The following is a 142,448-nucleotide window of genomic DNA, read 5'->3' on the forward strand; positions in this document are numbered from 1 at the left end:
GACTTTAAAAAGCGTCTGTTAGTTTAAAAATCACTCAACGGCTTTGAAGCACAACACATTAAAGAGCCGCTGTTGTCGTATCAACCTTCCAGACCTCTCAGATCTTCAAGCCTGGAGAAGCAGCATTCAGTTTTTTGTGCTCCTCTAATCTGGAACAAACTTCCAGAAAACTGCAAAACTGCTGAAACACTGAGTTCCTTTCAATCAGGGCTTAATACCCTCCTGTTTAGAGCTGCCTTTGATTCATCATAGATCAGCATATTTGATGTGTATTTGTTTGATGATTTGGACATTATGTCTGGATGTACCTACACTTTGAACTGTAACATTGCCTAAAGCACAGGTGTCAAACTCCAGTCCTGGAGGGTTGCTGTCCTGCAATGTTTAGATGTGCCTCTGCTGCACCACACCTGAATAAAATAATTAGGTCACTAAGGCTCTGAAGAACTGATCTACACAAGGAGGAGGTAATTAAGCCATTTGATTCCAGTGTTTTGTTCCTGTGGCACATCTAAAAACTGTAGGACAGCGGCCTGGAGTTTGACACCTCTGGTCTAAAGTAACAACAGTGTTGTTTTAAGATTCACAACACTGTTTTAAGTGTTGTCTTATCAAATTTACATATTTTATCAAATCATTGATAAGATATGTGAATTTGAACTTTGACCTGATGCTCAATTGCATATCCGACTTTAGATAACTGCACTGTATTTATTTTGAAATGTTGTCCTTGTTGTACAGCATCTTGTTCTTTATTCTGTTCTCTTGGTGTGAACCTACACACTCCTATTCCCACAGAAACCCTCCCCTCCCCCTGCTGTGGGACAATAAAGGTCATTTCTGTTCTATGAAGACACCTCTAGCATTTATGATTCAGATTTACATGTTAGAATTTGTTTTGCGGTTCAGCTACTCAAAGAACTTCATTATATGTTAAAAACGTCTACCCCACTTTACCGTTTGTAACACATAAAACTTTCTCTTAGTTTTATAATTTTCCACCCCCCACCCTAAAAGATCCCTTTTAAATAAAAAGTGCTGGAAAACACAGAGGTAAAACATCAGTCTGGTCATAAAACTGTTGATTCAAATAGTTAATTTAATGACTGGAGAATAGGTTCTATGTTTTTTCTATGATAGAGTATTACAGACGACTAGCACTTCGATGCGACTGTGAGCAGCTATCTTGGTGACTAACATGTTTATTGCATCAGCTCAGTAACACTCCTTTCCAAACTCCCTCCTGAAACCTCCACACCTTAGTTCACCTGATACAGGGCCTTCCACACATGCGAGAAGCGCCTGCAGTCAGATGTCATCATGCACCGCAAACACAGCAAAACCGGTTTGAGCCGGTAGCGGGACTATCAAGGCAAGCAGATTAGCAAGGCATCCACTTAGCTGATCTGTGCGTCTGCAGTTAAGCCACCCGACACACCGACTCGTTGGTAGGAAAACAGGAGCAGAAAAGGTTTTGTTTTCAGAAATGTGGGGTTGCTTTTGTGTCTGCCTTGGCTGTTGGCTGTGGAAGGGTAATTTCTGCTTTAGTGTGGGATGGTGAAGAACCAGATGGTGACAAAGCAAAGCCTCCACACGTCTAAGCCCTGTAATTCCCTCTTAACATGATCTTATCTGGAGAGCACTGATGATTATTGAAGAGACTCCAATGCAAACACGCTCCGCTCCCCCACCCCGCCCCGGCCAGCCTGAGCCAAACTGGTTTGCGCCAGTCTGGTGAGGCATACTGCATGAGGCGCTGTACGGGGGAAGCCCACTAAATATTAACCACTTCCTCATGAGTAACTCTGTCTCTTCGAGTGTTTTTGCCTGCGTCAGAGTAAAGACATGAACACACAGACGTTTTTTTTTTTTTCCTTTCTTCTCTTTTCTCAAGAAATCAGTTCATGGATTTCATGACTCAGCGCCGTATGAGTCTCAACATGTCGGCTATCCCCTTTGTTCCTAATATCAAACCCATTCGGTCAGCTTCTGGTTACCATGGCAATTTGGACTGTTTGGTGCAGGGCATTTCCCTGTTAGTGGTTTCCACACAGGTCATGCAGGGATTTGTTTTCCTTTTGTTTTTCTGAAATTCAACCAAGCATATAGCGATTTTCTAGTTTTTCTATAGTTTCTCACCATTTATTGACTTTTCAGCTTCATGTTTCCAACGGTTTTTAATGCAATTCTACAAATGTAATCTGATTGAAGAATCTAAAGCTGATGGTTGTGCAAAAGAGCTGCAGGGAAACCAGGAGAGAGGTGTTTAATGATGGCAGACAAGACTTCAGGCTTCAGTACAAAGCAAAGATTTATTTCTTTAGAAAAAGGACAGTCAGAGGAATGTCACATCAGTAAAAATCATTGTGTTGTCACAATGCAGTATCACATTTCTGTAGTGTTCATACAGCAAGATGAAGTTCAGAGAAAAGGCATGTGTTCAGGACAGGCATTCATGTATAGAGGCAGGTTCTTCGGCACCATAAAGTCTCCCGCTGCAGCTGTGCTGCACCATCACCAACACGGTGACGTGCACCTGCAGGGATGCTGCTCCCCAGCCAACGCATCCACGGGGGGAATGTATGCATGCGTGCATGAGTTCTAGTCTGAAGAAAGGCATGTATTCCCTTCAGATTCCCAGATACTTCGAGCTGCCCCGCCTGCTCCAGGCAGGGTCCCGCTGCTGGCGGATCCTCCGTCCGTAACGCCGCAGCTGCCGCGGCGCTGTCCCGGCGGCGCCTCCTCGGGCATCCGCCTACGGTGGAGACCCCCAGTCACATCGCGAATGTTTTCTCGCTTGGCTCAAATCCAGAGCCGAGAGATTGAGACACGGGCGTTGAAAGACGACTGCCGGGCGAGGGAGTCAACGCAGCTTGAGCAGCTGCCGGACCATCCCGGCGATCCGGAGGAACTTGTCCTTCTTCCGCTGCTTCAGAGCCATCAGCGCCCGGGCCGTCTCCTCCGGGTCCTGCGTGTAGGAGAAGATGCTCCGCACCCTCTCCTCCGCCTTCATGTCTCCCGTTTTCTGGAAGAGTCTCATCAGCGAGTCCTGGTTCACGTTCTCGAAGATGTTGGCCACGGCCTTCTTGCGGTGCGCCGTGTCGAACTTGTTGCCGTGGACAGTGGGGCTGACCCGGCGGGACTCGGAGGACATGTAGGAAGACATCGCGTCTCTTGCTTTTCTCCTGGCGCTTCGCGGCTCCGGACGTGGCGCTCCAACTCGGACGATGCTGAGCTGCTCGGTGCGCGCTGTTAGAGCAGGAGCGTCTGAGTGCGGAGGAGCTCAGCGCTCTGGGATTTATAGGCGGACAGTGGGCCGAGCTCCGGCAGGACGCGCTTCCAGCGGTGACATCAGCTGCCTGGGAGAGGGGCAGGCGCCGCCCACGGCCCCCATGGATGTCAGAGAAACAGCTGCACGATGAAACCTGGGTGGTAAAAACTAAAGCATGACTTCGACCACTACTTAAAAAAATATACACACAAAATAATAATAGTAAAAAAACCAAAACAAACAAACAAAAATAAAAATAAACAAATATATAAAGCCCCAGATATAACCCGTCTGCATAGGCGAGTTATATGGCAATGCAAATCATCTTTAGTATTTAAGCACTAAATATGAGCGTGTTTGTTTAAAAATATGTCTTACAACACAAATGCACAAAAAACAAAGCAGAGGATGTGCAGGCATTTAATCTCACTTTAGGCACTAGTGATGACTTTAATTTTCGATGTAAATATAACATAAAACAGCATTGCCAAGATACAGGATGTGAAAAAACAAATGAAAAAAAAGAAAACTAACTAATTAAACAGAATTGGAAATAAAATGTAAAATTACATCATATAGAATTATTACTGCTAAATGTGCAGTAATGTTTTTTCTTTTTCTTTGCTTTTGTTTTTTTTACACATTTGTTAAAACCGTCACAATATCCTGACAACATACCATCATTCAGACAGATAATCTGTTTAAATCTTACTCATCTGCCTCCTTCCTGTCATACAGCCATCTTCAGAGATAGATCAGAAACAACCAATCAGAGGCAGCAAGAGAGTTTTAGCGCTGTCAATCATGGTTGTGTAGGCGCCGCTTATGCTGTCCTTGTTGAGCTCCGCTACGCTACAGTTGCCATGAATGCTAAGACTAGTTAACATGGCCACCGATGAACAGTTTATTGTAATGGTGAATTGTTTCTCTGTCTTTAGCACAGCAGCAGTGGATACATGAGTGTGAGTGACATTGTAAAGGGGAGTGTGAAGGTATATTCCATTTGCTCCAATAAAATACAGCCCAGAAGAAGTTATCTAACTAAATGTTAACATGAGATGCTCTGTGAAACAAGTGGGTGTCAGCATCATGCTGTGGGGAAAGGGTACCTGGAGGTCAGAGCTGATGGGAGGTGAGCAGGGTGCATTAAAACCTCAGAGGACGCAAAAAATGTCCAACTGGGGTAGAAGTTCAACCTGCAGGCAGAAAAACTGCCTTAAACTTACAGTCAGAGAACTGTATTCATGTGTTAGAACGGCCTAGTTGAAGTCTAGACATGCAGTCACATTTCTAACCTAAAGGTGGGTTTACTTCGTGGGAGATCATTTCCTCCCACAGCGCCTGTGTTGCATGCAGACACAAATCCCCATAAATCAGACTGTTTGAAAACAACCTCTGCTTTCAGGACTTCATCTGAAAACCATTTTTAGTAGGCCATTTGCGCTCTGCTCTTCCCAATTTGGCCTCAGAAGATTTTGATCTTTCCCTTCCAGTCAGCAGAAGGCTAAAAATATTCGGCTTGGATTTTGGACTTTACAAGGAGGGCTTCTTGAACTTTGTTTACAACTGGAGGTGACCCATGGCCCGTGCAGCGAGGCTGAGTCGCACTGATAAGGCTGCGAGGCGTTCCCCCACTTCAGACTGCGCTCACAAACAACGGCTGGCTTTATGTTGGCTGGGCTGCAGTTGTTTTCCCCTTCATGTAAACGCATGTCCACTCCACAAGCCAGGTCCTTATAAGGAGAAACTTCAGAGGAAGTGTCTTTTTTTTTTTGGTATGTGTTGGGGAATTTTGTTTGCTGATATGAACAATAAACTCAATCCTATTAGAACAATAGCCAGACAGCTCTGTCTGAATAACATCACCTGCCATTTTTTCCAAGATGGCATGACAGGGGGTTTTATCGAGATGCGAAAAAATGCTGCTATCTTCCGCTTCACAAAGGGTAGAGGAGGGGGAATATCGCTGAACTGGCACATTTATGACCCGACTCTGTCTCTAGAGGGTTACAGAAATAAAAGCCTCACAATAAGGTTTCATTGGGAGGATGGAAACCGAAGCCTTGAGCTTCTGACCCTGTTCTTGTGGTCAACACCACCATTGAAGCATTCCAACCAATAACACATTACATTCAGCTGAGCTCATGCTGATCCGTCAGCTGTTCTTCCTGCAGAGAGGTTTCGCTGCCTCCTTCTATCTTCTGGCTAAGAGAGGATAAACATTGTTGTCCTTTAAACAGAGTCCAGGTCACTGATAAGACCCCACATGTTGAAAGTGTCAGAAGCTCGACGCCTCTCGATTAAGTAACAGGGTCAGTGGCTGGAGTTATCTCTCTGGAGAGAGTGGCAAAGTTTTCCTGCTCCTTATCTGTGTTTATGTGTGTGTGTGTGTGTGTGTGTGTGTGTGTGTGTGTGTACTGTACATGGAGGACTGTACTTGTCTTTTGAAGCAGTTAGAGAATAATTTGCTAGCTTGTTATCTTGGTTGTTAGAAATCCTAGAGGTTCGAGATGTTCCAATCTGCTGCCTATGTACTGACCGTCAGAGACGCTGCACTGAGTTATATAACAGGGTATTATTTTACAGATGCTATCCATATTAGCATCTTTTATTGCCTATAAATTTACATTTTGGTGGAAACTGTCGCTATTTTGTGACAGCTTGATAAGAGACAGATAATCTTTGTAGAAAAAGAAAAGAAATCCTTCTCCCAATGCTGACTAGAAATAACCAATCAGAGCCAGGAGGCGGGTCTTTTCACTGTCAATGTGTGGCGGCCTCCATTCTCCCCTCCACTCCTAGCTCTCTGCTACATACCGCTAGCGGGGCCTGTAGTGATTGCTCCGGCTAGTAAGCATGGCCACCGATGGCAGCAGATAAATGGTTTTTCTGCAACGGTAAGTTGTTTCTCTGCTATTAGCATATTTAGTAGCAAGTACATGAGGTTCATTGACAGTGCTAAGGCCTACCTCTTGGCTCTTATTGGTTGTTTTTGGTTGGGAGTGGTGGATGTTTCCAGACATCTCCAGATGTCTGGAGAATGTGGAGGAGATATATTTTTTTCCCACAGATTATCTATCTTATTTCATACCATCATGACTTTTTGACTTAAATATGTAAAACACAATTTTTATAAAAGTTTCATACTGGAAATTTAAACCGGGGATCATTGGGGTTATTGCACTTACATCTTTCTCTCTCGGCCCACTGCAGTATTTTATTTTTGGGGGGTTTTTATGTCATACACTGGCAGTTACAGTGCCACCAACTGGCCCGGCAGACGTACTACATCATATTCTATGGCCTGCAACGTGTCTTGTGGATGCATGTATTTTTCTTAATCAAAAATATGCCATAGTATCTAACGTAAGTGATTTATTTTTCAGTTATTTTAAATTTATAACTGCCATATCGAATCCGAAAGCTAAGTTTCCTCTGCATATAAAATAAGTCAAACCAAGCATACCTACTGATTTAAGGTGTTTGTTTTCTCTTAAACAGACGAGCAGGGATTTTTCAGAGCATCACTTCCTGTTTGCGTCTCTTCACATCTAATCTCTTCTAACAGACCCAAATGTTTCAGAAAGCTTCAGCATCCAAAACCCTTATGGAGACAGGGATGGAGTACTGTAAAAAAAAAAAAAAAAAAAAAAAAGCATTCCTGGAAACAAGCAGCTGTTTCCGTGATGGTAAGTTGAGTTAAGCAACCCACGCGGATTCTGTGCAGCAGAGTAGTGATGAGAAATAATGAGTCCCTGCAAGCTTTGTGGCAACAGTGGCAGAAAACAAGTCTTTATTCAGGCCAGTGTTTACATTTCACTCAAGGATTTTACTGGAAGCTGTTGCTGGCAGTGAATACATGGATTATGTAAGAAAAGCACAGAAAAGGATGGACATCCGGAGCAGGTGGGAGTCTCAAGACGGGCTGTGTGTCGGGGTGTGTGTGTTATAAGGACAAGCCTACTGTATGTCTCCAGAGGTAAACGGTAAGTTCTAGAAGATTTCAGAAAAGATGAAACAAATAGAGAGGTTTATCTGACAGAGTGCGAGACCTGTGCTAAGATAATAAAATATTATGACAGGTCTGGCAATATTACGACTATTCCCATATTATTTTGACTTTATTCCTGTCATTTTTATTTCTCAGTGTGGCCCCAGCAGTTCAACCTTTGTTTAACTAAAACCATACGGAAATCTTAAATGAATTCCTTCCATTTCAAAGTCTACTGCACAAACCATTAGATGGAACCAACAGGATAATAAATCTTTACACTGCTGTCCCAGAAAATACTTTATTATATTCAAAATATGAAACATAAATATGCTTGTTTAAATGAACTGAGACATATTTGCAGAAACTGTAGAAATACATCTCCTGGTCTGCTTTGTTTTAACATTTCCTGCAATGAGAATACGGACCACAGCAGACAATGTGATGAAACAGTTTAATGCAGAGCCCAGTTCAGATTTCCTTCCCTCCCTCCATGGGCCGCCTGCTGCTCCCAGCTCAGATTAAATGACTGAACACCGAGTCTCGGTGGACACACAGCCGCTGCAGAGCGCCGTCTCTTAACCGGATCAATCCAGCCAGCTCTCCTTCACGGTTGACTGCACTGCGAGGGCCGATAGGGCCAAGCCGAGTATTCATCTGTCAATACCATGCTCCCCTACCAGGACACTGAACTGTGCCCGTCCTTGCCGCCCCAACAGGATCGGTTGCATCACTCTGCAGGATGGCTGCTGAAAGACGGAACACTTCCATGACTTTTTAAATTGTCACAGAGTAATTTTTGTCCTACTCGTTCTTTTTCTAAATGTTTTTACTCGATTCCATTAACGCTTGCAGTTCATACAATCACCACAAATCTTAGGTTGATAAGTTTACTTAATTTATTGTGCATGGCCAGATTTGGGATGAGTTTCATCCTTTATAAATACATAAAATTGACTTTCTAGACCTTTATATAATGTTAAGGTTATTCCATCGTAAAAAACATAACTTAAGTGTTGCTTTGATTCTTTCCTGCATATTTGAGGAACCCCTAAAAACCATTCTGGAGTGCTACATGCTTTCTCGTACAAATCATCGCCTGGAGGATCCAAAGGTCCTCCTTGGAGCTGCAGTCTCCAGCTGAGCTTCTGCCTGACAGAAAACCCCTCCCACACTCAACTCCTGCAGACTAGCGGCAGCAGCTAGCAAACACCTCGTGGAACCTTGTGAGTCTGAAGAAGACGAGGTTTCCTCCTGGGAAACATTCCAAACAACCTACATGCCAGAAGAGTCCAACGTACAGTCAGTATCATTTTTATTATTTTATTTTTTACAATTTATTTAGGAACTTTTCCTACACAGAATGTTGTCATTTGTCTTTCTGTTTGTTCATCTTTCTAGCTACAGAATTCTGGACTCATTTTAAATCAGTCTTTTCTAAGGTAACTGCTCATATCTGTCGCTCTCTTTTCAGAGTTCCAAAACAATTTGAGTTCCAAGCTGACAACAAGCAAAAATACAAACCATCTATTTTCACAGACAGGTTCAGACTTGCTGGTGGACAAACAAGTTTGAATGGGAAAGGTGGACAAACTTTAAAAACGTTTGCTCTAACCATTTCAACACTTCCTTGTTGACATGATTATGCCATTTTGCTTTGAGAGTTTTTCTCCATTTTAAAACCCGATGACAAGTAACAGTTCATAATTACAAAGGTGAGGAACTGCTGTTGAATGTTTTCATGATATCTGTTCTGCTGTTTGATAAAATTATTATTTTTGACGATTCAAAGGTTTAGTCTCACTGACGAGACTAAAGCTACAAAATCCTCACACACTGAAATAATTCCTGTTTACTGAGAAGACTCAGCAGAGCAACGGGGTCGATGGTAAATTGCTCTTCACATCTGCATGTGGATAAAACTCTGTTGGCAGCTTAGCTGTCTCCATGGCGATACAGTAGAGGATAACAGCGTGAGTGGGAGCAACGGTGACACTCTGGCTGTGTCACCGTTGCTCCACCAAACAAGCAGGTGACTCAGGGCATTTCAGAAACTCCAGAGTTGGGATAAATTAGAGGCAGTAACTGCCTGAGAGGAAACTGGATGCGTTTCATGGTCCTCGCCTACAGTAAACCTGGAAATAGTAGGTGGATAGACATTTACACATTTTACATTTTGACTCCATTCCAAAGCACAGACGGATGTTGTAACAACTAGAGTAAAAACATCAGGTCATTGCCCTGTAATAAGAGAACTGAACTTCCTGCTATAACACCCGACTGTCTTATTTAGCCAAGAGTGACCAGAGGGAGCATCCCGGGTTCAAGTATCCACTGCTTTCTATGTCGGCCTCTTCTTCAGCGCTCAGAGCGGATAGCTGTGCTGACTCTGTGATATAAGTGAAGCAAACTGACCCCATGAACCTGGTCTGGTGCCAGGTAAAGGAAAGTGCTAGAACAGGTTGACAGTGGGACCCATTGTTCATTGTGGTGGGAGGCCAAGGTCATGACAGACTGCGGAAGGACGGACGCTTGGCCAAAGATCTGCCATGAGAGTAATGTGAGGAAACACACCCTTTGATATGAAGTGGCAGGATTGTGATTTAGTAATTCTGCTGAAAAAAAAAGAAGTAAGGATATCTTACCACTAAAGAATCCACTTTAACTTCCACATAATTTTCCTAATACTCTGTTGAATTAGGTCAGTAGCTTTAAAGAATGGGTGACAAGCTGCATTATATAACTTATTAAAAAAAAAAAAATGTTATTTATAAATTTGTAAAAACTGTCACGTCATGACAATATAATACGAGACAGATAATCAGTCTGAAGAAATGCATCGCTGCTAGTCTAAAACAACCAATCAGAGCCAGAGGGCGGGTCTTAGCGCTGTCAATCACAGTCATGTACGTACTGCTCTGCTACTGTAACATATTGAAGTTACAGGAAAACCGCTTATCCACCGTTATCAATGGTCATGCTACCTAGCCTTAGCATTCTCGTTCACAGCGCTAAGACTCCTGGCTCTGATTGGTTCTTTCTAGTTAGCACTAGATTTTTGATGATTATCTGTTTCTTACCAATGTTGTCACACCCACAAAAGATAAATAAAAAATATATTTATAAAAGTTACATACTATTACATATTATTTGACTGTGTGATAAGATTTGAGTAGTGTCGCTATTATTTTGTAGACTATAAAAATGAGTGGAAGAGGGTCAACTGTTTCTAGAGGATGTTTTCTATGACAAAGGCCAAGACACAAAAAGAAAGCAAGCAATATGTTCCAAAATCAGACTGACAGGAAATCAATCAGCTGGTTTTATAGGAAACGCTATGAGCTCAGAGAGGTTTAAAAGTGCTTAGCGAGTGAAGGCTGCATGTGGAACCGAGAGCCACGGCTAGTTTCAACTTCAGACTGGTCTGAACCGGTCTGTGGGAAGATTAGTCAGCCTTGTATTTGAGCTTCTGTCTCTACTGAAGAGTCTCCTGTATCTGAGGCAGATAACAGAAACAAGGGCATTGTTTGAGAGAAAACAAATACAAGATCTTTTATTGGTGTTAACTCTGAAAATCACCGAATAAATTCAAGAAACAGAAAAAAAGAGAAACGTAAAGAAAACTTAACAACAGAGGGAACAGTGAAGAAACTAGGTCGAGATTACTGCGGTTCTATGTGATATGTAGACTGACTTACTCAGGAATTAATGGAGTTATCAGGGATTCAACCAAATCGCTGTTCAGTGTGTTTTGCCGCAGAAAAACAGCTGGGAGGGGATCATCCCTCGGGCTTCTTGTTTTTTTTACGATGCAGCACGTGGCATCAATAAAAACCCATCCATGTGTGGAGCTGACGCCGCCCCACCTTCAGCCTGTCAGCCCAACGGCTCTGCAGAATACTGGAGGAGGAAAACCACACATAACATATGGAAGACAATAATGGTTATTGTAGAGATCTGAGAAAATACTGGAGGAGGTTTCATAAACACAGAAATTCTCAGATGTTTTAGATGTGAGAGAGACGTAATGGTTTACAGAGGAATATTTCAGAACAAGGTGAAAGAAAACAGGGTGAACCTGCATGCAGCGTTTAGTCCTGGAGAAGCAGTGGCTGTTCACCAGAGCCGGGTTTTCAGTTTTAAAGGAGTGTTGTTTTGAATATGGTTTGTTTATTTCAGACTGTTTTGCAGTGGTTAACTGCTCAAGAAATGTGACATATTGGTCATAATCATTATGTCATCATGTGCTGGTATCAAAATAAACATCTCTGAACAACATCTGCATCCAGTAATCCACAGGTAGATGTTACAAAACTTATTGGGTTCACCATGTAGGTTTCAAGGGTCAGTGATGAAACTTGGGTGATATGAATCAGCCCAAGGAAGAACACACACACATACATATATATATATATATATATATATATATATATATATATATAAATATAAATTAAAATAAATTCCCTTCTCACCCACCGCGGGTGGTGATTCTTCTTCCTCTTAGCTCGGGTCCTCTACCAGAGGCCTGGGAGCTTGAGGGTTCTGCGCAGTATCTTGGCTGTGCCTAGGACTGCACATTTCTGGACTGAGATGTCTGATGTTGTTCCTGGGATCTGTTGTAGCCACTGTTCCAGTTTGGGGGTGACTGCCCCGAGGGTCCCGATGACCACAGGCATATATATATGTATATGTATATGTGTGTGTGCTTATCAAAAATAGACTCTTTCCAAGTGAATAAATGATCTCTTATGTTATATGACTTTGTCATTTACTAATGCAAATTTTCTTGAGGTCCTTGAGAATGACAATAATAAAAAACAAAAAAGCATAATTTCTGGCGCTAGCTCTGCTCTTTTTCTAACAGGCATGTGTGTGAACAACCAGATTATCTGTCAGATCAGTGTATTATTTGAAACTTGTTCATGCCTCTCGGATGAGAAATGGATCTTGGCCTGGAGGGAAATGGGAAAATGTGATTGTTACATTCATCCTGGCAGCGGGGAAGAGAATGGCGTGTTCCTGGCAGGATCCAGACCCATCAGAACACACTGTTATCACAGTCTGGTCCATTGAGCCGCATGTGTGTTTCCACAAAGGCCTTCAATGCCGCTGAACCCTTAGAGTGCATCACTGCATGCACCTTTATGACAAGTAAAAGATGGGATGTTAAGAAGTGTAAAATCTTGTTGTCTGCTCTGCAAACAACATGATTTTACACTTTTTTCCCTGCATTCAGGAAACTTCCAGAATGCAGAACATCAATTTGTGTCATTGAGAGCGGTAGTCTAGAGCCCCCTGCTGGTAGATCTGACACAATCCAGTTCAGATGTTGAAATATGGCACAATGCAGAGGCTGCCCTCTGATGTTTAAGTAAGAAAGTGCAAACCACTAACTAAAAATGTCTATTTCATTTCAAACTGATGATTTGTAAGTATTTCATTTTCTGAGCAACTTCTTGTGTCACATTTTGTTTCTTTAGCTGATTAATCTTACTTTCTATTTTGATGGTTCTGTAAGCATCTCTGCTGCATAAATGCTGCCAGCTGTTGTACAGCAAACAGTGACAATTCTGTTTGGGTGTGTCCGATTTATTTTTCTTGTTACCAAATCTGATCCTTTCATAAGAGAAAGCTAAAGTCTTAAAGCGGCTTTACCAGTTCTCTGCAAAGACACGTCCTCACCAAGGGGGGACGGAGAGAACAACGAGAGAAAGTACTAATAGTTTAACATTGGCTGTTATCACCGGAAATATTCTGATTGAAGTTCAACACGTTATGCATTTCAGTCATAAGAATTTGAGCAGAAGACAACATTGATTCAACATCTTTTTTTTTTTTTTTTTTTTTAACAAGAAAGCTGAAATTCCAGTAACTCTAAAGGGTATATGTTAAGTAATAGATGACAAAATCAGCTGGAAACCTCATATTAAACATTTAAAAAATAAACTACATAGAAAAATATTAGTCCTGGCTAAAGCCAGACATATTCTGAATAATAAATCACTTCATATTCTATGCAACTCTCTGATTTTGTCATATTTAACATATTATTCAGAGGTGTGGGGAATTAATCAATCAAATAAAATTTTATGTGTATCACACATTTCAGCAGCAAGGCATTTCAAAGTGCTTTACATTACATCAAACACAGAAACACAAAGTCATCAAGTGGAGGGGTTTCGCTTTAGCATCCATAAAAGGTTTACCGGTTACACTCCTGCTGTGTTATATGGAATGAAATACCTATTGGTATTTTTATTCCCATTCACCCTCACAATCACGCAGTTTAAAACGATGTAAACAGCCTTAATTACAAAGGTTCTTTACAACCACAGAGTACCTTACAGAAATGAGCCGTTAGAATCATCCATAACCTCGGTTTTCATGAGCACACAAACCTGTTATTCTTAAAATACAGAAGTCCTAAATTTGAAAATCTGGTGGAATTTAAAATGGCTTAAATTATGTTTAAGGCATCTAATAAACTACTACCTGAGCTCATACAACACATGTTTTTTGAAGGAGATGGGGGATATAAATGAAGGGGCTACTCTAACTTAAGGATTCATAGTTTATGCACAACAAGAGCTTTTGCCTTTCAATTTATGGGGTAAAATTATGGAACAAGTTAAATGAGAAGTTAAAACAAAATCAACATTTAATACAAATTTAAAATAAATATAAGGGGGTCATTTTCACTAGATATAGAAATAAGGGAGAGAGGTAGCACTAAAGTGTATATTCAAATTGAGGCTAATGCATATAAGTGTGCGTGGGTATGGCTGTATGGATGCATACTGAGAAATTTAAACTTAGGTTAATTAATTTTCCATTTTATCTATGTCTATTTTTATTTTCTTGATTTAATAATGAGGACCCATCTGAAAATATGGTATGAGTTTATGGGGTAGGAGTTCACAAGTCTCTTACACCAGGAATCTTGGGCCCCATAACAAAAATTAAATGGGGCCCCTTTAAAACCATGTCTCTCCATAAACCAACAGAGACAGTGTAACCAACGGTAACTAGTAGTTTCTGATGAGGTTGCTATAAACAAGCCCACTTTGACTCACTAAACTGAATATTTGGTCTTCAGGATTCAATGATCAGATAAACATCACAGTTCCAAACAAGAACAATCATGATTGACAAATCACATTTCAAGATCTTTATGCTAAGCTAACATGGTCTGTGTAATATAATACGCTCCAAAAATCATAATTATTACTCTTGTTTGTAAGTTTTTCCTAAATCATGAGCTGCCATCACTTATTCTAAGTTGTTTATCAGTGTAAAATGATCTTTGGCCAAACACAAAGCAGAAAATTCTCATCAGCTTTTATCACATTATTTATGTTTTAATATCCACCAAGTATCTTCAAGGATCATCTCCAGTATCAATCATTCTTCTAGAGACAGTGTTGCTGTCATGACATGCTAACACTTAAACATCCCTATTGCAGACACAAAGTCCCACAATCACAAGTCTTGGATGATCATAAGTTGTTGTAATGAACTGCTAAATCAATCTCTTCTGCCTCTACTGCTGCTCCCTTGTAAATTTCTCTCTGGCTGTTTGGTTTAAAGCTGGGCAGAAAGAAAAAATAAACCTAAAGAAGTATTACCATGGATACGCATCATACCGACTGCCCAAAACTAAAAGAGAAAGAGCAAAAAACTTCCAACTGCATGTCGTCCAAAACCAGAGGGGACAACTGTCCTAAGATGCAAAGCCTCAACAAAAATAACCAGGAACAAAAGTCTACAGAAAGAATAAATCAGAGCCACCCTAACACTATATAACCATCCCAACTCCAATATGGGGGGTAGGAAGGTGAGGAGAAGGATGATGGGGGAGGTTGGTTGGTCAGTGTGGTAGATTTCTCAAACACTCACATCATCATTCCAGAGATGAAGGAAAACTCTGTGATGTCACGACTAGAGTCATGCTTCTGATGTCATCAGCACTGTATGTATGGAACAAACTTCTACATTCTTGTCATTGTTTGCTGCACTACTGACAAGTTCAGACGTTCTCAAAGCGCTTTCAAAGTTGAACATTGAGATTGTTTGCAGATCAAAACGGATTTTAACAAACATTGTTTTGTCCAAACATGTGGAACCAAAGGCCACATTCCTCCAACGGTGAGATGAGACCCCAGCATGGAGCATGGAGAGCTGGACAAAATCTGCAAGGCTGGACTGAGAACAGAACGCCTCCCATTGAGTTACAGAGAGAGATCCAGAGACTTGGCTCTCTTCTGGAAAAGGAGAGAGCAAGATGGTTTGAGGAGAACCAAAAGCTGGTCTACGTGCAAAGAGAACTGGAGAAAACAAAAGCCGAGTTACAAGGGCAGAAAAGACTCAAGGACATGAAGAGAGAACTACTGACAGGAGAAGAGTTTTCCGATTCAGAGTCTCTCAGACGAGCTATAATCGCTTCCAGGATGCACAGAGACATAAAACACAAGACGAAAAGGCTGCTGCAGAAGGAATTTGAGCAATTGAAGGTAGCTCATATTGTGGGTGAGGAAGCATTCAGGTCACAAATCCAGAAAGAAAAAGAGAAAAGTGACGCCCTCCAACAAGAGCTGGACCAAATCAAGACTCGCTACGAGGAGCTTCAATCGAAATATGAAGCTGCAGGTGAGGAGAACCTGCAGGTCGACATGCAGATGTTTTATGAAGAACAAATCAAGCATGAGCAAAAGATCCTTGAAAACCTGAGAGCTGAGAAGGACGATCTCCAAGAAAAAATGTCCAAGGAGATTGTCTGTCTGCAGGAAACAGAGAACCGTCTGCAGAGTGAGCTGGTGCTGTATAAGATTTCAAGATCAGTCACAGAAAATGATGAGGGACCAAAAGATCATCAGTGAACTTGGAGCCGAGAAGGACAGTCTCCAAAAGCAACTCACTGTCCTCCAACAACGGTACTGTAGCTGTGAGGTTAATTATGAAACAGAGCTGGAAAATGTGAAAATGGAGCTCCAAGACAGAGATGAACTAGGACCTCCAAGAAGAAAAGTGGCCAGGCATCAAGATTTACTACAGGGACATTTAAGATGAGTGACTGCAGGGATATGGGAGAGGATTAATTATGTGACATTTATTATGCGTCCCTACAGAACCAGGATCCCAGTATGATAACTAAAATGATAACCACAATAAATCAGAGTTCAAAGTATAGTGATCTGAATTCAAGTGTTTTTGACTTTTCTATACAGTTTGCTGAGATACGTTGTTAGTAATTGGTAGCTGATTTAATAAATTCTGTACTGGTTCAGGAAAATTGTCCAAAAAAACAAAAGAAATTAATTATGTTACGCAGAAAACAGTCAACAGAGGTCCCACATTCACATTCAGAGGAAAACACGCAAATTAAAATGTAAAATTAACCTGATCTTACAGGTTCAAGTTGTATATAAAATGATATATTAAAATATTATGAATTTGTGATTTATTTTTTTTTCAGAATTTTATGTGGTCCCATTATGATGAATAATTGGTGGAGAGGGGATTCAAACCAGCAACCCACCAGTTCCAGGATGGACTCCTATGCCTCCTGAGACACTTTTTCTTTTCTAAAACCCTTTTCTCCATCAGCCCAACTGGTTTTCTTGATGCTAATGTTGAGGGACCGGCAGCAAGTCAAGAACTGAGAAACGACGGCGGTTCCCAGAGTTTACCAACATTACGATGTTGGACCCTGTCAGAGTTACGGAGGTAAATTTTGCTTGGAATCAGTTGCTTCTATGGAAATAGAATAAAACCAAAGTTTTCTTTCAACTAATTTCAGTCTTTTTCCCCCCATGCAGCTAACATCACACCAGCAAGTCACACCATTGATTCAGCAGGTTTACAGTCAACATAATCTTCATATTAACAGATTGATAAATCCAACATTATGTCCATAAATACTACAGTTATGTTCAATCAGTTAGAATACATCCTGAGGCTGGTTTGTAAAAGTTGGAGCTTTTGAAAATCACATTTAGCAGGTATGAAATATATTTGTTTTTAAAAATATCTTACATATATATTTATATACACATACACAATATTCTATTTTTAAATATGTTTTCATCAGCTGCAAGTGGACAATTAGCACATTTAACAGAAGTAAATGTTTTCAAACATCCATCTACTAATGGATGTTTGAATTAATCTATATAATGTGTTTAAATTGGTGATACTGCGACAGACTGGCGACCTGTCCAGGGTGACCCCGCCTCTCGCCCGGGACGCAGCTGGAGATGGGCACCAGCAACCCTCCTGACCCCATTAGGGACGAAGGTTGTTCAGAAAATGGATGGATGGATGGAAATTGGTGATAGAGTTCCTGAAATAATTTGACTTCTTAATATTCTCATTTCTTTAAATGGGTCAGAACTTAGAAAGTCTTTTATCAAGAATAGAATCAGCTGCAGTAAAATGCATCTTTCCTGCTTATTGAGCAACATGGTGATTCTCAGCTGCTCCAGGAAATGACTAAGGCTTTAAAAAGGGAACAGAATGATTGTGATGTGTGTGAGAGTAAGGCGGAGGCGTGTGTGTGTGTGTGTGTGTGTGTGTATTGATATATTGAGCTTTTTAATGGCTTTCATGGCTTTTTAACAAAGCACATTAGCAGCACAACTGATAGGAAGATAATCAACCACAATGTCCTTAGTGCTATTGTTTCTCAGCAGCACTGAGGAACAACAGCGTAACGCAGGAGGAAGCTCTACATCAAGTTGAAGGTCATCTGGCTCTAAAAGATCTTCTGATTATTAAACAAAACTAACTTTCTGTTTATTTATTCAGATTGGTCGGAGAGCCGCTATGAACACGAGCTTCCAAGTCTTGAAATTATCCAAGTCTAGGCAGGACATTATCTTCCCATTACCATTTGTGCCGTCATCACCAGCTGTCCTCTACCTGCTGAAGAAAGAAGCCCACAGCATGATGCTTCCCCTGCCATGAGGACAATGTGTGGAGAAGGTTGTGCTGTATTAGTCATTTTTGCATGCAAGGTCAAAAAGTTCCGTTGTGGTTTCATCCGACCAGAGTTTGTTTCTCCACTTGCTGACTTCATGTTTCTCAGGTTTTTTTCTTAATATTTCTCCATAGACGGCCGGGTTTGTGGTGTGCAGAGCTAACAGTAGTCATGTCAAAGCGTCACCCCACCTGAGCTGCTCCGTCACAATTTGCTTCAAGGTGACTAATAAAAGCTTCTCAAGCACTTTGACAGGCTAGGAAGCATCAGCAAAGCAGCACAATACAACCACTTGGATCAGATCATGGATAAATTACTAATTATCAAGCAATATGATAGTTTCAACCTAATCAGATGACTTTATAATCAGTCTTTGAAAATATTTGATCAGAAATTTCTGCAACAACATTGAGCATACTAGTCAGTTTTTGGAATACAGTCTGCGTTTTGTTCAGGAACAAAGAACATTTCCTGATAGTTTGACAAACTGCTGCTTGTAAAGGTACACTGTAAAAAATAAAAATAGTAGCAGCAATATTTTTGGTTTATTTGGCCTTTTGTAAAGAACAAAATGTTGGTATCCATGTTTTCACCATGTTATTCATACATTTACAAATGTCAAAGATACAAACTAAATATCTACTTCACCTAAATAAATTAAATATTTAGTTAGGAAGCTAAATGTTTAGTCTTCAAACTTAATCTTTAGTTCCCAAATAAATATTTAAACACCTTTTTTTTCTCCGAAATGCTAAATAAACCAAATATTTTCTGTTAATTTCTGCGTAACGTTACAAACGGCACCACATAGAAAACATGCGAGGAGTTCCATATTTACTTCTACTTATAAAAAAAACATTTGTTTTTACAGTCTGACATTAAATCTAAGCAGTAGGTCAGTAAGGATCACTAAAGTTTCATTTATTAGCTAGCTGAATATCAAAATGATTAGATGAGAGATTTAGATTTTCTTTCATGCACTAGAACTATGAAGATGTCAGCATTGTCATTTCCTGATTAGCTCATTTACACAATCTCAGGTGACTGGAGCCACACCTTAAACACACGCTGGCTCTGTGAGGTAAATCAGCCTGAAATTCTTTTCAGGAAGAGAATCTCAGAGGTCAGCAAACTGGGTTCATTCTAGGCTGGAGTTTCCTGGTTCTGGTTCTGTGGGTTTTAAAATCGCGTGGATCCACTGATCACAAACGTTGCTCGACAACAGACAGTAAATCTAACAGGGATGAAGAACGATCGATAAAGTCCTCAGAGGCTGAAGTGGGTTTCTATGGATCAACATGAACAAAACCTTTCTGGTTTTTTTAATCACTTATTTTTTCCTCCCCTCCATGGGGTCTTTTGTGGGCTCTAGAGTCCCTTATATGAAAGTAGGTTAACAGGGAAGGGAGGAAGACATGTGGCAAATATCATTGGGTCCGGGAGTCGAACCCGCGACGAGGACTCAAGGCCTCCACACATGGGTCCCACCATCTCCTACGCCACGCCCTTTTTTGAATCACTTAACATTTTGAGTTTTTCGGAATCCAGTGCTGTTGATGTTTTTGAGAACTTTTGAGACAATAATAGGCAACTATATTATTGTGATGATTCTTCACAAAAAAATATTACTGAATCTTGAAACTGTTTTCAACTGTAAGTAATCATTGAGCAAATAGAAACAGATTTCATAAACTAGAATAAGACTGAAAAGTTTTGGGGGGGGTTTTGTGATTCCATCACCAAGTTAAATACATTCTAAACATCAATTAGATGTTTTAACATTGATTTTTCTTAATCTGTCTAATACCTGTTAAAAGATTGTTACTAGTAATCTGACAAGCCTTATAGACATAGACTTTATAGTTATTCAATTGTACATATTGCGCAAAATTTATGTGCAAGACTCCAATAATAATAGGATCAATATCCTAACTTATTTCTTAAGACTGGATGGGATTCACATTTAAGGTTTTGTCTTTCTTAGCACAAAATAGCATTATCCGTCTGTTCATCAGCGCCACCTTCCCTCTTCCTCAGTGTGTTCTCACCAACTTGCAACACAAAGTTAAACCCTTGCAGATTAATATCAGCTAATGGCTCGATTTAGTTGAGAATAGATTTTTGTTTGAGATTAGCAGGTTGAACGGAGAGCGTGAAAAAAATTTATGATCCCTAGGAGGCGATGACAGAAAATAATTGAATAACACCGAGTTGAACAAAAACATTTCATGATGATTTACTTGTCAGAATTTTAATAAGATTCTGTGTGAGCCAAGGAGCCTCAGAGCAGAAGAATGCAGACGTGTTTATACCAAACCTTTACAGCAACCTTTTCATTCCACATATTAAACGTGTTGCACAAAAGCGTAGTCTGGTTCCTACATAAAGTCACGACTTTTACTTCCTCTTGAGTAGTTTCCTGGATGGATTCTGTTTGATTAATAAAAAACTCCCAGCTCTGCTTGTGTTGGTGGGTTTATGTTAGTGCATTACACTCTGACTAATGCTGATAAATGGATTCCTCTGGATAAAAGTCTATCAGGAGTATAAAGGTGAAGACAGTGCAGACATTCTCTAGAGAGAGGAGAACATCTGGTAACACAGACACACAGAGCTCCGATACTGGAGTGACTTCAGAGGGGAGGATTCAGTCTTAACCACAGGGGAGAAAGGCTTTTAGAGGTAAACAACAGAGAGAACATGTTAAGGTGATAAAAGTTAAGCTAGCATAACTAACTTAGTCTCCACTTTCTTCATATATCTATTTTTAATTAAAGCTTTTCACTGAGCTGTGAAATGTGATCTTTGGACCTTGTTTTCTTGCCATCTTTGTGTTAACAATATCAAAACTTTGCGTCCCCTTCTCAGATTCTTTACTTGATTGTGTCATTTCCCCGACCACCGATATTCCTGACTCAATGTAAAGCAACAACGCATGTGGCGCACAGCCACAGCGCACACAGTAGGTCACGTGATGTTCAATCCACTAGATCACTGAGCGGTGATCTAGTGGATTGGACTAGAAAGCATTACCTGGCTGTTAATGCTTTGAATACAACGTGCAGCTGCTGCAGTTACATAGATGCAGGCACATAAAGAAAAAATGGTTCAGGAAATATTGGTGGCGACTGTCCCCTTCATGCCAGAGTTGGTGGGGACATGTCCTTCAGGAAGTTACATCTATGTACAAGCATTCAAAAGAGCACCGACTACAGAAACCATGGTGGTGGCAGCATCATGCTCCAGGTTGTTTCTCTTTGGACAGAACTGAAAAACAGCACATTAAAATAAATAAAAATTAAATCCTGAAAGAAAGACAACTTAAACTCAGTGTTTGGGCTGTTCTGCAGTTGTCTGGAAGTTTGTGGCACATAGAAGCTGAATGCTGCTTCTCCATGTTCAGTTCTGGTTTTGGGGATGCAGACTAGAACCAGAACCAGAAGACCTGGGAGGTTCTGGAAGGTTGATGCAATAGCAGATCTTTAACGGATCGTGCTGCTAAGCAACAGAAGCATTTTAAAGTGTTTGAATGATGTTGAACGACCAGCATTCATGACTTGCTTAACTTGAGTGTCAAAAGTCTCGTTTCCTGAACATTGCTAAAATTTACACAGCTAACATTAGGTCACCGAGCAGAAACGAGGAGGAGGAAGTTTGCTTCATATGACTCGATGAAGATCAAAAAGAAGGCTGACACTCTTCTGCTGTAGAGACCGTACAGTGCCGCACATAATGCATCCTGTGTCCTGAAACATCCCAGTCAGCGGCAGAGAGAGAGGACGCACATTAGCCGTATTGTCTTCAGACAATTTGTCTTTGCTGTGACTCCAGGCATGTGTTCAGTGGGTGAGGGTCCGACCCAGAAAGAAGGAAGAAGAGTCCAACTGCAGCAGACTGAGCCCACTCCAAGTATCTGCTGCATACATCACCGCTGTGCTGATGACATGGAGGAAAATAATGTGTGGAAATGACCATATTAAGTAAATAACACGGCCGAGTCACCGTCATAACATAAAGCGAGTCAGACTTCTTAGTTCTGACCTCAATAGAAACCAAAAATAGGAAGAAACAGAGAAGAAGAAAAAAAGGGGAAAAAAATCCTAACGTCTAAAAACCAAAGAGCTTTGGTGTGAAAGACAGCTGACTGGAGGTTTGAATCCGCCCACAACGCTCAAGTTGTTTCCGGAGTCAGAGGCGTGTTCAGGCCAGTCGCTTGGGGGTGTGGAGAGGTGGGGGGGTGGCATTCTTGTCAGTAAGGAGTCTGTGACAGGTCCCAGAGGTCCAGGAGGTGTGGCCTTGCCGGGGCAAGCAGCGCAACATGCAGGTAGACCACATAAAGCCTGATCAGAGCAAAGATCAGCAGCAGTTTGGACTGCAACAATGACACGAACTCTCCTGTTGTTGGTCGTCTTCCTGAACGCCTCGCTCAGGCCCTCAGGTAAGTGACTGGATACTGTTACCTCTATTCAGCAGCGAGGCTAATTAATAACTAAAGCCTTGGCTTTCAGAATGCAGCTTTCTGATCCTGACAAACAAGTTGTGCTGTCAAGGTCTTGAGGAGAGAAATGATCTGGGAAGAATCAAAGGCAGTGATAGCTATCGGAGTCGGTCCATACATTTGTACTTTTAGACAAGACCCAGAGGAGTCTCAGGGCATGAGATTAAGTAATAACTACTCAAGCAGACAGAGAGAAACTCTGTTCCCTAAGGTGAGATACTGCCTACCGCATATCGAAACTTAACAGCAGTTCTTGGGTTTTAGTGTGTATGTTGTTAGCCAATAACTAAGCCGAACGTAGTAAATACAGCAATGAAACGCTGCGGCGGCAGACAACAAAGCCTCTGCCCTCCCAGGTGCCAGCAGGTCCTCAGATAACCGTGACACAGAGGAAGTTGGTGACTAATTTTAAAGCTGCTCCGCTCTGGTAGGGAGTCCTGAATCTGGACCAGGAGTTTCCCTGGTTTCTGTGGCAGAGTGTGTTTCCATCGTTTGCTCTGGTCTCTTGTGAATTAACATCATTGATACGTCACAGGGACAAAACTCATTTCTTTTCAACATTTAGGAACTAGAAAGACAAAAGAGAAACATCTTGAAAAGAGGTTTTTGCACACACTACGCCTGATCAAATATGGTAAGCTCTTACCAGAACAGGCTTAGAGGTAAATTTGAATAGTAAATTTGATCCAAATATTATGCATATGTCTAAAACCAAAAGTATAAGATGTAGATTAAATTAGAAATTAAAAATTCAGTCAAAACTAGACCTATTGATAAAAGGAACAGCCAACACTCAGGTAGAGGAAATCAGACTTCTGGAAGGCGTCACTATGGACAGCAGACTGGAGCGATGCATGATATGTCCAGAAAATTAATCCCTCAAATCATTAAAGGGGAAGTATTATGTAATTTTCAAGCTAATAGTGCCATTTTATAGCATAATAAAGTAAGTATGTTACCATCAATTATTGTAAAAAAGGCTGCATATATCAAAGTAAAATTTCTTTTAAGAAATTGAACTTTGTAATTTTACGCCTTGAAATTGAACCTCTGTCCCTTTAAAAACTCCTGCTCTCTCAGAAACTCTGCCTTCAGAAAGTCATTACAACATGGCTCCTCTATTAGCCCTTTAACAACATTTTTAACAGCGTTGAACAGAGAAGTAGCTCTTTTAATGAGATCAGGTGATGCAAAGCTCCACCGGGTGTTTGCTAATTGCTGCTGGATAGTCTGAAGGAGCTGAGTGGGGGAGTCGCAGGGGAGGGGTTAAGTGAGGCAGCTTGGTAGCTTGGAAAGTGCACCTCGGTGGAGGAGCTGCTCCTGGAAAAAAGGAGGAGCATTCAGCTAGCTGGCTCGTTTTTATTTCTCATATTCTGTTCCATCCTTGTACGTGATCCCAATAGTACAAACTGCTGTGTGCGCTTGAAAAATGAGGAAAATGACAAGCGAAAATGAAAAGAGGAAGTGAATGCAAAGAGTTGTCTAGAGTAGATAAACAAAACGTGATTTAAATATTTAAAAATCAATGCAGCAAAGACCTGCCAGAAAACCAGAAACAAAAGGCTCCTTACTGCCGTTCATCTGTGTGCCAAGTTAAATCTACATTTCTTTGTGAATCACTGTCGCTGTTAGAAAACTGAAGTGGTTACAGCCAAACTCTGGGCTAGAGTCTCTACGTCAGCAAGACAACAAACCCTGCCAGATATATTTCCTGTTCAAGCTGTGCAACTTTAACAAACAGTTCACAAGAAATCCAGGACAGAGTTTGTCCTCATTCAAAACTGTCTTGAGAAAAATATTTACAACATAATACATTCAAACTGCTAGGAGAGGGATTGATTGTGCATTAAGCAGTCTGAATCTTTAGAGGCAAGAGGTTGTAGGGGCAGCTCTGTCGATGAAATGGTAGAAACTAGTGTATCTACTTTAAGTAGTATAAGCATTTCTAAATGAAGACTTCTGTTTACACTCCCAGCATGTTGGACGATGTGTATTGTTGGACGAGGAAAGATTAATCATTTACGATAGAGTGGGGTAGATCGGTATTGCAAACAAATGGGATTATGACTGCCACCACGGAGCTGCTACAACTAATTCAGGCTGTACACAAATGCAACTAATTCAGTGTTTTTCGCAAGAAAGCTTCCCTGACATTGGTCTGAATGAATTGGTGAGGTCACAATCGAACAGTAGCTACAGGACCATTTTGTGAAAATGCCAGTGCTGGACAAGGCATGTTTGGAAAATGGAAGAGAGAGAAAAACCTGTTTGGGAACTACAAACAACATCTACTGGATTTCTCCGTTAAAACTTCAACTGGGTCAATCGGCGAACAGAAGACGTTGAGAATAATGACGTCTCGTTTAGTGGCCTGTAGATTCAGTGATCGAATCCTTTTAGTCCGTGTTGGCAAATTCAAATACTGAATTAACATTACCAGCACTGTTCTTCGCAGTAGCAGACAGCTGTTTACGCCACAGGCAGCTTCAAAACGTTCTGGTGCATTACATGTAACATTAGCAACTGGGTAAAATTTTAAATCCACGCCTCCAGGAAATAATCCTGCCTTAAAAGCTGCGAACCCCAACCTTGTGGACAAAGCAAAGCGTTAATACAAGGGTCAGGTTTGTACCAGGTTAGCCAAGTAAAGACGTGGAGGGGATATCTTGGAAAAAAAAAAGAAATTGTTGTGTGTTTTGGCCTTTTATCCACACAAAAAATTTGATATCACTAAAATGACTGTAAAATCTCAAAACAAAGTGGTGATTTAGGAAAACTTTGTATTAGTGTTTGCCTGTGTACATGGGGAAAATGGAGATTTGGGGTCCTGTGAACTACAGTCAGATGAATATAATACAGCCACATACTTGCTTTGACATGATCTGCAATCAGTATCATCTGGTGTTTTAATAACTTTATATTCTCATATGTTATTTAAAAGTCGTTCAACCTATATATCTACTCACACAAAACAACATTCTGGCAACATGTTGAAATCCGAACAGAAAGTCATGGTTGTTTTGAAGCAAACTGACTGACAGTGGTCGTTGTTGTTTATGGGAGTGTTTGTGAAGGTTCATGTGGATGAAAACTTTTCTGAACTCAATCCTGTATGATATTTGAAACAGCACAGTGTTCAGCTGCCTTACGCTTCTGATGTTCTTTTACGAGGCTTAGAGTTCTTGATTTACTTTTGATGGCTTGAGGAGAACCTTATTTATGGTGGGAAGAGATTTGGATCTGTGTGTGTATCCATCTTCTTTTGTGTGTTCACAGAAAGCCACAATCCAACCTTTGAAGTGGGGAAAGACTATGAGGTGGTTCGACCTGTCAGACTTCACGCAGTAAGGAAAAGAAGCACAGAGGTAGATCTTCCTACTTTAATTGCATGTAGACTGATTCTTTGGTATACTTTTACAAGTTCTGAGTGTGGATTTCATAATGACAAAAATAAACAGAAAGCAATAATTTTCCATTCTCTACCCCCTTCAGTACCTCAGACCAGAGATGATTAAATATGCAATGACTGTTGGAGGAAGAGACATTCAGTTACAACTTGAGAAAAATAAGTATGTTCTCACTTCCCTGGCGTGGGTGTGTAAATCTTTAGTGTGTGATGGTGTGTGTGGGTGTGTGCGTGTGTTTGTAATGCCTTGTGGGGACCCACTGCTCCTTGTGGGGACCAGGCTTTGGTCCCCACAAGGGGAAACACTGTTTCTGGGTCAGGGGTCAGATTTAGGACTAAGGTGTGAATTGAGTTTTGGTAAGTGTTAGGATAAGGGTATGATTTAGGTTGAAATGAATGAAAGTCAAAGATAGCCACACAAACATGCATGTGTGTGTGTGTGTGTGTCTGTTTGTGGTATAAAAAAACCCAACAAAACCACACAGTTGTGCAAGTTTTCTTCATAAATTTCTTGTTATTAACATCACATTTTCTCAGAATCAAGGATGAATTTAAGAAACCATTTCTTAAATGTCATAAAAGGAACTATTTCAGTTCCTTAAATAGAACAAAGATGATGCATTTGATTTTATTTTTCTCATCATCAGTGAGTTACTAACTCGAGACTACACAGAAACTTACTACCAAGAAGACGGAACCCGAGTCACCAGAAGTCCACATGATGTTGTAAGTGTTTTTAAGCGGGTCTGAGCTCTGTGTGCATAATTTTAGATGTACATGTATTTGGAAAAATGAAATTAAAAAGAAATTGTCATTGATGATTTCCATTTATTCCTGTTAATATTCTGTCTTGGTCAGGATCACTGTTACTACCATGGAAAGATTATCAATGACAGTGAGTCGTCTGCTAGCATCAGTACATGTGAGGGACTAAGGTAAGGGCCCCACATATCTATTCATGTTATGTGTGTGAAATGCTGATTTAGTGTAAAGTGGACGCTTTCAGTTGAACAGCTACACTATTTCATGTTCAAATTTATAGCTGTGTCCATCAATATAAATCAATCTGGGTTAAATACAGCATAACAACACTCACACAAACAATATTAGAAATTATTTGGGTGTATTCTTTGACTTGGGGAATTTCATTTTGTGTGAAGCATATATCTGGTAGATTTGTATCTAAAATTAGTTTAATTCTAGGAAATGAGACCAACATCTCTCTAAGGATAAAACTGTGAAGGAGTTTATTCTTTGAAAAGACTGATTTACATTTTTTTTACTTGTCTTTTCATTTGAAGTTTATTTAAAAATGTCAAAGGTCTTTAAGTTCTTTCCTATTAATTGGTTTTTATTTCCATTTCTATTTATGCAAATAAAAACAAAAGGGTTGAGAATCTTGTTACCAACACCATGTTAATACAGTCACATATTTCTCCCTATTGACAACACAAACAGTTTCAGGTAGACAAGAACTAAAATGAAGAAAATCCAAACAGCAAAATTCTGCCCATTTAAGTGACAATTATATTTTCAAAATTGAGCTAACTTGACCTGACTTAGCCATCTTGAATGCTACCTACACACAAACTAATTGATGGCATGGGTTTAGGGGTTACTTCAGGACGTCTGCCCAGCGGTTCCTGATTGAGCCTCTCTCTGGAGGCGACGAGGGCGACCACGCTGTGACGACCGTAAACGATGGGAACATGGAGCCCGCGGTGTGTGGCGTTATAAACACCTCCTGGGAGGAAGACATGGAACCTCCAACAGGCCGGAGCCGCTCCAGATCTGGGGTCGGTACACGTTTATGTCTTGGTCTCGCTGTCAGAGGTTAAATGTGACTTTGGGTGGCAGTCAGAAAATGTCATAGAAATAACCACAGTGATGTCAAGCTCTACGGGAAAACTAAAATGTGTTTGACTGTTTCAGGGTGTTCCTGTTCTACAGCAGCAGAAATACATTGAACTCGTTCTTGTAGCCGATAATCGAGCGGTAAGAATTTTAATCTTACATTTTACTGTGATATTAAACATCTTGTAGGTTATTTGAAAATGATTAAACCATTCACTCATACAATACTTGGTGTACTAAATATAGATATATACACACACACAGTACAGACCAAAAGTTTGAGTTTGGACACACCTTCTCATTGAATTCAATTAGAACGTGTGTCCAAACGTTTGGTCTGTACTGTATATATGAAAAAGTACATGCAGTTGAAGATTCTAGCATACTTTCAGACAAAGTAGATAAAATACATTAAATATAAATGCATTTATGTATCATTAGCAAAACAAACAAAACTACACTATTACTAATTTGTACCTCTCCTTTTGTTTATACAAGTTTGCCCGTTTGAATTCTCTCAAAATTAAATGAAAGAGTTCCAAACTTATCTGCTGACTCTGCAAAATGGCTTCACTAATTCTCTTTCTGGACTTTATATCAGGTTTTGTTTTGGGTTTTTTTTTTTATCTTTGAGCTCTACAATCCTTCCTTCACTGTTTTAAATAGCAGCTCTGTTAATTAGCATCGTCATTCAATGTTTTCTGTCAGGCAGAGTGCTGAAACAGGTTTTAAAGTCACATACACACACAGTCTTAATTTGGTGGCCTAAACTATGGCTGCCTCTCATAATGTGTCTCATTATCAATCAGCTGCTGGGGAACGCGACGTAACTTTTTTTCTTATGCAACCAAATATTGTTTCAGTACATAAAGATGGACAAAGATCAGAACAAGCTGAGACAGAGGATGTTTGAAATCGTCAACTTTGTCAACATGGTGAGTCAGTGCTGCTGCTGTCTTTCCTGGGCAGATTCCACAGCACATCATTTTATGGCTCAGCAGACAGCTTACGTCATCCAGGCTACTGCTCTTAATTATTTGTCTTTCGTTGTATTGAAAAATCTCTGTAGGGCTTGTTGAATGGGAAACTGACTAGTTCACTTTTGTTGTTGTTGTTGTTGTGATGACCTGCAGGGATACAATCCCCTGAAGACGTTCATCGCTCTGGTGGGTCTGGAGATCTGGTCCAACAACGACCTGATCTCTGTGACCAACCCTGCTGGCGCCAACCTGGATGCTTTCAGGGCCTGGAGAAACTCTGATCTGGTGAAACGGATCAAACACGACAATGCTCACCTCATCAGGTCAGACTCCCCTCTATGAGAACAAGTCATTCTGTCTCTAGTCACCTTAAATGGAGCAACATCCCTTTCTAACTGCGGATGTGTTGTGCAACAGAAAGGACGTTGCATGAAGACGGGTGTATTATCCAATCAGAATGATCAAAATGTCCAGTTATTTCAGTAACTCAAACAGCTAAACTTGTGTATTTTATAGATTCACTACGCAAACATGGGCTGCAATTTTGCTGGAAACCCACCTCAACCCTAACGCAAAAGCTTTTTTTTTTTTTTAAACTTGAATTATTTTAAAATTGGTGTGCTTCCATTAAGTGAATTTATATTCATTATTCCACTTTGCTCAATGGTAAGGTCAATGGCAATGCAGCAGTAGTTTTTTTAGCTTTTATTCCCGTTCATTTAAAATGTTATGTTTATGGCCATGTTGAAGTCTACATAGTGCTGGGTGACACGGCAAAAAAATGCAGTTGATATCTATAAATTATATTGTTTTATTAAGATGCGCTTGAAGGTTCACCTTTAGAAAACCTCAATCTGAACAGATCGGAATGTGTTAGATGTTTTGAGTTTCCACACGACTCTTGTGCAACGTGTTTCTGCTGCAAAACAGCAGCAGCGTCATAATCTGGGCTCCTATGTTCACATCTGGGAATTTCTGAAAACATATTGAAGGGATGTCCAAGAAAAAAAAACAGAATCCATCATAACACATCTACTTCAGTGCAGTTATGTTAAAGAGACATGGATAAACCACGCAATAATATCAGAAACTGTAAGACAGCTGGCAGCCAAACAATGAGCATTAAATTTCATAACCAAATCATCCATTGGTGAAACTGACAAGTTTGTCTACATCCAAATGAGGACAGGAAGTACAAAACAGAATTATAATAATCATATTTCCTGTAGATGTTTACATTTATTCAAATGTAGAAGATGAAATGCAGCCGTGATGGAAAACCTCATTATGTCTTTCAGCGGGATCGACTTTGAAGGAGCCACTGTGGGTCTGGCTTACATCGGGACTGTGTGCTCTGACCACTCAGTGGGGGTGGTTCAGGTGAGCTGGAGCTAACTGCGCTAGCAGTCTGTTTTGCTGGGATGGTTTAAGGCAGTGGTCCCCAACCACCAGGCCGCGGACCGGTACCGGCCTGTGGACCAATTGGTACCGGGCCTCGCAAGAAATAATTAAATATGTCCATTCTACGTAGAGTCTGGAGGAGCTTTTATTTTGAAAATCCTAAACCGGATGCTGTCGGTTACGTCATGTGCAGCAGAATGAGTAAGAAACAACTGCCGTGCTGTGGTGGCGTAGGGGATAGCGCGACCCACATTTGGAGGCGTCGAGTCCTCGACGCGGCCGTCGCGGGCCGCCGACATTTGCCGCATGTCTTCCCCCTTTTCTGTCAGCCTACTGTCATATAAGGGAGACTAGAGCCCACAAAAGACCCCCTGGTGGGGAAAAAAAAACAACAAAAAAACGTAGAGTAAGAAACAATGGCACCGGTCTCGGCCCTTACAACGCGCACATCCCCCGGTCCGCAGAAAATTTAGGGAGGGTTGACCAGTCCGCTGTACTAAAGAGGTTGGGGACCACTGGTTTAAGGGACACAGCTCCAAGTCTTCCCTACGGATCATTTGGATCCAAATTGTTTCCAGATTATTGAGACTGAGCTGCTGCGACGGTTGGAAAAGAATGGAATATCATGACTCTGCAAAGATTTTGTATTTTGACATAAAAAGGCTTGCCAACCCAGTAATATGAATGCCCAAATAGTTTCCTCCAGCACTTTAGTCCTGACTAAATGATTCAATTGATGATTTGATGTGAAACCAAACTACTGTATTGTAGTTTAGTTAATATTTCTACTCTACTCTTTAGGATCACACCAACAGAGCCATTGCAGTGGGAGCGACTCTGGCCCACGAGCTGGGCCACAACCTGGGCATGAGTCACGACGACTCCAGTGCCTGCACTTGTTCTGGGGACAGCTGCATCATGGCTCCAGCTCTCAGGTAAGGAAAGGTGGCCAGCTGCCTCAAAGGGTGTGTTTGTTAAAGTAGGTCAGACACCGATTCTGTCAAAGATCGCCTTGTTTACGTACAGTTCTCTCACTGTGTGTGTGTGTGTGGGCGTGTGTGTGTATGCATGTCTGTGTTGTGAGGGAAAAACAAGCAACAGAAAGGAGAACAGAGGATTTACAAATGTGTAAACTATAATATAACTGGAGTTTGGAACATTTCTTTCCTGATTTGGCGACGAGGCTGTAAGGAAAAGCTCAGAGTGCTGCAGCTTTAACAAACTAATACTGCAGCACCAATTTAAAGTAGATGTGACTTTATACACATCTACTAAAGTCACAATAGATGTGTCTTGGTCGTAGCACTAGAGGGGAGACAACTTGTTTTAACAACTTGTGGCACATTATAATTACTAATGAAATAATCAGCAATGTAAAAGTAAACTAGTGGTAACGAAGCCAGACTTTGATAAGAGATGTTTATCATCATACGTCATCATGAAGCTCTGGGATCAGGAGACCAGGCCAAGCTGCCACTAGATCCTGAATGTTTTGACAGAGAAAACAAAAAGCTGTAAGGACTGGTCCACTGACTCACTCTGTAGCTCAGAACTGGGATCCCTCAGGGATGAGTGCTAGGCCCATTGTTTTGTAAACCCTGCACACAAAATATTTTTAGATTTTATTTAACAAACATTTTTAATTATTTCTGGGTTGTTGTTTTTTTAACCATGTTCAAATTTTTTCCGGGCAATCTTGAGGTCTGTGGTATATTACGTTGGAGCTAAAAAAAAACAAAAAAAAAAACAAAAAAACTTTGTTCTTGCCAGCTATGATATTCCACGCACGTTCAGTAGCTGCAGCTACGCCAACTATGAGAGGTACCTGACCAGCCGCAACCCCAGCTGCATATTCGACAAGCCAGACTTCACCAGGATCCAGGCTCCAGGAGTCTGTGGGAACGGATTTTTGGAAAAAGGAGAGCAGTGCGACTGTGGCTCTGTGCAGGTACATAAAAATAGCCCTTTATTTAAAAAAAAAACTATAAATATTAAAAATTAAAAATGGCTTGACTTAAAACTGCGATGCTGCTTTTCACAGTAAAGAGGACATTTCAGATTTTAGTTTAGCCATAATTTCCTTGAAAGGCTGATTTCCAAATAAATCGGGGGAATTTTTGAAAATAGATTTAAATTTCATCACTGAACTTCTTTTGAATGCATTAAGAAATATATTCAAATCCAAAACCTCTGCCAGCAGATACTCACTTAAACCGAACTAAAAATGTGTTAATGCAAATTAAATACAAATTTATTCAAAAACAGAAAGTGAAGCCTTTGTTTAATGTAGACATGACTCAATCATTAAAATATATATATATATAAATAAATCAGACTGTTATTGTTGCATTGCAAAAGGAAAGAACAACGTGGGTCTCCTGTAGGCGTGTGGTGATGCATTCATTGCTTAAGACACAACAGTTCAGGATATGAAGCTTAGAAATTATCCATATCCTGAGGCTACAGATAATTCCTGGAAGAAGACCAGCTAAATGGAGCAGCAGCAGTACAGACCTCAAATCAAACAAAAATATGTTACAAGACATGAACGGTGACGTTTAGGAACACGCTACACGTTCAGGCTCAGACAAGCTGCACAAAAACTGCACTTTTAATTGAAACAAATAAAATAATATTTAATTAATTGAAAATTAGGATGTGCAGTCTCCAGTGATTGACAGATTAAAGGAAAAACCTTGTGACAGAAAAATGACCAATTCCATTGTTGAGTTCATCATGGTTTTTTTTAATTTAATATATGTATTCCATGTGTATGTCAAAAACACAATGAAACTCATCACTTCTTTATAGATTTGATTCAGTATTTAAAAACAACGTTGGGGCATTTATCAATCTGACAGAAGTTCCTGTTGTTGTCGAAGTTTCGTGATCTGGAATCTTCCTGACAAACCAAGACATGTTTCTGTTTTAAAGCCGTTAACAAGCAGGTGATTCTAGGAAACAGACAGCGGCACTCCGCTGAGCGTCTGACTCTCAGACTGCTTGTTTTTCTCTTCATCACTGTTTAGTTTAGTCTTTATTTCTTCTAATTATCACTACTCACTAGACTCTTATTTACTGCTATATTTAATTCCTCAGAACTGCCCTTCAGTTATTTCAAGGCTGCTGAAAGCCTTTGACGCATCACATCAAGGTTTCCTGTAACGCCTCACAGTCGGTTTCGCAAAGCAGAACATTCCTTTCAGAGTTCTGCTTGGACCTGTTATTCGCTCTGATGGTATTCATTGGCTGCATGTGCAGCACACCTCAGAATTACACACGGCTGCGGTCGGTCGCCTGTTGGGGCAGCACTGATGGAGCAGCATGCAGAGCAGAAGCTAACACTGCTAACATGAAGCCAGGTTTTAAGCGACTGACTGGACTGAGAGATTTCAGCGAGATTCATTTCCAGCGTTACCTTTGTTCTATAAACGACTGGAGTGAAAAGATCAACTTCACCACAACTGAACGTTACCCTAATCGCTTAGAAAAAAAAAAAAAAGCTACAAACTTTGCAAAATACAACACTGATTGATACAGAATATGACGGGGTTTAATGCAACATTTCACATGTGAGAGACTCTCCATCGCTTCACGTTAGACATGTTGCTGTTCACAGGAGTGCACCAACCCATGCTGCAACGCCACCAGCTGCACCCTGACCGCAGGTTCACAATGCGCTGAAGGCGAGTGCTGCGACAACTGCAAGGTGAGTCGACGTCATTCATCACCTCTCAGCCTAACAGCAACTCTCCCACGGACATCAGCAACACAATTGTTCGGCTCACTGCCGCCCTCTTGTGGACTTTCTGAGTTATAACATTTTCTTTTATGAAAAAGTATTTTTCTTGGGGGGGGAATGTTGCTTTGTGTCACGCTTAAATGTTTCACATCACATGTCAAACTCAACCCATCTTGCCATAACCATGTATGTGGCCCTCAACCTTCAAAATAGCAGTTCTTTTATTAGTCAAATCAAGGCATTTTTATCTGTATACTGTCAAATGTAAGAAAAATATTCAATATTTCATTTTAAGTACTTATTGAAGGCAGAGACCGCTAATTACTGATATTTTAGCAGGTTATTGATGGATTTCACCAATAAACTCTGCCACAACCGATGTCAGCCATATCCAGATATTCATGATCTGGATATGGCTGAAAATAAGTTTGGCATTCCTGTTTTAGATCATAAAACAAATTCCAATATGAGATGAAGACAATCTCAGTAATGTAGAAATTTTGGCCACAACTTTTTCAAATCTATATAGAATAAATATTTCCCTGATTAGAAATGACCCATGCATTGGAGCCATCAGATCTGAAATATAGAAGGCATTTCAAGAAGCTTATTCTTCATTTTTGATAAGGCTTGCACCACAAAACATACAGCTCTGCGTCCAGCAAAAGCCTGGATGCTTTAAATCTACCATCAGCACCAGAGACGTTCGCGTCGTGTTTTGCGCTAACGGGGTTTGCTCCACGCAGATCCAGCCTCGCTCCACCGAGTGCCGCAGGAAGCAGGACGACTGCGACCTGGCGGAGTACTGCGACGGGACGAGCGCCACCTGTCCTGAGGACGTGTTCGCTGTGAACGGGCTCCCGTGCGATAAGGGTCAGGGCTACTGCTACAACGGTCAGTGTCCACAGAGGGCGGCGCAGTGCAAGAAGATCTACAGCAACGGTAAGCGGCTCTGCTTTCGGGCGACGTTCAAAAGTGAGAAGAACAACGACGAGATCGGCTGTGAAACGGTTTGATTCTTGTCTGTCCAGCCGCCGATGACGCTCCTTCATCCTGCTACAACTACAACACCAGAGCACTTTACTATGCTTTCTGCAGACGTCTCTCAAACACAGACTTTGTTCCCTGCCAACCACAGTAAGTCTCAGAACAGTCCTTATATTATTGTTATTATCCCCAACTCTAGTGATGCACCAAACAAACCACCAGTTACTGACAGACACAGTCGTTGGCTCAGACCGGTGACTGGCAGGCCTGAAATCACCTGCTGTTCAGTAAATGCAACTAAACCCATCGACATCGATTGTGATCCGTATTCCCAATATGAAATAATTGGATCTTATTAATGCTGTCCTAAAGTGCAGGTCAACTACAATCTCTATTTTTCAGCAAATGAATGAATAAGTAGCTTTAAAGGCTTGTTTGTTTATTTGAATCCCCATCAGCCATTATTGTAATATGATGCTTATGATGTGGACTCGTCCTGGAGTTCACATCATAAAACAAAAATTGCAAAAACAGTTAAATAAATACATAGTTTTGCCACTTAACAAAATCAAGCTTAAAGGTGACCTATTATACTACTAGAAAAAAACTCAAACTTTCCTGATAAACTAAGAAAATCCCAGAGCTCCAAACTTTGAATCTCCAAAATCTCCAGGTTTTTTCTAGAATATTTCTGAAATTAATCTCAAAATTTAGGGGTTATTTTGGCAGAAATCTACCCTAATTTTTTTCCCCATCTACCATGGCCCATTACAAAATCAAAATGAAACCTCAAAGCCATCTGAAAACTGGAGTCGACTACTAATTCTGATTGGTGCATCTCTAATTTGTTGAGATATTTCCCATTCTGGGACAGACGTAAACATGAGCCTCTTCTTTTCTGTGCAGAGATGTTTTGTGTGGGAAGCTCTTCTGCCAGGGCGGCAATGACAGCCCAATCTACGGCCAAATGGTCAGAATAGGTACCTGCAAGGCGGCGTTCTTTAGCGACTACACCAAAGACTACGGGCAGGTGGATGAAGGCACCGTGTGTGGAGAGGGAAAGGTACTCGTTTTTCATTCTTCTTCCGAGTTTTTAGGTTCATCATCCTGTGAGCGCAGCAGCTTCAAAGTGTGTGTCCGTGTGTCTCAAGGTGTGCAGCCAGAACCAGTGCATGGATCTGGAGAGTGCATTCAGAAACACAAACTGCTCGGCGAAATGCCCCGGCAACGCTGTGAGTACGCGCCAGCATGGCAGCTTTCACAAACAGCAACTGTGTTTAAACATTCTGCAACCTGCACCAAGCTGGAGCCGACAGCTTCTGTCTTCCCAGAGGTCCAGTTTAGAGCAGCTCCACTACTTACTTCAAATACAGCAATAGTTGTTTTTTTTTTTCTGTTCCATCATTTCAGAAATTATTTAAAAACAATACATCATTTCCCTCCCAAATCTCCAACATCCAAGATTTTGTGTTAGTCTATCATATGCAATTCTGATAAAATTACAGAAATGACAGATTTTTCTGTGGCTACAGAAAAATAAGAAAATGTTTAAATGTTCAATTAAACTGGAATCATTTTCTAACTAAATAGGTTGATGATTTAGGGTGGGGGTGTCCAAAGCAGGTCCTGAATCCTTCATGATTTAGTTCTCTACCTGGTTTAACGCATGTGGATCAAATGGTGGCTCATTAGAGGCTTTAGAAGAACATTGACCTGCTGAAAAGGTTGTTACCACCAGGGAGAGAACTAAAACATGCAGGATGCCGGCCCTCCAGGACCCACTTTGGGCACCCCTGGTTTAGAGACTTTGGAGTGAAACAGTATGGTGTGTGTGTTCATTGTCCAACGTGTGTGTGTTCTCTTCAGGTGTGCAATCACAGGAGTGAGTGTCAGTGTCTTCCCGGCTGGTTGCCTCCTAACTGCGATGGAAAGGATGATGTTTTCAGTTCTCTGTCCACCGGTCAGAACCGTCTCCAGGTGTTTCATCAGCAACAAATCCTGGATTCAGATAAGCTCATGTCTGATTCATTCATGCAGGGGCAAAAATCGCCATCTCCCTGGCTGTCATTCTGGTGGTCCTCGGCTTGGTTTTGGGGGTTGTGGGGTTCATGTGTAAGACGAAACGCCGCCCAACCCTGCCAGCGTAAGCGACATTCACCTCACAGATGGTTTTATTCTTGCTGTTGGTCGTGATGATGACCAAATTCCTTCCCCAACAGTTCACAGACGCAGAGAAAAGCCCCGGCAGTAAGCAGCTCTGCGCCTCACGTCACCCAGGAATATACCATCAGTCAGCCCAGGCCACTCAGACAGGTAACGCCACGGCTTCGTGACGCAGGACAGTACATCAGCTGCTCAATGTACTACTAACTGTATGGCTCGAATTATAGGCACCGAAGCCCAAAGGAGCTCCGCCTCCTCCACCTCCAGCAGGGAACCGACCCAAACCACCGGGTCAGAACTACATCGCTGCACGGCAGGTAAACACTGCCTCTGGAGCAGCTGCCATGGTGTATTAAGGCCATTGTATATAGAGAAGAAAAGTAGTGCATTTTTTTCAAAGAATCTGAAATTTAGTGAAATTTTTATTTTCTGAAAATTTCCAGAAAGAAAATAGTAGAATTTCTAAGTTTGAAAAGTCAAAAAATTTGCAGAGCTCAAGTTTTGAGATCAAAATTAAACTTGGAAAATGAGAACATTTTCAAAAATTTCTGAGATCAATCTAAACATTTCTGAATTTTTGGTTGATATTTGCTTCTTAATTTATTTATTTATTTCTTAAAAAGTACAAAATTAATCTACAATGGCCGAAGTACGCCACCATACACAGATTTTGCCCGATTGTGTAATGAATCAGTAATTGACAACACGCCACTGCAAGATCGCTCCGCCCACGCGGAAGTATACCTCAGGTAGAGCGAACCTCCAATAAACAAACAGTTATAATAGAGGAGATAGTGAAACTCACTGTTAGCTGAGTCATTTGATGAGACATTATTGCCTTGTCATCACTAAGGCAAAGATGGCAGGCAAAAAAATAAAATAAATAATAAAATATGTAGAACGAGCTATACATTAGGGTTGTTTGTGGAAAACTACGGAGACATAAGTCAAAAGCCCAAGAGGTCTGACCGTAAAGGATTACAGACAAGGAGCGCCAAAAAGCTTGTGCAATTACTGAATGTGAAGGGACGTTTTGAGTCGACACAGACATAATACTTAGGTCACGTATGTTTTACAAAGACACTCTACGTTTGTAGCCACAACACACGTTGTTTGGAATCGAGCTTTATGCATTAATCTTCGATTTAACCATTCAACATATATGAAAAAATGATTTTTTTTTAAAAAGAGGGTGATTTTTATGCAGTTACCTTCATACAGACGGACACGTGGCAGCGATGCCGTTGATCAGTACTGCTGTATTCAGTCGCTCAGGTGGTCGGCCTCTGGGTTTTAGAAATCAAATTAAATATTCTGTGAACTAAATTCTCTGGATAAAGCGTGTCCTAAATGCATATTCCCCACTGACTACTTTTAACCATTTTTTCCGAATTATTTTTCACCAAATCTTGATGACCGCAGCGCTCAACTTCGTCGGAGGTTCAGCTCCTCCAGGTGTTTCTCTTCAGAACAAATTGCGACCGCTGATTGGTCAGTTGCTGACAAACCCACTGGATTGATTGACAGGTGGTGTCATGTCAAAACGGAGAAAGAACTAACTAAAATGCCAATTATAGATGTCATATTCTCACCAGTAACAACACTAACAGCTTTGCTTAGAAATGGAAAACTGGTGAAAATCAAAACTGACCACAAGAAGGCAGCACAAACACAACAGTGGTTCTCATTAACAGCCCAGCTCCAGTCGTAGCTAGCAGGTGGTGTAAATCTCACATTTCTCGCTTCCCCCCCTCCCTGTCTGTGCTGTCAGTTGTCGGGCAACAAGTAACACATTGTAAATAAATAAATAATCAGCTAAAGCCAAAGAAATGTTTGTAATGCTGAAAACCAAAAAAGAAAAAAATCCAGCTAAAGTGTAAATTGAGAGAACTGGTAGTTGCTGAAGACGATGCCTCTTTAAAAGTTACTATTTTATTCATTAACTGAGATGGAAGTCATCCAAACTAGCCCAGCCCTACGTGAGTAACGATTTCTACCCATGTTGAATAATTTGTTAGCTTTATTTTAGTTCTTTGTCACCAAACCTCATTACTATCAGACTTGTGGAATCAATAAATCACTCAAATAACAGATGCCAGACAGAACAGGCTCAGAGTTAAAACAAAAAAGCCACACGTAAGGCCCATGTAACAGTGACCCAGCAGTGGCAACCACAAGGGGGGGTTACAGGGGTCTGCTGCCCATCCCCCAGGGAATCAGGTTCAGCTCATACAAGGGCATAAATGGTCGTTTTCTTCAATCAAAGCATACATATAAATATATTCACTATATATATATATATCTGTGTGTTTACATATTATGAATTAATCTTTTTTTTGTTTATCCCAGGCTCTGAGACCTGTACCTCCCCCAGAGGTCTGATGTGCAGCCTGGTGCCAAGTGTTAGTGCAGCAGGGAAGACCTTCCCTCTGGTCTTCAACTAGAGGCAGCTGGCAGGCCACAGAGACAGAGCCCTGTTTTCATTAACCACAACAGGAAGTACACTTGAACCCCAACAGGAAGTACAATCTGAATTTGTGTGGCACCCTCCTATGGATTTCACAGGGATTCACTTCTGTTTTCTTATGGCACATTTTTGTACTGTACATTAAACTGGCCCTGACTGTAGTTAATGTATATTATTTTATAACATTGGATGAGACAGAGCTGCTTTTAGCTGCAGTGTCTGTTTCTCTGTGACTCCCGTGGAAACGGCCCGTTTGAAAGTGATGCGTTGGACTGCAGTTACTGCATGTTTGCTTTTCATGTTCCGTATCAAGCCATGTCTTTGTTCATAAGAAACTGTGAAATATGCGTTTATATTTATATTTTATTTACATTGTTAATGTAATGTGCAAGCAGCGTCGTCGTAAAAAAGTTTCTTAGCTCGTGTTTACATCAGAGTTGACAAATCATCAAATGTCTGCTGGTGGTGTAACTTCATTTCCAGAATAAATCAGAACGTTGGCAGACTGAGCTCGGAATACTTAATGAAAGTTGTACATTTGTAATTATTTGACTTTTGTTTCATAATCAAACTGTGTTAAAATAGCAAGAATGATGACACAAGCAGCATTTCATGCAACTGTAAATGTTTAAACTCAACAAATGTAATGGAAAACAAACCGTCATGTGCTTTTTTTATGTTGTGGTCTTGTGCTCCATAGGAGGTCCTAACCCTGGTGGGGTGAACTAAAGAAGAGTGAGGCTGGAGTTAGGGAACTTTGTAGAAGGTACCTATGAGCTCAGAATACAGTTTTCAGCATTAAAATCTAAATAGACAGAAAAACTCCTTTCAAGACAACCATTTAACATACAGCTGACGGGTTTTTGTCTTTTCAACTCTGCCTGAGAGTCACTCCAAAGGAAGTGGAAATGTTGAAAAACTACACAGGTAGACCAAGGAAAATCGGAGCGTGAACACAAAAATTTGAGAGAGAATGGAGAACATATGAACGTTAGCAGAAGTTTTGAGTGCAGAGATGAATTGCTGCTTTCAAATTAAAAGCGTACAGTAAATATATACTAAAACCAATCCTGTGTATTAAATATTATATTTTTAAACAAAGTGGCGGAAATATTAGCATAACCTGCTGTGATGTTTGGTCAGGAAACAGTGGTACTGATACAAAGACAGGCGGAAGAGTTTAAAGATGTCAAGGTTTTTGTTGGGAGTGACCAAAATGAGAGAGGTTGTAAATCAGAGGGACGGTTCAGGTTTGGACATGTACTGAGGACGAATGAATGGATGATGAGGGAGAATGAATGTGATGCTACAACAAAAAGGGAAAACAGCTGTGACAACAATGGTCAAATCAATGTTTAGAATTTATTTTATTTCCCCCCCCAAAAGATACATGTACATAAATTCATGGCCTTGCATGACATATACCATACAGTTCTTGACCCTTTATTACAGCTAACATAAGATTTTTTTGATTTTTTTTTTTCCCCCAAAACATTCTTAAAGATATGTTTAATATCTGACAGGAGTCAGTACACTGTATGGCTCACCCCGGAAAGCCTTAAAAACAATTTCCAACATCACAGATATAAATGTAAACCGAAAAAAAAACAACTTCATTTCCTGGGAGAAGTCCAGAAATCTATCGAGCCGCACTGCAAAAGATAACATGTTCAACAAATAACTCAAGTTCGAAGTCTTGTGTGTCTACAAGCTTCCTCGCAGGAGTCCTACACACTTTATGTGTAGAAGAAGAAAAAATAAAAATACTTTTCTACATCCATTTCAGTTTTCTAGCTGAAATTAAAACATTCCCTGTGAATTTATGGCAAGTTTTTCAAAAATACTTTTTTTTTTTTTTTTATGAAACCTGCAAATACCAGAGACTAACTGACTGACAGACAGGTAGGAAGGAAGGACAGAAAAGAAGAAATTGAAGGGTTTAAAGAAGGAAGAAGGGATAGAATGAATGACAAAAGGCAGGAGGGTAGGAAGAACACAAGAATCGAAGAAAGGAAGGAAAGACAAAGAGAAAGAAAGCAAAAAAAAGGGACAAGGAAGAAAAGACACAAGCTCAGAATGGTGGAAGGTAACAAGGAGTAAAAAACAGGAAAAAATAGAGATAGAAGGGTGGAAGAAAAGAGCGTGAGAAACAAGGAAACAATGAAAAACATTGTTTCCTTGTTTCCAAGAACAAATGAATGACAAGACTGCAAGGAAGGAAGAGTTCAAGGATGAACAGAATGAGGGAGAGAAACAGGAAATAAAGGACGCAAAGACAAGGAAATGAAAAGGTAAGGACACAAAAAGGAAAGACAAAGAAGGGTCAAAGGTCTGAAATGAGGACACCAGAATGGATGGAGCAAAAGCTAGGTAGGAAACAAAAAGGACAGAAAGGGAAGAAAGAATGGAAGGAAACTAGGAACAAAGGACACCATGATGGACATCATTTACATTAAAATTACATTCAGATGACAGACTTTCAATACCGTATTCAAATTCTGTGGTCAGTTTCTGAAGCTTCGAGCCTTCTGATTGCCACAGACTCCATTTCTCCTAAAGAACCATCAGATGACTTCAACCCCCCACCCAACCTCCTTATGGCAGTCTTTAAGTATTTATGTTAGGAGCAGGTGTGATGTTAAGAGTAATATTCCTAATATTTTAAAACAATGTGGAGTTGTTGTACAAGGTTAAAGATTTGAAACATCTTTGACATCTAGCATTAGCATTAGTTCAGTTACTGCAGTGACTATGGAGTCTATCGTGTAGAATGTAGAGTCTTCTCACTACAGAGGTCGAAAGCCCAAACTGTGTACCATTCAGCCTTCCTGTTATCTGCTCCAAGTATTGCTCTCTCTCGCTCTCCTCCAGCCTGAATGAAGAACAGACTTGTCTCTAACTAAAACTGTCTCCTTTAAGACAGCTTCTGAAAACCTTGAGTGTTTTCACACCTGAGCAACCGAAGTCGCAACATTTGTTGCATTTTCATCGATTCGCTTTCACACTGCACCTTATCAAACCATCTAAACCTTTCAGTAAGCTTTTTACCACCTTGCCTGCGGTATTATTGCACCGAGAGCCTCTTAAACCACACAAAAATCTCTAAAGAACACACCGAGCGCAACTTCCTTCTTCACAAAATGTAAACAAAATAAAAGTGGTGTCAGATTGTAGCGGTTTTAGGATTTCTCTTTCGTCTTTGGCAAAAGACCACGAGCCTTTTCTCCGCCTCGCATGCTTGTTTTGGTTGTATTTTTCCAGAAAGCCCTGCATTTTACTTCCTACTTTTGGAACAGTCTTCTGTCCGCTTGATAGTCAGATATCAAGCGGACGAATGCAACTCCGGTGCATTCGAACCACGTCAGAGTTCACTCAATCCGAACCAAGGTCTGTAGGAGGACCAGAGTTCACTTTTCTGATCTACATATAAGTCCGTTTATGCGTCCACACCTCCCCAAATGAACTGGACTTTCTAAAAAGAAACAAGTTGGAGTTTGATTAAAGCAGACTAAAACTGTGCTGGTGTGAACTTAGTAACGACTTCCACTTTAAATAATAACATTACAACAACCTGGTGAGGATGGTGCATTCACTGATCGGATTAAAAATCTGAATTTTTGAATTTCTGACTTTATCAATAACTAGACAGAGAAAATCAAGTTGACCATCAATCAAGTGAATCACAAAAACAAAACACTGCTCAGTATGGACCAGAACCGGGAGTCCAAAGAGGCTGTTCAGGACGGTATTTGTACTTTTCCCTTATTAAAAACGCAGAACATTAATTAAAAAAGCTAACATGAAGTGGCTGAAACGCCTACATAACAAGAGCTCTGGAAATTTCTCCCTTTTTAAAAAAGCAAAAATAATTGTTTCACATGAATTCAGTGTCAGTTTACATTTACACCACTGTCTTCAACCATTATTCGCTGTTAAATTAATCTAATATATATATAAACTTCAATAAATAAGATCAGACTGCCCTGGCAGGCTCATCATTCAGTATGTCACGGTTTTTTTCTTCTTCTCCTTCTCTTTGTTCTTGGAAGTGTTTTCCCAGCACTATGGGCTCCATCAGATTTTATCCACTGAAGCAGCCGACTCTGTGCTCCACGTGAGCAAAAGGTGGACAGACAGTTTCAGCAGAGGAGACAGACTGACAGACAGAGACGCACACAGAGCTTGTTTTGGGAGTTGGGAGTGGGGCGTTATGGGGTTCTGTGAGGATACGGGAGGTTCTGCGCCTCCCTCTATCCGTCGGTGCCGTTCTTGCTGGGGGCGTTGGCGTTCACGGCCGTCCCGTCCGGCTGCTTGCCGTCTTTGCGTGGCGGCATCCTCTCGTTTATCCTGTCCAGGCCTCGGGCCTCTTCGAAGTTGCGAATCTTCCTCGTGGGAGAGAAACCTTGAATGGCTGGAGAACAGACAGGGGGGGAGAAAAAAATTAAAATGGAACGTGAAGAGAAGTTAGAAAGCCTTTAAGCGCGCCGTATCTTGTTTTGAGAGGCTCAACTAAAAGTGGATCTCAGGAAAACAAAGGACGAAACACGGCCTCTGCCTAGCACAGTACACAGGATCTGTGAACACAACACATGCACGGGTTGAAAAAAAAAAAAAAAAAGGACTACTAGAGTTCAAACACCAGTTGGGACAAACCACAACGACAAAACACTCCACGTATCGTAAACTTACGGTCGCGTCCCAAGACAGCCGAGGAAACCAGAGAACATGTGCAAATGGAAAGCAAACCAGAGAAGAAATCTTCAGACAAACTTTCCACATGTGAAGTTCTAAACTTAAGGAAACAAAAGCTCAACTAAGTCCTTCAAAATAGTCCTGATAATATCTGTGATGGCGACCTATTTGGTCTAAACTCATTCTTCAGAATAATATAATTCCAGTGTTAGCTGTCTTCCTTAATTTGAGTTAACTGGCAAGACTGCACCATACATAGTATTCTAGTTAACATTAATTAATATTACATAAATAAACACAACAGATTTATTCAAGAAATATGTTCCAATATTTTTCAATAATAGTCAGATAACATATAAAAGGTTTATTTCTATTGAAAATGTGGTGAAAGGTGAAAACAAAATATCACTGGACGAAACGCTAAATATATCAAAACACGTTTTTTGATGTAAAAGGAAACCCAATAAAATAACCGAGAGTTACAAAACAAATTAGGCAACAAAATGTTTTTGAGTACATGTCTCTGTTGATTTTAAGACTGGGGTCAAAACTGAACCCAAACACCATGGATAGGAATAGAAAGCTACATCTACAAGAAGGTTAACTCTGTGGTACGTGGCTAACCAGTTTGAAACGAGAAGCTGCATCTCCGTGCTGAAGGGTAGCGTTAGATTATGACCCCAGTGTGTTCTGATGCTACACAGAGCCATCCTAACAATGTGTGCAGCTGCCTCTGGTCTGTAATGTGAACCATCCCGAGCGGCAATTCCGTTGTGAATGGATTTGATCAAAGTGTTTCTCATGCACTGGCTCTCACTACGGAGCTAATGAGGCGGTCGGCGTAGCAACAGCCAAATGGTGTAACGGGATTAGTTTCTGAAAATATCCCAGGCGGGGATGTCCCTGATCTTATCTTAGCCCCGTCTAAGCAGGCTTTTCTCCGTGCGGGGAGCCAAACTTGACCAGAAAACATTATTCAAACACTAAGAAACTCCTCAGCAACAAGGGGCCAGGCAGGTCCCAAACTTCAATCTACAAACACGGACCCCTCAGTAACACAGATTGCTCTTTAGTCATGTGGAGGACCAGAAATTCCTTCAGTTCCAGGGTTTCCCTCAGAAAACTAGCAAAACCCGGTTGTACGGGCTTAGCTGGTCCACCAGTTGCCCCACTGTGTTTTTGTTTTAAAAAAATTTTAAGAATTAACAGAAAAAAACTGAAAATAAAACAACAAAGAAAATATAGCTGTGCACTAAATAAAACTAGCACTTCTGTAGCTTTTAATAATCTTTTTGTAAGTAGATAATTGTTTCATTATATATAAACCTAGCTTAGCCTGTCTTTGCCGTCACTGTTACTGGTGTATTAAAATAAACAAACAAACAATGCTTAGTCTGGTGGGGGTGTCAAGTGAAGCCTGGGGGCCCGCCAGGCTTATAATATACAGAGAGAAACCCTGAGCTCCGTTGGTGAAAATATTTAGAGATGCACCAATGGAGCCGAAAAAACCACAGATTTTAATTGGCTATCGTTCCACATGATTATATATTATAATTTGTGATTGTATTTGTATTGACAAAAATGCAGCAAAGCTTGAAAAGATTTAAATCTAGAAATAAGTCAACTATCAGCATGTACTGCAATGCATTTTGTTTGGATTAGAAAAATTAGACAATGATTAGGTGGATATAAAATGCTTCAACAGAGCAGTAGGAATGTACTTTCCAGCTACATAGGGCCATTTTATAGCAAAATCAAGTAACTATGTTCCTTTCAGCTGTTATAAAAAATGCTGTACATGTCAAACGTGACTTAAAATAAATTTGGCTTTGCAATTGGACACCTTAAAATTGGAGCTCTGTCACTTTAAGAAGCTCCTGCTCTTTCAGAGACTCCGCCTTCAGGAAGTCATTGCGACAACATTTCTCTGTTAAGCCGTTTACAAACGTTTTTCAGAGCACTTGGACTGAGAAACAGTCCCAACAAAATGTGACTTATTTTGTAGATATATAATTTGATGAAAATGTGATTAATTAATTACAGACTCAACAGAATTGTTTAATGCAGTCTCACTACTAGTTTTATCAAACCATATTGACATAGTTTTCAAATGCTGGAATCTACTAGTCTATTCACACCATGGTCTGGGTTATTTAACAGTGGAGGGGCTATAATCAGTAAAGTATTTCTTACAGCAATATGATAACTAGTAATTATATTACAAAAAAAGACACAAACAAGAAAGACAAGTCCACATTTTTGGGGTGTTTCTATCTTTAAAGGGTGAAAACCACAAACAAGACACAGACAAGGGATGCGAGTCCCATTGCATACCTTTTGCTTTAGCTGCTTCAATGGTAGCTTTGTTATTGGGAGTTTGGGAGGGAGGAGAAAAAAAGCGGAGTCATCAAAGGTGGCTAAAAACAACACATTCAACAGCAAAATCAAGTAACAAGCCTTTCTGAGACGAAGAGGAGGGACAAGATAGCGACGGGAGTCTTCTTCAAAACCTCTGAATAAAAAGGGTGGGAGATCAGAGTGAAGACAACTGGGACAGAGTTGGTGTTAAAGGGTCAGGAGGACTTTATGTGAGGAGAGCTGAGGGAGGGGATTTACCTCAGTCCTAATAGTCGGACTGGGAGGAGATGTGCCACAATGACCAAGCAGGGCGGCGCAGCGGGGCGCTCATACGTTAGCTCCTGTACAACAAATCTAATAATTTTCATGTTTTTCGGAAAAAAATTAAAATTGGAAAGAGACTGTGCAACCAGATGAAGCATGAAAGCTGTTCCCAAAACTACTGCAAGGCTGAGGTCTCACAGCAAGTTTTGATACTCAGTTCAGTTTTGTTTTTTTTGCATGGTCCTTCGTGAACCTAATAAAACTCCATCGCAATGAGACTTCTGTGCGAAAGGCTTATGACACCAGTAAAAAATGGACAATATTAAAGTTATTCTATCTAGAGCCGATAGTATCGTCACTAGATCATAACAAGATGAAGGAAACTAACAGAAAGAAAGCACAACTAATAGCAATAACATTTTGTTGACTGCAGCTTGAAGTCTGTCTGGACGTGCAGTCAGAGCCAAGAGTGGTGGGAGAGGGGCGGCTTGACTGACGCAGACATCTTCCATACATTCATAATTATAATTTTCCGTCATTTCACATGCATCACTTCTTCTGATGCAGAATTATGTCTTATGTCTATGATGTAAAAGCTGGATAAAATGTGACGTGGCCGTTCAGACTGCAGACGCTCATAGCTGGTGGCGTTTGCCTGCAGTCGGAACCTTCTTTATTCTAAAGTCTGCTTTTCTTTGGCTCACAATAAGCTGCGTTTCCATTAATCATAAAGTTGTGCAGATTGAAATTATGAAAATAAATGTGGTGAATGAAAAAACTGGAATTTAGAAAAAACATTTTTGATAAAAAGTTTTGCATCGGGTTGAGGTTTTAGGATTTCTGTTTTAATCCAAGTCGTATTTTGTATTTTGTAAAACTACGACAGAAACACTTTTTGACAAGACGAGTCACGTGATCACCAGCCGGATGTGTCTACCAAGAAGATAACAGGAAGTAGATGGAGGGTGATGGTTTGTCTTTGTTTTTTCTTTTTCAGACAATCTGCAGCTGGCTCCACCAGAGCTCTCACAGCATCACAGGTAATAAAAACTGTGTGTTATTCTACTGCGTAGAACCCATAACTCTTCTGTAAAACCCGGGCTACATTTTCCCCAAAACGTTGCATACGTAGCCGCTCCAAAGTAGGCGGGGCTTATTGCCCCAATGTCTGAATAAGACCCACTTCTCCTCTGATTGGCTGATAGATGATGAGCGATAGCATCATGGTTGAATAATGAATATATATCATCTAAGTGTTTACATCTGTTGCTGCCATGATTTCTAATGAGTTATCACATGAACAAGTTTAGAGAAATTGTGTTTTTTCGACATTAGAAGATCGACAAATACTTACGTACATTTGTAATGGTTAACGCTGCTAATGATTCCTTTAATTCAACTGTTCTTACTAAATGCACATTTTTAGCAGATTTAACATTTAACATGTATTTTTTATTTAAATATGGTATTAACTGTGGTCTGCAGGGTTGGAGATGGAAACAGGCTCCTTCGCTGAAGGAGAAAATCAGAGACGAGTAAAAGAAATTCTCCCTAGCATTTGACTTAAGTGCACTAAATGAGTATAAACTAAACATTTGAAACAAGAACCTGAGCATCAAGAGAAAACTGACAATAAATCGTGACGCTGAAGTGTCCTGGCTGATCTGAAAGCCATGGCGAGCCGAGCTGACACGGACCGTGGCATTCTGTAAAAGGTCACAACATGTGGTTTCTCCTTCGATCGCTGGGCAGCTTCTGTAAGCCTCCAACATGGCCGATCGTGGCTCCCAGCGTGTCCTCTGGCGGCCCGCGCCGGGCGCTGGCCTTTAGATCAAAGGGTCAGGAGCCACTTCCAGGTGACAGGCTGACCCGCCCACACACGCATAACTCCAAAAAAACCCTCCGCTGCATGGGGCTTGAAACAAAGTTTAGCCAGCCCTTCCTGTCATTGATCTAGAGTCGGTCAAAGAGGCGAGTGGGGGAAGGAAGCTGGCCTTCAACACACAGCATGTCAAAGTAAAACCCTTTATTTTGCTTTTAGCTTCTTTTGCAAACAGGTTGGTCTGGTGTAACTGAGAACCATACCTTTCCTGCCTTTAAGTCTAACTGGGATGGAAAACATTAAGGTGCATCAAAACGTTCTGAAGTCATTTTTAAGCAGGTCTAGAATTAATAACGTCAGAAAAGTTTGCCAAGTATTAACGCCTCTTTAGGTTTTTCCGCCTTCAATCATTTTACAACCACAAACCGGTGAAGAATACTTAAATGGCAGTTTGCTTCAAGTCTAGACTTTGACTGGACCATCCAAAAACGTGGATATACTTTCTGAACCCCCTGGTTGTTTGTTTAAATAATTCTCTCCTTGCTGGTCTACAGGTTCAGCTGGATGGCCATGTTTTCTGCCTCAGCCCCATTCGTTTTCCACCTCTAATTAGATCAGAGGTCTGCAACTCTAAAAAGCCATTTTTGCCTTCAGTCCAGCTAAATAAAACTTGCTTAGAGCCGCAAATGCTAAAAGTTCTCCATGAAGTCACTTTTCAATTCTGATAAATATTTACTATGTGTTATTTTTGAAAAGCCACAAGTCTAAAGTTGAGCTTAAATATGTTTAAAGTTGACAAGAAATTTGAAAATATCACTAGAAAATGATGCGTTATTGGAAGTCTTTAACAATATCTACGCACCAACTATGAAGTCTGAAAAAAGGCAAACATAAAAAACACTCAAATAAATAAACAAGGCACAAGTAAAGTCTGTTGGCTCGCCAGCCATATGATACATGCAAAAATTAGAATGCAATTTCCAATTCTTAATTATGCACTCAAATGTGTTTCTCTATCGCGAAAATACATGAAAGTATTTTAATACCTTTATGTATTAAAATACATGAAAGTTTGTGGTTGTACTGTGACAAAATGAGGAAGAGCAAAGTTCTTCTGCACTCAACAGTATAATGAACACTGATCCTTTCGGTAGGAATACTATTCACATTTTGGTATTTACACTTATTTACTAAGTGACACTGCGAGTCGCTGCCAAGAAATATTCTGCAACATCTAACAGCAAACGACACTTGCTATATTAGTACATATTACATAAACAGTATCACAGCTTGAGCCATGCTGGAAGTGGGCTTTGTTAAATCTGGACAAACGCAGGCTTTTCCATTTTCCCCTATCTTTTTGCTTACGAGGTTTAAAAAGTATTCACCCTCTTGGATGTTTAACTCTTTTTACTAATATCACAAATCAAACATAATCAATAAAATGTGTCTATTTGACAAAAAAAAACACAGTTAATGACCAAGCGTAAAACTTTTTACAGGTACTTGATATGAGATTTACCAATCTACCTTGAAGAGTACGTTTGAGTTAGAGTGAACTTACCGTGCTGTAAAGTCTGCTTCCCCCCTGACAGCACTCCCACTGGAAGAGTTCCAGTAGGGGTGAGGCCTTTCAGCGTTAGCACACTCTCACTCTCCTCCCTAAAACCAAGCAAACGGACACAAAACCACACAAAAACATCACTTTACAGCAAAGGAGGAAGAAAGACAGCAAAGACAGTCCTGAGGTCAAAAGGTTAATCATCAGAGGTTACTGACCCCCGCACCTCCTCGTAGAAAAGTCGAATTGCACTGAAACCAAAAATGCTAACGTGTGTCCAGGTGAACTTGTGAAGCTGAAGCAGTGTTTTCGAGGGCTGATTGCCAGTGTTTCACTTGTGTCGTCACAATGATTTTGATTCACATTTCTGCTCTTGCCTCAACCAATTTAAAAATATTACGCAGAAAATTTACGATTTGAATAAATTGTAAAAATTGACCAAAAGTAAAATTTGAGCAATCTTCTACCTGTGAGTTGGACCACTCTAACATATGGTCTATCAACAATTACTGCTGTTGTACATTTTTGGTTCACTTCTGCTAATGTGCTAAAGGTGGAGCTAACTTTTTTTAGTGCTGTAGCAATTTTGCTAACTTTGAAAACATTTAACCTTATCAACTTCCAATAAAACCATCAACTCAGCGCTGAATTAATTTTTCCAGATAAATCCTAAACCACACATTTACTTACTGTTCTGTAAGCTTTCAGTGTTGATTATTGACTGCTAAGACTGCAGTTCTGTTTTCTCTGATGAAGCTCTCTGTTTTTACCCGAATAACTTTACTTCAAATAAGAGACACAAAAACCAAAGGAACCAAAAAAAAGAAAAGAAAGTGAACACAGACTATATCTAAACATAAACACAAGATAGATGGAAATTAGGTTTTTGTTGCAGATGCTTGGAAGTAGGAATATATTTACAAAAAATAATAAAGAAGTATGATATATATATATATATATATATATATATATATATATATATATATATATATATATATATATATATATATACACTCCTGATCAAAATCTTAAGACCAGTCAAAAATTTGCAAGAATTTGCATTTTGCAACACTGAATCTTAAGAAGGTTCTAAGTAGAGCTTCACAATGTTAAAAGGACAAATCAGTGCAAGAGACAAGAACATTTGAGCAGGGAATTGTCTGAAAACTGCATTTACACTCAAACATGATTTTTTCAGCTGATCAAAAGTTTAAGACCATAGTCTTTAAAAGCCAAAAGCTGTGCAAACATCTGGATTCCATGTCATTTTCTGTGAAGTCTTTACACTGTCAAGACCTCCTGATGGCAAAAGCAAAAAAGCTCACTGACTTTGAACGTGGTAGGATTGTTGAGCTGCATAAGCAAGGCCTCTCACAACGTGCCATCGCTGTTGAGGTTGGACGCAGTAAGACAGTCATTTTGCATTTTTAAATGATCCTGAGGGTTATGGAACAAAAAGTCAAGTGGTAGACCCAAAAAATTTCACCAGCTCTGAGCCAGGATCCGATTGCCTGTCCGTCAAGACACGATCCTCTACCCTAGATTAAGGCCATTACTGGTGCTGACTGCAGCCCAATAACCATCAGACGGCATCTAGAGAAGGGCTTCAGAAACAAAAACGTCTTCAAAGGCCACGTCTTCTTCAACACCACAGAATTGCCCGTTTGGACTTTGCAAGGATGCACCAAACATGGGACATTGAAAGGTGGAAGAAAGTTGTCTTCTGATGAGAAAAATTTAACCTTGACCAACGTTACTGGCATGACAGGGAGATCCCACCTGAGATGTTTTCTACACGGCACAGTTGCCATCATGATTTGGGGTGCTTTTCCTTCAATGGAACAATGGAGCTTCAGGTTGTGCAGGGCGCCAAACAGCAGCTGGCTATGTGGAGATGTTGCAGCGGGCATCCTCATGACTGAGGGCCCTGCCTGTGTGGTAATGATTGTTTTCAACAGGACAATGCTGCAGTTCACATTGCCCGCCTGACAAAGGAGTTCTTCCAAGAGAATAACATCACTCTTTGGACCATCCTGCATGTTCCCGGATCTAAACCCAATTGAGAACATTTGGGGATGGATGGCAAGGAAGTTTACAAAATGGACATCAGTTCCAGACAATGGTGAAGCCAATCTTCAACACTTGCAACGTTCCACTAGCCTCCTGGAAACACTGGCATCGAGCATCCAAATGATTGTTTGAAGTCATCAACAAGAATGGTGGAGCTACTCATTACTGAGTCCTTTTTTTTGACATTTTGATTTCTGTTTTGGGGGGTTTTCGGGTTTTTTGGAGCTATGGTCTTAAACTTTTGATCAGCTGAAAAATCATGTTTGAGTGTAAATGCAGTTTCAGACAATTCCCTGCTCAAATGTTCTTGTCTCTTGCACTGATTTGTCCTTTTAACATTGTGAAGCTTCACTTAGAACCTTACAAGATCCAATAGTGCAAAATGCAAATTCTTGCAATTTTTGACTGGACATATATCTATATATATATATATATATATATATATATATATATATATATATATATATATATATATATATATATATATATATATATATATATATATTTTATATATATATTATATATATATATATATATATATATATATATATATATATATATATATATATATATATATATGTATATAAAAAAATCAACCTTGTGGAACCATGACTTAAAGGCCTGTTCCAATTACTTCCTGGTGTGCAATGACAAATATGGTCCCGTTGAGGGCAATATGCTGTTTTTATATATATATATATGTTTTTAACACATGTCCTGGCACATAATGGGCATCATCATGGTTGAACTTAGCACATTAGCACTAGCTTCTGCTAAATACCTCAGTGGTATAGCGCTTTAGCAATGGCGTGACAAATGTTCATGAATAGTGCTTCAAGGTTAGCGCAACTAACCTTTTAGGTAGCACTGTCCACCACTGTCTACAGTGTATTTTAAAGAAACCACAGCACTGATTATGATCCATATCTAGATGTAGCAGTGTAACATTTCAAACAAACAAAAGTAAAGCACTGATCAGAGAATCAGACCTGAGAACTGAGAAAACTCGTGCCATTTTTCCCACGGCACGAATCTTGTTCCGGATCACCTCCTTGCGCATCGCCGATGTGCCACCTGGAAACAGTTCAGACGGTGCAACGGTTATTTACTTCCCCCTCTAGAAATATTCTGCTTACATTTGTGAGATGAAAACATGGGATGAAGAGATGAGCGGTCTAAGAGCTGCAGAAGAGCTTTAAAAGATGTCAGGTAAGTCTTGTTTTTAATTTAATTACAAGAGACACTAAACAGTTTCTGTGGGGTTTTTTTAACCTCATCTAGTCCTGGTAGATGGTTATAATCAGGGAGGAATAGAATTCAGAATGGGACTCCTGAAAGAGTTTTCCAATAAAACCATCAACTCAGCGCTGACATTTCAAATTCAGCTTTAAAAAGGTCCAAACTGATTTGGCAATAATGACAGAATGACCATATCAGCAGAGCTATTAACAACTAAAAGTCTGACAGAATCCAAATAAGGGTCTAATAAGTTGCCTAAATGGCTTCTTTTGGGCAAATTTACTGAAGGTTAACAATTGAAATATTACCAGTTTGTTTCTATTCAGGCCAATAGGGAACAAGATGGCCAAATTCAGAGGAAATTTGTTCTGCTGAATGTCATTTTTTCATCAAGTTACCTTCATACAGGTCGTCTCCTTCTGACATGAGCTCATCATCGGAGCAAATGTTTAATACATTCACCAGCATCTCGGTCACTGCGTGAGAGAAAAGGCAAATTCAGATTTAAATTTAAATTTTTCAACTATAAAATGATTTTTTGCTATCAACGACTGAAGGGGTAACGCTGGAATATTTTGCAACAACTTTCAGGCAAAACAGAAAATTAATGTCGACATCCAGAAAGTAATAAAAGTCATAAAAACTGAAATGACTGTTTCAATATAAAAACTTTTTTTTTTTAAATGTAGTTTTTCACATTTACATGCATTTCTGTGTGTCGTGCTGTGGAATCACTAAAGCTGGGTCAGCGAAAACAAACATATATTGTTTTAACTTTTACTTCAACAAATGTAAACAAAAAAATTCAAAAAAGTTCTCTTCATGTGTTTATTAAAAAGAAAAAATATATTTTGTTGAAATTTGCCTCCTCGTTTACAAACTCACCTTTCTCTCCAACAAAAGGCAAACTCCATGTGAAGACATCCATGAAGTTGGGCAACCAGTAGGGGTGGGGGGAGCAGTTGAACTGTCGAATGTTCATCACATTGTTCTCATATTTTAATACAGCAGCTGAGATGAACATAAAATACAGCGGGAGTCAATGCAATGACTAGAATTGAAAAAAAAAAAACAATAAACACAACAGGAAAAAAGACAACAAAAAAAAATTTGAAACCTTTGTTGTTGTAGACGTCTAAATAATTTGGAGCTGAAAAGATTGTGATTAATGACGGGAAGCCCGTGGTCTGGCTTTTTCTGTACATCCTGTATCTGTTGGGGGGAAAAACAAGAAACTCAGATCATCCGTTTGCCAAGCCAGAACATTTCACATACTGCTGTAATCTTTTCACATGAAACACAAACAACTCAATGTTTCAATAGGATTTTATGTGGTAAGATAACAAATAAAGGTAGTGCATTTTTTTCTGTTTTATTGTAAAGCTTAGAGAGAAAGAAATAAAACAGCTTCTTTTTTAAAAAAAAAAAGACAAACGTCTTAAGATATTTATCAAAAACGGTGACTTCTCTTTTTTTTTTTAAAGGTCACATAACATTCGTGGCTCTAAACATTCAGGTGCTGGTGTGATGGAAATGGATTGTAAAGGCTGCAGATCTCTGCTGTAGAGTCTAAAACTGGGCTGTTTATGTTGATTAAGTCTCCTATACACAAATCTCCTCCCACCACAAGAGTAGAGCCCAGCATGTGATCAACAGCAGTGAAATCAGACCAAACAGGCATCAGTGTCAGACTGTTCCAAACAGGTTATGAAGTAAAAGCCACAGATTGGTAATCTAAACTGTGTGAAAATTGATTTTTCATGAACCGCAAACATACAAACTTTAGGAGAAAGGCAAATGGTGTGGAGAGGCTCCTTCAATCCAGTTAAAACTCGCTATTTAACACCGTCTAATCAGCACAACTATAGTAGCTATTGCTGCAGTTTAAACTTAAACTCGGTGAAAAATCAATAATCCTCAATTGTGATTTCTTTATTCTGTATCTTTATTAAAGAATTCATACAAATTTATTACTACGCTTGTCAGCGCAATACATTTTGCTGGACGAATTATCCCAGACGTTGTTACTGTAATGAACAATAATGTTGTTTTGAGATTATTTTTAAATTACGACAATTGTACAATAATACAAAAACACATTCTCAGATATAAACTTTGAATTCTGATGAACATTTATCACCGGAATTGGACAGCATTTTAAATATACAAAATAATAGAAATAAATCCAAATAAAACTAGACTATTTCTGTAGAAATTTAAAGTGGCCTACCGAAGCATGTGTGCTGGCTTTAACAATGCTAAGGTGAACTAAAATGTAGTCAATAACATGTGGAGTATCATTAGTATACTGACTAACATGGACTTACTCCATTTAGTATGCAGACAGTAGGGTGTAACCTAAAATTAGCCAAAATGCCAAGGTTAAAAAACAGCATATTCTACAGATCTTTCTTTTCATTTTTAATTAAAATGAATTAATAAAATGCCTGATATTGTCACACTTTTAAATTTTTGACTTGCAAACAAGCCTGAAGACCTGCTAATTTTTCTTTCATCTTACAATTAATGCAGCACTGTGCACTGCTCTACAACATATAATCCCTTGTAACCCTCTGAAGCTCGAGGTTGACTCGTGACTAAAGGTGAAACGGTGTGAGCGCTTTTCAAAGGCACAGCATAGTACTCACCCTGCATCCTGCGCTTCATGGGCTCTTATTACTGAGAGCAAGTTATTATTTACCAAAAAGTCACAAACTGCTGCGTAGCTGCAAAGGAAGAAAAAAAGAAAGAAAGAGGACAACAATGTTATAACATAAAAAAAAAAAGGTCAAAGCTTTTCACAAATTTGAAAGCATTGCAGGAAATAACATAAGACCGCTTGAGACCAATTACCTGACTGACTCTTTATAGCTGCTAGCTGGAAAACATTTCCGTATCTCTTGATTATTATATTATAAAAAGAACATAAACTGTTACTTTAGAGCTTCCGAGAAAACATAAACACATTTTATTAACTAATTTTTTTTTGTTCAAATTAGTGATTTATATCTCTGAAAGGGGCTGGTTATGTTTTCACCAAGAAAATGCCACATCTCCAGTCTGTGGCCGACTGATACTGACCCATTTTCACTAAATATACTGAACAAAGTGCATCTGTTGACCTATTTCTGAAGCCCTGCTGAATGTGCATACTTCCTCTGGAACCAACCTTCATAATAGGGGTGTGCAAAAAAAAAAAAAGAAAATCATTCACATAAGAATTGTACGGAGCTCCCAGAGGGACATTGAAGGAAAAAATGGATTGTAGTGCACACTAGATACCTTCTCTTGCTGGAGAATGTTTTTTTTTTCTTCAATGCCCCATAGAATCACAATTCTCACTTATTAATATCCCAAAATTGATTTTAAAACATAAAGAGATGAAACAAATTTGCCGTTTGTTGGCCTCCATTTTGTAACTATGTGGGAGCTTCTGATGTCGCCACACAGACGGTAGTGGAACGTACGCATTGCACTGAAAGCACCATAATAAACAGGAAACTACAAAAAATAATTTAAAAAAAGGCAAACATTTTGATTCATGTTATTTTTTACAGAATCTCCATGTGGAAGGCTCGTAAAATGAACATTAAGCACTTCAAGAACACAGCAAATACTACAGCTGAGTTGAGGTACGCCGTATTCTCAGTGGTGGGATGTAACGAAATAAGTACTTAGTTACTGTATTTTACTGTATGTTACTGAGTATGCAGGGAGTCCTTCTACCCAAGCGTGGATTAATATTTAAAACTTAATAAATTGAACAAAACATCTTAATGTCTGAATTTGTCAGTCTGCCTTGCAAAGCAGACATGGGTAGATCATGAGGAAACTTCACACTGCGATACATTAACCCAAAGATCTTTGTGATGATCGTTTTGAATCGAAAATCGATTTTGAATCAAATCATGAGACAACAAAAGATTTGTTTCTTTTAGATCAGTAAACCAGACTTCACAAAGCACCTTTTGAAAGTTCATCAGAAAATGTATCTATTACAACTTACACTTGGTCTTTTACTAGGTTTTATTTCTTAGGAAAAAGGGGTTGTTTATTTCACAAAAAAAGCTGTTTGTTGTGCAGGGAAAGAACCAAAATACCTGAAAAAGTACGAGCAGCCTCGGACAGAGTTGTGATTGAAATGTTCGGCTGTCTTTTCACTGCCATAGTCCTCACCGGGGTCAGCCCAGATCAGGTCACACATCGGCCCAAACGCCGGCGGCTCTTTAAATCTATCTAACTATTGAAGACACACACGGATAGATTTGATATATTGGTGGGCCTTAGACTGAACAACGAAGGATGCTACACCACTGACCTTTCTTATGTCGTCTAAGCAGTTGATTTCTGGCGAGAGTCCCCCGTGAACACACAGGAACTGCTGGTTGAGCAGGGCAGCGAGTGGCAGGCAGTCGAAGGCGTCCATGCAGGCGTCATATACCCGCTCAGAGTATTTGATTTTACCTGCCAATAAAAACACGACGACAAATCACAGATTACCGATTAGGTCAGGAGGAAGTCGGCCTTTTAGGAAGCAACAGTGCCGCAGCAATGTGATGTAGACGATTAATACTGGCGGTGAAAAAAACCTGAGTTTGGAAGTCTCACTTAGTAACTGATTGTACAACTTTAGGTGACTTTAGGACTGACCACAGCTTTAAATAGAGCTACTTTATCATTTAAATAAATTCTTCTTAAATGCAAGTGAAGTACTTGCCTGGCCCTGTCGCAGTGAGCAATAAATCAATCACAAGGTTTGTACCGGTCATGGAAAATCTGGAAAGTCACGGGATTTCATTTTTTTATTTTCAAGTCATGAAATTTAATTTCTCTGGCGTGCATACAGCAACACATCAGAGCTGGCTACGTATTCATGTCTATGGTGCAAACTAGCTGCTTCGTCCTGCGTGTCAGATGTTTGTAGCGTTTCTCAAAATGGCGGCTTTTCAAATGCTACTAAAGAGGAGCGTCTCTTTAACCACTGGTGTCCAAATTAAAATTTTGCACTCAGTTTAATTTATCATGCAATTAATTGCTTATTGTGACAGACTTACACAAAAGCTTTAAGTACACGCAGACAAAACACACACATTCACACACGCCCACAGAGCTGCTGCAGATTGAACTCAGTAGGTGTGCAGCTCTTTGAAAAACATCAGTGTCATGCTTCACTGCTTTTCGTTCTCCAGCTACATGAAAAGGAAAGTTGTCTATTCCGTTGGGACGCTCACGCTGATAATCTGTCAACACTTCAAAAATGTTTATTTATTTAGTCTTTATTTAACCAGGTGTGTTGCTTCAGAACAAATTCTCAGCTTCAACAACGACCCGTTCAGACGAAAATAAAAACGTCATACAGCAGAAAACAGAATTCAAACAGGCTAGTCCTAGTTAAAGCTTGTTAGCCAATAGGTCACCGGGCGCCACATCTCTTTGCCCGGACTGTCTGAAATCAGACTGACTAGCTAACTATCAAGTGGTACGAAGTCTGTAAGAGCATGTCAGGGCTAGACTGCCTAGCCCTGACATGGAGGAAAGTGGTGCACTTACATTCCTGTTTGAAGGTGAAGTACTCTGTGAGGTGCCGGCACTCGTGGTTTCCACGCAGGAGGAAGAGCGTAGTGGGGTGGTTGATCTTAAGCGACCAGAGGTAGAGAACACACTGCAGAGAGACGACAGTAGAGAGACGTGTTGGGAAAATGGAACAGGGGACTTTTGGGCAGCAGGTTCAAAGTTATGGTCTGTAGGCTAAATATTCAAGACATAGTTCTCTATTTGCCAAGCACCAGTGGTGAACAAAAATAAGTTGTACAATTTCTGCCACCAATATCTGCGATTCCACTAACCACAGAGCTGCGGAAATTGAAAATAAATTTGTTCAATGGAAACAATTTTGAAAAAGCTTACGTTTTTTGATTAAAAAAAAAAAAATTGCGCTAGGATGAGGTGGTTTTTCAGTCATACCACAACAGATGTGTTTCGCAAAACTGCATAGAAAACACTTTTTTCGCATCACACAAGTCACGTGATCTACAGCCGGATGTTAGTACTGGCAGAAACGACAAAGAAGGCGACGATAATGGTTTGTTCTGGTTTGGTTTTCTTTGGACCAATGTGTCTGAAAAGCTGGATCCACCAGAACACACAAAAGTAGTGTCATTCCAATGTGTTGTAATTATGAAATCCCCAAAATGCCACATATGTAGTTGCTATCAAGTATAAGGAGTGTGTCGCTCCAATTCCAAAGACTTCAACGTCTCCTCTGATTGGCTGATAGGATGATGAACAAGGAATTGTGAACTTATCTCATGTAACTGTTCACGTCCGTCAATGCCATGATTTGTAATGACTTATCGTGTGAAGAAGATTATTCACATGTGATTTTAATTTAATTTCTTATTTAATGGAAACACTGCAATTGCAAAATTGTTATTTTACAAAATGGCGAGAAAGAAATGTGGACATTGGTAATGGAAATGTAGCTACTGCCCTTAATATTTTGCCACTAGGACAACATTTTGTCCTCTACTATAACATTTCACAAGGTTGAGCACAGAAATTGGTTTTTGACCATTCAACCTTGGCCAACCAGAGTCCTGGGTTCCCGCTTATCTTTGCTTGTCTTCAGTTCAGCCCACGGGTTTTCTACAGGAATTAGGTCTGAGGACATAGAAGACGGTTTATTTTGAAAATCACCCAGTACTTCAAAAAGTTCCTGGAGCTTGTGGTAAGATACACAAGCCTACAGTCGTCATTTTAACAAAAGTAAAGTATAAATAAATCTATTCAATTTATTTTAAAAGGGTGACTGTTACTACCATAATTGTATGTTGTTCATAGAAATACACAATTCTTTTATCTGTAATCAAGTTAATTGCAGGGACTTAATTAATTCATCTCAAATAATCATATTTTAATCAAGAACTGCATACAAAAGTAAGCAACACTTTCCATTCCAAAACCATTTTTGCTGCTACATTATAGAACAAACATACATGAGCTCATCAACAAAGATATTTATTGTTTTGAATCTGTTTATTTCAGATATTCAAGCTTCAGATTGGTGCAAAGTGCTGTTATACAAACACAGCTTTTAAGTGTCACTGTGACTTCCTTGAAAAAAATCTATCTTTAGAAATGCCATTGGCATTGGGGACATCTGTACGGCTGCTACATATTTAACATTGAGATTCTATTTTAGTCTTGAATAACTCCTTTTAGCACAACTCGAACACAACAACAGTCTTTTCCAGTGTACCATCCGATCGTTTTTTGAAAGAAAAATCAACCCAATGTACCAAGAGAAGCAGCTTTATTATCCGTCGCTGTTTTTGGTGGATGTTGCTTGTGTGTCAGATTTACAGATGTAGCAGAAATGTGCGACTAGAAGGTTTCCGGCAGAAACCTTTGTACTAATTCTATAAAATAAAAAAAAATTAAAAAGTAGTGCGTTAAAAGCGACATAATTAGTTACTCGAAATTATCGCGTTAAAAATCCCATCCCTATCTTTATCAAATGGATTTTTTTTCCCACATAAGGTTGAGTTTTTTCTTAATTTTTCATGAGTTGCTTAAAAGGTGAATTTATCTTAAGCCTTCTTCAACTAGAGTGTGAGAACTGATTCTGTGTTGTAATACATAAAACCTATTTATCACGGAAGAAACCTAAATATAATAAAGTCCTGGCAGTCACTACAAAAATAACAAACGTAAATTACAAGCAGTTCGAACTACCAACAATTGGAGGCAGGTCTGACCATACGAGCAATGATTGGTTGATCTGTCAACAACTCATTTCATATTAGAAGCAATAATATGTTTCCTCTCAACACACAGGAGGTCCCAATTTAAAAAAAAAAAAGAAAGAAAGAAAGAGCAGAGCAACATTCACAATCCAAATGAGGCACCTTTCTACTCCGAGCTCAGACAAGGCGCTGTTCAATAGCTGCCACTTGTCACTCTCAGCCCACTCCTTTAACATGCACACCAACCAGAGCCTGCTATTAAAGTAGCTGGAACAAGATGCCAAGGAGCCAGCAGGTGTGTACTCATGTAACTGACAATGTCCATAAAAAGGAGAGAGGGGCCTGGGAGGGTGCTGGGTACAAGTAGCTTTTCTTTTCATGTCTGTCATAAAGAAGAGAATCAGGAGGGGAAGTTTCTGGAAACGTGTTAAGGGTGCTGTGGGCGTGGAGGTATGTCCTTTAATGTGAGATTCTCTGTGTGTGATGCACATCAGCGTTATGTGCAGAGGCAGAGCTTAAAGCAACAGACAAATCCTCAGAGGTTAAAGGGGAATTTCTTCAGTTAAGATAAGAAGAAAACGGAAAAAACCAAAGCTCTAACATGCTCTGAATGTGAGACTTTTGGAAAACTGCTGGCCTTCAGCGACAATGCAATGCTCGACGAGGCAAAACCGACTCCTTGTTACCAAGGTAACTGGGTCCTGTAATGCTTCCCACTATATCCATCTTATTAGTGTTCATGTGATGGTGAAGAATACAGCCTTACAGTAAGGATAACTTCCCTCCCTTCCTCCATGTGGAGACCTCTCTCTTCTCCCTCAGCAGATATCAATGTTACTGCAATGAGTCCCTAATTAGAAGTCAGCTGACCTCGTCTGATGGCAGCATTATGCTGCTATATGTAGACCCAAGCAACTCTGATCATAATGCCATGGCAACAAGCTTGACAGTGGGCAACTGATGACCTTATCATTGGTAAATGTGACCATTTCCATTTTCATTCCCATTTCTAAAATGTTTCAGGCAGTCCTTGTTGCTAGCTTTGGAAAAACAAAGTTGTTTTAAACAGCAAAAACTAAATTTACAGAAAAATTAGAGACACTACCTAATTTGAATTTCAATACCAATATCTCCTTTAACATAATGCATAGAGTCTATTCATGTAAAAAGCAGGGTGTAAGCGATTAATCGGTTAATTGTGATTAATCATGATTAATTGATTATTGAAATGATCATCAACTAATTTATTAATCCGTTTATTGTTAACTGGACAGTACAGACTCAAAAAAGTCCATTTGCTGAAGAGCTGTAATTCTGTCAACATTGTCCACAAATATATAAATATAGCATCTATATATATATATATTTATTTTTTTTTTAAAGCACCTTTGTGTGTAAATGCCATCTAGAGAAATCTCAGCAAGTGGCAGTTTTAGCTTCACCTGGTTCAAATTATGGAATAAAATCTCTTACTAAGCACATTTTGTATCCAATTTTCATTTATTCAAGTAATGAACAGATCAGCCCTACAATGTACTGATGTGAGATTGACTAAGAATCCATTTAAATTTCATGTCATTTGGCAGACAAAAACTTCTTTGAGCTGATTGATAAATAATATTAACGCACACAACAGTAACCTTGAAGGTTCAGAAAAACCTATGGAACTTATTGATGATGAGCTGATTGATAAATAATATTAACGCACACAACAGTAACCTTGAAGGTTCAGAAAAACCTATGGAACTTATTGATGTTCTTTGACCCCTGATGAATTGTAATATGATTCTAGCTTACCTCGATACTGAAGTAACCTCGATCCACATAGTCGCCAAGGAACAGGTACCGCGTGCTACTGGGAGAGCCTCCAACTTCAAACAACTTCATAAGGTCAAAGAACTGTCCGTGGACATCGCCGCACACTGGAAAGACAGAGCAAGCCTTCAGAACTGCGCTTTTTCTTTTTAGCATGTGAAGCAATCTGAGTTGTTGTCTGAGGGCCAAGGAGAAGCCCAACAGATTATCTTTCACAAGTGAAGCATTACAACTTCCACCATAATGATTCACCTGGCAGGTATATTTTTAAAAACTTAAAAAAAATAATAACAATGTCCTTTAAAAATATGCATTATGTTGCTTTTTATATATGCGAAACTCAATTTTTTTTAAATCTGCCTACTTTTTTTTTATAGATGTAAACACATTTATTCAACACGATATGGTGTGACATGTAGGTTTTTATCAATATATTACTTAAAAATGGTCTCAACGTAACAATATTATCGTTTATCGCAATAACTTCTGGAACAATTTACCGTCCAGTAAAAGTTTTTATTGTAACAGGTCTACTGCTAAACGAGCTTCACTAATAATTATGGATTTTATACACACAATTTCAGAAGCTATAAGGGAAGTACCTTTTTGTGTTTTCTTCAATTTCATAATGAGACAACAAATATTCACCGACATGATCTCAAAAGCAGAACCAAGTCTGCATTTAACTCTTTTATTAAACTTATTTAAATAGAGTGAATAAAGACAGTGACCCAAATCCTGTTGTTGTTACTGAGAATCGATAAAATAAAAATCAGTCGACTCCTCCCTCCCCATCAAAGGAAAGGGAAACTTTCTTTTCATTTGGCAAACTCTTAAAACCCTCTCTTTGTTTTAAATCTATGACAATTTGCAGCTTCCTTCAAAATATTTCATATGTAGTGTATTGCTGGTCATATAAGTAAAAATATCACAAAATTTTGGGGAAAATTAAAAAAGACAAATTAGATTTTTTTTTTTTTTTGGTGCCTTAAAAGCATTTGGGTCACATTGCCAAAAGTTTCAACTGCAGGTCAACCCATGTGTATATGCCAGAAGGGCCTAGTCAAAGTTCAGGACCAATTCTAGGGGAGGTTTGTGGCTGTGACTCTTTTCATCCATGCAAAACTGACAGAGACGTACCTCTAAAAATCTCATTACATGCCACACTTTTCAGATTTATATTGTTTATATTGTGCGTATATCAATTTCACGCAGTCCTTCCTTCCGTATATAAAATTCAAGAGAAAAACTTCAGAAGGTGTGAATACTTTTACGGCTTTGTGTAAAGTTTACATCAACCACATGCAGGCTCTGCTCACTGCGCCGCCGTACCCGTTATGGGCGCCTCGACCTCCAGCATGCACTTCTCCTGGCGCAGGATGTTGGCCCCGTCGTTGATGATCTTCAGGGCCACGTCCTCCTCCACTCGGCCCTCTTTCACCAGGTGATTGCGGAGCAGCTCGGCGTTGGGCTTTCCGTCTCCAAACAGTTCTTTCGTTGTTAGCTTATGCTGTGGAGGGTACGGCACAGCTGGAGGACAAACACAGAAAACGCGTGAACATGTACTAGGAGACTCTAAAACAATCCGCAAATGTACAGAGAAATAATGAATTAAGATCAACATGTGAAAAGCTTAGATCTTTCTCCTGGATTGAGTATCAGTATCACTGATTTCATGATTCATTTTGGATTAATTAATCAGTAATTGATGATTGTTAAAATAGTTCTATTCTACTTTTGGGCTGTATTAACTGTAGGGCTGCAACTAACAATTATTTTAGTAATAGATTATTCTATTAATCAATAGGTGATTAAGAAAAAGGCCCTTGCCACGAGGCAAAATTAGTTGAGAATTATTTTAATAATCGATTCATCACGATTAATCCGATTGTTTCAGCCCTAATTAACGCTACAAAATTCCAGCTAATCATAGATCGTAGTCTGAACTTGATTAAGTTCAAAACTTGAACAAACAATCCAATCCATCAAATTTGTAAAAAACATACAAAACAAAAATAAAACATGCACATTTCCATCATAACCGTCCAGAAGTGGAGAGGCAAACATCTTCATGTTCAGGCCAGGTGAGGGATGTGAAAAGCACACACGCACACACACACACACACACACACACACATTGACCTCCTCCCTCTGTAAGGTAAGCTGCTCTGCACCACCTACACAATCCTTTTACTGCCATCACAAAGGTCAGCGCCTTCGAAGCTCAGGCCCGAGTGTTTCATGATCAAAAAGCTGTTAAGTGCACAAATAAAACTGAACAGCCTGACGGAGAAAATTCCAGCTTTGGGATGGCGGTGCATTTACAGCGTGACCACATCTACCACAGCTCCCACAAAAACAGCAGCTCTCTGCTGCAGAGAGCCACTCGGTGCCTTCTGAAAAGAGCTTGTCGCCAATTAGAAGGACATCGATTATCTAATGCTCTCCCTCACATGGCAGCAAGATAGAGTAACAAATGCTAAGTGTGTCGTTGTTAGAAGAGCCCAACTCCTGGTTATAAAATAATAACCACTCTGTGCTTCAACAATGACAGCAGCTTTGTCTGTAGATTACTGTGGACTCGCCCAAACGAATCAGAGAGAGAGAGAGAGAGACAGTGTCAGAGAGGGATCCAGGCTCTCTCACTCCCACCACCAGAAACAGTTAGAAGGGATTATAGTGAGAGGCTAATAACAAACCAGGCAGCAAATGCATTATGCCACCGCCTCATGGCCTGAAGTGTGGATGTGGCACCGCCTTTAAAGCAGAGATGCAGTGATCAGAAATCCTAGAACTACAACAGCTTTCAAAAATCTTTCATTTCTCTCATTCCTGCCGAGCGCTCATCAAAACCTTGTTGCAAGCAAGGGCGATGTCACACTGTGTGCATAACGAATCTATTTAGAAACAAGCAAAAAAAATAATGATGCGTTTGATGTCTTAATGTGGAGGAGGGTTGGATTTTTCCTTCATTGACACATCGCAGCAGTTAAACTTATTTCAGTACGTATTTTAGCACAGGAAGCGAAAATCATTTTAAAAAGTTACATTTATATGTAGGATTCAAATTTTAACTACATTCTCCCCAGGTAATTATAATATGTAATAATACATATATGTTTGATTCAACAACAAATTATTGTCCCAGTAACTGATGCTGTAAACAATAATATTGTTGTTTTAAGACAATTTCTGAGTTGTATATTGATAACAGCATAAAAAAGCAAGTTTGCCCTCTCACGGAATAATACACTTTAATTTTGTACAGAACACTTTGCACTGGAACTGGCAGAAATTTAAATATCCAAAATAAAACAACCAAAATCAGACATTTAAAAAAATGAAAAGTAAAATGGATTGTAATGCCTCTATAAACAAACTTGTCACTAAAAACCATGAATGAGAAAAATTTGAATGATCAAGGATATTTTAAATTGTCATGTAATTAATTGATTAGTTGCTTAATGCCACAGGCTTAGATATTTCCAATTTAATTGAAACAATGCCGTTTCAACTGTACCAAGAGTATCATTTAGAACCTGCTCTAGCAGGACAGTTTAAAAATCCAAAGTATGGAGCAGATAGGAGGAGAGTGTACTCATGTTTTAAATGATAAATATTATTTCATTCCCTACTATTTACAGAATAGTAGGTGGCGGGGCCATCTAAGATCCCAAACCTGTGCAGAGCTGTCACTGTCTGTGTGTGTAACGGGCCACTTACCCTAACCTAACTCTAAGATTCTGAAAAGTCTGCCAACATTTCCAAACCCAGCGAGTTCCATGACACAGATTTATAAAGTTCAAAGGGATAAAACAGAGCGACGGTCCAGTGAAATTTTCATTCTTCCTGGGAACTGTTAAACTCAGAACCGGGCTAATTGGCCCCGATTCAACAGAGCCTGAAAATTTCACCATGTTGTGATAGTATGAGACAGATCATCTGTGGACAGATCCATTTCCTCCATCTCCTCTCTGTGCTGCTATTGCCATCTGAAGAAATGCAGCGTTCCCAACCAAAAGCAACCAATCGGAGCCAGGAAGAGGCTTTTGTGCTAAATTAGCATATTTGGCTAAAATGTAGCTAAATATTAGCCAACTCACCATTCCAGAAAAACTGTTTATCTGCCGTCATTGGTGGCTATGCTAACTTTGGTTATTTCTCAGCTAGCATTATGTGCAACAAAAGTGCTTCTTAGTTCAGTTCACCTAGAATATGCAGACGGCTATATTCTTATTCTGGTCTTTTTGTGGAAATTGTTTAAGGGTAGGATGCCTCAACTGTTTTTTTTTTATTATTTTATTTCACACATTGGACTGTCAACATTAACACGTTAGCGCACGTGATTAACCTGAACATTTTAAGGCGTTAATATTACATAACACAGATTAATGAACCACCTATTTTGACATCAGAGCCTCTCTCCCGCGGGGTGTTATCTAGTTCACAGCAACACATTAGATACGGGGAGCTACGGAAAGCGACATACTTTTTCTGCGACAGCAGACAGCAACGAGAGTTGAACAGTTTCAACTTTCTTCTCTTGGGTCTTTAGTCAATGTTGTGCACATCTAGTTTACTAGCACACAATTTCACGTGCACAAATTACACCGGTCTTCCCCGGCTGGATGAGGACAATATAGTGCCGCTTCAGCACAGGAAATTAATATAGGAGGAACATTTCTAAACCAACGTTTAAAACAAACTGAGTTGCTATAAACCTTCCTGAATATAAAAACTTGTAAAACTAAGAATCTTCAGACATGGTTGTTTTGAGACAACAAAGCATTTTTGACACATATTTCAATATCAGCCAGCGCAGATGAGGACTTCTCATGTGATGAAAGCTGTGCCAGAGAGGCCATGAACAAGAACTGGGAGGAGAGAAAGACACTAAGAATGTTATCACATCCTCACAGGGCAAATCAAAGTGCAACCTGAAAGCAGCAGTAATGATTTTTTAGTGTGGGTGTTTGTCCATAATAATAGGGTGTATACTTGGCTTGATTCAAAGTCTCTACTGTTTTCATAGTAAACAAAGTACATGACACATTGTCTTTACAGCTGATCTAATAGAGTCCAGGCACTAAACACAGGATTGGAGGCGGTGTTTGACAGAAAGTGAAGGATTACCGGTAACTGATGTTAGCTCGGCCACAGACAGCAGCAGCAGCATGGACTGGGCTTGACTCGCCCGGAGCTGAGGACAAGCTGTCATGTGTTGACCGGTGAGGTATAAATAAACAGTAAGTGCTCCCAGACCTACAAGGCACGGCCACGAAGAGAGCTGTAAGCTGAGGTACAAGCCTTAAGAACAGATTAGGTAAAGCCTCTATTAGCGAGGGCTTCCAGATCCAGGGCTGTTTACTTAAAAGCCTCGGCGAACATAAGGGGAAAGGACCTGAGCGCACACAAAGCAGGACCTGGAAGGACATGAAGAAAGAATGGGGGAACGCATCAGGACAGAAAAAAAAAAAGAAAAACTCAGGCAGACACACACACAACTAAAAGTCAGAAGCAGTCGCTGGAAGTCATTACGCTCACTGGACTGTAATAATGGGTCTCAATGGCGAAGAACTGAAAACTTAGTCCAACTAAGCAGACGTGGCCTTCCTCCTGTCCAATAGTAACATCCATCCATCCATCCATTTCCTAACACATTTACCCCAGTGGGGTTGCCATGGGAGCTGGCGTCTATCTCCAGCGGTCGACGGGCAAGACGGGGTCACCATGAACAGGTCGCCAGTCCATCACAGGGCATCTACTACTAATAATAATAATAAATAATAATGATATAAAAAATTCTGGGTTTTTTGCATGCAGGATCAAGACTTGAAGACATACCTGCAAAAGTATTAAGAAAAGTTTACATGATGGCCAAATAAACCTTTGTGTGATAGTTCACAACAAAGTAGTGAAGGGAAACGAGAAAAAAAATCCAATTTCTCGATATGATAAACGATTTAACATATGGTTTATCATTTATTGTAAAAATTTCTAGTCATAATAAGAATTTTGATATATTGTGACAGTAAATTTCAGTTATTTAAGGTAAACTAAAACAAAACCGACAGTATGATCGAAAATCTGTGGAAATCAGGTTGAGGTATTTCACAAAGCACTTGTAATTGCAGCACACAAAGTGTTGACTCAAAGCAAAAGTAAGTCTACGTATCTGTATTGCTATAATTTTGGCCACTCTGGGTCAGTGAATAGTTTTTTTATGGGGGGGAAAAAAAGAAAAATATGCAGACATGGTGAACTCAACCACAACTTTCCTCTCCAACACATAACCCAGAAAAAGCATAGTTAGCTAAAAACTAATGAGCTAACAATAAAATAATCAACTACCACCACCCTGACAATGGCTTCCTATTAAAGCCTGCCTGGCCTAATTAGCATGAATGTTGGATGAACTCTTGAGAAGTGCAGACGCGCGCGGTACTGCGCCGCGCGCCACGTCAACCAGCCCCCCTGTCTGGCATGACAACAAACGACACGAGGCACAAAGAAAAGACCATCCGCCGCGCGCTGTCCGTCCAGGATAATGTTTTTGACAGCGATATGAGCCAGCGTCTAGAATATGTTGGCTATTGTTTCAAAAATCGACACAATAGGGCGGGCTTGAATTACAAAGATGCGGGTGGGTGGAGATGAATGGAGCGGTACCGCCGCCAGATGAATCATGAAGTCCACTTCAGATTACTCTAATTATCGGTGAATGTATTAGCATTGAAAGCTAAATCAGCCAGCCCGGGGTGTATTTGCCACAGCAGGCTGTGATCTCTTGTGGTTGCATTTCACTTATTATTAATTATTATTATTATTAGTAGTAGTAGTATTTCAGATGGAAATAAACTTATTTTAAATTCATATTAGGATTGTTATGGTGTGCAAAATTGAAAACAGTTGCATGACATGGGGTTTCCCAACAGCAGCTTACAGTGCTATCTATTCTCTTCTCCTCTCCCCTCTCCCACTATGACTGGCCATGTTGGGAACATTGCTCGGGAGATTCTTTCCACAATTAACTCACTCTCTCCCCACTGGCTCAAGCAGCATTCCAGTCCTCTGGCAGGACATTCTTCCAGTGCCCTTGCAGACAGACCGGGATGTGGGCAGCGATGGTATCAAGTAGTCATACTGGTGAAGGAGGCAGCCTCCTTTCTTTCTCTCCCATTAGTTGCCCTTTACTTGCCTGACCCAAAAACAACAAACGATGGCATGTCTGTTCAAAGCACAACCACAAGCTCAGCAGGAAGGACCCAGATTTGTTTGTCCTAACTGTGATAAGATAGCAAAGATTGTTAAGTAGTTGATTTGTTTGCTGTTGTGTGTGTGTGTGTGTGTGTGTGTGTGTGCGTGTGTGTGTGTGTGTGTGGGATGGGGGGCGAGTGCGTGTTTAGAGAGAAAAAGTTTAACAAGGGCAGGGTGTGGTCATATGATGGCGTATTGGGGCCATTGCAGATAGAGAAAAATAACAAAACGAGTAAATTTCCGTTAAAAAAAAGAAAAACATGGAAATTTCTGTTTGAAAAATCAAAAAAATTGTTAGAAAAAACTCAGATTTTTGCAGAAACTAATTTGAGAAAAAAAAGGGAAATTGCTGAGTTTCAAAAGTAATAAATTAAAAAGATAAAATAAAATTTTTAGCCATTTATCTTTGACTCATTCTTGGTTCTGCTCAGGCCCCTCCTCTCAGCCCTCTCTGAATATCACAACAGCATCAGAAAACTCATCAGATTTTCTTCTGGCCCTTGATTTGGGCGTTTTCTGCCACAAGAGTTTTAGCGGGGCCCCTGGCGAGTGAATGAGTTTGCAGCTGCTATTTGTGCACCGATATGTCATTTACCATTGCACAATTTTGTTCCCAGGATTCCCGACAGTAAAATGAAAAAAGCAGAATGTGTTGCCAATTTTTTTCACTCCCACTAAAACAGGAACGTCGTAATATTGCTAACGTTTGATTACGACAAATTCACTTTTGGTTTTCCTGAAGATGAGATTTGTTGTTAATCAACCAAATAGTTGGTTGATAATTTATCCCTTCATTTGACACGCATGCTTAAATAGGTCTGGATTCCCTTAAGAATTTTAAGTGATTCATATCCTCATTTCAAAATTTTACAACTCATTTTGGAGGAAAAAAGTAATAAAGTATTTTTGTTTCATGGCAGAATGTCTCTGTCCCTGTTTCAATAATAAAAACATATTCTACAGACACAAATGTGACTCTTTGAATAAAAAGGTAATAGAAATAATTAACCATTTATTCTAATCACTGTATGGCAAAAACGTATATCAAAAAATAGTAAACATTCAATTTCAAATTACATATAAAATATGTTTTTTTATTATTTTAAGCAGCTTTTTTGTGTTTTAGGTCACAATTTCTAAGAAACTGAAATGAAAATTAAATGACATAAATTTCCTCTGAATGTAACCGTCTTATATCTACATCCACTTGAAAGTTGTTTTGATGCTCTAATGTGAAATTAATTTAAAAGCCTTGCCAAATATATTCTAACAACAACCTGCCCCTACTTCACCGACTGATAGACGCAGACCTCTGAGCCTTCACTTATTATGCATACAATTAATCAAATTCATGCCTCAGTGAAACATCATTCAGGGTGTATTTTAATATAGCCTACCACAGAAAGAAAAAAAAAGTGTATCCAAGCAACAGGAAGCAGGATACACTTTTTTTTCCCATACAAGAACAAAAATCTCTCTCGTTCTCATTCGAACAAAGAGTGCAAAGTTTGGCCCAAAGCTACAGGTGGTTTCGCTGTCCATGCACCAGTGACTCACCTTTGATAAGCCGTTCTGTGGTGGACTGTTTCTCCTTGTCTTTGTCTTTATCCTTCCCTGACATCTCTGCCTTCAGCGGGGGGAGAGCTTCAGTTCTGGATCCAGCTATCCAGCGGAGGCTAGCGCATAAGCCCGCCCGTCCAGACTTTCGGCTGGGTCTGCGGTACCGCTTTAATGCTCGCGGTTCCTCACGCGCTTCCCACCTCCAGCTCCCTTCGTCTGCTGCTGTAATTTACCAATAACCAGACTAGTTTACAATATTAAGGCTAGCGAATAATTAAAGCTTTAAGTAGTGGCTCTTGACACAATTCTGGAGATGGAATGAACTAAAAACAACAATGAATACGCACGAGGAACATTGGAGCTGCAGTAATTGACAAGCTCGAGTGAAAAAAGCAAAGTGACAGCAGGACCTAGAGATGCCTTTATTTAGTGTGCACACACACGCATAAAAGAAAAAAGAAAAAAACCTGGCGCGGCACGACTCCCTCCAAGATGCAGGCAGAGTCTTGATAGCGCGTCCTCCTCCTCCTCGGATTAAATTCTAATCTGACAGGGAGTGAGGAGCAGCCCAGGGGCGGATTTCCTCCAACATGGTGGAGGCCAGCCGATGTGACGGGACTATAGAAACGTAACACGTGGGGTTAGGGGTGGGTTCAACAAAACAAACTGTCTTTTTAGAAAAGAAAAGAAAAGAAAAGAAAAGAAAGAAAAGAAAGAAAGAAAAGAAAGAAAGAAAGAAAAGAAAAGAAAAGAAAGAAAAGAAAAGAAAGAAAGAAAAGAAAAGAAAAGAAAAGAAAAGAAAAGAAAAGAAAAGAAAAGAATAGAAAAGAAAAGAAAAGAAAAGAAAATAAAAGAAAATAAAAGAAAGAAAAGAAATAAAAGAAAAGAAAAGAAAAGAAAAGAAAAGAAAAGAAAAGAAAAGAAAAGAAAAGAAAAGAAAAGAAAAGAAAAGAAAAGAAAAGAAAAGAAAAGAAAAGAAAAGAAAAGAAAAGAAAAGAAAAGAAAAGAAAAGAAAAGAAAAGAAAAGAAATCTGAAGACATGAAAAAACGATTTAAGAGGTATAGCAAACATTTAAATTCTGCAACCTCAGTGTTTATGTTAGGGACTAAAGGGTGAGGTTATTTTCGGACATGTTGACTATATTTTAACATTCTCCACATAACCTAGACATGTTTACTTCTCAGAGATAGAATGGAATAGAATGTATGGGCAGCAAGTTAAAGCACATTTGTTGAAACTATAACTATCTGGTGACAGTATGAGACAGATAATCTGTGGAAAAAAAATCTTGCTCCCCTGCCTCCTCCTTGTGGTCCTACTGCCATCTGCAGAAATACCCTGCTAGATCAGACATAACCAATCAGAGTCAGGAGGAGGGTCTTAACACTGCCAATAATGCCTCTGAGTGCTGCTTATACCCTTCCCCTTTCTACAGCTATAGGTTGTTACAACAGGCTCTGTTGTGAATGCTAACACTAGTTGGCATAACCACCGATAATGACGAGTAAACATTTTTTATAACGGTAAATTGTTTCTCCTCTACACTGAGCAGCGTGTACAGGAGCATGATTGACAGCACTAATACATTCCTCCTGGCTCTGATTGGTTGTTTCTGAGCGTTCCTCCCAGTGAAATGGTCAGTTTCACATATCTTTTTATTCTGCACGAAACAGAACAATTTCGAACAAAGTACGCTTTGCTTCTCCTAATTGGTTGCAAAGTACCAGCAGCATTCATACTTTATTTTGTTTTTCACTACAATATTGCCTTGAATTTTATTTTACTTTTTCAGATTTGAATGTAGAAATTTTTTTTTTTACATATATTTGTATTTTCAGATGTTTACATCCTGAAAAAACTGAGGTAATAAGCCAAGAGATCAGGAAGAGAAACCTGGACCTCTACAAGTTCTGCTTCATCCTGTGGTTCATTTACTAGATGCGTGGAGGTGACCTGTTCATAAGCAAACTATCAAAAGTGGCTTAAGAACATCAAAGCTAAGCTCTGATTTCAGTCCCAGATAAAAACTGTGGGCAGAGATGAAAAGGTGTGTGTGAGCAAGGTGACCTAAAAGCCTGTCGTTGGCCTGGAGGCGTAATATTTGGTCCAAGTCGTTCATTTTAAAAAGCAAACCTACCAAATACCAGGAAAATGTACTTATATTCCTGTAAATACATTTTCTTAGAGCCTTCTAATGCAATATTACACAGACTTATATTTGTTGCTAAAGGTAGCAAAAGATTAAGTCACTAATATTCAAATATATCATTTGTACATTTAAATTGTTTTGCTTTTTTGTTTGTATGCACAAAAGAGTCTTTAATTTCCTTTCTTTTTAAGCCATCTACTGCTAAAGCATCAAACCTCCAGGGATTATTCCAAGTTGCTATAAAAAGAACATAAGTTTATATTTTATACGTTTTTCAGCTTCATTGAAAAGTGGCTTGTTTTTAAAATGAAATGTTGCTTAAAGGTCCCCTTTGTGCATGAAGGAGGCATATTTTGAACGGACGTGACAACCTTCCACACAACAACCCAGCCACCGTACTATTTCAAAGTGCGAGGCTGTTTTTTAATATAGGCCACTAGGGGGCTCCCGTTTCCTTTTTAGAAACCGCCACCTTTTACAGAAAACAGATGATGGAAAACGAGATTAGAGCCAACTGAGCAAAAGATGAACGAAGAGGTTCAATTGCAACCAGATTAAAATATATAAAATGAATCATTAACAGAAACTTTAAGTTTTTTTTATTTTATTTATACCGATGACTTGGAAAATGTTTGCAGATATATGAAAAAAGAGATGCTTCAAATTTTACTCTCGTCTTTCTCGCTTAATAATGAGTTTTGTTTGAATTTGTTTTCTAAACATTTTGTAATATTTTTAACGATGGTCTGATATGAACCATTTCTCCACATAAAAATTTTATCCTGCTGCAAACAGGCTGCAATGAACTCTTTGGATGTCTGAACAACAAATTGATAAAAAAATAAATAAAAAAGAAAACAAAAAAGCTGGGACAAAAGTCCACTCTGAACCATGACCTAATTTTGAGTAAGCAAGAAGAAGATGAGTTTACGTATACATGACATGGCGCACATTTAAAACAGATGATGTCACAAAAATGTTCGAAGACATCCGGACTGGACTGGCCTGTTCTAGTGTAAAATAATAAAATTGTGCCCATGATTCTGAAACCACATGGGTCCCATATAGCATTGCCTATTTCTGTCCCATTCCCAGTTAGCCCACATGAAAAAGGACAGTAAAGAGCCGGTCGAGTCTCATCAATGAAACTTATTTTGCTACATAGGAGCCTGATCTGCTGCACAGGTTGCAAAGGACTGGTGCTCCTGCCACTAAAAAAGTCACAAGTCATCCAGAATTGTTCAAATAAATAATAAAAAATAAAAAAAACACTCAGGGAAAAACTGATAGAAAAATGTTTTATGATTTATTGAACTCAAAAATAGCATTAAATTCCATTTAAACATTCATTAAAAGTAAATAACTACAACATTACACTGAAATTATCACCAAGCACATTTAAAACCACCCACTGTTCAAAGAAAAAGCAGCAAGTATTTAAAAGGAGTCGTCCAAACAAAAACATTCCATGCAGAAAAAAAAGTATATAAATTTTTAAATCCTGGTGGTCTCAAATTTCTTAAGTTTTACCTAATTCAAATTCTCAGACAAGAATCACTTTAAAGACCTGTTATTTTATCCATATTAGTTAAATAAACAACAACAACAAAAAAAATCCACATGCAAATAAATGTGGCTTCACTTCAGACAATGGAAGACAAGTACTAGCACCGCTTGGCACTTAGCCTGGGAAGCTGTCTCTTGTCTTTTTGGCATGTTTTAAAGGAATAGTTTGGAATTTTTTGAAGTTTAGTTGTGGTAGCAGTATAACTCTCATGGCATCTTCACTTACGGTAAATGAAAAAGAGGCATATTAACATCTTAAAACTCCCCCAGTCTAAGAAACACTGCAGCTGTTGGTCCTAACAGGGAAGGGGTGTCCCGATCTGATATTGATATCGGTTCCATATCAGCCAAAAAGTATCAGATTATATCAGCCTGCATCTAAGATCTCTGATATAAAACCTCTACTCCCGCACTGCACTCCAGCATTTAGTCTGGCTCTGCATTTCTATCCAGCAGCACTTCTATCCCTCACCCAGATCCATTGGTTAATAATAATTGGTCTTATACCGATTGTTTTTGACTCCTCTCCACCACACCCCCAAGTATTATCACTTGATCAAGCCTCTTCTAATATTTCAACAATGCTCTACAAAATAAGTATTAAAAGTATGTAGGATTAATGCCAATATTGTACTGGGTAAATATCGTATTGGCTAATACCTAAAGCCTCAATATCGGTATCGCATCAGGAAGTGAAAAAGTTGCATCTATCCAAAAGAAAGGAGTGTAAAAATGAATAAGCAAGAGTTCACTTAAGCCACTACTATGTTTTGACTAACCAAAAGAGTTGACTACTACCAGTAAGATATTAGATGCTAATAACCTTTAAACTAAAACTCGCTTCCAAAATCTCAAACCATTCCTTTAAGTGCTGTTTTTCTGCTACTGGGGGAGTTTCTCAGACGGTAGATGGAGAAAAAAAAAATGAAGGTACAGTAGCAGGTGCCAATCTCAAGAGCGGGGAAAGAGGATGGTTCTAACGTTTACAGCTGAGCGTAGTTGTGTAAAGTAATCAGCACAATGTCACTTTCAAGTGTAGGCACTCGTGGCTCGTCAACAGTGCACAGCGAACAGCAGTCGGGTTGGTGGGGAAAAATAATAATAATAATAATAGTTTCAGCAGAAATGAGAATTCCTTCCAAAGCCAGGTTGCTCTTCTTAAGGCCTTCTGGCTGTTGCAGGATTACAAAAAGAGTGTTAAAGCCTCACAAACAGATATGCTGGGAACAATGGAAGATAACTACTGACAAAAAAAATAAAACAAAACAAAAAACGGGAAGTCTTTGGTGCTCAGTGTCCAAAGAACCGTTGGCATCGTTTCCCCATTGAGTTCCTACTGACGCCAGTAAAACAAAGACAGACATCATAGATGGAGTGTTGTAGTACAACAGGAGCCCGTAAGGTACAACACACTCCTGCAGCGTATTGTATGGCTGTTCAGAAGTCCTTCGCTTTCAGCCGCTGGTCCCCATTTGGCCCTCACCTGCCCAGAAACGGACCAGGCAGGGGGCCGGGCTCCCACTGGATGCATCCGCAAACTGGAGAAGCCCCAACCTAATCCCTCCTTTACACGTTAATCAGTATATCCTGACTATTATTATCATAACTCCATTAGGCTTATCTCTACAGATGATGCTCAGATTTAAATATTCCTATGTACCTTTTAATTTTTATATATATATTTTAAAAGAGAAAAAAAGAAAAATCACAGCATAGACGCAGTTTTTGCCTGAATATATTCTGGAAAATTCTATTTTCATGAAAACTGCACAGTAATCTGGGTCTCTCCTGACTTGCATATACAGGTAAATTTGCATGCTGTGATGGAGCTGATGAGTTTTAAACAGTTTTCTGAAAAAAAACAAAAAACAAAAAAAAAACAAGTTTAGTGTTCCATAAACAGAACATGTTTGTAGGAGGGGGTGGAGCACTGGAGACACAGAGCGCTGATCATCAAGTCTCGGTTTATCGACTGCAAGGCTGATGTTGGTCGGCTCCCTTTTCTCTGATGAGAGACCTGAGATGGTCCCAACAGTTCTTTTTTGTTTGTTTGTTTGTTTCTTAACTTTCGATGGGAGTGCTGCTGATGCAAGCGAGTAGTAATCCACCAAGGTTATAGGAGATATGCCTTATATGAACCCACCCAGAACAACCCATGTGCATCTTCTTTTCTGGTGTTGAGATTGGGGCGTAATCCGAGAAGGCGGATGACATAAGAAACATTGTTCTCTGAAGGAGTTCCAGTTGTTAAATGTTTGTAATAAACACTAGAACCTCTAAAGGGATGTTGTTGGGTTTTTTTTCTTTTTAATTTGAGCTTATTGAATGATGAACCCAGGCTGCGGGGCCAAACGAGGCGGGGGCCTCTGAGGCAGAGCAGGAGGGTACTGAGAGATATAGGGACTGGAGTATCCGGTAGAGACGCTGGGGAATGGCTGCCCTGTTCTGGGAGGGATGGGTGGGTACTGCGATGGTGGGCAGAAGAAAGGAGACGGGGGCGTAGCGGTTGGAGCCGGGCTTAGAACAGGAGGGGGTTGGGATGGAGGGGCGGGAGGTTTCCTTCTGGGCTGAGCAACCGGAGAAGAGTTGCTGCTGTTGCCGTCGGCGAGGAGGGACGACACAGCGGGCACGTCCTGAGGTCGGCAGGAGGGCGCGGCAGCAGCCTGTGGGAGGAGGTGCTGGCCCTTCTGCACCATCTCCTGCAGTTTCTCAATCTTCACCCGTCTCAGGTGGGCCAGCTTCCTTTTGTTCTGGTAGGAATCGACAAAGGCGTCCAGGGTCATGTCGCCGTCCAGGAAAGAGTCAGCCATGTTCTGCAAACATAAAGGGCAAATGACCTCACTGTTTTGCAGTCACAAATGTATTTACACACAAATAAATTGTTAGGTGACTTATGGTTAAGTGGCTAAGTGTTGACCTCAAACAACACTTAAAAAACCTGGTTTTCAAAACAACCAATCTGCCAACAGTGACAGCAAAAGGACAGATTTTAACAGCAGGATGATAATTTCAGTAAGTTATAAAAAGGTTGATTTCATACATGGCAAAGGTGGAGCACTTTTGTTTTTTTAAAAAAAGGTAATAATACAGTTACATCCTGTTGAAATGACAACTGAGTTAATGTACACTTACAGTTCTCTGCCACTAGGTGGCTCTTTGTTTTCATGCCCTCACACTGCTTAAACCTTTAGAAACTAGCAACCTAATTGTCAGCCATACTCTCCAAAGGCTGTAGTCCATAGTAGATGACATGCACACTGTGGAAGTGTTTTTGGTCTTGTTGCTAGTCCAAATATCTTAGTAAACTTGAAACGAGACAAAAACAGCCATTTTTCAACATGAAATAGGAGCTACTTTTAAGTCAATAATTTCTTAATATTTATAAAAAGTACTAGTTCCACTGGCAGAATATTTTGCTTGTAACATGGGAAATGTCTTGCTATAAATTAAATGATCTGATGATGAAACTAGGACTTTTTCATCTATACAAAGGAATTGTTGAGTAAAACATGCTCTTATAACTTGCTGAAAAGTTACTTGCAAGTTAGTTTTGTCTTATTTCAAGTGTACTACGTCTGCATTAGGAACTAGGCCAAAATTACTTGGTACGATTTGTGTTTTTGCAGAGTAGTGGGTTGAAATTCTCAACTGTTAACGAAAGCACAATTCACATTTCCAAGTAATCAACTCCACAGCAGTGGGGGGTTTCAGACAGAAACTGCAGAAGTGTTACTGCAGCAGACTAAAGTGTGATTCTTGAGTTAGTCAAGGCTCACTGCTGCCCATCAAGGACTTTAGATTTGAACAATGACAATGTTCAAGGCAGAGAAACGAGCAGAGAGGAATGTATGTGAATCACCGACTCGGGATGGATGAGGTCATCCATGGAGGGAGCAGCAGAATGCTTACCTCTGTCTCTTCTTCTATTTTGGCTCCCTCTGCCTGCAGCAGGGCCAGCAGAATGTCCAGGGAGGTGGCTCCTGACTTGTGGTCTGTTAAACGAGAGCAAAAAAACAAAAGCAGAAATATTAGGATTATGGGGAGGAGCAAAACCAGCAAATGACAACAGGCAGTCACATGTTTAACTAAAGCTGCAGTCGGTATCTTTTATAAACTGTTAGTTTATTTTATATTTGTCAGAACTGTCACCATGTCCTGACAGTATGATATTATACTGAGTAGAAAAAAAAGCTCTTCTGCCTTCTCTCTACAGTCCTATTGCCATCTGCATGTACACAAGGATGATTGTCAGCGCCAAGTCCCTCCTCCTGTCTCTGATTGGTTGTTTCTGAATGAGTGGGGGCTTTCTGCAGATTGCAGTAGGACCATAAGGAGCTGGACTTTTCCACAGACTCATGTCTCATGTTACACTGTCAGATGTAGTGATAAAAAATTTTTTAAATTATTGTTTATTAAAGTTACATACCACAGCTTTAATGAAAGCTTGATGGGTTTTATTGTGATAACGTGTTTATAGTGCAAGTGAAAACAAGTCATGTTTTGCAGTTTTTTTAACAAAGTCTCAAGTGAAGTCACAATGCATCAAAGTTCGAAGTTGAGTCAAAAGTCAAGACATGCCAGCTCTGACTCGAGTCCAAGTCCTAAGCTTTTAATGTCCCGTCTGAAACTAGTCTATTGACAAAATTTTACTTAATGACAAAATTATTTGGAGATTTATTAATTTTTTAAAATGTGTTTGTTTCCCAGAACAACAACACAAGAGGAACGGAACTTGAGAAAAAAATAAATAAATAAGAAACAAGTTTCTATACAAAACAAATGATCTCCATGTTAATCAGGTCACTCGGGTGAAAGACCAAATAGAGTCCAAATTAGTTTTGTGATTTCAATCAAGCGTGAAAGTCATTAAATTTGTTCCCGGAGTCTGACTCGATTCCAGGTCAAATAACTCAAGTCCACACCTTTAGTAAATACCCCATTCAGTCACAGTGTTCTTATTTAGCGTTTGCACACGCTGTAGAGCAATTCCACATAGTAGACCAAATACGGAACAATTCCTCAATGCCAAGTTGTTTCCAAAACAATAAGAGTAGTTCTGAGAATGGTTTTACTTTATACATTGAATTGAAATTAACTAATAATGGTCCAGTCATGATGCCTTTCTGTTTGCTGTGAATTAAAGTCGAGTGAATCTCTGTTGGTGTCACAGTTGTATTGTTTCTGAAAACAGGAGTGCAAGTCAAAACTAGCAGGGGCTTCAATAGCGCGCGCACACACACACACACACACACACACACCAATGAGACAGTAATAACTAGTGATCTCCACAGCAGAGCGGTGAACTTGCAGAGATTCCAACAAGTCTTGAGTGAAACTCTCTACAGTGGATCTCTAATTATACATTAGGCTCTAGTCAAATCTGATGAGCTGTTCTGGTTATCAAGGCCTGCAAATCGAGTCAACAAACATGAGGTCTGATCCATTTGTGCACGAGAGCCAGACTAAGCTTGCTAAGTTAATAACATTGAATATTTTTAATAAGAACTGCACCATATATTTTACCACAAATGTTGATATGAACATCACTTTCATAAATCTCACTCAGACTTTTGAATGCAGAAGAGGACACACTGGTTCAGATGAGACTAAAATACTGTTAAATTGTAATATATTCCTTTTGTTCTCAACTAGAAAACAAAAAAACAAGATACAACCAAGAGGTCTTGTTGCTGGTAATGTTACAATGACAAAAATTAAACAAATCCAAATTACAATGATTAGCCCATTTTGTGTTGATCCGTCCAATTAAATACTCTGTGGAGTTTGTGGTTGTAAGTAGACCTCTCAATTGTCCCAGAAACGATTCTGATAAATGATAATGTTGTTGTTTGGAGACCATTTTCAACTAATATACTGATAGTGGCATAGCCCAGGTTTGCCCTCTCAAAGACCAATAAACTAAAATTTTGTAAAGAACACGCCACAGAACCGGAAGACATTTTAAACATGCAAAATAAAAACAGAACCAAAACAACAGATGGAAATGGAAACAAGCCATTTACAACCAAATCCATGAATAAAATATTATGTTTAGCCAGTTGGGCAGAGCCTCACAGAAACAGATGTCATCACTGGACACAAATAATGTCACCCAAAATACTAAAGGTACTAAATACTAAAAATAATCCAGGTAATAAAGAGAGGAAAGAAAAAAAAAATGCCATCACAATAGATGGAAGTAGAGATGTAAGGAGCTATTTAAAAAGACCATGTATTTTCTGTGACATGTCTAGATATGAGGTTGAAAGGTGGAGCAAGACAACGCAGTACTGCAAGGTTTTTTTTATCTTTGTCCCTTTTTAATTCTGACCTGTGTTTATTTTGACACATGTTGGATTTAGAAAATGGAATTAAAGAACCGTTAATAAGGCAAAGATCTGGAGAATGTGCATCAAAACCTTCTGTTTTTGGCCAGCATAAAATGTCAACACTAAAAAGTCAGCTAAAATGTTTTGCAGTGCCAACTAATATAACTAATCAAATAAGGCAGGAAGATTTCTTTCATCTATAACAGAAAAATCATTCTTTCAAGGTCGATGTTTTATAAAATGTAAAGACTAAAAATCGGCCACAAAATTCTGATTGCCGCATCTTTAGTGCAAACAAAGCAAAATATTACAAATTAAGTTTTTTCAGCTTTTCAATGTCTAATTTGTGGGGATTTCTAACATTTGTGAAAGTACTTTAATGGTAATTTTTTTTTTTTAACCAGTAAAGCTAATAAATCTAAATATATTCATTCCAAAGTTTACTTTAGATCAAAAATTTATTAATTTATTCTAAAGTCTATCTTTCCTTTTTGAATATTACAGCAGGAGTATTGTAGTCATTCTGCTAAATCAACATGTTGCTCTTTGGATCCATGAAAATATTGTCAGAATCAGAATTCATTTTAATGTCACTGTGCAAAGAAGAAGAACAATGTTTAAGAAAATAGAAACTCTCAAATGGAGTGCAAATAAAAAAAATCTGTTTCAATAAATTTAAAAATATAGTAGAAATACTAATAAATAAATGAAGTTCAGGGTTTGGACGAATGTGCAGCATTCAGTTCAACAACATCTCTTGTAGAAATAGTTTTGTTAGTCCTCTCTCCTTTTAAGTGTTTTTGCACTTTCAGGCAAACAACATAAATAAGAAATTGTCCTCAATGTTTTTCCTGGTGAAATAAAAGGTTCAACCAATTAAACCCTTCCTCTTCAACCAGAACTGTTGTGTTGCATAAGCTGCCAGCTGCATGCACAATTCATGCCAACAGGTGTCACTACATCTTAGCAAATGTACTAATTTAAGAAAAAAGTACAAATCATAAAGTACTGGTCAAGTGCTCCAAAAACAAACAAACAAAACAAAAAAAAAGAAAAAGGTAGAATCCTCCTCGGACACAATCTACTTCAACAAGCCTGTTTTCTGAACTGTAACGACACAGAGGAGGACCAAGAGTGTTCAATCTGGCTGAGCTCTGTTTATTTCTAAATATAGAAATAGCACGGTGTCCCACCTGTAAAAGACAAACAATGAAGTAGCGACATAGCTGAATGAGTCACCTGCAGCTTAATAAGCCTGCAGAACTGGCTCACACAGTGACTTAGCAAGATCACAAGATCGGTGGTGGAAAATAGAAGAGAAGCCGAGCGTTACTCATTAATTTCACGTTGAAGCAGGAGCACAGCCAGCCGTGTGCTACGTTACAAGAAAACACAAACTGCTTATCGGTTGGCTTTCAAATATGAGGAAGGAAACAGTTTTTAAAGAAGGAATCAAGAAGCAACCCAGACTTCCTTTGCATTTTACTCATACCTATGAACCGTCACCGTCAAGACGTCAAGAACTCCATGCTTTCTTCATACAGGTTGAAGCTTTTAAGAGGTAGCCATCATTCTTTTATTGTCCAGAGAACAAAGACAAAAAAGAAACAAGAAAGTCTAGCTTGGAGATTACAAAAGGGACATTTTCCACTTGACTCCACATTAAACAGGGAGTTTTTGGTTCAACTCAGAAGAAGTCTCCCACTCCCTTTTCTCCACTCTTTCAAGTCTCCAGGCTGGCAGCCTCTCCTTCCCCCCACAAAGCCAGCCTGGGAGGACAATGGTACACTGGGGGGATCACTACAGGACACTGAAGTGTGGAAAGGTCTTTGACAGCAGGACAGAAGGAGGCGAGGCCAAACGCCCGACTGTATGCAGACAACAACACAACTGGCTGCTGTACTGTACGCTGGACGCTTTTCTGGGTCAAACAGCTACTTTCCTTCAGCTCTATCCACCGCTGCTCGACAGCAAATCCACAACTAGGACGGCTATTGCCCAGCAGGCGGTGGGTGGGACGGAGGGAGGGGGAAGGGCAGAGGGACAGTGGGTAACCTACATTTTATGAAAGCCATCCCTTGCCGTCATCAGACAGAAAACAGTGCTGCATTAGTCTATTAAAAATGTAGACCACCAGCTTTGAAAGATTAAAAAAATAAAGAAATGCTCAAGAAGGTTAAAATGGCTGTCACATTTATACACACAAATTAGAAATCATTACACAGACTTCAGTAAGGTTTCAAAAGGTGGGATGGCTTAAAGCTGAAGAATGCAACTTTTATCAAAAATATGGATCTTTTTTTACATATTTGCTGAAACTGTCAGCAACTGAGGAGCTCTGAGTCAGATCAGCAATGAGATCGACCAGAACTCACTGAGTTATGTGGCTGCAGGACGTTTTAATAGGAAATGAGGGAACTGGTTAAACAGGTTCTGAATGTCAACAAAATAAATACGAAGAGGTTAAAAAAAAAAAAAAGAACTGAAGTTCTTCTGGGTTCACCTACCGTTTTGGAAAAGTTCCCTTTTCCCAACAACTGAGGATGATGTCATGCCATGTCTTACTGAAGCGGTGAACATAAGCCTCGTCTTTAAATGAGTAATTAGAGAACACAGAGAAAGAATATCGACTTTAATTAGCCGATTCTTTAATCATATGTTGCCCTAACTAGAAAAACCTGAAACTTTCCTATTCAGTTTTTTGATAACAGTGGTAATATTTTTATCTGCATTCCTACTTCACTGACAATTCACTGCAGTTTCAAGGCATTAACTAAATGAGTGAAGCTAACAGACATGACAGACGTTTGTCATTCACTCTGCTGGCTTAGTGGTCTTTATGTGTACAAATGAATTATACCTGAATCTAATTCTGACGTCAGTGTCTTGTAATAAATAAATATTACAAATACAAGTGAAACCAGTGGAAATGAGTTAAAAATGTTGTTTTTGACCAGAAACATCTGGGTTTTTAGCTTCAGCAGCCCGTTTTCTGTTTGGTTAATGGACTGTAACAAAACATCATAACATTGCCTGAAAACCACACTCTAGTGTGGAAGTTGTTATTGTGGGAAGAATCTAAGGCTGCGTTTCCATTGTCCTTAAGATTGTGCAAATTAGAGGTATGAAAAGTAATTTGCTTAAAGGAAAGACGCTAATTTTGAAAAACAAAATGTATTAATAAAATGTTTCTGCAGAAGGATGAGGTAGCTTTTCAGCTACATCAAAATCAGTGTATTTCAAAAAACTGCAATGGAAACACTTTTGTCGCACGACATTTTGTTTCTTATTCAATGGAAACACCGCAAATGCAAAACTGTGGGAGTTTTCGACATTCGACACAGCTAATGCTAGCCATTTCTAGTATCACTAAGGAGTGTAACACAGAATACAGAGGAAGCCCATTTAACATGAAACTGTTTCTTCAACAACAAGTTGGGACATGTCTGTGAATCACTGAGGCCGCGATACAGCACGAGGCATTAGAAAATATTATAAGAAAACTAAAGTGAGTACAGCAGGGTTGTTTTATTTGAGCTTTATGAGTTTGCAATATTTCTCTGAATGGAGTTTGAAATGTTAGCCAGCTTTTATAAACATCAGAGTTAAGGTAAGGAGAAACATGCTCCTTACATATTTGCATATATACAAACTCGAGGCCTGCGAGCCAAATCCAACATGCCATAGCTATTAGAAATAGAAGTTCAAACTAAGAGTTAAATATTTTATCAGTCAAATCAAATCACTTTCCATTATACATAATTACATTTTTATATTTAGTAATGGTAGCTCCACTGACTAATATCATAGGCTGCTATAGTTAGTTATAGTTGCTATAGTTCCTTTTTAAAAAATATCAGTAAAACTCAGTTTCACAGTAACTCCTCATCGTTCCTGCTCCAAACATAAAGAAGGACCACTCTGATCAGGAAAGCCAGACAAAAGAAAACATTTAAATGCTGTTTCATAACCTTAAATTGTTTCATAAAATATGTTGCAGCTATAATCAGTCATCAGAAGTCAACGTTTTATAAGGACCGGCAGAAATCTGAGGCAACATTTTGACCAGTACGTTTCTAAAAGCAGCCATAGCTAAACCTTTCTTCTAGGAAAAGGAAAAGGTTTCTTTCTTCCAAAAGAACATTGATCTAATAGTCCCGATAAACCCAGAGCACTGGAACAGACTGCACTGTGTTTCTAAACCTAGTTTATGACACTAAATGGACGAGGAAGATGGGAATAAAAGCTAAAGCCAGGCTGCTTTAATGCATCGTTAAAGTGTCTGTTTCCTATGACTTCATTTGTGAGTGTGTTCAAATGTCTAAAGAAGCGAATAGCATTAAAAATTCAAGTCCCCGGCATAAAACCAATCAATAAAGAATGGTTCCCAGTATTTTCTGCACACGCGGCTACAATACCTAGCCTGGACTTGCGGAGCTGATAGGACTCAAAGCTCTCCTGAAGGCAACTGTAGCTCTTGGTGAGCTGGTCCTTCTTGTGCTCCAGCTGGGGCTGCAGGGTCAGGTTCTGTTCGGCCAGGGTTCGGTTATTGGCCAGGGTCTTCTCCTTGTTCTGCTGGACCTCCTGCACCTGCAACAGACACCAAACACATCAGACGATTATCTGCATACACAGGTGACCGGTGCAGATTGGCATCGACCAATACTGGCCTCACACATAATGAAAGCAACAAAACAAGAATGAATGAAGCAACCCGAATGTTTTTTTATTTATTTTCCTACCAAAGGAGAACAAGAAGGCCCCTCACAATAACAAATTTTCCTGGGCAATAAATTGTCCCAGAAATGATTGTGATAAATGATGATATTGTACTTTGAGATCATTTTCAACAAATATGAAAATGATGGCATAATAATGGAAGTTTGCATTCTCAAAGACCAATAAAACTTTCATTTTGTGCAGGATGCTTCACACTGCAACTGGAAGATTTTTTTAAATATCCAAAATAAAAATGCACCCAAACAAAAAGGCGCTGAAGGATCACACACAAGCAAAACCATAAATAAAACTGATTGTAAAGTCTTTGAAAACAAAATCGCCTTTCAAAAAATATTGATAATCAGAATGGAAATTATCAAGCCAATTTTAATTTATCAAGTGATAATTGATTAGGAACAGAAAGAATTTCTTGCCAAATTAAGAGCACATCTTTAACAAAACTCTGTCTTAACAGTCAATGATATCAAAAAATGATATAATTGACTATCAAAAAAAATACAAAACACAGTATGCTCTTTTGAGTAAATTGTATTTTACTCAAATATAGTTTGAGTAAAATACAGTGTACACAAAGTTCACACTTCCATTGTTTAAACAATGGAAGTGTGAACTTGTAAAGTACAGATAAATCAATCTATACTTGATTTACCTCCATAGAGTCTGTTTGATGTTTTTTTTTCTTTTCTTCTAGTTGGGACTAAAATCTTTTGCAGTGTATGTGATCGTTCAATGCTGTATTTGTAATATCTATTACAATGTATGAAACTGAATTCATTTTTTTTTTATTAAACAAACCCTGACAGCATGTTTGACCAGTTCAAAATCTGAAAATGCTTTTTTGGAAAGAAAGTGATGAGTGGTGCAGAAAAGCCAGTTATTTACCCTACAGAGAGCCAATATGCTTTCAGACAGTTCCACTTATCTTCCACAACTTCCCAGAAATTCATATCCAATAATTTCTCATGAGAATCCTCAAATAGAAATCAAGTACAGGTATTTGTTTTGTGAGTGTTGAAATCAATAATTTATTAACATTGGTGAAAATATATAGTTCCACTAGCAGATCATCTCACCCACAACAAGGTAAAAATGTCTTGTTATAAGTGAAATAATCTGCCAGTGGTACAAGTGATTTTTTTCCCCCACTTTTTTTCTCTTTAATAAAAGTTTTTTTCTATTTATATTTGCGCAAGGCAGCAAGTGCAAGACTTCCACAGGGTCCTGGGTCTCAAAGAGAGAACTACCATGAAAACAGTTTCAGGGCCGACGCTTTTAAACTCCTTTATTGTTATTATGACCCAGATATGAAATTCCCAACTCAATCACAATGTGTTGGCATCCTGCCTCCTGAATGGCACCTACACTCTGATAAAGGTTCTCCAGAAAGTCGCACTCCGTCTTAATGTGGAGACGAATTGAGCACATTGGTTTAATGTGAATTTAAACTGAAACTATCGAGACAAATCTGGCAAAAAAACAGTGATAACAGTTTAAAAAAAAAACAACTAACTATCGCACTACTTATCAAATGACTCATTTCACACATCCACTCAGCACGTCAGATGGACAAATATAACCGGGACTGAGTAGGAAATCTGTTACATAAAGCGACACCTCGGCCCTTGCGCAGCCTTCTGAGGCCGTCATGCAGGAAAAGCAGCTCAAAATGATTTTCTAACGTTGGCCCAGCACAACCTGAGGCCAGTCCTTCTCTTTCTTGCTGTACAATGAATGGCAATTAAAAAAGAAAAAAAAGAAAAATTAAAAACAGATCTTGAAACCATCTGGAGCATTGAGGTTGCTCTGTCTGTGATTGTTTGCAGGGGGAAATTTTATGTAAGGTTTCTTATCGTCTATAAAGTGAAACTATTCGGAGCACTTTCCTGCATCGACCACAGAGCTCCACTTGTGAGATGTTGGGTAAGAGTGTGTTGCTGATGTTCAGCGTATGTTAGGGTGGCACAATAGCAACAATATGGCAGACAGGATGGCGGGAACGTTTCCAAACCATCAGTGCCGCAAAAGCAAAACCACCACAACAGCAAAGTTTACATGCATGGCATTCCTTGATCATAATAAAGAAGGAAAAAAAAAATGGAAACAAAACGAATTCCCCCGATTATCGTGTGTTTACACGCACCAGCTTCATACGTTAGCGTGGAGCACAGTCATGTCAGTTTACCACTTTCTGAATGACATGAACACAACAAGTGTGTACATGTCCACCGATCAGTTAACAAGTTTGTTCTGAAAGAACTGAATCCCATCAGAATATTCTGACTGGAGCGCTGATGTGACATAAGATGAAGTCTTAGGGATTCAGCTTCTGCCTATTGGTTGGTTAGCATTACAAAGCTTAGCTCTATTATCGTTTATTGCGTTTCACAGTAGTCAGTCCCAGAGATGTGTTATCCATTTACAAAAAACGACCCATGCACCCGTTCCTAGAGCATTCTGGAATAATATTTAGCTTTCAGGTTCTTTATTTCCAAACGACACCCACATTTGGTTTCCGTCTTCCTTCCTTCTGTACGACCACACACACACTGCCAAATAAAAATGCTTCAGTACAAACTGAACTGAGAAACCAAAGTTATGAAGTGTGAAGCCCAAACACATCAAACTGTCTCAGAAACAAACTAGTTGACCAACAGTGGCCCCTAACTTTATGAAAAGTGCAGCTGACCATCTGCTGTCAATAATCACAGCAGTTCACTTTTATAATTTAAAGAAATAGAAGTGATTAGATTATGTTAATATTTGGGGAATATATTGTAAAACTGTGGTGTTTAAGACAGACTGGGTGATGTTATAAAGATTAATACACCCACTTTACCTGGAACTAGAGCAAATAAATTAGACTTACATGACCAAGTTTTACAGCTTACTATGTCAGCCAGTCAAAGTTCCCCTCCAGAAGAAGCAGCACACTCTACCTGCAACTTATGCAGCAACAGCAAAGCAGAGTTGCGCAATACACATGTATAAAAAAAACAAACAAAAAAATCAAATAAAGCTACATTGAAACTAAACAAATTCACAAAATGTTGATTTGCATTATTCAAAGGGGAGCAAATGCTGGAGTCCAAGGATGTTTGAGTTCAGTTTATGACTGCTGCACTTTAGACTCTACTTCCCACCGATCTCAGGTTTCTCTGGTTGCCTTTTGACACCCGGCGTCTTTGTTCCGATCCGGAATACCGGTAAGATTCCATCCTGTTCCCGAACAGCTCCACCTTTGACTCAGGCACCTTGCTAATCCTCTTCCATGATCGTATAAACTAACCTGAGTCAACAGGTGATGCGTCACTGCACAGAACAGTCCCCCCCCCACCCTCACCTCACTTGCAACCTGTGGGATGAGGAAAACGAAACTATGGCGACAAACGTGTTGGGTGTGGATGTTTAGCAGCAGGAGCGACAGGGGAAAAAAATGAAGAACAGCGTTCACTGGTGTTTCTAAAAGAAGACGCACTGTGATGATTCTATGGGCTCCATCAGCTCTACAAGCAGCTAACGGAGCAGAATCCATTAGCATGTTTTCTGACAGCAAGTCTCCACCACCACCTCCCTCCCCGCAAAGTAAGATCAAATTAACAGTGCCAGGGAGAAACCCCAAGCGCCATGACAACAGACGAGTCAAATTCCTGTGCCCTGACGATGTGCGTTTGGTGAAGTCTGAGGGGACAGTGAGTGGGGGAGAGACTTGGAGGGGAGTGGACATGTTTAGGCTTTACTGGTAAACCCAACAACATGAGTTGGAGGCGTCGTTGTAAGGTTTTGTGAAACACCAGCAGCCTCCGCTCAGGCTGATGGTAAAGTCCAAGACGGAACCAAACCATTTAGGAAACCAGACGGAACACTCAGATGCGAAAATATAACAAAGCTAAACTAAAAATAAATAAACTCCTCCTTTTATTACAGTAAATATCTGCCTGAGGGTAAAGCTTCGCGGTGACTCCAGCTTTGTGGATGGAAAAAGCAAGGCGAGGCTGTTGATGCTAGGAGGCCAGGTAGACAATAAATGAGAGCATCTGATTTCAGAGTTCAGGTATCAATAAATAGCTGTGTGTATAAAGAGCCATAACATGGGGGCGAATGTCGCTAAATAAACGCAGGTGAAGGCTCATTTAGAGACTATTAGAAACAAATACAAGGAAAGTATACAGATATTTAAAATATTAAGCCCTGCCAATATAAGAAATGCTCCATTAAATAAATATAGGTTGAAATTAAAGCTAAAACCTTTCAGTCATAATATGCAAATAACATTTTTAAATATTTCAAACGTACTTCCGTTTCTGTGCAACGCTCCATTTAAAAATGGGAAATACACTCTTGTCGAGATTTATGGTTTTAACACTTTTTCTCCTCGTTTGGTTTAAAGTTCTTCATGTACGTACCACACAATTGATTAGCTTTTTCATTTTAAAAGCAGTTAGGTAATGTTAGCTACTTTTCGCTGTCAAATTTTTCATAAATATTGCGATTTTCTCAGTTATCACACTGCAAGAATCTCATAATGACTTAGGCCAGGAGGTCATTTAAACCTGAATTGATTGGTTGGCCAGCACTGCTAGCTTCAGCCTATAGGAGAGTTAACTACAGGCTCTGTAATCTTAACTTTACTCACTATTAGGTCTGTGCAATACAGTCCAAGTATCTTGTTTTATATTGTTGTATTGATTTAAATATTTAGATTTGCATTATTTAAAAAATAGCTATACTCATCTCACTACTAAGTGAGATAAATATGATGGACCGCAGCACATGAGCTATACATAGAATATGTAAAATATCTTAAAGATAGAAATAAAAATGTTGGCATTCATTTCCTGATAAATTCCAGATTGAATTATGCATTCCACATTTTAAAACAATTACACATTTATCCGGTTACATTCACATTATCGCTTGTTTATATCCGTTAAGTGGATTTTGGCCCCTTTGTTTTTGTGTGAACAATAAGCCCTGAAGGGAGTCGACCATGCTCCTCCGTTGTCTGCTTATCGAACAGTAAAAGTAGATTTTGAGTTTTATTTTTCTTTAAACGACACTTTGAAGCGACGAGTCAGTTGTGTTGTCAGGCCGTACAGTTCCGAGCACGCAGCAGATACGGATTAAAGGCTGCTCAGTCGTGTTTCCCCACAATATCGGTGTTACCTGTACACACACAAGCAGCCTTTGATTGGCTCATTTGTGACCGAAGTTAATCACGACGACATGTAGCTGACACTACTTCGAAGCCATGCTATCCTTTTACCAGTTAACTTGATAAACACGAAATAGCCTGACCATTACTAAGAGAAAAATAATTTCTCATAAACATTACATAGCTTCTTGGGAAGCTATGCTCAGTGAGAGGAAGGTTGTTTCAGGAAAACAACGAGGCAAACTGTGAATTATCACTGTTAAAACTTAAACAATGGTTCCCTTAGTCAGCACCAATGGTAACAATTTCACTACTCTTATTTCTTTTTAACTCGGTAGACCTTTTTACATTAGTTACATATCTATACTTGGACTCAAACTGTAATTTCAAGCTATTTCCGTCACTGTACCGAGCCTATGTTGGGAAAAGCACAACAAAGGCTCGACAGGAAGGAGGAGGAAAAAAAACTGTGACCGAGAGAAAAAAAAGCAATGAAGAGCTAACATTTCGGACTGCAACAAGGAGTGGTTTTAACTAACCTCATCCATCTCCTGGACCATTTTTAAGAGTTTTTCGTCGTCCTCTAGAAATTCATTAAGCTGAGTCATCGTGTACCCGCCGAACTTGGTGGAAAAGCTGGACATTTTGGCTCTTGTTGTGTTTCTTCTCGCCTGTGCTCCCTCTTCTCGCCTCTCTCAGATTGTGACAGCTGACTGCGCTTCCTTAACAGGAAGTAGAGTACAGGCCCCGTGATGCCTTCACGTGCGCTCAGAAAAACGAGGAACAACTGAGAGCAAAGCTTAAAATTTCCCGAGCAGCGAAGAATGAATGAATGAATGAATGAATGGCATTCTGACTTTGTGCTTTTAATACATTTGAATGTCCTTTTTTTCAGGGTGGAAGACTTATGCAACATACATCTTCAATTATTTTTGAAAACCCAAGAATTTGCTAACTTTAAGCATATATTACACACTAATCTAAATAAAAATTAGACAAACTGCACCACTGAACTCCCGATCACATTTTAGAAGAAATTCCCAAGTCTGCCATTATTTTTGGCTGGAAGTTTTAGACATCACCTGTCTAAAATATTAAAAACAGCATCAATAATGTTTTTAAAGTCTGATGGGCCTACTTATAGCACCCGTGTGTTTCTAAGTTTCAATAGTCTTGATATTGATTTGAGATGAAGTTAATAGATATGCATTTCTTGTCTAATATTCCAACCATTACCACAAGCAGTAAAGCAATCCCCCAGCATAATATTGTCGTTTCCAACCCTCACCATCCAAGCAATCTTCTTGTAATTGCGACCAAATTTCTGAATTTTAACATTTTTCAAGAAGCTATGTGGCATGTCTACGTGGACAGCAGGGAATTTTTGTCAACTGTTGCAGGAATTGTCTTAAATCACATGTGATGGCAAACTCGGTGTAGTGTGTACTTGATGTGCAGTGTGTACCTCTATGCACCGCCTGACCTGAGACCGCAGGGCGGAGGCAAAAAAACAGTATTGTGAGCTACAGCTAATGTATAGTGCAAAAAAACTGAAGGCCCAATTGGGCTCCCACAGTGGCACGACTGTATTTTGTCTGCATACACTTCAGAAAGTACAAAGTTGCACCCCTGTGCAGCTACTTCCAATTCATGGCAAACATGAGCCTGGTATTATCCTCGAATTGATCCTGAACACCTTAGTCAATGTCACTGAATCTAGAGATTATAGTTTAATTGTTTTTGGTGACATATCCCAATTACAATTATTTAAACTGATTTTTGTCATCTGAATTTGTTTATTTTATTCTGTGCGATTAGAGAAAACACACCATAAATTCAAATTTCAGCTTAAAAAAAGCCCATTGTAGTTGTATACTTTAGAATACACACATACAGACACGCACTTAACATGGCGTTTACACCACAACTCTACAGAACTGGAAGCATCAAAGTAGTTGCCATTACAATATTTGCTATAAATTAGTATGGCTCCTTACCTGTTTTACAATTAACACTTTCTTCAACAACAAGCAGGAGATCATACATTTTTTATACATACTTAGCGATCGCACCTTTTTGTCATTTTCAGTGTTTGAAAGTATATCCAGCATATGTAGTGCCAATAAAGGAATTCCTTTTTAAAAACACATTAGTTAAAAAACAGCAAGACAGCTTCAAAGTAAAAAACAGTTACAGTGAGATGTCGATGAGGTATTGCTACAAAACAAAAAGTGCATTGACAGCAGCACATCCCTTTTTTTAAGCTGATAATGCATTTAGTGAGCATTCATTCAAGGCTTGTGATGCATTAAAATATTGTATAAACAGATGCTCTCAAAATGTACAGGTCCAACACAGTTGAATTAACGGATGAATTACCTTCTGATCATATTCTATATGTTCTCGTAATAAACAATTTTGCTTTATTCCGATACTCTGAACCAGAAAATAATCTGAAACAAGCAGCACACCAGCTCTTGTGCATACAACTGGGTTATTGCACATTTTGCATTTTTAAAAATTTTTTTCTTCCAAGTTTGTTTTTGAGTTGAATTGTGTAAAATAAGGGTTGTCCCGATCCGATATTAATATCGGAAATCAGTCTGATATCAGCTAAAAACTGAGCATCGGATTGTATCGGCCGGCCTGCATCTAAAATCTCTTGTTCAAGCGCGCTAACAGAAGCACTCCACTCCAGCATTTAGTCCGCCGCATCATTTCTTTCCCGCAGTGCTTGTAGCCCACACACAGACCCATTGCTTAATAATAAATAGCTCAGTTGTTCTATTGTTGTTCACAACAGAGCCTTTTCTAGCATTAAACACTACAGAATAACTAATAAAAGAAGTTATAATTTGTGCTGTTATAGTATGGAGTGAATATCGGTATCAGTCCATACTCAAAGCTGCAATATTGGTATCGTATCGGAAGTGAAAAAGTTGCATCGAGAAAGCCCTAGTGCAAAATATTTGCCAATTTATGTGGAAAAGTTGTGAAATTATTTATCTTGTTTTATTTTACACTGTACGCTGTTGAGAGCCCCTGAACTACTTTAATGAAGTTGTTAAGTAAGTAGATGTAAAATTTTGTACAGAATCTTTAAAGTGACAACTTCTTTGGATATTAGTGGAGTGCTTTGACTTTTAGTGGTGTTTTCCTGTCACAGTAGCCCAGATCAGCCTGATTATCATTCGCCTGTCATGTTGAAAACATCTTTCACTCTGCAGCTCGATCTCAGTAGCGCATATTGTGCTCCGACTCGCTCCCACTGCTGCCGGTGCTTTGTCTCCTCCGCCCTCTGTCAGACTTCCACCGGACAGTCTCTGACGGATTGAGGACCTCCGCCCCGGTCTCGATGCCCAGGACCTGCCTCTGCACCAGCTTGCAGTAGAGGCCGCCGGTGGCCATCAGCTGACTGTGGTTCCCCCGCTCGGCCACGCGGCCCCTGTCGATCACGATGATGTTGTCGGCCTTTTCCACCGTGCTGAGCCGGTGGGCGATCACCAGCACTGTGTGTTGCTGGATGATGCTGTTCAAAGCCTGCTGAACCTGCAGTTCAAATTATACACACACGCTTCCATAAATACGGTATTTATAGCAATGATGCCTTGCATTTAACAGCACTTCACCTACAATATGTTCACTTTCTGCGTCCAGAGCACTTGTGGCTTCGTCCAGGATGAGGACGCGTGGCTGGCGGATGAGGGCTCTGGCTATAGCCACCCTTTGTTTTTGTCCCCCAGACAGTTGCAAGCCTTTCTCCCCAACACCTTTAAAAAAAACCAAAAAGTTTAATTTTCTGCATAGCTTTAGAAAATGATACAGGAAAGTCTGTTGTTTTGATTTTGTCAATGTATCCCATGTAAAAAAGTAAAACATTTTTTACATGGGATACATTGTAAAATGTATCCCATGTACATGTACATGTATCCCAATAAAAAACACAAAGTCTACACTTTGTGTTTTTTATTGACAGGAATTCAAAGATTGTTTATTTACGTGTTAGTTTTGTCTTTTACTTGTGTATGGAAAGGTTAAAAATGACAGAAATAAATAAATAATAAAAAAGCCTCTTTGACCTTTGTATAGGCCAAAGGTCTTATCTTGCAATAATGAAATCTATCATTCATGTCTCACTTGTGCTTCAAATAAAAAGGGGCGGTTTACTTAGAAAAAAAAAAAAAATCAACAGGTTTGGTAATTACTTGTGTCGTAGCCTTTGGGGAGGCTGGTGATAAAGTCATGAGCGTTAGCCTTGGTGGCAGCCTGCACCACCATCTCCATAGAGACGTCACTCAGGCCGTAGGAGATGTTCTCCTTAATGGTCCGGGCAAACAGCACAGGCTCTTGGCCCACCAGAGCAATCTGCAGACACGAAAGTAATAAACTGAAAAATTGAGCTGTGATATAATTATATGCTCTAAAACGTAGTTAACCTGAAAATGTACAATTATTTGCCATTTAAGGGTTTCATGCATGTGTACCAGAGCTGCCAATCCATGTGGCCAGCACAGTGTTTTTCCCACAGTGCGTTATATAGGAGAATAAAAAGTGTATTTAAACCCTTAAAAAAAACTTATTCCAAACCTGGAAGGTAATTTATTCCTACTTTTATAACAAAAAGCATGCTAGCTCCAAATAATTAAGTTCAAAATTCAAAAATGTACATTTTCAAATTGTAAAAGGAGAACGACAGATGAACAAAAACCCTCAGCATATTCCACCGTTTCATTATTTACTTGAGAAGGACAAATATAATCCAGTGAGAACACCATATCTTTTAATTTCCTGTTTCTGATATTCCATGTTAGGGATCGGTGTTATGTTGCATTATTGAGTTTGAGCCAAGCTGTGGTAGTCAAACAGATGGTCTCACATTTGACTCTGAAATAAGCTAGTGGCTCAATAGTCGTGTTTCCATCAATGTTTTTTTATGCCCATTTTTGAAGTATCGCATTAGAAAAGGTCGATAGAAACGGCAAAATTCAAAATGTCGCACTTCATTTTTCAAAAGGTTTACGCTCGCAGTTTTTGGCTCTTCTGAAAGAGTTCAGGCGCTAAAGGGGAAAAACAAACACATTTGCCAAATAAGTTCTGGCATAGTGAACTCATCCACTGGTGGCTCGGTGCCTTGCTAGAGGCATAAAACTGAAAATCCAAACCTCCAGGTGGAATGGGAGAGCTGCAGCCTAGAGTGGCTGACAAGAAGCACTCCAAGCTGGGATGGGAGTGGTGGATCGCTCCCATCCACTGGTGGCGATGGAAGACTGAGAAATTGTTTAAGTCCAAACCTCCAAAGAGTGAAGGACTGAATTTTCATGAGATGTGAGGTCCATGCTAGTTTGCAACCTTTACATCACCGTCAACATCTGACAACGTTACGCTTTGCATTGCCTACTTTATTTGCTCCAAACGAGTAGATAGAAACAAACCTAATAAATGCAAGGTGCTCATCCAGGACCTGTGGCTGCTAACCAAATCATCACCCCTCCACCACCGTGTTTGACAGTTAGTAAATGCGATGTTTTCCACTACGGCCAAACAACTCTACTTTGGTTTTGTGAGTTAATAGGAGTCTCTTTGAAACCTCCACTAGTCTGAAACTGAACAACCCAAACATGTGATGCTATGTTGTCTTCAAAGTGTTCATAGTTCTTAATGTATTGCTAGCAACTTCGCAACTTCTGTTAGTTTCACTTTTTTTTTTGCAAATGCTCACCTTGGAGTGCAGATAGTCATGCTGAAACTCATTAACAGGATTCCCGTCCAGCAGCACTTGGCCTCTCTGAGGGAGGTAGAAATTTTCCAGCAGACTCACACAGGAGCTCTTTCCACTGCCTGAAGGCCCCACCAAGGCGGTCACCTCTCCGGGCCGCAGAGTGAACGACACTCCCTGCAAAAAGAAACGTATCCCAGAAATTGTTTTCTTAAAATAATAAACCAGTCAGTCTTATGGGATAATTTACTATATGGCTATCATTTAGCTAAACACTCAATACGGTTTAGCTAAATGTATAGACTGAAAATGAAGTGAATTGAGTGTATGTGAATTGTAAAACTCCTTCAAACTTTTTTTTTTTTTTTTTTTTTTACATTTTGTAACGTTGCAGAAACAAACTTCAATGTAGTTTACTGGCACAAAGAAGCTCATGATTGTGAAAAGAAGATAAAGCTACATGTGGTAGGGCTGGGCAATAAGATTTTTATGAAGGAGCTTTAGGGCTAAGCTATAAAAATGAATGTTTAATTAAGAGAATACAGTCATAATATTAGCAGAATAAGGTCCGGAAAAATCTGTTTCATTGAGAAAAAAATGCATTGACACAGTTGGTGCCCAGTCCATGGTTCTTTCTTCTAAGTAGACTCAGTAGCTTCAGTCCTGTTACTGATAAAAATCTGATGCTGATGTGTTATAAGAATCTGCATGCATCTGTAAAATGAATGCCAAAATATAACTTCAAAAGATTTTACAGCATTGTCATTTGAATTTTTTGTTAGTTTTTGTCTTGTATCCCTTTTAAAATTACAGCTCCAAATATTCCAACTTTATCCTGGTAACATTGTGACATGTTTTGGTCTTATTTAGACATTATTGTCGTATGACTTTGTTCTTGTAATATTATGACTGTATTCTCGTAAGATTTTGACTCTTATAACCAAAAATGGGATTAATCTGTAAAATTGAAAGGATGTCAAGGACAAACCTTGAGGACGTCAATCTCTGGCCGTGTTGGATAAGCGAAGGTGATGTCTTTAAACTCAACCAGACCAGTGCAGGAGTTTGGAGCCTCGGTGCCCTCCGCTGGATGTTTGGGTTTCCTGTCCAGATACTCAAACACCTTCTCAGCTGCTCCGACTCCCTGCATGAGGCCAGTGTAGACTGACGCAATGCTCTGAAAGGCAGGCAGGACAAGGTTTCACTGCAATCTGCTGCTCTGTTACGACATGGCTGACTGTTTAGGGCTGAAACGATAAATCAGGTTAATAGCGATTAATCAAATAAATTGTGATAATCGTGATTAATCAGATTAATTGTGATTAATTGGATAAATTGTGATTAATTCGATGAATCTTGATCAATTCAATTAATTGCGATTAATTGTAAATAATCCCGATTAACTGATTATTGGAATAATCATCAACTAATTTAATAAATGATTAATCACTAACTGGAGCATAAAAATGCCATTTTGCTGGAGAACAACAACCTCAGAGAAGTACCGGTAATTAAGCCAAAGTAAATAAATCCATTTGCATTTAAAATGAAGATTAAAAACAAACTTTGTGACTCTGTAAATACGTTTTATCGAAAGGTCCACAAGATTTGGCTTCACCTTGTTCAAATTCTCTAAAAAAATAATTCCCTATTAAACACCTTATGCAACTGAATTGCTTATTAGTATATTTTAGTGTATTTCTAATATTGTATAAAAAGGCTTAAATGTAAAATATGCAGAATATGCCAATTTTTTTCATCCGATCAATTGACTGGTAACTAGAATAATTGACAGAATAATTGATAGAATAACAGAACATCAAAATAATCGTCTGTTGCGCTCCTAGAAAACTGATGAAATAACCGAGGAAGTACCTCAAAACATTCTCCCAGCTCCAGCATGTAAATGAAAAAAGAAATCAAGCCGCCGCTGCTCAACTGGTTGGTGAGTACAAGATGGCCTCCGTAGTAGAGGACAGCCACTTCAAGAGCAAGCTCTGATATCTGGAAAACAGAGATAAAGCTCGGCGGTGCTCACAATTTAAACCCCAACACTGTGCATAAAGCTGCTGCAGCAGAACATACAGAACTGGACCACATGTAGCAGGCGTAGGCCAGGGCTTGCTTTTTGTTGAGCTGGAACATGACCAAGAGTTTAGCGTAGTAGGAGTCAGCCTCCCCGCTCTCATTGGCGAAGCTCCTCACTGTCCTCATGGCTGAGATGGTCTCTTCGGCGACCTTGTTAGCTTCTGCTAGGACCGTCTGCACCTCTTTGGTCAGTTTCTGGAAGGAACCGATTTCAGTTTTTAACCACACTACGGCTGCCAAACCACGTTAGACATCAGGTATGTTGCAAAACAAAGAGGCCAAACCGCTCTACCTTGTAGTATTCGCCATAAAGCTTGGAGACCAGAGCGATGAAAGGGAATCCCATCATGGTGACCAGAGTGAGCTTCCAGGACATCCGAAACATGAAGATGACGAAGCCGGTGCCCTTGATGACGCTCCGCAAAAACACGTTGACGTTCTGGGAGATGAGGTCGCTCACCTGGGTGGTGTCTGCTGACAGACGTGAAAGGATGTCCCCTGTGGGCCAACAGGGACAGGTCTTAACAGGAGAGAAAAAAAATAAATACACAGAGGGAGAAATCAGGACTGACAGAGAAGTGGGATTCAGGAAGTTCTGCTCTTTTCGTGGTTTTAGAGCTCTCAGCATGCCTTTCATACGTGGACAACAGTATTTTATTTTCCAGTGGCCAGTATCAAAGGTACAATTTTATCTTTACATATTACCTTTGGGTTCTTTTTTTCAAAAACATAGCATTCTCTTCAATTGTTTTGCTGATGATATTAAAATGTATCTACCAATTAAGCGACACAGCATAAATACTCTTCAAACATTCTTAAAAAAAATGTCTGAAAATGAATTTCTTGAATTTACATGAAAATAAAACTGATGTCATCAGCTTTGTGAAACGTATAACACTTGACAGTCTTGCTCTCTTGATGTGCTTCTTCATTACCGGTGTGGTTTTCATCAAAAAAGGCAATTTCCTGCGTCATCAGGGTTCTAAAGAGGCGGCTCCTCAGCCGAAGGTTTAATCTCGCAAATGTCAGGGTGAAGACTCCTCCTCGCACTCCGATGGCCATCGAGCTGAGGAGAAAGAAAAGACTAAATGGGGGTGCTACTGACACAGGGTCAACATGCAACTGCAGCTGCTAACAGAAAGAGAACAAACTAAAATTGTAAACAGACATATATCATAAGAAAACCTGAAAGCCACACGATTATAGAAGGCATTAGCCACCTGCTGTTTGGCCAGCGTATTTTTGATATTTATAATGTTTATGATGTTTTTTGCCAGTTCCAGTATTACATGTTCTTTAGAAATTAAAGTTTCTTGATGCTTGAGAGAGTGCTTTAGAATGCCATCATCATCATCATCACCATCATCATCTATTGTATTAGTTGAAAAGGGTCTCAAAATGACAATATTATCATTTATCGCAATAATTTCTGGGACAATATATCATCCAACAAAGTTTGTTGTCTTTGTTGGCCTACCGTTTACAGAGCTGTTCACACAGGCTGGTGGCGATGACAGTATAATAATACATTTAATTAGCAGCACTTGGCAGCTACTTAAAGATGTAGACCAGTGATGCCCAAAGTTGGCCCTTGAGGGCCGGCATCCTGCATGTTTTGGTTCTCTCCCTGGTGAGAACTAAACCTTTCAGGATGTCAGTGTTCTCCTAAGGCCTCTTATGAGCCATCATTTGATCCAGGTGCGTTAAACCAGGGAGAGAACTAAAACATGCAGGATGCCGGCCCTCGAGGCCCGACTTTGGGCACGACCCATGGCACAGCCAGGAATCTTGGGCCCCAAAATTTAATTGGGCTCCTTTTAAAAAAACATGTCTCTCCATAAACCAACAGTGTAACCAATAGGGCTGTATAATTATATCAATTCTACAATATTTATCAATTTTTTCCACCCTTAGAAGGTATCGATTTTTCATCCGCGAGTATCGATTTGTTAAACCATAGGGGTCCATAAGCTTATACCGTCTTTTTAACATGTCTGGTTTGTGAGCAGCAAGACTCTGCCTCTCCCTGTCTCACTTTCAACTTGTGCTTAAAGTGCACATTATAAACTACACACCAGTTTTTAAATTGTGTTAATAGGCCAAGTAAAACATGGCTAACTCTGGAAGCCAAGGTAGAAAAGCCTTTTCCCTGTAGTCCAAAAGACTTTTTCTACTCTAAAATGCAGACACAGTATGTCCAAAAGAAAAACATAATCATTTGCATATTGAGAGTCTACAGAGGCTGATAATCTCCCCTCTCAGCTCCCAGATCACTATTGATACTTTGAGTTTTATGTCAAATCCACATGAATTAAATGACAAAAACAAAATTTCTCACTGCATCTTTGATTCATTTTGTCCAACTGTAGACTATTAGACTCTGTCCAATCAGAGTCAGGTATTGTGTAGTTGGTGCTTTTAATCAGTTTTCAGTTAATTACATCCAAGTCTATGGAACACAAAATGTCACTAAAATCACTCTGTCCTTCTAAAATATTTCAGAAAATTGTAAAAGTGCACCGAATTGTATTGTTTGCCAAATATCGTGATACATATAGTACCGTGATCAGAATATCACATATCGTTTCGTGAGATTACTGTATCGCTACACTCCTAGTAACCAACGGTAACTAGTAGTTTCTGATGAGGTTGCTATAAACAAGCCCACTTTGACTCACTATACTGAATATTTGGTCTTCAGGATTCAATGATCAGATAAACATTACAGTTGCAAACAAGAACAATCATGATTGACACATCACATTTCAAGATCTTTATGCTAAGCTAATATGATCTGTGTAATATAATACGCTTCAAAAGTGATAATTATTACTCTTATTTGTAAGTTTTTTCTAAATCATGAGCTGCAATCATTTATTCTAAGTTGTTTATCAGTGTAAAATGATCTTTGGCCGAACACAAAGCAGAAAATACTCATCAGCTTTTTTCACGCTCTTTGACACCAGCTGGATGTTTGAGAGACGACTTATTAATCATTGTGCAGCCTGTCTGTCTTATAGAGCTCCCTCCACACCGATTCTATGACTCTCTGGTAAATAGCTGATAAATGAGCTGACAAGGAAACTTGAAGACATAAATGGGCCACTTTAAACTTTTTCCATATTCCTCTGACTGCAGAAATGTGTAGGTAAGCAGAATTTATTGATCACTTGATACAAAATATTTGTATTGTTAGTGATCCAATATACATCCACAACACTATTAGTTAGTTCACTATTTGAGCTTTTGAGATAATGATCAGCGTCTCCAGGTCGTAAAACTAAACCTAAAGAAGTATTGCATCAAACCGACTGCCCAAAACTAAAAGAGAAAGAGCAAAAAACTTCCAACTGCATGTCGTCCAAAACCAGAGGGGACAACTGTCCTAAGATGCAAAGCCTCAACAAAAATAACCAGGAACAAAAATCTACAGAAAGAATAAATCAGAGCCACCCTAACACTATATAACCATCCCAACTCCAATATGGGGGGTAGGAAGGTGAGGAGAAGGATGATGGGGGAGGTTGGTTGGTCAGTGTGGTAGATTTCTCAAACACTCACATCATCATTCCAGAGATGAAGGAAAACTCTGTGATGTCACGACTAGAGTCATGCTTCTGATGTCATCAGCACTGTATGTATGGAACAAACTTCTACATTCTTGTCATTGTTTGCTGCACTACTGACAAGTTCAGACGTTCTCAAAGCGCTTTCAAAGTTGAACATTGAGATTGTTTGCAGATCAAAACGGATTTTAACAAACATTGTTTTGTCCAAACATGTGGAACCAAAGGCCACATTCCTCCAACGGTGAGATGAGACCCCAGCATGGAGCATGGAGAGCTGGACAAAATCTGCAAGGCTGGACTGAGAACAGAACGCCTCCCATTGAGTTACAGAGAGAGATCCAGAGACTTGGCTCTCTTCTGGAAAAGGAGAGAGCAAGATGGTTTGAGGAGAACCAAAAGCTGGTCTACGTGCAAAGAGAACTGGAGAAAACAAAAGCCGAGTTACAAGGACAGAAAAGACTCAAGGACATGAAGAGAGAACTACTGACAGGAGAAGAGTTTTCCGATTCAGAGTCTCTCAGACGAGCTATAATCGCTTCCAGGATGCACAGCGACATAAAACACAAGACGAAAAGGCTGCTGCAGAAGGAATTTGAGCAATTGAAGGTAGCTCATATTGTGGGTGAGGAAGCATTCAGGTCACAAATCCAGAAAGAAAAAGAGAAAAGTGATGCCCTCCAACAAGAGCTGGACCAAATCAAGACTCGCTACGAGGAGCTTCAATCGAAATATGAAGCTACAGGTGAGGAGAACCTGCAGGTCGACATGCAGATGTTTTATGAAGAACAAATCAAGCATGAGCAAAAGATCCTTGAAAACCTGAGAGCTGAGAAGGACGATCTCCAAGAAAAAATGTCCAAGGAGATTGTCTGCCTGCAGGAAACAGAGAACCGTCTGCAGAGTGAGCTGGTGCTGTATAAGATTTCATACCAAGAATTAAACAGGAGGTATGAAGCAGATGTTTCTGCCCTGAGAGAGAAAGCAGACATTTATCAGTATGAGGTGAATTGTGAGAAAGAAGCTAATTTGGAAAGAGCCAAGAATGACCATCATCTTATCAATGCACTTAGAGCTGAAAAGAACAATCTGCATCAGAAAATGGAACAAGAGTTCTCTTTGCTGCAGCAGCAATCCACAGAGACCATAAAACATCTCCAAAGTGAACTGGAGCAGGCTAAAGTTTCTTACCAGGAACTTCAAATGACATATGAAGGAGATGTTTCTGCTTTAAGACAGCAAGCAGAAATATTTAAGCAGGAGGTAGATAAAGAGATGAAAGCTCAGTCACAGAAAATGATGAGGGACCAAAAGATCATCAGTGAACTTGGAGCCGAGAAGGACAGTCTCCAAAAGCAACTCACTGTCCTCCAACAACGGTACTGTAGCTATGAGGTTAATTATGAAACAGAGCTGGAAAATGTGAAAACGGAGCTCCAAGACAGAGATGAACTAGGACCTCCAAGAAGAAAAGTGGCCAGGCATCAAGAACCAAACAGGGAAAACTACACTATCCCTGTAAAAACCATTTATGACCCTGAGACCATGGATCTGGATCATCTGTTAGAGAATATTGAATTTCCTGATGCATCTCCCAAGGAGCTAAATGACTTTGTAAACGAGATGCTGAAAGATTCAAGCTTCCTTGATCCTGAAGCCATGGAAGTGACAGACCTGTGTGTGGAAACTCTGTCAGAGAAAAGGGAAAGCCAAGATCCTGAACCAGTGGAGGCAGTCTGTGAAGAAACATCTTCAGAGTGGAAAACGATACGACAGAATAGATATCAGTAATTTAAATGCAAGCTAAGGTAGGACTGTCAGGACTGGCTTCAGTCCAGACAGGAGGGTGTTTTTTATTATTTTATAAAGATTGTTTGAATTTCTGTCAGTAATAAATATATTCTTTGTTGTGTAATTCTAAAAAGGGCAAAGTGAGAGAAAACCCTATCACTTCCTGGAATGAAGCTAATTAGCTTGTCACTGCTCCATATTGACACTCTTGTCTTTTTTCTTTCTCTCTCTCTTTGAAAACCTGACTTTTATCATTTTTCTTGGCAGCATTAGTAACTGCAGCAGTTGTTCCTGTCTTGTTCTAACTGTTGCTGAGCACCGTCACCGTCAGGAACGAACCATTTCATGCAGATCCAGGGGGGGTTCAGCGCAAATATGGATGTGTTTTTTGATCTGGGAAAGGTAACATTTAATATCTACTTCAAAAAACAATTTGAGAAACACTACATGATTCGTTTTGTAATTGACAGGGCCCCATTTTTGTTTTATTTCTATGAAGAAAAAAAAAATTATGGGGGCCTCCCTGAATTGTCTTAACTCCCCCCCCCCTTCTACCGACTGATGTAGACTTTTACACACTCACCTGACCAAAGCCAGTGAAGCCAATGTGACTACAGGTTTAGCAAAGTACTCCATGCTCCGGTGAACCACAATACTGTCTATGGCCTTCCCGTAGTATAATGGAATGAAAGCTTCACCTGAAAAGAAAAAGAAAGGGATGAATTGTGATATAAAAATAGATCTATTCAGCATATACTTATTAAATAATTTGGAGAAGCAATAACAATCAGAAAGACTATAAACATTTGGTCAAATACATATAATCCTAATCTGGAGCAATGCCTCCTCACTAATCTTCAGATTTAGGGGTTTTCAATCTGACCAGCTTTCTGCAGCACACAGCAGCAACCTTTAAAAGGACTGCATATAGGATGTTATTGACAGAACAAGAAGGGTTATGGGGATTTGACGTATCTGCCAATTTGTACAAAGAGTTACTAGGAATCCAGTTGTTTGACTAATCCTGTTTCTGTGGAAACGTTTTGGATTTTCTACTTTCAGGACCAGGCAAGTTTCTATTCAGAATAGCAGATGCTATCAACTGGTTGTCTGGAAGTGATGAAAGAAAAAATGTCCTTCCATTCTCTAGAGTTTTTTTAAAGCTCTACTGGAAGTTGAAACTTTGGTCATAAGAGCAAAGATGGAGATTCTCACAAACAAACACCCTAAGGGAGTTTGACTAAAAACAAATAATGAACATGTAGAAAATTCCTTCCTACTAACAGTGGAATATCTGTAAAAGTAGAGGCTCTGAGAATCAAATGCTTGAAAAAGTTGTTCACTCCCTCATCTGGTGGCGCTGCACCAAGAAGTGCTGCAGGAAATGACATGAACACCTCAGAAGAAGACATGAGCGTAACTTCCTTCTTCAGAAAATGTACACAAAAATGGAGTAGCATCAGATTTTAGCGGTTGGAGGATTTCTCTTTTGTATTTGGAAGACATTTCTCCTTTAAGTGCGGTTATTTTGGTTGTATTTACCCAGAATGCCCCGCTCAGTAGTCCACTTCCTGCTTCTGGAGCAGCCTCCAGTCCACTTGGAATTCACAAATGCATTCAATCTTTGTAACATTTTTAAAATCTGACAAACCAAAATAAAACGCTCTTAACGTCTCTTCATGAACTACAAGGACTTTAAGAATGGCCCATAAATGTGTAACATCTATCACAGCCATGAAGCTACGTATTGAATAAGGAGAACACCTGTCATGTTTTTATGACAGCAGCTCATTGACCTTTGGCACTGCTGTATGTAGTTACTCTCCACAGGGGAAGAAGGCTATAAATGATTATAAACATCATTAATAGAAAGATGAGTTATCATTGTGATATTACAAGCTATGGCAGCATTGTTTGATGGATACTCACACACTGCAGAGATGAACAGGAAGAGGACGGCTAAGGAAAGCAGTCCAGCATCCTTTCTGCAGTAGCTGAGCAAGCGTCCCAACGTAGCCCGAGAGCTGACCTTCTCTTTCTCCTTCCTCCCTCCAGCCTCCTCCTCTTCACCAGCTGTATCCACCAGCTTCTCTGTGTCCTCGGAGACCCTTCCTCCTCCTCCACGGCTGTTCACGACGTTCAGCCCGCTCTCGGAGCTGGAAACCCTCCCGAGCCGCCTCCAGAGCAGCACGACACCCAGGGAGGAGGCGCAAGTCCATCCCATCAGGCTCAGGATCCACGGCTGCTGGCTGAGGGGCTCCACCTCGGTCAGCATCAGCAGCTTGGCCAGGGTGTAGGTGATGACAACCATGCAGAAGAGGAGAATGATGGTGGTGACCCGGGTGACCCTGGGCGGGCCGTCCTCCCTGTTCCATAAAACCCCAATGGAGGCACCCAGCAGGAGGGACGCTCGGAAAAGGACAATGCCCCACAGGTCAAGGGCCGAGCTCAGGATGTCAAAGTCCACGACATCACGTATGAAGAGGGACAGCTCTGTCCCCTTAATGTATAGGACAGTGGTGATGACACTGTCAAGGACAACGTACAGCAGAGTGCAGATGACAGGCGCATGGATGCCCATGCTGATTATTTAAGTCAGACTTTAGAACTCCCGAAGCTTTACTGACCGGAAAAACAGCAACTTTTTTAAAATAAGACTTATTATTTAGCCTTATTTCAAACTGTTAAAATTTAATTTAAAAAAAAAACACCAAACTTTTCTGGTAACTTTTATTTACATTTTCACATTGTAAAAAAAAAAAAATCTTCCGCCTTTTTAAGTATCTCAATCGCTAACGTAAACTCTTATTTTGAAATTATTTTTGCTTCCGGTTCCTTCAAGCTTATCTTTTAAATATTATCAAGAACTGAAGTAGTTCACTGAACAATAAACTATTACCAGGAATGACGATAAGAGCAGGTAATTCCTAGTCATCCCACTATTACTACCTCGTGGCTTGGTGTTTAATATTAGCAGCTAGCAGGTGCTGAGCTAATTTCAGGTAACAGATAGTACCATATTGGTTTTATACCTCACCGTCCAGCAGTCTGTATACTACCTCTGCTTACTAATTGCGTCCCATTTTGGTTAAAGTACACAAGCAAACAGACGCGACGCTCACGCCTCACCGAAGCAAGTTGGGCTTCATTAAACGTATGGCCGAAGTGTCAAGTTTACACCGGCATCAAAGATCGTCTATACTCCAGACCACTCACAGGAAGAGCCAATTAAGTGAGCCCCTTTACACTCTGGATTTATTTTTGTTTATTAAGTAAATTAGAACGTGTTGTATAATATCCAGCATGGCGGCCACACATCTAAACATGTCGACAGTTGAAGATATGAGCTATTTATTGCTACCTCAGTTTGTATCTCTTTAAAACAATGACACACGTCACTATCTTTATTTGTGAACAAACGAAGAAAAAAAAGCATTGTTTTTGCCCTGCACTGTTAATAGAAGTTAGGTTAAATCATCACCTTACATTTAGTTTGCAATGGTTTTAAAGTCAAGATATTTTTCTTTTTTCTCACTTTTCAAGTGCGGACATAATTGATGATAAATTCACTTTACTGTTTGAATTTACTTTAATGTTGCTCATAAAACAGGAATCTGAGCAGAAATATTTGACCTAAATAATTATTTCACACCTGGAGAGAAAACCGTGAATATGGTATGTATTACACCTGCGGGGACTTCTAATTATATGACTCTCAGAAACATTTGGAATTTGATCAACTTTATAATGTAACAATAAAGTTATTCAGTTCTCATGGCTTTTTAAAGTTAAATGTTTAAACTATTTAACTGAGTGATTATAATGTTTCAGCACACAGTTGAGTAATCTTCTGGGAGGAGCCATATGGCGGTCATTACCACAACAAGCCGTAGAATTTCACAGATCCTATATATACGAGATGCGCCACCCATTCTAGAAACTTAATATGGGCTGGTTAAGGCTACACTGTTTCTTGTGAGCTCGCATCTGCGAATGATATATCATGTGTGCATGAGGGGAGATGAAAAAGTAAAATAAAGCCTAGTGCAAGCTTTCTTCCACTCCACAGTTCTGCACCACTCTGTGTTGGTCTATCACATAAAATCCTAACATATTAAAAACTGTAATCTTAAGATGTGAAGAAGTGATTTATTTATTTTTTGCAAGGCACTGCAGGTGCATCTCAGCGTTCATCTTAGTCGCTTTCCACTGCTTGTTGACGTTGACCTTTGACCTTCTGCCTAAGGTACCAGGCAGCCCGAGGTTGCGTCGGTCACATGCTGCTGATTCGTCATCTTTCTGCAGAGTCATCCTCCTCAGCGGACGTCAGGCTCAGCCAACCGGTACGTGAGCTCAGCCTTTACGTCCTCAGAGCTGTTCTGCCCGGTGGCCAGCACCGTCTCCACGGGAAACGACAAATACAAGCTCTCTTTGACCTTTTTGGCCGGGGGCGAGTCCACCACACCGAACAGGGGCTCCGTTTTAATATAAGGGCTCATTTTTAATGTGGTGGGGGGCATGATCTGGTTCCTGCGTTTGGCGTTCCTCTTCTTCTCCTGCTTGTAGGCTGCGTTCATGTTGGCTGTTACCTGTAAATAGACCACACACACACACACACGCACACACACACACACGCACACACACACGCACAAAAACAGAGAAATAAGGTGGACGTGTGACAGACATCTTTAGAATCCTGTGTCACAACATGGCTGCAGCGCTCAAGAATCTACATGATGGTTTCAATAATATCAATGGGGGAAAGAATTTTCTCCAACTTAATAAAAATTAAACTGAACTGATTTTTTTTGGCCTTCTCGACAGAAGGTAGAGATCGGCTCCCAGTTATGCTCAATAACCCTTAAAACTATAGATACCTTTATGTAATCATGGATTTAGACCTTACTTCAGACATACACATTAAGGCTATTTTAAGCCAGCCAGCACTGCAAGACGTAAGGGCTCCCTATCCAAACAGGAGACCGAGCTTTTACTTTTAGTTGGTTAGAGAGCAAGTAAGTAAAAACAAAATTATTCAGAGCCCTGACCAAACACTAAAACAATGGAAGACATTACACCAGCCCTCGTTCCAATCCTTATGAGAGAGATTTCAGAAGCTTGTTATTAATCTGCCAGGCAGTACCTGGTGACGGGGCCAGAGTAACCTGCAAGGTATCCCGATCCCTCGGGTTTCAATTACTACAGATCAGCAGGGACGTGTTTACTTGGTGTTAACGGGACCAGAACCTAACACGAGTAGGTACCATTTAGTGCGTTTCCTCCAAAACTCTGAAATAAACGCTCTGAAGACCCGAGACATGCAGAAAACGTTGACTCCCTTAACTCAAGACCGAAAATATTATTGTTTACCGCATCTTTATCATACAGATAAATGATAATTCATAATTCGGCTCATTTGATCACGACTTGGCTATTAGGCTGCTTAAATCAACATTAAACTGATTTTTAATTTCTATATGTGGTGTCTGGATTTTCAGTTAATGCATTTCTTGTCTCTTGACATAATTTTCTTTCACACTGTAAAGCAGATTTGCCCTGCCTTGCCTAATTAAATAGCTGGTAAGTGCATCTCTGCTTTAAATAAAGAAAAGACAACCAAACTGTCTATTTTTCCTATTCAAGTGAAGTCAACTGTTTTAGTACGTTTACTTTGTGGAAACTGTCTTCAAACCATAAATGCCACAACTAGACTAATGAACGATGTTCACTAAAACAGATTATGAGGTAATAGTTTCCAACATATCTCTCATATTAAACCAACAGACTGGAAACTATTTCATTTAATTTCCCTCAGGTATCAATAAAGTATTTTTTAATTGTACTAAAACCGTAAAACCAGCTGATAAAGCAGCAAAGTTGCAGTGAAACAAAATTGGTGCACTTTTATGGTTCCTCTGCTGCCCCCAAGAGACCAAAAAAGGTACTTATTTTTAGTTTTAGTTACACATTTTTTAAAGGAGTATTTTTAGACAAAAAGAATCTTACCAGCTGCTTAACAGCATTCTGTTGCTCCTGCATTATGTCCATATATGTAGAAGCTTTCTCTTTGCATGCATCTTGCTCTGGGTCGTCATAACTCAGCAGGGTCGGTGTGGTCTACATGAAAGGAAAATATATATATCATATAAAAAAATTTAAATAAATAAATAAATAAAAAACTACCTGAAAACATGGTTCATCTTCTGCAGGCTCACCTCGTTGGGAAAACTGGCCTTGCGGCTATACATGAGCGAATACGGGGTGAACTTGGTGGTCGGGTTGGCCGAGGTCCGGAAGAAGAAGAGCACCGGGTCCAGAAAGTCGTCCCAGTCGCCCTGCTTCTCCGTCACCATCTGCACCACGGCCTCCTTCAGCAGCGGCGCCGTGCAGTCGTGCAGCGGGTTGAGCTGAGGTTGATCCAGAGGAGACACCCTCTGCACCAAGCTCCACTTCTCAAACAGCAACTTTGACACCTAAAAGAAAAATGTTTATAATTTTGTCAGACTTAACATATCTGACCTGGAGTCTGAAGGCTAAGGGCATTTTTGGTACCGACAGTCTCACCTCTTCGCAGAACTCTAGAGTCTGAGCGCATACTATTGTTTTAGGGGCTCCAAACCTGACGAAAAAGACTTCAGGTTAAGAAAAGTGCATGTTTCTCTTACGTTACAGAGGTTTGCTAAAATATCCTCCATTTTCTCCGATTATAACCACAAACTGTAGTGTATGTTTATAGGAATGAGACAAGACAACCACGGTTACTATGGAGCGTCTGCAGAGATATACAGCTCTGGACGACCTGAAACCTATGATATGGCTGAAAAACGCAGCACAACACAAGTGTTTCATATCAATCGATATCAATAATTATTGGTTAAATCATTGTTTTAAACATCTGAAATGTAAAGTGACCTTTCCTTTTTAACCAGTTTTCACTCCACACCATTGATTTCTTTTGTTTTATTTTTAACATGAAACTGCTGCTGCGCAATTCACTCAGATTGTTGCTGGGTAACCAAAGAGTGAGTGCATTAGTTGATGCCATTCACCTGCCTAGCAACGCTGGCAAAGGGATTGATTGTGTGTTTATCGCAATATATACGGTTATTAATTTATCATCCATCCCTACTGAAATCGCACCCCAGATTGAATCAGATTCCTCTTACCTGTACACACATTTAGAGATACACCTGGCCACTGACGGTGGGTCAGCTGTCTGCGTGGAGAAAGCCTCTGGCCATTTACTAAAATAATCTATGAACAGTATCACACTTTTGTTGCCATGCTGGCTTTCAGTCAAGGGCCCTGTTGAGGAGAGAAGGACCTTCAGCATATTGTCGATGTAATCTCTTGGAATTCTCAAAACAGACCTATGAAATCTATCCCAACTATATCCCAGGGCGCGTCCACTTTAATGGGCCGAACGGTCCTGGCCAGGTTCTTGTTCCTCTCCGTTTGTTGGCAGGTCTCACACAGTTTGATCTAGAAGAGTGGCAGCTGGGTGTTAGCGATGCAGGGTGTGAAATATTAATGCAGCAGCTGCAGCAGCGGGAAGAGGAAGAAAAGCAGGCTTACCCAGTCCACTACGTCCTTGATGATGCCCAGCCAGTAGTACTTGCTCTGGATCCTGTGGACGGTCTTCTTCTGGCCCAGGTGATTCCCGATGTCATTGAAGTGGCAGTCGAGGAAAATGTGCCTCTTCCTCTCAGCCTCAATCACCACTTCCCTTTTCTCATCCTTTTTGGGTCCCACATAATACAATTTTCCATCTTGGATACAGAGAGGAATAATATTTTTTTTTAAAAAAACGAGATGCGTTTAAAACTGTAGGCAATTCCAGTTTACCTGATTCATTGACTGCAACTTTATAGCTGTTTATCTGAGCATCTCTGAGAACGTATATGTGTGAGTTTTACGAGCGGTCTTACCATCAAAGATGAACTTCTGGGCGTATCTTTTGAAATTCTTCTTCTGTAAAGGATTCATCGTCTGCGGGAGGCTGCCTTTGGCCACGAAAGTGTAGATGTCAGAGAGTTTGTTAGAGCTGGACTCCACCACCTCCTCCTCGGCCACCTGTAATGAGTCCACGCTCAGCATGTCACACAGCGACTGCGCACCCCAAAGAGAAGAAATGAGCCGACAGCCAAGCAGCCCCGGCCGGCATACTCAGCAGCAGAAAGCTCCTCTCTGCAGGGACAGACGCCACAATCACAACAGCGGCAAGATAGCAACACAGAGCCCATGGATGTCTGGGTGCGCTCCCTAACAGTTCGCCGGACGATGAGTATGGTAAAAGGAGACGACGAAGCGGAGTTGGAGGAGATTTCCTAAGTTTGTAACAGGATTAAGTGCTGGCAATTTAAACGAGCCATAATTACATATAAAGCAGAGACCCCTTCCAGGTTGTAAGACAGACCAAAGTGAAAGCACTTTGCAGGTTCACAGACTTTCTTCTTAAGTCTATAGAGCATGTTTCAAAATGAGGTGTTTAAGTGTATTTCAGTCACATAGTTTAAGATAGCGCATTCCGCTCTCATCGGTGATTCTGATTTGTGGCATTCGATTTGTGCGCTGTTTGACATGGAATACAAACAACACCTATCAGTCGCTACATGCCTTGTCAAATTAAAAATGGTGCGCACCTACTGTTTTAGTTCTTCTTCTTGTACTCAAAACCTGTTTTTTACACTTTCGTTTTCTTGTTAGTACCCCCCTCTGGAGGAAGACGTTATAAATTATTCCTCGTCTTTCAAGGCAAATTCCAGGTCTAGGAGGCAGGTAATTTTTCATAGTTCACCAAATTTCATTTGAGTAACTTTGTACCCCTCTAAAAAAATGAAATCATCATTTTAAAAAATCTTAAATTTTAAAATCTTGTCTTGCTTTCACTTCATATTATCCTATCTACAACACACGGACGTCTATCCCATGTTACTGTATCTAAATGTGTTTAATACATCAGTTAATAATTACCTTGGGAATACAAGCTTTGCTCAAAGAAAGTCTTTGTGTCTTGAACAGTATTTCCATTTCTATTTTCCTCATGTGCTTTTAATTTGGAAGACGCACCGGATGTGGTAGGCAGGAAAAATAACCTGCGCTATCATATGACAGCTGCGTTGGGATTCAGTTTTTCAGTTCGTTTTTGAATGAAATCCTTTTGAACATGACAAACGAAGGAGATAAAAAGTCTCGGTTTTATACCTGCAGCTGCTTCACAACTGATAACATCTTCCTGGACGACTACAAGCTGCATGTTCGCTTTGTGTCCGAACATCAGTTCAGACTGGAGTACAAGCCAGTGAGTCAGTAACAGTTGTTAGAGACATATACAAATAACATATTTAAAAGGGACATGTTCGCTGTTGATTTTGATATAAGTGCGATTTTGTCTCCACGTACAGCTGCTAACGAGGCAAGGCTGCGTCACGGAGCTGCAGTTTCTAGACGTGCTTACCAAGGTAAAGAGGCGAGAAAGCGCGAGTGTGTGACGTAGTCTGTTTATAAAGTCAATTGAATTCAGCACATAGAATACTACGGAGGCCGTCTGGTGACATAGGAGAGAAAAACAACAACTACAGGCCACAATTTTTTATTTCTCCCATATCACCAGACAGGCTCCGTAGAACACCATGTTTGTAAAGTATATGTTAAAACGTTTCTACCCCTGGAAGCCATATTTGAATTCAGACTCAAATAGCTCGTTTTCCATTGGATTATACACTTTGAGAAAACGTTGAACCAATGAAGTTACCGTAATCAGTTAATAAAAGGGTTATCTACCAATAAGAGCAGTCCTAACAGATCGCGCTCAAATTCAGTTCAGATTTACATCATAAACAAACAAACAGAAATAAAATCAGATCCAGTACTTCCGGTCAACTTTTATTCAGTTCAACCCAGTTTATTCCAGCTTCCAATTCCAGGTTTCCCAGGAGGTGGACAGAAGAAGGCACACATGTGAGACATCGGCTGAAAGAACTGCCGCCATTAAAAACACATACCAGCCTCTCCATCCTCATGTCTACCATCTGCAGGTACACAAAGCTCACTGGCTGCTTATTGTTGTGCTTTGCTGAGACTCCACACCTTCACTCCTCCTCTCCTCAGGAGTCTTACCTGGCGCCGAAACTCAAGCAGCTGGTTGCGTACTGCAGCAGCAGCGACGCATGTGAAGAAGGTCTTACCGAACTGCTGGAGGACGTAGGAGGTGATGAAGCTTGCTTCGATGAAGAAGCATCGGTGGAGGAATGCGAGAACTAAGATAAATTCTCCCACCTTAGGCTTCCTGTAGTTTGTATTTGTTTAACAGCACATCTCTCTCTAAGGCCAGACTATGTAACCACAGTTTGTTGAGCTGCACTGAGAAATCGGACCATAAGGCTTGCAGGTTGCCCTGAAAACATTGTTTTGTTTTGTGTGTCCTTTCAAGCTTCCAGAGTCTATCGTCTCCCAGTGTTTGAGAAAAGCTTCTGTGAGCAACTGGTGGAGGAGCTGGAGCACTTTGAGCAGTCATCAGCCCCTAAAGGAAGACCCAACACCATGAACCACTACGGGGTAATGAACACTTGTTTCTGTTGGCCCAGCTTTTTTTTTTTTAAACACAAGATAACATAGAATATATGTGTAATAACCTACATTAGCTTGGCTCAGCTTCTCTGCCTGGAGAATCTCAACCTTCAAGATAGAGTTATTTATTTATTTCTGTTTTTCTTTTTGATCCTGGAAGACCAAACCTGATGTAATCATTTGAGTATAGGAAGAAAAAAATTATATCAGTTCATTATTACAAACATGTTCATGGATCTTGGTCGGTTTTAAGAATAAAAGGCGTCAATAAATGAAGACGGCACTTCCACAAAACCTTCCTAAGAACCTGAGCATGTAGCGTTGGGATGTTTGGAGGGTGCTGCTGCTTTTGGAAGTTGCTTTATTCTGCCTTTTCTCACCTCTAGATTCTCCTCAACGAGTTGGGCTTTGACGAGGACTTCATCACTCCTCTGAGGGAGCACTACCTGCAGCCTCTCGCCTCCCTGCTGTACCCGGACTGTGGCGGCTGCTGTTTGGACAGCCACAAAGCTTTTGTTGTCAAATACGCCATGAACGAAGACCTGGATCTGAGCTATCACTACGACAACGCAGAGGTCACTCTTAACGTTTCCCTGGGCAAAGAGTTCAAAGACGGAAACATTTTCTTTGGCGACATGAGACAGGTGATTCTCTCAGCTCCACATTTCTTCTGTTTTATGATGAAATAAACTCCATTAGCATGTAGTGACATGGACACATGAGTCTTTTTTTCCTAAATCCAATTTAAACCTTGTGGTCCTGTCGCGTCCTGCAGGTGTCCATAAGTGAGACGGAGTGCACAGAGGTTGAGCACAGGGTTAGTGAGGGCCTCCTGCACAGGGGCCAACACATGCACGGGGCCCTGCCCATCTCCTGCGGCCAGCGTTGGAACCTCATCGTCTGGATGAGGGCCTCGCAGGAACGCAACAAGCTGTGCCCCATGTGCAACAGGAAGCCCTCGCTGATGGAGGCAGATGGCTTTGCTGATGGATTTACAAAACAGTCTGAGTCTCAACAGAACGGCTTCTGTGAATTAACTTGACGGTATCCAGCTGCTGCCTGTCTTCTGTCACACACACAAACACATCCACACACTTTCTATACCCTAGACCTGGCCACTCCTGGTCAGTCTCTCTAGGCTTTCTGCCGATCTGCTGAAGTCGGTCAGTGAGAAGCAGGGTACTTCAGGAAATCTTTTTTTAAAGAATTATTTGAACTATTTCATATGGATGATATTTTGTAATGTTTTTGGCTGTCAAATATCTATTAAAAATATCCAACGCTGAACTCCCACAAACAACTCTGACATTATGAGGCCACCCCAGGCTTCCTTGGCTGCTAGCCAGACCTTTCTGTGAATAGAAAATCAAGATTAAACACATCCAGTCAGAAACAAAACAACATCCCAAGTCCATGTAGATCAGATGATTCCACCTTTTCAGTGTCACATTTTCTTTCTTTGGGTTTTTGACAGAATTTATCCAGACTGAAATGTCTGGAACGGTTAGATTTCCTTTTCAAAGACCTTCAGTGACTATATCAAGTTGAGTTTTATTAGAACCTCTGTGGTTTGGTAAATGTGGTCCAATGAGGCAAGTAATTTTTCTAACCTGAAATTCCAGTTGACATTAATGCAATTCAGAAAAATCAAATAGTTTAGGAATGCTATCGTACACTACTTTAGTTTCAAACAAATTAGTCATTTTCATAGGCATGTAGATCATCATTTTCTTTCTATAAAGAAGGAAAATCAAAGTCAAAGTTCAGAATAATGGAAGTTTAATTTAACAACTCATGTGTTTGATGCCTGTCTCCAATGCACATTCTGTGTCCCGTTCATTGTCGGCCATATTCTCACACATTTTAAAATGGAAAAACACAAATGTCAACTTGTCAGTGGCAGCTTTTACAGGAAGTGAGCCTATAAACACATAACATCAGCGCCTTTTGGTTGTTTCTTTTTGTTAAGTGTGCCAATTTGGAGCTTTGCAGAAAAGGGAAACAGGGAAAAGGCTCTGTGGGATTAGATAGACTCAGCAGACACACCTAGCATAAATATATATACACTACATGCTAACATGCTAACAGTACAAGGCAGAGCTATATACAGGAACATGTACAATTACTAACAAAAGCTGATTACACATGTCTTGCCTTGTAGTTCATCTCTGTACATACAGTTGGCATCATTTAGTATTTTTTTTTGGCTAATTACACTTAGAACTCCATTATACAGAGCTGCTTGTAAAAGGATTATATTAATTACAGAAAGTTACAGAATATTGTAAAGAGATACATATTTTCTCTCTTCAGCGTTCTTTACATTATAAATGTAACTAAATAAATAAATTCAGTTCTTAATGTACTATCCACAGGACCACATGTCATGATGACACACTCATTTAAAACCCTCCCGCGGTCTTAAGAGACGGGGTCAATTGGACCCCACGAGCTTTTTACTCTGCATGCAGTCCGGCAGGGTCGAAATGAACCCGCGTACGCATTTACGAGGTTTGTTGTTGTTGTTCTGTCTGACCAGTCGAGCCCCACACTTCCAGTGACATCTGACGCGCTCCTCCAGAGCGCCGCGCTAAGACCGGGGAGGGTTAAAAGTGAACACCTTTCCAGCAAGTTATCATAGCGTTGTCTCGCTGCTGACATCCCGACCCCGGTGGCGGTCCATGTCGGAGTCGTAGTCCGACTCCATCTCAATCTTGACCTGAGGCACAGGGCAGGTCATCCCTCGGCCCATAGGCATGGCCGGTGAAGACGGGCAGGAGATCTTCAAGTGGAGGGTGATGCTGAGGAAGGGCAAGCTCTAGTTACCAGACACACCCACAGCCAAGAACACCAAGGGGCTTACCGGGGAGGACACAGGAAGTCCAGGCATGAGGCATCACCAGTCCAACCAAAGAGAGCCCTGATGCCTCATACCCCAGACCAGGAGAGGATATGGACAGATTGGGGTGTAACTTCGCAAATAACTTCTCTTGTCGGGTCAGTAGAGAGTCCTGCCAAACCTAAAAACTCTGAGTCTGGTGTGGTTTGTCTGCTAAGGTAACCCAGACAATGTACAGTGCTTTGTAAAAAAAAAAGAAGAAAAAAAACCTACATAGTTGAGAAGTGGAAAGAAAATGGATACCTTTCAGATATTTTTACTGTTTTAAAACACATGTAATTGTATCCCATCCCCTAATTACCTAATTGATTCTAGAGAGTTGATGGAAAGATGGATGGAGCTAAACATGGCTGTCCTGGATGAACACCTGCTAAAGGGACCAATCCAGAATGCATGCCACACAATTCAAGTTTACATTTGTGAAATGCAAACTTAGTAGTTTGTTTGTGTTGTGTAACTGCAAAGATTGTAGTTACATGATAAAAAAAAAAAAAAAGCTCAAGGTTACAAAGACTTTTACGAAGCACTGTACAGATGGACTTTACGGAAATGGCCGTACTTTCTAAAACATACTCTGCAGTGATAAATATAGTTTGTCTGAGGCGTAGTCCACACATAGCTGGATGTCTGGGAAAACAAATACATTTAATTCGTGACAGTGTGACGTTATGACGCTGCCCCCTGTAGGTTTGGCATGTTTAAAGCAACACACAGAGGCGGGTTTGTGTGGATTCGTGTGGATGAAAACTTTTCTGAAACCAATCCCATGTGTACAATTTTTTTTAACAATGTAGTGGAGATATTCATTTTCATAAATACCCAACTATGTGTGTACAAGGCCTGAAATATGACAAAAATTCTGATTTATCTTGGTAAAAAACGATTATCTCACTGACCTTCACTGATTTTCATGACTGACTTAACTTGGTAGAGTTGAGTCCTTCATGAAAACTTTATACAAACTTTATATGGAATCCTGTTATTGAATGAAAATTTTAATATCCCTTTTGCTTGGAGCTAACATAAATTTATTACCAGGAAAATTATATTTATTGTGTATGTCTAACTCCAAAGTGGGAATGTAAATAAATTCACATCAGCCAATAATCCCTGCTTTTGTTGATGGGTAACCATGCTTCTTTCAAAGCAATGCAGACATTATGGATTTATTTATTTACTTTTTCAGAAATATCAAGCTTGCCACAAAGGACAAAACCAGATAGTTACACATAATATTTAAGTCAGGAGAATCTGTGGCTCCAGGTGAGGGCAGTTGGTTCACAGATTATCAAGCTGAGGTGAGGCTGAATTTGACATGCAGCTGTGACTGACGCACTACAAAAGACCCCAGCACAGTGAGGAAAAAGAAACAACCAAAACGGAGCCTGATGCATATGTGAATATAGGTAACTACAGAAAATGGCCTGTAGGTACAAGATAAACACCAAACTAATAAAAAAAAAACAAAAAAACATACATCAAGAAATCTCAGGTAATGTTCAACTACACAAAGAAAAGGGATCTGTGGTTTCAGGTACATGACATTTCACTTGATCACCCCCTCCCTCCTCATCAAAAGCGTCCAAAGTGGGAACAGACATCAGTGAAAAATACTGTCTGCTGAGCTGTGTTTGAACAGAGGACAGTGCAGTACATGTACATGATCATCACATTCCAATCATCTGCATTGCCTTAAAGTGCATGGAGAGGAAACTGAAGTCACATTTAAAGATACGGAGAGATTTAACCAGGAGGCGAATCTGCTCTCAGGAAGGAACACGTCAAGTTAACAACTGTGTCTTTAAATGTGTTCAGTGACACTGAGAGGTGAACCGAGGAGAGGGTCAAACAGCAGCAATACATTATCTAAAGCTGCAGTATGTAACTTTTATAAATAAGTAAAATGTATAAATAGTAAGAGAAATGTATTATTTAAATTATTGAAAATTTCATTAAATAGCTTACTGAGCCTGATATTTTCAAGCATTTATTTCTGTTAATTGTGATGATTTTCTGCTTACAGCTAAAGAAAAGATGACTTTCATGATTAGGATGTTACATTAGAGCATTAAAAAACATTGTTACAGAAAATGTGGGCTTAATAAAAAGTATGTTTCATTCCTGCTTAGAAGGTTGTTTTCCAAAAGGTGCTTTCCATCTGACAAGCAAGGCTCATCAAAAAGCTTATTTTAATTTATTGAAAATTCTTGCTTTTGCGTGGCATATTTCTCTAAATTTTGTTTGTGAAAAACTATGACCTTTGACCTATGGACTACTTTCTGCTGATCTATCACATAAAATCTAAAAAACAAATAACCTGAAGTTTGTGCTTAGAATGTGACAAAGTGTGAAATATGACGTTATTTTACTTAAATAATGTGTTGGTTTAACCACACGTTACAAATAAGTAAACTTTTTATTTTATGATTTTCCCCAAATTCTTCGGAACTATTAATTTGTTTTGTAGTAAACATGAGACCGGTGTGTTTCCCCCCCTTTTTTTACATTAACCCTGTTGGTTAAATAGCTTTAATCATAATTTTACAACAGTATTTTGTGATTATTCAGATTATTTCTGCTTGATATTAACATGTTTAATGATTTCAAAAATTTAAATGTGACAAAAAGCTACTCCAAAAAAAAGTCTAAGTCTGTGAAGGGGCTAATATGTTTTCACAACAAAATTTACTGCTTTTTCTTCACCATAGTTTATGTTTATCTTATGGGTTGTTTTTTTTTACCAATTGTGTGAAGGGAACCAGTGGGGAAAACAAATGCAAAAAAACAAAATAAACAGGGAAATTTAAATTCAGACTTTTTCCACAGCAAGCCAGAATATTTATTCTGAAATGCTGTGGAAGTAGGAACAGGACGGAATGAGCTCAAAAATAAAGATTAAAAACTTTCTGTTGTGTACCACAAAGAAATAAAGTTAACAGGAGAACATTTTCTAATTGTCATTTTTGTGAACTGACCCTTAATATTGTGCAGATTTCCTGTTTGGGACGACATGCGGGTGTGCGTTAAAATACACTACGTGTTGCGGCGCGCTGGCAGTACGCTCCCCACTGAGACTGCACTACGTCGGGGTAGACCAAGTCTCTGTAGGGGATGTGCAGCTTTAGAACACAGTACCTGCGATCCAGGTCCGACTCGGAGCTGGGCGAGTGGTTGGAGTAGCCGTGGTACTTCTCCTGTGAGTGCCACGCAGTACAGAAAGCAGTCGGTCATTAATGTCACAGTCTTGGAATTCCTGTAGGGGGCAGCAGAGGTTTGAGTTTCTCACCTCCTCGCTGTCCTCTGCTTTCGGCTTCTTCTTTTCCTTCTCCTTCTTCTTCTTCTTCTTGTCGTCTTCCTTCTTCTTCTTCTCTTTCTCAGGCAACAGGTCGTCCAGCCAGGCCAAGTCATGCTGGGAGAACATCATGTCCAGCACTTTCCGGATCACCATCAAACCCAGGATCTGGTGTTTGACATGCAGAGAACATGTCTCTGTTTAAATACAGCTCACACTCAGGTTATGCTCTAAGTATTTACTGTGTAATCCCAGTAAACACTGCGCTCCTTTATTTGGTCGTTTTCAGCCTCATCAGGAACATCTTTCATTTCTTTTTTATTAATATGAACTACTGTCAAATAAAAGTTGCCTCATGGAAATTTAACTTCTTCTGTCTCCACAAAATCAAAACTGTTTGTTATTATTTGCTGTTTGAAGAGAAACATCCTATTTTGACACTCTGCTTTGAAAAAACATTTTTATTTCATTGACTTTTTTGTTTTTTTGTTGCATTTTGTTGCATTAAAAGCATAAAGTTGATCAAATATCTTTCTAGGTGATTCCGTGCGGTAGTTAGCTTTAAAGCAGTAACTCAACCTGAGCAAGCATGTGGAGACAGTGGAAAGGAATACTGCAAAAACACAAAACCTTGCTAAGTGTTTTTGGTCTAGTTTCTAGTGCAAATATCTTAGTACCCATGAAATAATAGAAAGCTAGCTTATAAGTAACTTTTCATCATGAAATAGGAGTTTGTCTGATACTTTTTCATCAATATTAAGGAATTATTGCCTTAAAACAAGCTCCTATTTATTTGTGAATAGTTACCTGTAAGTTAGTTTATCTTATTTCAAGTGTACTATGATAGTTGCACTAGAAACTAGACCAGAAATACTTGGTAAAATGTTGAGTTTTTGCAGTAGGAAATGATACGAACATACCATGACAGGAAAGATGATGGCTAAGAATGTGGATTTGAGGACCCAAAGCACAGCCAGGCATATGATCTGGATAAGTGTGAAGAGATGAACCCTCCTCAGGGGAACGTGACGGAGAAAGGTGAAGTCCGGCTGGTGTTTGGACGGCATCAGGTACAACTTGATCCGGTCCCAGAACTGAGAAAACGCAACGACACCAGAGTGTCCAAACAGAATTATATGTAAATCCATTATAATGATAATAATTTTAAAAATTTTGTTTACTGAAGCTGAGAAAAACGGAATTGACACTCTTTTCTCCATCCTGTAAAGTTTGAACATGTTGAGCTCGTCAAAAACACTCAGCGGATTTATCCTCAGAATTTCTCCATCAGGGTTGATGGTATCAGTCCGCTCACAGCTTTGTTTGTCTGTCAACTTTTAAATAAGTGACTTCCCATCTGCTGTCAGCTCTACAATGAGCAAGATGGCCAGACAAAAAAAAAAAAAAAAAGCAATTTATGAAGATAAATGAGAGCAAACAGATGGCCTACCTGGATCCCACTGAGGGAAGCTACACCCATGTAGAGGAAGACGCCGTACAGCACAGGCATGGGGATGAACTAAAGCAACAACACACAGGGAATATGTTATTCTGTCACAGAAACTCACTTATGCAACATGCTAGCCTCATAAGCATAAAGAAACTCATAGGAAAGCAAATGTTCAGTCAGAAAACCTTCATGTAATGTTTAAATACCACTTCACTAGCAACATGGCTTTAAGTCTGAGCTTGTAGAGCTCATTACTTCATGAACCTAACCATGTGTGGGCGGGTGAGGAAGCTGAAGAGATTCTAAATTTCCACATTTAAAGCCGGAGTTACTGCTTTAAAACATTTTTTCCCTTGCTACTTTGCAAAAATAATCACTTTGGATGGAGAGCATCTGTGGAAAGCAATTTCTAGATTACACATCTGAATACTCAATAAAAAATGTGTTACTGATGAAGTTTAAAGTACTTCCTACCTTCAGAATTGGGGCGAGAAAGATGGACACTCCGGTGAGAACAAACACCAAGATGCCCGTTACTCTCTGCTCTCTGTAGGTTTGACAGAAGACATTTCTTTCATAAAGGTTTTCTCTGTAGCTGCATACAGTGTATCATTCTGTTATTTAAAGTGACAGCCTGAACATTACATTAGCAGTGTTTCCATTAACCGTAAAATTGCGCAAATTGAAGTTATGAAAACAAAAATTAGCAGATTAAATAACATTCTTTTTTGATAAAAAGTTTTTGTGCTAGGATGAGGTGAAACACTTTTCGCATCACGCTGTTGATCTGCATGTTACTACTGCTGAAAACGACAAAGAAAACAGGAAGTGGTAGGAAGTTCATAGTTTATCTCTCATGTAAGTGTTTACTTCCGTCATCGACATAGTTTTTAATGACATTACATGAACAAACTTATTCACGTGTGACTTCTTACTTAATGGAAACACAATAATTGAAAAATTGTTGTTTTTCGACATTGGCGGAAGTTAAACAAAAATTTGCTCACATCTGTTATGGAAACGCAGCCAGTGACTTTATCTCCTTGTAATTGTTTGACCAACCTGACTCCCAGGAACTGCGGCTGCTCTCCTGGAGCGCTGGATTCACTCTCCATCTTCAGGGAATCGATGTGGGCGATGGAGATGACCGTGGCAGCCACGTACCAGGGCAGCCCCAAGAACGAGCAAGCAGCCATAAGAACCCCCACCCAGAACAGGTCCAGGTGGTAGCCACAACCTTTCTGCCATGGAAACCAAACAGATTGCAGCCAAATTTGGATACAAGTCAGAACCCATTGATATAACGGGAGAGAATGAATGAGAGCGTACCTTAAGCTTGTTCTCCTTGCGGTTGACGATGACGGCGCTGATCTGCTGGTCCATGAAGATGAGGATCGTCACGAGTAGGGCTGGAACGAAGCTGGCCAGGTAGATCCACCAGGGGTTCTTTCCAAAAGGCATCACCAGCCAGCCACGGTCCGGCCGCGTTGGCTGCCACACAGGACAGGAAGCTTGATTAGAACAGAAACGTCTGCATCCATCGTCATGAGAGAGGCAACTGTGTAAACAAGTTCAACAGATTCGTTCAATTCCATTTATCCATGTAGCGTCAATTCAAAACACGTCATCTCAAGGCAAAAGGTCAGTTCGGTCCAATCATACAAATGTTCCAATGCAGCCATGTTCTGTCTGTTATCCAAGTTAGTTTAAATAGTTTTTACCAAAGAAAACCCAGCAGATTGCATGGACTTGCAGCATTCACTCCACCTGGATGAGGATTATAGCGTCAAATGATGATGACCTGCATTGTTGAGTCTCTGACTTTACAGCAATCCCGTCATCCCAAGCATGGCATAGGAGCTAGTTTTAAGTCAATAAGGCTGCGTTCACACTGCAGCCTGAAGTGACCCAACTCTGATTGTTTTGACGTAATGCGACCTGTATCTGATCTATTCATGACAGTCTAAACAGCACAGGTCAAATTCTTTTGGAATGAGACCCAGGTCACAACACTCAATTCCTCAACATTGAATAAAAATGTTTTAGTTCCACCGGCAGATTATTTCACTGATAACATGGGACAAATGTATTTTTTCAGTAAAATTATGCCAGTGGAACAAGTATTAGTACTGTGGTTTAAACGTGAAATACAGCTGAATGTCATTGACACAGACGGCCTTCCTGCTATCAATCAACATTGTGTATGTCTAGTTATCGTGGCTGCCAATAATAAACTTTTTTCCTGGAACTGCGAGTTGTTTCTTCACCATTAGCATGTTTAGCAGCATGAACATGAGGTTGATTGACAGCACTATTACCCTTCTCCTGGCTCTGATTGGTTGTTTTTGGTTGGAAGTGGTGTGCTTCTTCAAACAGCAGCAGTACCAAAGAAATGAGATCAATCTTTTCACAGATTATCTGTCTCATCTGTTGACAAGGTGACAGTTTTAATAACATATTCTCAAAACCCATTTTTCTAAAAGTTACACACTGCATCTTTAACTAAAATGAGTGTGTTTACCTTAAATTCAGTTGGGACTATTAGCTTAGGAGTTTTGAGTCCCACCAACATGTCAAGCCCGACAAACGTCATGATGGACATGAAGATGGAGAAGTCACTGATGAGTTTCCTCAGCTGGTAGGACAATAAAAACAAATCCATTGTTATTTGTAGAACTGAAAACGCTCGCTTGCAAACTGTTTTCCCGACAACTGAGCTACCTTGGTGGGGAAGTAGCGGCTGAACTTGAACTTTTTCAGAGAGACCGTCATGGAGTAGGTGCCAAAGAAGAGGATGAAGGACATGAGGGCCATATCAGGAACGTACTTGCACGACTTTCCGACCAAAGAGCCTCCGTACTTCAGACACTCCTTCTTGCTCAGCTGACTCCAGTCCAGACCTGTCACATTCAACTGGGATGGCGGGCGGCAGTGTTGGGCAGACAGGAGAGGGCGAAAAGTGAAGTGTTTCGGCAAAGACACGGACAGAGTAAACATTGTCAGAACGGGGTTTTGAAGTTAGAAACCGCGGAGAAGAGTTAGATGGTGGCAGGACCAATGGTAAGAAACAAACAAAGGTGAAAAAGAGGAAAGCAAAGCAACTTCTCTGTCAAAGACATGATACTGGGGTTAGCTGTATACAAGCACTTAAACTTTTTTCCAACTATTTTTGATTTGTTTTATGGCTAAAAAAAGATGCAGATTCTGGACACATCAAGCTTACTATGCAAACAACCAAAATTTAGTAAAAAAAAAAAAAAAAAAGAAAACAAGCACTTACCCCAGAGACACTAGAGCTGTTATCTGGCATTGGAACTAAACCATTGAAGATGATTGCAGCCACTGTTAGTGAATGGTGGAGAGACACACACACACACAAACACGCACACACACACACACAAACACACGAGGTAATAAGACAGAAAATAAGAGTGGGTGAGGAGGAAAACAAAAGGGAAGCAAAAAGAAATGCAAAACATGATGAGAATTCAACTGCTGGACATTGCTGTGAGCACTTGCAGAGACATGCGGGTGAACAAAACGGTACTCACTTGCAAAAGGCGGCAGCCAAATTGTTGGTGCGTGGTGAAAGCAAACAAGAGACAAATCAGTTACAGAAATCAATGTCCACTTAAACTACTGCTAATCTCGGCAATTTTCAAAAACAAATTAACGGACGTTGCAAGAGGTAGCTTTTTAAAAAAGTAATAATTGTCGGTCCCTCCATCTGTCTAGTTTTGGGAAGCAGCACAGAACTTTATCTTAGTGATGGGAAGGTTGTAGAAACCTTGAAAAACCGGGTGCTACTGCTGCTGCTACCGTTTAGTTTTAGAACATCTTAGAGCTCTTGTACAATGGTGTATTAGGGCTTTTGCAGACAGGAAAAAAAAAGTGAGTAAGTTTCTGAAACAAAAGTTTGAGATTAATCTAAGACATTTTCTAAAACAAAACCACACACACAAGGAATTTTTTTCATCCAAAGTCGCAAATTTGCAAGACAAAAGTAAAAATTTTTAGATTTATCTAAAAAATTTCCAAGTTTTTCCAGAAATCTTCAGAGATTAATTTCAAAGTCTGTGTTTTTGCACAGCTGAATGGTTGCCACAGGACATTAAAGGATTTCTCAAACATGCATGAAAGAATCAAAGCAACACTCCAAGTATGTTTTTGGTGAGGGTATTCTATTATATCACAATGTAAAGCTAAAAAGAAGTTGATTTTACATGACACTGCCCATTTGACAGTACACCTTAATGGCAGACCAAACTGACCAGGCACTGTTTGTCACAACAGCTGCTTGTCTGCTGCGCTATCCCCGGTACCAAGACAGTATCAAACTGGTTGGTACCGGGGACCAGCTAGCAGTTATCAACGAGTTCTGAGCCCCACGCTACTGCAGAGAGCTGCAGGGAAGAATGGACCAAACTGCCTAAAGATACATGAGATGAGCTGGTGGCATCAGATTGAAAAATACTTGAGGCTGGAATTACTGCCAAGGTTGAGTCAACATTGCAATAAGCAAAGGCTGTGAAAACCGATAGGATTTCTTAGTTTTCTAGTTTGAAAAAATTTGGAGTAATGCCGTAAAATTATAAAACATCGCAAAAACACATTAGATTGCGATGCATCTAATGTGACAAACTGTTGGAAGTTTCAAAATAAAAATGGAAGTTATTGTGGGGATTTGAGTTCTTCTGTGTGTTTATTTTGGGTTTATGTGTCTTTTGAGTCCCCGTGTTGTCCTGCCGACCCCTTGATTGTTCCCAGGTGTCTCGTTTCCTTCTTCTTCTATTGCTTTTTATGGCAGTTTACACACTTTGCGTATTACCGCCATCAACTGGACGGAAATGTAATTTCAGAAATTAATTTTTCCAATACATTTTCAAATCTTAAAAAAAATAAAAATAAATTACTAAATTATATACGTACTTATACACTCTTTCACACATACATACTAAATCCTCTCAGCTATTTTTGTGTCTTTTAAATATTTAATAAGTGCTTGAATTACGTCATGTGATTGATGCTTCCCTAATAAATTAGCCAGTTACTGAATTCCCCATTACCCTTTCCAGTTCTTTCCTCTCTTTTATATATTTCCTACAATAAATCAACACATGTTCTACTCCTTCTGTTTCCCCGCAATAAGAACAATCACCTGATGGATGTTTCTCTATTATTTTTAAAACATTATTTAAACTAGTATGCCCAATCCTCAACCTGTTAATCCATATTTCCTCTCTCCTATTTATTATGCTATTATTTCTTATGATTACCTCCTTCTGTATTTTATGTAAATGCCTTCCTCTTTCTTCTAAATTCCATCTCTCCTGCCATATATTATTTATTTTATCTTTAGTAATTACTTTTATTTCTGCTCTGCTTAGAGGGACATTATATTCAATTTCTCTTGCTTTAACTGCTTCTTTAGCCAACTTATCTACTTTTTTCATTACCTACAATTCCTCTATGTGCTGGAACCCATGTGAATGCCGTACTTATTTTTTGTTGCTTTATACCATTTATCAAATAACTAAATTCATCTAAAAGATGTTGACGGCCTTCAGATTTTTCTATTTTCCTTCACATAAATACTATCAAGTCTTTCTCGACTTATTTTTTTACAAGGGTTATAAAAATTTATAATATTAAATTTTGATTTACTAATCTTTACCTCAACCCCTATAACTTCTATTTTTTCATTTATATTCAAAACTTTATAACTAATTCCCTGCTGAACAAATATAGCAACACCTCCTCCTACAGTTGGATTTCCATCTTTACGTAGTGCAATAAGAATAAAATCAAGTGATGGTTTTAACCAGGTTTCTTGAATACAAACTATATTTGGTTTAATATGCTGTCTTTCAATAAAAAAATTAAACTCTTGGCCATTAGCAATTAAGCTTCTTGCATTCCACTGTAATATGGATAAAACCATCACATTTCACCATTACTGGACTGTTAACTTTCATTTATCCCCGTTGTTAAACCTGCACTGATTGACTCAAAAGACAAGTCTTCTACCTCAAGGTATTTTTCTGCCTCTTTAATTATTATTTTAATTCGCTCTGTTCTACTATCTGTCTGTGCTGAACACTTTATTACTTCCTCAATAAATGCAACAAATTTCTTTTTTTCCACTATCATTGTACTTCCTGAAGTTCTCTGGCTCTGCATTTGCTCTGCTGTTTGAGAGTTTGGGGCACAGAAATGCTTTTAGCATCAACATTTAAATTACTGTACTTACCTTTTTCACTGCATCTGCATAGGAAACCTTTTCTTTTGCGTGTATATTTTGTACCTGCACTGCTCTTTTATGAGCTTCACAGCCTTTAAATGCAGCACTATGTTCCCCACCACAGTTACAACACTTTAACTTAGTTCCTTCAGAACATTTCCCATACTCACGCTCCCCCCACACTTAGCACACCTAGCCTTAGCTCTGCAAGCAGCAGCAATCTGTCCAAACCTTTGACATTTGTAGCATCTTGTTGGTGGAGGAATGTATTGCCTTATTGTATAACTGATACCCAATCATCACTTTTTCAGGTAATTTATCCTCTTCTAAGATTAACATAACTGACTTACCAGGACTTTTAACTCCTCTTGTAACAAACTAGCGCTTCACTTTAATCACCCGAGCTCCTTTTATATTATCTGTGATCTCTTCCTCCGTCAGATCAGTTGATACTCCATATATTACTCCCATTACCTTTCCTCTGTCCTGCCATATTTGTGGCTTGATTGTTTTTCCCAATAATGTCTTGCATCTCAGTAGTCCCTACACCTGATCTCTATCAGTGCATAACACCAATAGATTACCATCTCTTAACGTTTTGACTGCTTTCATCTCACCTATTTTATATATTGCCTCACTTATTTCTAAAGGATTCAAAGCACATGGGTTCTGGAATCTAAGAATAACTTTAATTTTATTTCTTTCATTTTCTTCATCAGATTCAAATTCTTTCCTTTTCTTATTTCCTCGTTTCACTGTTTGCCAGTCTTCTGTTTCTGCACTTCTTTCTTCTTTTACAATAATCACTATTCATACTACAATTATCTGAGTCATCTAATTCTTCACATTCATCCATCGCACTTCCTTGTGTAAAGTAACCTACAATTAACTCCAAATTACACCCCCATCACTTTAACTAACAAACGTTTCCCTGCTATCAATCTGAGAGCGCCGCCGGGTCGTCTCGTTTCCTGATTACCTTCTGTGTATTTATACCCACCTGTGTCTCTGTCGGGTCCTTGTCGTTTCTGTCGAATGTCTAGTCAAGCTGTCAAGTTTATTGTTCAGTTATACCAGTTGCTACAGTGGGGAGAACAAGTATTTGATACACTGTTGATTTTTCAGGTTTTCCCACTTGCAAAGCTTGAAGAAGACTGTATTTTTTATCATAGGTACTCTTCAACTGTGAGTGATGGAATCTAAAACAAAAATCCAGAAAAATACAATGTATGATTTTTAAATAATTAATTTCCATTTTATTGTGTGAAATAAGTATTTGATACACCAGAAAAATTAAACTTAATATTTGGTACAGAAACCTTTGTTTGCAATTACAGAGATCAGACATTTCCTGTAGTTCTTGACCAGGTTTGCACACACTGCAGCAGGGATTTTGGCCCACTCCTCCATACAGATCTCCTCCAGAGCCTTCAGGTTTCAGGGCTGTCGCTGGGCCACACGGACTTTAAGCTCCCTCCAAAGATTTTCTATTGGATTCAGGTCTGGAGACTGGCTAGGCCACTCCAGGACCTTAAGATGTTTCCTACGGAGCCACTCTTTAGTTGCCCTGGCTGTGTGTTTTGGGTCGTTATTATGCTGGAAGACCCAGCCACGACCCATCTTCACTGCTCTTACTGAGGGAAGGAGGTTGTTGGCCAAAATCTCATGATACATGGCCCCATCCATCCTTTCCACAATATGGTGCAGTCGTCCTGTCCCCTTTGCAGAAAAGCATCCCCAAAGAATGATGTTTCCACCGCCATGCTTCACGGTTGGGATGGTGTTCTTGGGGTTGTACTCATCATTCTTCTTCCTCCAAACATGACGAGTGGAGTTTAAACCAAAAAGTTCTATTTTTGTCTCATCAGACCACATGACCTTCTCCCATTCCTCCTCTGGATCATTCAGATGGTCATTTGCAAACATCAGACGGGCTTTGACATGCGTTGGCTTGAGGAAGGGCACCTTGCCTGCACTGCAGGATTTTAATCCTTGACGGCGTAGAGTGTTACTGATTGTTTTCTTTGAGACTGTGGTCCCAGCTCTATTCAGGTCATTGACCAGGTCCTGCCGTGTATTTCTGGGCTCATTCCTCACCTTCCTCAAGATCAATGATGCTCCACGAGGTGAGATCTCGCCTGGCGCCCCAGACCGAGGGAGATTTTCCGTTATTTTGTATTTCTTCCATTTTCTAATAATTGCACCAACTGTTGTTGCCTTCTCAACAAGCTGCTTGCCTATTGTCCTGTAGCCCATCCCAGCCTTGTGCAGGTCTACAATTTTATCCCTGACGTCCTTACACAGCTCTCTGGTCTTGGGCATTGTGGAGATGCTGGAGTCTGATTGATTGAGTGTGTGGACAGGTGTCTTTTATACAGGTAACGAGTTCAAACAGGTGCAGTTAATACAGGTAATGAGTGGAGAACAGGGGGGCTTCTTAAAGAAGAACTAACATGTCTGTGAGAGCCAAAATTCTTACTGGTTGATAGATGATCAAATACTTATTTCACACAATAAAATGGAAATTAATTATTTAAAAATCATACATTGTATTTTTCTGGATTTTTGTTTTAGATTCCATCACTCACAGTTGAAGAGTACCTATGATAAAAATTACAGTCTTCTTCAAGCTTTGCAAGTGGGAAAACCTGAAAAATCAACAGTGTATCAAATACTTGTTCTCCCCACTGTACCAGCTCTGAGCCTGTAGTGTCTTCTTATCTGTGCTGCCTGGATTTTGAAATTGCATTCCACCATTAAATCATCTTTATTTATTTCAACCTGGGTCCCCTGCTTCAGCCTCACCACATTTCATGTCAGTTATTTTCCATTTTTATTTCACAAACCCCTGCCATCCCAAAAAATTTCCTAAATACCCCTCCCTGCTGATTTCCCTGGGCCAAGGGGTGAACTCACTCGGGTCAGGGGCCAGGCACTCGCACTTGTAAGTGGTAACGTAGTCTGGCTTGAAGTCGGTGTTGATGGGGTAGTACTTGAAAGAGCCCACCATCTTCTTGATGGCGTCCGAGATGAAGATGAAGGAGATGAGGCTGGAGAAGCCCTCCTCGGTGAAGCGGGTCATGTACTTGATGATGTAACTGGCGTCTGACGCCACCAGGATGAAACACTGCAGGCACGAGTGGATGCCGATCCACAGCCGCAGCTCCATGTAGTCTATGCCGTTGTTCCTTTGGAAAAGGAGAGGTCCAAGGAGGAAAAGAAGTCCAAATGAACAGACAGGTACAATTTGGTGAACTCAAAAGTAGAGTTATTTGTCTGTTTCAAAGTAGATTAAAGCCATAGAAAAGCAGGGTTTTACAAGGGGCGTCCAAAACCACCAACAGTACCACTGACACAGCATTTAGTTTTCCTGATGGATTGAAATAGTCTATAAAAAAACAACTCACTTGCTGAAGTCAAACAGGAGCTTTTCAAAGATCAGAATGGGTCCTGTGGAACTGAGGATGATGAGGGGCTGACCGCCGAAGAGGCAGAAGACAGTTCCAGCCAAGGCAGTGCCCAGGAAACTCTCCATCACACCCTGGTGGAGGAAATGGAGAGAGATTGAAAACGGATGGAAGGAGATAAATGAAAAGAGTCAAAGCAAATGCTGAAAAGGAAAATGAGACAGTTAGCAGCTTAAGAAAAATCTTTGCCCTGGGAGCCAAAACTGGCAAATTTACAGGCCAGCCACAAAAATGTATTGAATTAAATTGCAAAAATGAGCATATTTGTTAGCATTCAAGCTAAACTTAGCATTTTTTTACAGTCAAATTTGTATCAGAATAAGTAATGATTTCTGATCAGCATTTTTTATTGTCACTACTTATAATATCTACAAGTATAATGTACTTTATAATAGGCATGAGCAATAGTAGGATGCTACAGGCATGTAAGAGTGTTTTGATGGTGACAGTAATATGTTTTTAATGTCCTTTTGTGACAGCAACCTGCTGAGGGACCAAAATAACTCTAAGACTAAAATTCACAAGAAGCTGAAAAAGCCCTAAAGGGTTGTTCTGAGGTTACAGATCAGATCACTCTTTGCCAGCCACATGGAGATTAGTCATTTTGAATTGAGTTGGATACATGTACACGCAAATGTTCCATAATGTATGAACAGTAAAATATGCATATAATAAGTTATGATAAATTTCATTTCTATGCATAAAAGGTTTTCAGCTCATAAATGAATTATGAATAAATAAATACAAAAGTTGTTTCCACTGAGTGTGATAGTTTGTTACCTGGTAGTTGTCTGTGGCGTCTCCGAGGAGACCACCAAAGGTGATGGCATTAGTGATGCAGCCCAGATAGATGAAGAGCACAGCGGAGATGGACTGGATGTGGAATCCCTCGTAGAAATCGCTGGGCAGGAACGGAAGTTTCCGCTTTATGTCCAAGTACAGGCCACCGCAGAAACTAAAACAGCAACACACTCGATGGTTAGGATACTACACACTAAAGTGCAGAGTAGAATATTTCTCTGTGAATTCACCTGAAAATCAAAGAAATTTGCATAGATAACATCTATGTTATGTTATCTATGTAATCATAGATAACATAACATCCTAACTTTGTTTACATAGATATCATGTTTCCTGATATCTATGTAAATATGAGCAAAACAACACAATAAACCCTGTTTAAGATTCATGTGATTCAGCCTGCAGGTTACAGGACGATCGCCAAAATCACCACCATTTGCTGATAGCGGCAGCTGAAGACAAAATCAACCGCTCTATCCAGGTTGAGTTTGTACCAAAATCATTTGTGTGACGACAATTACAATTCAGATTTTCTTGCCATGTGCCAGATAGTGACTGTTTGTGTCCAACCACCTACCGACCAGTGAAGGCCAGCTCCTCTCCCAGTTCATGAGGCACCGGCATCTCCTCATCCTCAGAGAGACCGCCCCCTTTTCCAGCCGTGCCGTTCATCTGGCCCAGCTCGTTCAAGGAAAGCACAGACTTTCTGCAGAAAGAAAACAAACAAATTACATCTGAAAGTTGAAAAGATCTTTATAGTGATGGTAAACGTTGACTGCTGCAGACAGGAGGGTGTGATTACACCCATCATTAAGCCCTTGTCTCCTGCTTTCATTCGAGGCACAATCTATTTTGCCGCTCAGTCTGTATCATGGATGACAAAGCGGCTTTGGTTGACATTGTGAGTGGTTTTAGCACGGCTCCTTGAGCTTAGAAAAACACAAACCTTTTGTCAGCGCTGGTGACTTTCTTTGGAGGCTCAATGCGGATTTTAGGATCCCATTCTCCAGGTGGAAGCACAATCACTTCATCCAGAAACTCATCGATGCCGGCTATCAGGTCCTCCCGATCTCTGGCTTTGTAGGCAACATCACTGAAAAGCTTGATGGGGAGGAGAGAGGAAAGGAGAAGGGTTTACACATTCACTTTGTTTGCAAGATGTTCAAACTAAACCGAAAAAGTCACAGTAAAAGTTTTATGAAACTTGTAGACTGCTTGAACCCAGTTTATGTTAAAATTATGACAGTAAAATATTACACCTCAAATCTTACAGAAGTAGATGCAAGTTATTAAAAAAGTACAGTCTGATCCGTTTTATCTGCAAAACTGAATAAACAGTGGAGATGTATTGGAAAGTTGCAGAACAGCAGAACAATCTGCTGTTTACGTTAAGAGCAGAAGCCAGGGACAAAATCCCTCTGACGTTTTACAATAATCACATTATTATTCTCAAGTTTCAATGTTTTGCATTAAAATGTGGTGTCTAATTACCAACACCCCAATTTCCTCCTCATGAAATGAGTTTCCTTACATAAAATAAAAATTTTTCAAAACATGCTATTTATGTTCCCAAACCTGAAAACCTCCAGTCTGTTTTCATTGTGCAATCTGCTGCTACACCTTCAGTACGCAATTTTTATAATTATTTTCTTTACATATTTGTTAAACCTGTCACCATGTCGTGAATGTATAATAAGACAGCAAATCTGTGAAAAAAAACAAAACAAAAAAAACTCCAGTCTTAGCGCTGTCAATCACCTTCCATGTGGTGCTGCTCATCCCCCTTGCTCTCTGTTATGATACAGTTAGCAGAGCCTGTTGTGATTGCTCAGTCTAGTTAGCATAGCCACAGGAGATAAAAGGTTTTCTTGTAACAGTAAGTTGTTTCTCCGCCACATTTAGTAGCGAGTACATGAGATTGACTTGCAGCACTAAGCCCCGCCTCCTGGCTCTGATTGGTTGTTTTTGGTTGAGAACAGTGCTGTTCTTCAGACGGCGGTAACAGCTCAGAGAGGAGGTGGAGGACATCCGTCTTTTCACAAGTTATATGTCTCATATTATACTGAGACAACATGGTGATAGTTTAAACAAATATGTAAAAAATATATAGTTTTTATAAAAGTTACATACAGTTTTGAAATATGAAACCATATGGTCAAACCATCTAATTGATGCCAACCAATCAGGAAAAGGAACATACTGCACATACAGCTTTCAATAGCAGCTCTCTGTCTTTTCTGAAAATAACAACAAATCTTCTCAGACAATGTCACTGTCAGCAGTGCTGCGCCTAACAAAGACGGGAAGCCACAGAGGCATTTTTTCACACAGTGACAGACACTTACATCATCCACCATTAGGGTCGCTATAGCTCTGCCGATCTCATTATAAGACTTGGCCTTTCCTTGGGGACCCAACAGAACAAACAGGAATCTGCAGACAGGAAAACACATGTAAGGGATGAGCTGGCAGCTCAGATGTCCGCTGCAGAGGCAGGAGAGGAGGACGCGTGGCGCTGTCTCACCTGGTGGGAACTGGCACTTCTGTCAGCCCTCCGAGCGTCGTGGCCTGAGCCAGACGGACGAAGGCGACGAAGGGTTTGTTCAGGAAGTCCACTTCACCCACTAACACGTTGGATGCCTCGGCGTCTCTGGGGATTTTCTTCATGAATTTGTTTTTTAGCTGCGGCAAAAAAGGAAGGAAAAAGTAGGAGTATGTTGAGATATAACTGTCGGGTGGCAGCAATGTGACCTGTGTTTCTGAAGTTAACATATATGTGGTGATGTATTTATGACTAAATCTGCATTATAGCCTTCTTTGTTAACAGTGCCTTCCAAACGTATTCACACACCTAAGCCTGTCACTATAGCAACACTTTCTAGACGGTAAATCGTTCCAACAATTGTTGCGAAAAACGATCATGTTGTTGCTTTGAGAAAAATTTCAAGTGTATATCGATAAGGGCATGATGATGCAAGTTCACACTCTCAAAGATCAATAAACCGAAACTGTGTAAAGAACACTTAAAACTGGAACTGGATGATATTTTAAATATCCAAAATAAAAGACGTCAACCAAAAGCAATAAAACAAAATGGGAAGAAAACCAAAAGTTTGAATCATCCAAATGTAAATTATTGGGCTCATTTTGATTCATTGTAAGATTAACTGATTAACTGCGTATTGCGACAGGCTGACACACACCTTGGGATTCCTCTGCCCCACTTAAATAGAGTTAATTTGGTACAAGTAGTCAAAATAGATTTATCCAAACTAACAATGTACGCCGCACTTTTCAATGTGTTATTAGTAAAACCTTTTGAAAACAGCGTCGTTTTTATTCCCACTTCACAGAGGTTTACAGATCCGATGATGGATGACGGCGTGGCATCTTTTTTAATGACGTATCGCCTTAACAAACTTATTCATGAGTGATTTTAATTGTGTCTCTTATTTAATGGAAACATCACAATTTCAAAATGGTGGGTGGTTGTTTGTAAAGGGAACACAGCTACAGAGAAACATCAAGGGACCTGAACACTTTTGTCAGCTCTTCAGGTCATGTCTTCTGGATTTTATGATTTCTAAATATGAGCTAAAAAAAAATATAAAGTTCGTTTAAAATGTCATCAACTGTTGTCTTTAATGCTGCTGCAGTTACCAGATCTCTAAATAACAACCCAAGAGTAACAACTTTTTATCAATCGCTTATTTTTGTGGACGTTCTCTACATTTAGAAGTGACAAAATAGCATTCTGTGTGGCTTTCTGAGGCAAAAGAGCTCTGAGAGCAAATGAATGAGGTTAAACAATGTCACAGTTGTGCCAGTCCAGGCTGACCTGCCTGGCCTGTCCGTCAAGGTGCGGCAGGAAATTGGGCAAAGCCTCAAAGACGCTGAATAGCCGAGAAGCTTTTGCCAATAATCCACAGCCTCAATCTGTGACTACATGTGAGCTCTAGGCACGCGGACCGGACAATGAGATCCATGGTCCTCCCCGCTTCCGCTCGATATTGACGCTGACAGTGTAGCGCAGGCACACAAACACACAGTAACAGGAAAAAAACAATCACTTGTCCATTGTTGCATGTGACCGACTGTACGACTGTAACTCCAATTTAAACACTGGTCGCAGGAATCCTTGCTCCCTGTGGATGAGCTAACAAAGACCGCTCATATCGTACTCTGAAACAAATCCTCATTCAGTTTTTTTTTTCTACTTCATCGCTCCCAGAGAGCGACACCTCATCATGACCTGCCTATTTCAGAGCTCAGCAGCCTGATCCCCACAACAACAGCACGCCCCCGCAACTGCCCCAGCATGTCTCTCTGGGTTTAAATCGCATTATTGAATCGGTTCCGTGTGTGTTTGCACCCTTTCTATCCCGCTTTTTACAACAATTGGAATGAAAGAGGAACTGTCAATGAGGCAACTGAGACAAGAGACGGGTGATTTCCCCCGTAATACAGAGCAGCAAATTGAGTATAGCTTGTAAGGTAACAAAAAATTAGACCAATTAAGAAACATAAATTCTAAATGTTTTCGGTAGATATCAGGATTTAGTGATTGGATTTCTACACAATGAGCGGTTGGTCTGTGAAGTCACAGTCGGAGCCCACCTGGTCTGTGCTGGGAGTGTCAGCAATGTCGTTCATACTTCTGCTCTGAGCATGACCTGGAAGGGAAAAACACTCACTGAAAACTCAAGTCTACATCAAGTTTCCCATTGTGTTAGATAGTACTATAAATAACTGCTAGGGTTGCAGTAATACAGTCCATTAAGGAAACATCTTAACACTGAGGACACACTATGTGTTGTTCAATTGTAAGCTAGATGTAACAAGACGCACACATTTCAAAATGTTACCCTTTTGTCCCATTAGTTAACAGAATATATATATATGTTTTCAGTGACCATCATGTTATTTTTCACCATCATTCATTGCTTTTGGATCTTTTCCTGAGGAAAGTAAGATCTGCTGTGCTTTAGATGTTGTTCTGCATGACGTGTGTACACATTTATTAACAGTAATGGCATACTCCTGAAATGTTTTATAATTAATTCATAGTCCACTGGTAAGCATGGACTGTGAATGAAGGCAAAAGAAATGAGGGAGAACAGGGCCTTACAAAAGTATTTGAGTTCCTTTATTTACTCCCATTTTGCAAGAATCTTCTTGTAAATTTTGTTTTTTTGGTGTACTTCACTCCGAAGACAAGGCGCTGTAACTGAAATTGAACATTTTCTCATATTTTAGGACTTAGGAAAAAAAGTCTAATAAAAGATGGTTGTAGCAAAACAGCACTCACGTAGGCGTCCGTAGTTCGCAGCTTGCTGCTTAACTCGTAGATCTTCTGTGGATCGGTTAAAGTTCGGCCCTTGACCCTGACCTGGACTCGGACCTGTTCCACCTCGGGGCGGTACGCTCCGACCTGACAGCGGCAAGGAAGCAGATACAGAGGCAAACAGAAGCTAAATAGTTGAAGCTGATGTTGTCTGATTTACTGAGCAGCATGTGCTTTGCCCTGATGAGATGGGGAAATGTTACAGTGATAATTAACTCATCAAACATTAATGTGTCCCCTGTGGAGGATATGAGCCCTGCTGGCTGCTGGAGAGCACGGACCCATTCAACAAGCGTAGTGAATAACATAGTGGGTTTCTGCACAAAACGTCTTGCAGGGTTTTTGCAGGTTTCACCAAATCAAGTTTAAGACTTTTCAAGACCTTTTTCAGACCTTTACAAACACAATGTAAGATGGACAAATAAAATGCAAGGGAACCAAAAGTGAAACTTCTGGGGTCTTTTTGTGACTCTTGGCAACAGCTTTGTGCTCTGCAATGACATATCGCTCTCTAGATGGCTAGCTAAATAGCCAGCTATGTGACTCCAGGAGTTAAAGTTACCAGTAGCAACCTGCTAATACTTGCTTTCTAGCTGGTAACAAGCTAGCAATGTTTGGGTGTTGGCATAAAACCTCTAGCAGCTTGTTACTGGTAGCCTGAACTGCCTTGAGCCACAAATGTGACTCAAGATGAAAATGCCTGCGCATGACTGAAACTTTTGCCTGATAAAAGGGAAAGCTAATTAAAGGCAAAGGTAATTTTATTTATATAGCACATTTACAGCAACAAGGCAATAAAAAAATACTTACATAAAATATATGAGATTAGATAGGCCTGCCACGACCAAATTTAAGACCTGTGACTAGTATATTTACATTTTTAAATGAATTCAAGACATTAATTTTAGGTAAATGAATTCAAGCCCTTTTAAGGATGAGCAGACAGCGTCTCTAGTTACTGTGGGTGACAGAGCTGAACGAACACATTAGTTGGGGGGGGGGGAATCACTATTTTGGTGTTAATTCAAAAGATGGCATTATGGCCATAAATGTTGTGTTGTTAGTCATGATAATAAGAATAGATACACTAAAATATATATATTTGTTGTCATCTTGAGCAGCTAATTTAGATTATCTAGCTTATCTTTGCTTTAATAATAAGTTTAATTTTGGTGATGATAACCTAATTGTCTTAGCACATATGGGGTAGAACATTATCCTGTGTAAAGTAAAAGTTTAGTCAGGTCTTGCTGAGTCAGACTGCAGTTTTTGGTACCAGTAGAAACACTCACTTGCAGAGGAGCTGGACTTGCCCATGTCGGCCAGTGAGCGGTGAATCGGCTTCTTGGTCTGATGTCGGTGTTTCCTCAAGAGCACAAAGCTGATCTTCTCCCTGAGCTCAGGTGACAACATGCCCTCTTCTATCTGTCTCTCAATTATGTCATCTGCACAGACACATGAGTTCAGTTCCCATGAGATAAATGGCTTTTACTCAGACATACAAAGTCTTGATGGTGAAGGAATTAATCAATGTTCCGAACACAAAAACATCGGCTGATTTTTCTCCTTGAGATTGAATCCCGCTTCAGAAAAACAGAATGCTTGTGAAACGTGAAACTCCATCACAGCTCAACATCATATAAAAAAAAAAAAAGATTTCTAGCTCTCAGAAAAGAGAAGAACTCAATTAAAAAGTCATTACGAGTTTTGGTGGATTAAAAGAAAGGCTGGTCAACGACAAACAGATGTCACAGAAAGAAAAACTTTAAAGATAATATTAAAAACTTGATTATTAGAATATGTGACTCTACTATCAGCAAGTCTGCAGCTGCCATTTATGCCCAAACCACTTGGTTGGCAAATGAGGTACTGAGACTGGACCACCCACTCAGGTAAAGCTTCTTTTATTTGCTACTGCTGGAAGCAGCTGCTAGAATTGATTAGTTTAAGCTCCACGCCCTTTTACCACGTTTCAAAAAATCTGTACTGACAGCTGGAGGGCAGGCCTCAGATCAAGTTCTGCTTAAGCCCACAAATGACGTTGGGCCGGCCCTGTTGGAAGAGCTGAAATAGATTATTTTTATCCTACAACTTAGCAACATTTAGTAATTCTAACTTCAAATGCTCTTTTTGATAGTATTTGTTTGACATATCACTTTTACAGCCATATTGTGCCACTTTCTGGCACATAATTAAATTTAAAAATACTGTTATAGCTACTAGTAAGTAACCTGTTTACTGACAAGCTCCACTAGAGTTAGCTAGAGTTGGTCAGGACAAAAAAATACTTTTTTTTAGGCAAGACTGAGAATTTTTCAGACAAACTGCACAAAGTACTCATAATAAATATTATAAAGGAACGTTTTGAATGTGTTTGGCTACAAAACAACAAACAAACAACGAAACATTGATATGCCAATTCATCAAACAATAACAGACCACAAGGGATAGAAGTAGATATGTATATATATTTTTTGGGATTTTGTCCCATCTTTCAGGGAGACGTCTCACCAACTATCTGAGGCAATGAGTAGCCGTCCATGTCCAGCAGCACCGTCCCTGTTTGGAGACAAGTCCTGAGCTCAAAAAGACTGTGCAGGGACAGCGTGGACACGTGGGGTTTACTCCATCTCTCGCCTCCCTCCTCCACCTTTTCCTCAAACTTCACCCACCTGAAGACATAAAAGTATCAAAAGAAAAAGTGACTCATGAAAGGACAAAATGTAAAAACTCACTGAGGTTTTCAACAAGTGCTGTTTGGGTTCCCTCTGCTCAGCAGGCTCAGTGACCTCAGTTCATTCTTCAAGCTTCTTGGATATTTTGCTCTGCCAAAGCGGTCTTGCACAGGTGGGCATTTATCGTATCGTTTATCATTTATCACGATAAGAATTTTGATTTATCATTGTCAAGATAAATTCCAATTTACAATGTTCCCATTTTTCCCACTGTTTGTATAAATAAATATCAATACATTTGAAAATATGATTAGATGCAGTTGCTGTGTGCAGATTAATGATATAAATCAAACCCTTTTATGTAATTGGTGTCATAAAGAGGTACTTTACAAATTGGTATGTTTTTCAAGGGCAGCATTTTGTTTGTGGGCTTTGATTGCTGTGTGATGCAGTCACAGATATACGGTTACCTAATAAAGGAATAATAAATAGTT

At 39.8% G+C, this 142,448-nt stretch overlaps 8 protein-coding genes across 17 annotated transcripts in view; 2 read left to right on the forward strand and 6 right to left on the reverse strand.

The window, feature by feature from the left end:
• Nucleotides 1-2,293: 2,293 nt before the first annotated feature.
• Nucleotides 2,294-38,730, reverse strand: tcima (transcriptional and immune response regulator a). Its single transcript, XM_044110737.1, has 2 exons — nucleotides 38,480-38,730; nucleotides 2,294-3,425 (listed from the first exon to the last, which is right to left on the reverse strand). Exon 2 carries the CDS (start codon nucleotides 3,164-3,166, stop codon nucleotides 2,864-2,866), a length of 303 nt encoding a protein of 100 aa, XP_043966672.1. The 5' UTR covers nucleotides 3,167-3,425; nucleotides 38,480-38,730; the 3' UTR covers nucleotides 2,294-2,863.
• Nucleotides 25,955-40,389, forward strand: adam28 (ADAM metallopeptidase domain 28). Its single transcript, XM_044110732.1, is given in 22 exon segments — nucleotides 25,955-25,991; nucleotides 25,994-26,100; nucleotides 26,228-26,304; nucleotides 26,789-26,867; nucleotides 27,000-27,076; nucleotides 27,754-27,937; nucleotides 28,074-28,136; nucleotides 28,859-28,930; nucleotides 29,129-29,298; nucleotides 30,274-30,355; nucleotides 31,178-31,311; nucleotides 32,147-32,324; nucleotides 33,996-34,085; nucleotides 34,865-35,060; nucleotides 35,150-35,255; nucleotides 36,012-36,168; nucleotides 36,257-36,337; nucleotides 36,972-37,065; nucleotides 37,143-37,248; nucleotides 37,325-37,418; nucleotides 37,496-37,585; nucleotides 39,618-40,389. Coding segments are annotated over 22 exon segments (2,307 nt in total). The 3' UTR covers nucleotides 39,651-40,389.
• A 2,288-nt stretch (nucleotides 40,390-42,677) lies between these two features.
• On the reverse strand, nucleotides 42,678-72,725 carry ppp3cca (protein phosphatase 3, catalytic subunit, gamma isozyme, a). 4 transcript variants are annotated; one of them, XM_044110733.1, is made up of 15 exons: nucleotides 72,586-72,725; nucleotides 72,116-72,340; nucleotides 64,634-64,831; nucleotides 63,284-63,408; nucleotides 59,292-59,403; nucleotides 58,060-58,205; nucleotides 57,842-57,981; nucleotides 56,390-56,467; nucleotides 54,859-54,953; nucleotides 54,627-54,752; nucleotides 54,140-54,217; nucleotides 53,492-53,576; nucleotides 50,436-50,533; nucleotides 46,762-46,788; nucleotides 42,678-44,146 (listed from the first exon to the last, which is right to left on the reverse strand). In XM_044110733.1, the coding sequence occupies exons 2-15, from the start codon at nucleotides 72,177-72,179 to the stop codon at nucleotides 43,986-43,988; spliced, it is 1,533 nt and encodes a 510-aa protein (XP_043966668.1). In that variant the 5' UTR covers nucleotides 72,180-72,340; nucleotides 72,586-72,725; the 3' UTR covers nucleotides 42,678-43,985. The 4 variants fall into 4 exon arrangements, with proteins under 4 accessions (XP_043966668.1, XP_043966669.1, XP_043966670.1 ...); XM_044110734.1 differs by lacking the exon at nucleotides 72,586-72,725 and adding an exon at nucleotides 72,466-72,482; XM_044110735.1 differs by lacking the exon at nucleotides 72,586-72,725 and having other exon boundaries at nucleotides 42,678-44,137; nucleotides 72,116-72,496.
• A 2,827-nt stretch (nucleotides 72,726-75,552) lies between these two features.
• On the reverse strand, nucleotides 75,553-92,789 carry vps37ba (VPS37B subunit of ESCRT-I a). The gene is made up of 4 exons (XM_044110748.1): nucleotides 92,595-92,789; nucleotides 86,582-86,753; nucleotides 79,744-79,826; nucleotides 75,553-78,647 (listed from the first exon to the last, which is right to left on the reverse strand). The coding sequence occupies exons 1-4, from the start codon at nucleotides 92,697-92,699 to the stop codon at nucleotides 78,153-78,155; spliced, it is 855 nt and encodes a 284-aa protein (XP_043966683.1). The 5' UTR covers nucleotides 92,700-92,789; the 3' UTR covers nucleotides 75,553-78,152.
• A 1,101-nt stretch (nucleotides 92,790-93,890) lies between these two features.
• On the reverse strand, nucleotides 93,891-109,206 carry abcb9 (ATP-binding cassette, sub-family B (MDR/TAP), member 9). The gene is made up of 11 exons (XM_044107905.1): nucleotides 107,146-109,206; nucleotides 105,800-105,914; nucleotides 100,795-100,925; nucleotides 100,152-100,357; nucleotides 99,857-100,054; nucleotides 99,647-99,775; nucleotides 98,760-98,948; nucleotides 97,775-97,948; nucleotides 96,261-96,420; nucleotides 95,689-95,825; nucleotides 93,891-95,604 (listed from the first exon to the last, which is right to left on the reverse strand). The coding sequence occupies exons 1-11, from the start codon at nucleotides 107,795-107,797 to the stop codon at nucleotides 95,290-95,292; spliced, it is 2,406 nt and encodes an 801-aa protein (XP_043963840.1). The 5' UTR covers nucleotides 107,798-109,206; the 3' UTR covers nucleotides 93,891-95,289.
• A 139-nt stretch (nucleotides 109,207-109,345) lies between these two features.
• zgc:113436 (uncharacterized protein LOC503528 homolog) lies at nucleotides 109,346-114,802 on the reverse strand. 6 transcript variants are annotated; one of them, XM_044107958.1, is made up of 9 exons: nucleotides 114,674-114,802; nucleotides 113,145-113,289; nucleotides 112,792-112,985; nucleotides 112,587-112,698; nucleotides 112,383-112,521; nucleotides 111,781-111,835; nucleotides 111,432-111,689; nucleotides 111,223-111,333; nucleotides 109,346-109,805 (listed from the first exon to the last, which is right to left on the reverse strand). In XM_044107958.1, exons 2-9 carry the CDS (start codon nucleotides 113,200-113,202, stop codon nucleotides 109,533-109,535), a joined length of 1,200 nt encoding a protein of 399 aa, XP_043963893.1. In that variant the 5' UTR covers nucleotides 113,203-113,289; nucleotides 114,674-114,802; the 3' UTR covers nucleotides 109,346-109,532. The 6 variants fall into 6 exon arrangements, with proteins under 6 accessions (XP_043963893.1, XP_043963869.1, XP_043963853.1 ...); XM_044107934.1 differs by having other exon boundaries at nucleotides 114,421-114,690; XM_044107918.1 differs by lacking the exon at nucleotides 114,674-114,802 and adding an exon at nucleotides 114,190-114,275.
• ogfod2 (2-oxoglutarate and iron-dependent oxygenase domain containing 2) lies at nucleotides 114,284-117,072 on the forward strand. Of its 2 annotated transcripts, none has more exons than XM_044107971.1 (7): nucleotides 114,284-114,517; nucleotides 114,621-114,677; nucleotides 115,143-115,253; nucleotides 115,327-115,426; nucleotides 115,649-115,773; nucleotides 116,172-116,429; nucleotides 116,561-117,072. In XM_044107971.1, exons 1-7 carry the CDS (start codon nucleotides 114,383-114,385, stop codon nucleotides 116,825-116,827), a joined length of 1,053 nt encoding a protein of 350 aa, XP_043963906.1. In that variant the 5' UTR covers nucleotides 114,284-114,382; the 3' UTR covers nucleotides 116,828-117,072. The 2 variants fall into 2 exon arrangements, with proteins under 2 accessions (XP_043963906.1, XP_043963917.1); XM_044107982.1 differs by having other exon boundaries at nucleotides 114,427-114,517; nucleotides 114,598-114,677.
• A 925-nt stretch (nucleotides 117,073-117,997) lies between these two features.
• The window catches only part of slc4a5a (solute carrier family 4 member 5a), a 40,693-nt gene continuing 16,242 nt past the window's right edge, over nucleotides 117,998-142,448 (reverse strand). The window contains exons 5-26 of the mRNA XM_044107893.1: nucleotides 141,791-141,951; nucleotides 140,572-140,724; nucleotides 139,244-139,366; nucleotides 138,553-138,608; nucleotides 136,460-136,617; nucleotides 136,281-136,368; nucleotides 134,882-135,036; nucleotides 134,513-134,641; nucleotides 133,915-134,089; nucleotides 133,075-133,208; nucleotides 132,584-132,855; nucleotides 126,707-126,768; nucleotides 126,148-126,339; nucleotides 125,948-126,061; nucleotides 124,756-124,917; nucleotides 124,489-124,667; nucleotides 123,901-123,973; nucleotides 123,427-123,495; nucleotides 122,897-123,070; nucleotides 121,971-122,144; nucleotides 121,820-121,878; nucleotides 117,998-118,586 (exon numbers count right to left, since the gene is read on the reverse strand). Coding sequence (XP_043963828.1) covers nucleotides 118,421-118,586; nucleotides 121,820-121,878; nucleotides 121,971-122,144; nucleotides 122,897-123,070; nucleotides 123,427-123,495; nucleotides 123,901-123,973; nucleotides 124,489-124,667; nucleotides 124,756-124,917; nucleotides 125,948-126,061; nucleotides 126,148-126,339; nucleotides 126,707-126,768; nucleotides 132,584-132,855; nucleotides 133,075-133,208; nucleotides 133,915-134,089; nucleotides 134,513-134,641; nucleotides 134,882-135,036; nucleotides 136,281-136,368; nucleotides 136,460-136,617; nucleotides 138,553-138,608; nucleotides 139,244-139,366; nucleotides 140,572-140,724; nucleotides 141,791-141,951 — 3,028 coding nt within the window. The 3' untranslated portion in view covers nucleotides 117,998-118,420. The remainder of the gene's footprint in view (nucleotides 118,587-121,819; nucleotides 121,879-121,970; nucleotides 122,145-122,896; nucleotides 123,071-123,426; nucleotides 123,496-123,900; nucleotides 123,974-124,488; nucleotides 124,668-124,755; nucleotides 124,918-125,947; nucleotides 126,062-126,147; nucleotides 126,340-126,706; nucleotides 126,769-132,583; nucleotides 132,856-133,074; nucleotides 133,209-133,914; nucleotides 134,090-134,512; nucleotides 134,642-134,881; nucleotides 135,037-136,280; nucleotides 136,369-136,459; nucleotides 136,618-138,552; nucleotides 138,609-139,243; nucleotides 139,367-140,571; nucleotides 140,725-141,790; nucleotides 141,952-142,448) is intronic.

The sequence above is a fragment of the Gambusia affinis genome, linkage group LG03 (assembly GCF_019740435.1).
Source record: "Gambusia affinis linkage group LG03, SWU_Gaff_1.0, whole genome shotgun sequence".
NCBI lineage: Eukaryota > Metazoa > Chordata > Actinopteri > Cyprinodontiformes > Poeciliidae > Gambusia > Gambusia affinis.

Excerpts from the sequence above, each read along its gene's own strand:
- zgc:113436 (XM_044107918.1), bottom strand. The coding sequence starts at position 114,261 with ATGAGGAAAATAGAAATGGAAATACTGTTCAAGACACAAAGACTTTCT. Across the intron at positions 111,690-111,780 it reads CTCTAGAGTTCTGCGAAGAG|GTGTCAAAGTTGCTGTTTGA; the intron begins GTGAGACTGTCG and ends TTTTTCTTTTAG. Across the intron at positions 111,334-111,431 it reads AGGCCAGTTTTCCCAACGAG|ACCACACCGACCCTGCTGAG; the intron begins GTGAGCCTGCAG and ends CCTTTCATGTAG.
- abcb9 (XM_044107905.1), bottom strand. The coding sequence starts at position 107,797 with ATGGGCATCCATGCGCCTGTCATCTGCACTCTGCTGTACGTTGTCCTT. Across the intron at positions 99,776-99,856 it reads GCTACATGTGGTCCAGTTCT|ATATCAGAGCTTGCTCTTGA; the intron begins GTATGTTCTGCT and ends TCTGTTTTCCAG. Across the intron at positions 95,605-95,688 it reads ACGCAGAAAGTGAACATATT|GTTCAGCAGGCTTTGAACAG; the intron begins GTAGGTGAAGTG and ends TTTGAACTGCAG.
- ppp3cca (XM_044110733.1), bottom strand. The coding sequence starts at position 72,179 with ATGTCAGGGAAGGATAAAGACAAAGACAAGGAGAAACAGTCCACCACA. Across the intron at positions 56,468-57,841 it reads GGCTGCTCGTACTTTTTCAG|CTACGCAGCAGTTTGTGACT; the intron begins GTATTTTGGTTC and ends CTTCCTTTGCAG. Across the intron at positions 44,147-46,761 it reads TGAAGCAGCTAAAGCAAAAG|CCATTCAAGGTTTCTCTCCC; the intron begins GTATGCAATGGG and ends TCTGTTCTCCAG.
- vps37ba (XM_044110748.1), bottom strand. The coding sequence starts at position 92,699 with ATGTCCAGCTTTTCCACCAAGTTCGGCGGGTACACGATGACTCAGCTT. Across the intron at positions 86,754-92,594 it reads TGGTCCAGGAGATGGATGAG|GTGCAGGAGGTCCAGCAGAA; the intron begins GTTAGTTAAAAC and ends TGTCTGTTGCAG. Across the intron at positions 78,648-79,743 it reads AAATAGAAGAAGAGACAGAG|AACATGGCTGACTCTTTCCT; the intron begins GTAAGCATTCTG and ends TTATGTTTGCAG.
- tcima (XM_044110737.1), bottom strand. The coding sequence starts at position 3,166 with ATGTCTTCCTACATGTCCTCCGAGTCCCGCCGGGTCAGCCCCACTGTC.
- ogfod2 (XM_044107971.1), top strand. The coding sequence starts at position 114,383 with ATGACAAACGAAGGAGATAAAAAGTCTCGGTTTTATACCTGCAGCTGC. Across the intron at positions 114,518-114,620 it reads TCAGACTGGAGTACAAGCCA|CTGCTAACGAGGCAAGGCTG; the intron begins GTGAGTCAGTAA and ends CTCCACGTACAG. Across the intron at positions 115,774-116,171 it reads ACACCATGAACCACTACGGG|ATTCTCCTCAACGAGTTGGG; the intron begins GTAATGAACACT and ends TCTCACCTCTAG.